General features: G+C 37.5%; 5 protein-coding genes across 8 annotated transcripts; 3 read left to right on the forward strand and 2 right to left on the reverse strand.

The window, feature by feature from the left end:
* Nucleotides 1-4,388: 4,388 nt before the first annotated feature.
* Nucleotides 4,389-14,662, forward strand: SMARCD2 (SWI/SNF related, matrix associated, actin dependent regulator of chromatin, subfamily d, member 2). 2 transcript variants are annotated; one of them, XM_031965888.1, is made up of 13 exons: nt 4,389-4,810; nt 10,339-10,523; nt 10,736-10,778; nt 11,042-11,164; nt 11,454-11,621; nt 11,818-11,913; nt 12,070-12,171; nt 12,267-12,428; nt 12,690-12,787; nt 12,954-13,089; nt 13,227-13,349; nt 13,482-13,583; nt 13,704-14,662. In XM_031965888.1, exons 1-13 carry the CDS (start codon nt 4,595-4,597, stop codon nt 13,755-13,757), a joined length of 1,608 nt encoding a protein of 535 aa, XP_031821748.1. In that variant the 5' UTR covers nt 4,389-4,594; the 3' UTR covers nt 13,758-14,662. The 2 variants fall into 2 exon arrangements, with proteins under 2 accessions (XP_031821748.1, XP_031821749.1); XM_031965889.1 differs by lacking the exon at nt 4,389-4,810 and adding an exon at nt 6,428-6,586.
* Nucleotides 14,663-14,744: 82 nt separating this feature from the next.
* PSMC5 (proteasome 26S subunit, ATPase 5) lies at nt 14,745-19,114 on the reverse strand. Of its 2 annotated transcripts, none has more exons than XM_012548488.3 (12): nt 18,779-19,114; nt 18,272-18,343; nt 17,470-17,539; nt 16,759-16,856; nt 16,475-16,531; nt 16,145-16,375; nt 15,830-15,956; nt 15,516-15,706; nt 15,329-15,427; nt 15,124-15,234; nt 14,948-15,034; nt 14,745-14,845 (listed from the first exon to the last, which is right to left on the reverse strand). In XM_012548488.3, the coding sequence occupies exons 1-12, from the start codon at nt 18,800-18,802 to the stop codon at nt 14,792-14,794; spliced, it is 1,221 nt and encodes a 406-aa protein (XP_012403942.1). In that variant the 5' UTR covers nt 18,803-19,114; the 3' UTR covers nt 14,745-14,791. The 2 variants fall into 2 exon arrangements, with proteins under 2 accessions (XP_012403942.1, XP_003768500.1); XM_003768452.4 differs by having other exon boundaries at nt 18,272-18,346; nt 18,779-19,089.
* Nucleotides 19,115-19,301: 187 nt separating this feature from the next.
* FTSJ3 (FtsJ RNA 2'-O-methyltransferase 3) lies at nt 19,302-26,330 on the forward strand. The gene is made up of 20 exons (XM_003768493.4): nt 19,302-19,505; nt 19,591-19,696; nt 19,961-20,007; nt 20,100-20,179; nt 20,585-20,684; nt 20,761-20,955; nt 21,066-21,181; nt 21,298-21,402; nt 21,498-21,598; nt 21,870-21,950; nt 22,051-22,188; nt 22,528-22,663; nt 23,567-23,751; nt 24,350-24,467; nt 24,620-24,891; nt 25,037-25,125; nt 25,216-25,315; nt 25,408-25,591; nt 25,673-25,767; nt 25,928-26,330. Exons 1-20 carry the CDS (start codon nt 19,439-19,441, stop codon nt 26,121-26,123), a joined length of 2,511 nt encoding a protein of 836 aa, XP_003768541.2. The 5' UTR covers nt 19,302-19,438; the 3' UTR covers nt 26,124-26,330.
* Nucleotides 26,331-26,510: 180 nt separating this feature from the next.
* On the reverse strand, nt 26,511-65,327 carry DDX42 (DEAD-box helicase 42). The gene is made up of 18 exons (XM_031965887.1): nt 64,676-65,327; nt 54,704-54,940; nt 52,721-52,871; nt 49,078-49,139; nt 47,194-47,230; nt 46,167-46,316; nt 44,127-44,231; nt 43,206-43,325; nt 41,828-42,004; nt 40,974-41,102; nt 37,259-37,358; nt 36,438-36,485; nt 35,753-35,850; nt 32,568-32,844; nt 31,637-31,863; nt 30,666-30,776; nt 28,996-29,097; nt 26,511-28,180 (listed from the first exon to the last, which is right to left on the reverse strand). The coding sequence occupies exons 2-18, from the start codon at nt 54,922-54,924 to the stop codon at nt 27,464-27,466; spliced, it is 2,832 nt and encodes a 943-aa protein (XP_031821747.1). The 5' UTR covers nt 54,925-54,940; nt 64,676-65,327; the 3' UTR covers nt 26,511-27,463.
* Nucleotides 65,328-65,403: 76 nt separating this feature from the next.
* On the forward strand, nt 65,404-104,687 carry CCDC47 (coiled-coil domain containing 47). Of its 2 annotated transcripts, XM_012548473.3 has the most exons (13): nt 65,404-65,615; nt 88,397-88,662; nt 89,093-89,200; nt 89,591-89,765; nt 94,778-94,899; nt 95,147-95,212; nt 96,231-96,332; nt 96,874-96,984; nt 98,700-98,785; nt 100,288-100,346; nt 100,665-100,774; nt 100,989-101,156; nt 103,648-103,771. In XM_012548473.3, the coding sequence occupies exons 2-13, from the start codon at nt 88,402-88,404 to the stop codon at nt 103,726-103,728; spliced, it is 1,449 nt and encodes a 482-aa protein (XP_012403927.1). In that variant the 5' UTR covers nt 65,404-65,615; nt 88,397-88,401; the 3' UTR covers nt 103,729-103,771. The 2 variants fall into 2 exon arrangements, with proteins under 2 accessions (XP_012403927.1, XP_031821750.1); XM_031965890.1 differs by lacking the exon at nt 65,404-65,615 and having other exon boundaries at nt 88,402-88,662; nt 103,648-104,687.
* Nucleotides 104,688-114,723: the final 10,036 nt, after the last annotated feature.

A 114,723-nucleotide genomic window follows, 5' to 3' on the forward strand; every position in this document is an offset into this window, starting at 1 on the left:
AAAAGAAACAGTCACATTGTGGAGCAAGGGATGACAGTTGGTGAATAATCAGAGTTCTCTACTGGTACCTTTCCATTGTCAGAAGAAAGGAAACAAGCACTAGGAAAGGAAAGAAGACTTAGGGAAGGGAAGGGAAATAAGCATTTATTTATTAAGTGCCTACTTTGTGCCAGATACTGTGCTTAGCAAATATAATTTCATTTGAGCCTCACAACAACCCTGTGAGCTAGATACTATTATTATTCCCATTTTATAGTTATGGAAATTGAGGCAGAGATAAGTGACTTGCTTATGGTGACATGGTTAGTGTCTGAGGCTTCTTTTGAACCCAGATCTTCCTGATTCCAGGCCCAATACTCTTTTCATTGTGCCACCTAAACATTAAAAGGAATCTTCTGTGGGAAATTTCTTTTAATTAACTTTTTTTTCTGAATTTAATGAAGATCAAACAAAAAGGGCATTCATTTCCCATCAACATAGTAGAAAAGAAAAAGATTATACACCTCGGATTTTTACAAAAATATAATCATCCATTATCTATTAAATTTTGTCATCTAACATGGATACACTTCAGCAAAAACATATCTGCCAGTATGAACATATCTGCCAATATTTCATCACATTTTTTATTAAAGATGGAGGAAAAGTCTACCTTTACATGTCAGTCTATAGTTTCTGGGACCTCCCTCTTAGTTACTGAAAACAAAGTAAATTTCTAGGTGTTTTTTTTTTTATTACAAAGATATAATCAAAAACACATATACTCCCCAAACATATGAAAAACAATCTTCTTCCTCTTTCTCTTCCTTCCTTCTACCACCTCAATCTGTGGGGAAGGGAAGGGAAATAGATTCACAAAGTTCCAATAAAGGACAGTCTCAGTTCTAAGCCCAAAGACCTCTTAGGGTTCAGAGTGCCTGGCATCCTCTCAGGATTTCCATGCCAACTTGGGCCATCCCACCTGCAACCCTGGCTTCAAAGTCATCATGGCTGAACTCAACTCAAAGGTCCAATGGACCCCTAACTTACTGAGAACAAACAATAAATAATTGATATTGTACTAAGACCTGGGGATACTAATAGTAAAGACTGTCCCTGCTCTCCAGGAATTTACAGTCTAATGGGGGAGAATTACACAAAAGGAAGCAGCATTCTTTTATTGACTTGGTTGTAGTCTTTGTGTATTTTGTTTTCCAATCTCTGCTTACTTCACTTTGCATCTGTTCATGGAAGTCTTTTCATGCCTCTATATATTCATCATAGCCATTTTCTTTACCCCTATCAAGGAAGGAGCCCATCTGGCTATTATCAGCCATAATCAAATCTCAGGCAATTCTATTTGTATAGCCGTAGTCTAGAACTGGCATCTTTAAACAAGCTTTGAGATCTTGATTAGTGTATCTTTAGACAGGTCTAGGACCTGGTCCATTAGCACAAGACATTCATCATTAATTTTTACTATTATGTGAATTAACGAGGGGAAAGATGTTTCCTATTAGAACTCACAATTAACCAAGAGGAAGAAGTCCCTAGAGGGAAGATGCTACCTCATAGCAGGCTTAATCCTGAAAAGGAATTAACAAGGAGAGGGGTGCTCACTTATTTACCTGAACCCTGGCTCAAGAAGTCACAATGCAGTCATAAATGAATGAATGGTTTGCATTTCAGGGTATACAACTTTTAAAGTCTCAGGGGACAAGAAGCAGCATCTATGAAATAAGGGGAGGAACCAGGGAAGAATTAGGAAAGATAAAGGTGAGCTCTCCACATAATAAAACTTTGCAATCTGTGATGGATGTCTTATACCATAATTGTTCCATGTTGAGAACTGATTTTTGTAATTTTTTTTTTTCTCCTCTGAGGCAAGTGGGGTTAAGTGACATGCCCCGGGTCACACAGCTAATAAGTGTTAAGTGTCCGAGGTCAGATTTGAACTTAGGTTCTTCTGACATTAGGACTTTAGCGCTATCCACTGTGCCACCTAGATGCCCCATAATAAATCTTTTTTATAATGTATTGCTTTTCTGAATCTATTTCTATTTATCACTCCTGATGCCTATTTTACCTCATCAGGTTTCCTGCAGCGCAGTACTATTCCATTAAATTTGAGAACCTGGGTTACTAGGTTGGGTTGATGGAGGGAGCCTGAAGTACTGATAAAATTACTCCCTGAAGCAAGCAGGGAAGGGCACTGATGGGGATTAGTTTAACTTTATAGTCCCACCCTCTGTGGAGGTCAGAGTAGTCCTACCTTGCTATGTCCAGTCAAGAATCCAAGTTTTATCAGACCCCTGAGATTAAATTTTTATTATGAATCTTATGACCCTCTGGGCTAAACCTACCAAAGCATTCTGTCTCATGTTGTCTTTCCCCTCCATGGCTCGCGGTATCTTTCTTCTCATCCCCTACACTGCTCCATGGTGTCTTTCTCTTTATCAAGAACTAATTCTTTTAGGGTGCCAAACTTTATGGATTTAGCTTGTCAGTTAAGGGTAGATTCCCACCTTATGCCTTTTCTGGTAATTCTTAAGTTACACTAGGGAATTTTGTCCTTTACATTGTTAATTTATTAAAAACCACATTGGGGTTTATATGCTCTCTCAACTCTATTTCACATTTACTATTTCTGGCGTCTATTTTATCTCATTTTGCCTGTAATCTCGTCTCCTAAATAAACCTCTCTTTTGCCAAAGAGAATGGCCATTGTAACCAAACCCCAACATCTGGAGCCTGAACCCTAAACACATCATTTGGAACCAGGGATTGAACCCTGAGAACACATCAACTTCATGCTTTATAATTTGTTGAAATTGTTGTCAAATCTATTTCCAGTTCTTTGCTATCCCATGCCAAACAAATTACTTTCACCAACACCCTTTACAATGCATGTCAAAAGCTTTTTTTGTGAAGGAATACTGCAGGGAAGCAATCCATGCCACAGATAATACTCCGCTAAGCAAGGTTAGAGTTAAGATTAGAAACAATATGATATAAAAAGAATGGTGAGTTCCTCCTGGAATCTGTTTTGGGGCATGACTCTGACTGGAGTTGCTTCACTCTTCTGGACTTTGCCACCGTACTCTAGTTGCTGTCTCTCCGCGTCTTCTCCCAATGGCCACTATCTCTCCTAAGTTCTTCCTTGAAACCCCATTTTGAAGAAGGGTTCAAGCCAGTCTAGTCAACTTTTATTCTTTGACTTTCTCCATTTCTAACTCTGCCCCCCTCTCCCTCCCACCTCGCCCCAGTCCCCAGCATACTCTCACCTCCTTAAACTCTTGTTTACGTATTGCCCTTCCTTATTAGAAAAATAAGAGCAATACAGCCAAGAGACTTGGGGAATAGCGTATAGGCCTGTAGTCATGGAGACTTGAATTCAAACCTCAAATATATACTAGCTGTGGGACCTCTGCCTCAGTTTCCCTTCATTTCTGAAATGAATACGTTGTTAATGGCGCCTAATTCCCACGGTTTTAGGAGGATCGAGCGAGATGTAGCCCGGGGCCCAACCCTTCTAACACTTGCTATCAGAATGTAAGTTCCTCGAGGGCAGGAATTGCACGGCTGCTAGTATTTGTATCCCCAGGGCTTAGCGTGAAGCCTGGCACGTGGTAAGAGAAGCATAGACGCCGCCTGACGTTAACAATTGACTAATAAATACTTAATCAAATTCAGTTCTAGGGCGCGGAGCCGGAACGGGCTTCTTCCAGCTAGGGGAACTCGCCCGCGCGCAGCCACGCGGAAAGGGGGGAATGGGGACGCAAGCGCAGGGCGCCGACTTGGCCCCACCCGCCCCTCCAGCCCCGCGCAGACTGGACCGGCTGGTTTCGCTACTCTCTTTGTCCCTTTGCCGTCTTTCTCTCTTTCTTTGGGAATGAATATGGAACCCGGACTCGAGCACCTCCCGCGTCTGGAGTCTTGTGCAAAACACAGAGAGATTTGCTGGGGGGGTGCGGGAAGAGGGCGAAGGAGGCTTGACAGCTTCGGGGCTAACTAGGTTCTTCTCTCCCTCCCCTCGGGGAAGAGGCGGGAGCTGAGCTGGAAAGCGGAAGAGGCCGCTGGCGGGCTGGGGGTTGGGAGGGAAAGAGGCGGGGTTCTGGCGAAGGGAAGGAGGGGAGCCGGCAGTTAGAGGCGGTTCTCGCGAGGGGCGGGATTTGAGGACGGTGGCCCTGGATTGGGTGAGGCAGTAGGTATAGGCGGGGTCTAGGCCGGGGTTGGGCGGAGTCGGTGGTTTGTTGCTGTCAGCGGGAAGTAGGTACCCTGCCGCCGCTCCTTCACCTCCCCCACTCCCAAAGGGAGGGCTGAACTTCCAGCGGGCGGGCGGGCGCCGTACTGAACCCGGATCTGCACTTCTCCGCCTCTCTCCCGCCCCCAATTCAGGAGCGGAGCTAGGACCGATCCGATCCTGACCAACTCAGTACAAGAGTTTAGAACCCGGATCAGGAAACCTCGGGTCCCAGACAGGGAAATCCCGGAGCCTGGATCAGTAAAGAACGGAACTCGGATCCGGAAGCCCCGGAGCCCGGATCGCGGAAGGGATTCCTTGGGCGCGTAGCCCGGAACCTGGATCGCGGCTGAAGCCAGACGGGACGGAACGATGTCTGGCCGCGGCGCGGGGGGGTTCCCGCTGCCCCCGCTAAGCCCCGGCGGGGGGGCGGTAGCGGCGGCCTTGGGGGCCCCTCCGCCCCCCGCCGGGCCCGGGATGTTGTCCGGAGCGGCATTAAGGGGCCCGGGGCCTGCTGGAGGCGCGGGAGGACCCGGGGCCGCAGCCTTTCGCCCCATCGGGCCCGCGGGACCGGCGGCGCAGTACCAGGTACGGGGTCGGGGGTCAGGGGGCCGGGGTGGGGTCGGCGGGGGCTCGAGGACGGGAGCCTGGGCGAACACCGGCCCGCAGAGAAAGTGGAGCTCACGGTGCCAAGTTCAAGGGTCATCCTCTAGCCAAGGGTCAAGGCCAATTACAGTTGGGGGGGGGCGGACCTAGAATACAGAACACCCGGTTCGGGGCTCCCCAGGCCGGTGCCTTCCTGGCAGTCACATAGGTGCGTGTGCTTTGGAAGGGAGCTCGGAGGTCGTCCAGGCCCACATCCTTCCACCCCTCCCATTTTACAGATAAGGAAACTGAGGCCAAAGAGGCCATGCCACTGGGCCCAGGGCACGGGGATAGTAAGTGTCGAACTTGATTCCAAGCCTTGAGATTCCAGGCCAGCACTTTGTGAAGGGCAGGTGGGAATGGGAGGAAGGTGCACACGGGCAAGAGCGGGGTGCTAAGGCCAGACCGAGGGTGGATTGAGGAGCACGTGAGGATTGATGCCACCTTGGCTGGTGAAAGAAGGGTGGAAATGGAGAGGCAACGGGGTGTGGGTGCAGGTGAAGGAAATCAAGTGTGAGGGGCTTGAGGAGGGCGCCCGAGGAGTTGGGAGATTGGGGTCGGCAGGAAGGGTGTGAGGCCTTCCATCGGAAAAAAGGGCTGCGGGGGTAGATAAACAAAGTGGAGGAGGCTTAGTTACTTCGGAGTAGGGTGCCCATGATGGCAGTCCCCTCGCAGGAGTGGGCCTTCTTAGAAAGCTTTCATTTCAAGCATTTTCTGTTTTCTAGAGTCCATGAGCTGGTAGTGTTTTCTCTTGTCTTGGCCTGTTTCAGTTTTACGTAATTCTCAACTGCTTTTTTAGAGGGAGAGATGGCTACCCGCTGATGGGAAGCTTAGAATTAAATTGGTTGGACCCTTCTTCGTGCAACAGGACCAGAGCCTCCAGAGGAGGTGCAGTAGATTTCCTCCATCAAATAGATCATGAGTATTTGAGTTAAGCCAGGTAACCTGGAGAGGCACATATCAGCCCAACTCTAGCCCAGGCATAGGCAGACCTTTTCCACATTTTGCTGTCATTTTATCTGGGAGCTAATTGGAGCAAGAGGATTCAGAGGGATTTAGAAAAGGTGGGAGTTCTGAAGGATAGCTGTTAGGTGTATAACTCTTTCTGTCTCAGACCAGTGTTCCCAATGTCTTAGGAGAGCTATTCCTACAGCTAACAAGATGGGGACTCCTGGAGGTCAAAGATTTGTTACCCCTGTCTCTAGAAGGCAACACCAAATAGGATTTGCTCTAGGGTCTAGTTAGCTGGGCTCTCACACCCATGTAGCCCAGGACCCCAATCTTAGTTGTTTTAGATCATTTATGAGTTACATCCGCTGCTACCCTCATTCACTACACACCTATTTCATTTCTGTTCAGTTTTGGGTGTGCTGAAAGCTAAACTACCTTCCCTAAGCTTTGAATTTTCTTTGGTGAGGTTTCCCTCTGTTCCTCTTCTCATCTCCAGGCAGAGGGCCTTAGGAGGAAAGCAGATTTCAGAGGGTAGGAAAGTATCTGTGTATTCTGCCAGGGCTTTCAGGTGATGACCATTAATAGCATTTTCCCTCTTTTTTTACCTTTCCCAGTTGATTGGATATGACAAACCATATTGACCCTTAAGGAAACAGTTCCATCTATCCTACTTCCGGCCTTGTTGAGGAGGACTTTTAGAGCCAAGATGATTCCAGAGAGATCCAAAAACAAACCATTTGCTTGGCCCAGTCAACTTTGATGTGAATTGTCAGTATTCTGGGCAGCATCAACTCTAATACTGATTCAGGGCTAAACAAAAAACCTTCCTGGATTTTGAGATGACTGAATAAGATTGAATTATATTCCTTCTCAATGTTCTTTATCTTCTCTCCCTTCCCACTGTTTCTTAGGAGTCATAAGGTTTATGCCAAAATGGAATTCATGGGAATAGTCTGAAACATGACTGGTCCAGAATCAGCTAGACTATTTAATTCATGAGACTTTAGGGAATCAGTGCTCCCTTGCTCAAGTAAGGAAGGGCAGATCTGGATCTAGGGGAATTTGGTGGTGAGGGGTGGAGAGGTTCTTCTGGGCTTTTGCCAACTGACTGAGCCAAGGAGCTAGTATGCCTCCTTATGCTCTGTCCCAGACTAACTATCAGGGTATCTGGTGGGTAGAGAATTGTGTGATATAGGATAAGCTGTGGGAACAAGGGACTCTGAGATGCTGTAGGGGAAATGGAAGGAGGTAGAGGGGGTCTGCTGAAAAAAGAGGAACAACTTGGCAAGTTTTGGTATTTGGACAGCTCAAGGGAGTGCCCCAAAGACAGTGACAAGGATGTTTAGTAGTAGTTTTTTTCCACTTGCAGCTGAGACCTTTTTGGTCAGACATGCAGAATTACCAAAGAGCATTTTGGCTTTTACAAAGTTGCTGTATGGCGCACCATTGCAGGTATACACTACCACTGACCAGGAAATCTTGTCTCAGTCTTATGCTCTGATTCCTCTAAATAAGGGCTGTGAACCTGTTCTTTATTCTGGCTCATATTCCGTTCAAGGAAGATGATATAACACCGATAACAAAATAATCAGGAGATGGGTGGGGGCTAAATAGAGTGGGAAGGGTCCTTAGTACAGATGGTTCAGGAGAAACTAAACTGGTTCCCCATTTTCCTGATTAGGGAACTGAATCTGGGAGCTTTGGGTTTAGAATTGTTTCTTGGAAAATGGAATAGGTTTTCTTAAACTAAGATATAATCCAAGAAGACTGTGGAAGCAGATTGAGACAAGCTGAGACATGATACTGTAGAGTGGTCTCTTTTCCATGAGAACTTGTGAGCTCCCATCTGCCATATGGGAAGAGGCCTGAGCCTGTGGAGGAGCCTGAGGCAAGGAAGTCTGGAGCAGATGTTTGGGGCTAGAACTTATACCTAATCCTACCTTTTACCTTTTCATCTAGGAATTTCCTTTGTTACATGAGCACCTACCAAGAACAGGGGTAAAGGGTGCTTCAAGGACTCTAAAAAATTTAGGGGAGGGAATGTACAGAATTCTTTTGTACTCTCCCTCCCATTAATGCCAAGCATTGGATTAGCAGAGTTGAAATACATGGGACTTAGGGGATTGAGTTGAGGTCACTATGGTCTGACCAGGTAATTTGGAAACAGTTGGTCAACAATAATTTATTTATTAAGTGGCTATGTCCCAGGTACTATACTAGATGCTGGGATAACAAGGACTAGAATGAATAAGGCCCTGTCTTTAAAGAATTTATATTCTACAGAGAGAAACACTATGTATGCATATATACAAAACAAATTAAAAAGGTCATTTTATTGGGGTGGGTGAGGTAGGCATCAGGGGAATTGCACTGAGCTGATCACTGAGGGAGGCTAAGTCAGAGGTGAACAGGAAGTGTGTAGAGCAGGGAAATGAGGTAGCAAGAAGGCCTGATGAGCCAAACTGTAGAATGCAGGAAGGAGACTCCTGTATGATATTGCTGCAAAACGGGGATGAAGGACTTTAGATGCCAAACAGAATGGTTTGTATTTGATAGTGGAAGTAATGAGGAGCCCCTTGGACTTTTATCAGGCAGTGGAGACATGCAGAACCATGTTTTAGGATTATAACTTGGGCAACTTCGTGAAACATGGATTGGATGGAGGAGATTTGAGATGGGGAAACCAGTTAGGAGATTATTTTAGTCTAGTCTAGGGACACCTAGGGTCTGAACTAAAGTTGTGGCCATATGAATGGAAAGAAGGCCTTGAACATGAGCAATGTGGAGGGAGAAACAGCAAGATTTGGAAGATGATTGGCTGGATGGGATGGAGTGTAAGAGTTGGGGATGATTTTGAGGTTGTAAAGCCCTTTGGAAAGATGGTAGTGTCCTTGACTGAAATAGGGAAGTTTAGAAGAAAGGTAGATTTATGATAAAATGTTGAATTTCAAATGTCTATAAATTGGAAAAATTCAGTAGGCATTTCCTGTTTCTGGACGCGACCACAGGAGAAAAAGTGAGGTGGTATGCAGAACTAGGAATTATCTGCATAGAGATAAGAATTGAACCCTTGAGATGTGAATGAGGTAACCAGGGCTGGAGGGGAGAGGGCAAGAAAATATAAGAAAGGAAAGGACCCAGAGAAGAATCTTAAGGTTACCCCCTCAGTAACAGAACAGGATTTATTTACTGCAAAGGAGACTGAGGAGCAATCAGATAGGTAGGAGACCAGCTAAGAGAAAGCATGTCATGAACACTGTGCAAAGAGTGTTTAGGAGTCAATGTTAGTGTCAGATGCTTCTATGTCAAAAAGGATGTGAATTAAGAATCCATGGGATTTAGTAATTAAGAGATCGTTGGTAACTTTGGGAGAAAGCAATTTTAGTTAAATGGATAAGATTGGAAGCCTTATTGCCAAGAAATGAGAGAATGAATAAGAGAAGAGTAAGTGGAGGCAATAAATGTAGTTTTTTCTTAGAAATTTGGTTGTGAAAGGGGAAAAAGGAATATGTGGCTGAGGGGATTGCAAGGTCGTGAGTTTTTTTAGGAATGCAGAGACCTGGCCATGTTTCTAAGTAAACAATATGTTGGAGGAAATGGGAAAAGATAGTCAAAGATAGAAGCAGAAACATCTGCTCTGTCACAGGTAATCTAAGTGCCTAAACTTTGGGGGAAAGACCCAGTTTGGATTAGGTGTTGAAAGTCCAGTGCCTCTGCTCTTTCCCCCTGGTTCCTAATGGATGATATATGGGAACCCTTCTTTTCCCTCTTAGTCCTTTCATAGTCACAGCCCCTATTGTTAAGAATTTTACATCTGCTTGGTGGTATTAGTGGCTCAGGTAGATTATTTTTTCTGAAAACTGGCACTGGCCGGGAGTAGGGGTTGGATTGAGAGGGGTTGGAGGAGGGGCACTGGAGGGAGGAGGGGCTGTTTGTGGCTTTGATCCACATCTGTCTCTGAACTACTCTCCTAACTATAGCCATGTTATTAAGATTAGCCTGGCTTCTAACAGAATGGGTGGTGGTTTGTAGACTAGAATGGCCTTGACAGAATGCTTTCCCTAGCTTGCACCATTAAGTCTTTGTGGTACCAGATGAAGAGCCCTGGACAAGGTTGCCTTGAGTCTTCTGGAAAGGTAGCCTAGGGAAAGATAGCACAGCATGCTGGGAACTAGAACATGAAAGAGGTTGGGTTCCTCCCACCAGTTCCCTCTCTGGAGGAGAGATTTTCCCCTTGTTCTTTGTGCTTAAGGCTGCTCCTGTCCTATTCGCTGGCACAGCTGCCTGGGCGGTTGATGGGGGTGGGGCAGGTGTGGCTTATATTTTTTTCATTCAAACGCCTGTTCCCCTTTGTCTTCCACTGAGTCATCTCACTGTGTGAAACTAGTCAAAACCCTATGTAGCCCAGGGTGGGAAAGGCGCTCTTAGTAACCAAGATCACCAGAATGGAGGGGATGGGTGGAAGGCCCTGTCGAGCATACCCACTAACCTATGCCCCGACTGTTCCACTTTCCCTACAGCGCCCTGGTATGTCTCCAGGAAGCAGGATGCCTATGGGTGGCCTACAGGTGGGACCTCCGGCTGGCACTCCCTTTGGCACAGCTTCTCCACTTCGGCCTGGGATGCCCTCTGCTATGATGGACCCATTCCGGAAACGTCTGCTTGTGCCACAGCCTCAGCCTCCAATGCCCACCCAACGCCGAGGGTAAGTGCTTTCTGTTTTCCTTGCTCTCCCTACCACTAACTTTTTTTTGACAGAAAGGTTTCATCCTAGCCTGAGAGCAGTGAATGAGGCTTGTTTCTGACAGTCATCTCCCAGGAGATAAGAAAGTAGAACTTGGGGTAAAAAGGTGATGGGGAGAGATGGTTCCTGTACTCACAAAGCCATAGGGTGAACATTTGATCTCTCTTTCCCAGGCTGAAGAGAAGAAAGATGGCAGATAAGGTTCTACCTCAGCGAGTAAGTATTATTAGCTTTGGAAACCTTGTGAGTAACTGACAGGGAAAGGGAATTCCCTTAAATTGGACATGGCACAGTGAGAAAATGAAACTTGGAGTTGCAGAGCCTGAGTCTTATGACCATACTTCATCTGTGAAGTGAAGGGGTTGGATTAGACCTCTGGTACCTGATCTTAGATCCCTAAAAGCATATATATTCAGCTGATATGGGTTGGGGAGGTTGGATGATAAATGCTTAGCCTTCTCCTTTTTCCCAATCACAAGATCCGGGAGCTAGTCCCAGAGTCTCAGGCATACATGGACCTCTTGGCCTTTGAGCGTAAACTAGACCAAACAATTGCTCGTAAACGAATGGAGATCCAGGAGGCCATCAAGAAACCATTGACGGTATGTACATTCCCTATTCCATTTTTTTCCAGATTCTCTTACTTTACTATAGTATCAGTGGCCTATTAGAGCAAATACCAGGGTGGGATTGCAGCAGGATTGTTGGATGTTTTTTCTCCTCCTCTCACTCAACTAAGGAGATAGGGTTGTTCTTTTTATAAAGTTTTTTGGATTCCACCTAGAATTGGGATCTAGACTTTTGAAATGGGTGGCAGTTTTTAAATATGACCTAACCTTCACCCAAGAGATGCTTTGTCTTTTTTTTTTTTTTTTTTTTTTTTTAATGTAGCAAAAACGAAAGCTTCGAATCTACATTTCTAACACCTTTAGCCCCAGCAAGGCAGAAGGTGAAGGGGCAGGAGCTTCGGGGGCCACAGTGGGAGCCCCAGGGTCAGTTCCAGCAGGGGACAAAGTAGCCTCCTGGGAACTTCGAGTGGAAGGGAAGCTACTGGATGATGTGAGTCAAAAATGAAAAGGGGTTTGTGGGGAGAGGACAGAAGGGAGATAAGCTATTGTTAATCATTGGGAACTCCACTACTACTATCCCACTATTTCCCAAAGTCTTGCTGTCAGGATTGGAATAGGCCTACCCTTGCTTTTGTCAGGAAGAGCCGAGTCAAGTAGCTAATTAACTCCTCCCTCCCATCTCTTAGCCCAGCAAACAGAAGAGGAAGTTTTCTTCATTTTTTAAGAGTCTGGTCATAGAGCTAGACAAGGAGCTTTATGGACCTGATAACCATCTGGTGGAGGTAAGACAAGCCTAAGCCAAGGGAATAATACCATGAACTTTGGGCCATAGCCTTGGGAACCATGTTTTGATATATTTAGGAGACATAGAACTTTCCCACATGTGGGGAAAGCATATGTATTGTTCCATACAATGGGCCTTTCCTTCTTTCCCTCAGTGGCACCGTTTGCCTACAACCCAAGAGACAGATGGCTTCCAAGTGAAACGCCCTGGGGACCTTAATGTTAAGTGTACTCTCCTGCTTATGTTGGATCATCAGGTGATTTCCCAGAGCTACTATTTGACAAATATAGAGGTACCTGTGAGGCAGCTGGGCAAGGGCTTCTCTGACTTTCCATCCTGGTCTTTCCACAGCCACCCCAGTACAAGCTGGACCCTCGGTTGGCTCGGCTGCTTGGTGTGCACACCCAGACCCGGGCTGCCATCATGCAGGCACTGTGGCTGTACATTAAGCACAACCAGTTGCAAGATGGGCACGAGCATGAATATATCAACTGTAACCGCTACTTTCGCCAGGTCAATACTCCCATTACCTTTTTTCTGTGCCCTCCCTCATATTCTCTGCTTACCCCTTCTGTGCCACCTTTCCTTTTTGAAATAGCTTTTGCTTCACATTATTTCTGAGATTGCTGATCCTGTGAGCCCTGGAATGCCCTGTGTACCTTCCCAGACTTTAACCCACTTATTGCCTACTTCTCCCCCCCCCCCCCCCCCCCCCCCCCCCCCCCCCCCCCCCCCCAAGCCTGGCCCTATCTTACCCCAATTGCTCCTCTCTAGATCTTTAGCTGTGGGCGTCTTCGTTTCTCTGAGATACCCATGAAACTGGCTGGGCTACTACAACATCCAGACCCCATTGTCATCAATCATGTTATCAGGTAAACAAGAGTTAGGGGCCTTAGAAGGAGCTCCCTTATTTTGGTGTTTTAGGAAAATGATAGAACCTTCTTACATTTGCTGTATGAAAACTAAATGGGTCCTAGGGTTGGGTGGATCTGTGGAATAGATTTCATCCCCATCCTTTCCTTTTCTGGTTTGGTCTAGTGTGGACCCCAATGACCAGAAGAAGACGGCTTGTTATGATATTGATGTTGAGGTAGATGATCCACTCAAGGCACAGATGAGCAACTTTCTAGCTTCCACCACCAACCAACAGGAGATTGCATCCCTGGATGTTAAGGTAGACTTTTGCTCTCTAGGGGTAAACTATAATAGATCTTCCTGTTCCTATGCCCTAGATCCTTGGGATGGGCTTGAATTCAGGGCTTTGAGCAGAATGCCAGGGAGAATGGGTTTGCTTGACACAACTCTCCTCAGATCCATGAAACTATTGAGTCCATCAACCAGCTGAAGACTCAGAGGGATTTCATGCTCAGTTTCAGCACTGACCCACAGGACTTCATTCAGGAATGGCTGCGTTCTCAGCGCCGAGATCTCAAGGTATGAGAGGATGGATTAAGGAGGGAAGTAATACAGTATACTGACTTCCAAGTTAATATCAACCCATCCTTTCTCCATGCTCATTTGATGGACTTAAGAGATTTTTTCTTGTTTTTTGCTCTCTTCTGATAGATCATCACAGATGTGATAGGTAACCCAGAGGAAGAAAGGCGAGCTGCCTTCTACCATCAGCCCTGGGCTCAGGAAGCTGTAGGGAGGCACATTTTTGCCAAGGTAAGATCTAGTCAGTTTCCTGATCTCAACAGGCCTTGAAGAAAATGGCCAGCCTTCCTTTTCTTTCCTCTTATGAATTTGCAACCTCACCTTTTCTCCCTCTTATTTCCCAATTCTCAGGTGCAGCAGCGCAGGCAGGAACTGGAACAGGTGCTAGGAATCCGCCTGACCTAGCAGCTCAGGGAGCCTTCTTTATTCCTGCAACCACTCCCTTCTCAGACTGGAATGGTGCCTCCCTCTGTGCCCCAGCTGGAGTTAGAGGGAGGTGGGATAGGATGGGGTGGAGAAGTCTCCACCACCCTGTCTCCCCAGCTTTAAGTTGCATAAATGTAGTCATAGGATTCATAGTCGCTTGGGCCCCACAGCCTTATTATTCACTTTTGCATTGGCTTTAATTGGGTTCAGCAGATGCCTCCTCTGTCCTTATTAAGGGCAGGCCTGAGCAGGACCTCTAGGGGCTGTGGCAGCCCTAGGGGGTTTGGGCTTTGATATTGTAATTGCAAAATTTCAGAACCAAATACCCCTGGGTTTTTATGTTTACAGGTGATGACCTCGTGGAGGTCAGAGCTGGCTCCAGGGAGCCAGCCAGGAGGGCACATCCCAGGCTCTCCCTGGCCTTTCTAAACCAAAGTTCTTTGCCATTCCCATAGCCCAGTGTCACTGCTGGTCTCTTCCTTTCCTTCAGGTATTTGCACTATTTGGGGAACAGGTTTTTAAAGTGGGAAACACCTTTTTATACAGGGAATCGGTTGGGGGTTTTCCTAGGAGCTCTACCTGGTGCCTCCCCTTCATTTTCTTAATCTATGCAAGCGGCTCAAGAGCTCCAGCCGCCATCATCTCCTTGGGTGTCTGTCAGGCAATGGTCCCAGCTTTGCCTCTTCATTAGGGGTAGAGAGGGTGGGAAGTGAAGATTTAACTCCTTTGGCCTCATAAAGTCCAAGGAGAAAGGGGAAGGGAAATATGGATGTTTGCATGGTGGAGGGCAAGGGTGTTGCTGTCCCATAGGGATTAGAGGAAGAGGAGTGGACAGGGCAGCAAGTACCATTTTTGGCTAGTTTGGAAATAAATACATTTTGTTTATTGGTGCCTTCTGAGTCTGATTACTGAACAACATCTCCAGATTGCAACGAAGGGTAGCAAAAACTAGAATCGTAACAGAACTTAACTGTCCCAGAGAGCTTTATTTGGGAGATGTAAAGCTGACCATTTCATTTCCATAGTTTCTTGATGGACATGTTCTTCTCGCTATCTTTTTGCATGACCTAAAGGAAGAAGTGATAAGATAAAGTTACAGCCCAGAACTAGGACAAACCAGCTTGGAGTGTATTACGGCTTCCCACCTCCCAAAATCATAGCCTCTTTACCTTGGCTACTGCCATCTCAAAGTCTTCCTGGGTGACATGGACACGCCGTTCTCGAAGGGCATACATTCCAGCTTCAGTACACACACCCTACATACAGAATGTCAGATGAAGAAAAGACAGGACTCTCAGGTCACAACTCCTAAAACATTCTTCCTTTCATAAACACTCTAGGTTACCTTCACTTCAGCTCCTGATGCCCCAGGCATGAGCTCTGCAATTTTCCGTAGGTTGATGCCGCGGGTCAGATTCATTTTCCGAGAGTGAATCTTCAAAATATCCAATCGTGCCTGTAGTGGTAGAGAGGAGAGGGAAGACTTGAGCACTACACTCTTCCCCCTCTTAGGCAGCTACATTTTCCCCTGGGTGCTCTCTACCACCAACCTCCTCATTAGGGGGTGGAAACTCAATCTTCCTGTCAATTCTACCAGGGCGAAGTAGAGCAGAATCCAGGATGTCAATTCTGTTAGTGGCCATGATAACCTGTAAGAAGGAAAATAATTCATTGGCTACCTTTATTCTCTCTTTTTATAGCTAGGTTCTACCCCCCTCAAACCAGAATCCTTCCTACCTTGATGTTCTTAGTGGCTTCAAAGCCATCCAGTTGGTTAAGCAATTCTAGCATTGTTCGCTGCACTTCACTGTCCCCCCCAGAGCCACCTTCTAGCCGTGAGGAACCAATGGAGTCAATCTCATCCATAAAAATGATGGAGGGGGCATGTTCTCGGGCCATGACAAACAACTCCCGTACCATTCGTGCTCCTGAAAAACATAAAACTTGCATCAAAAGCTGCAGGCCAAAGTGAAGGAAGAATTCTGGTTGGTCTCTCATCTCATCTAAACTGAGGTTACACCCATGATTTTATCTTCCCCTAACGTGCTCACCTTCACCAATGAATTTCTGTACCAATTCTGAGCCTGAGACACGAATAAAGGTGCAGTCAGTGTGATGAGCCACAGCCCGAGCCAAAAGAGTTTTGCCTGTACCTGGAGGTCCATACAGCAATACACCCTAAAATAGGGAAGAAGAAACTCAATCCTCTTATAGTAAAGTTCACCAGAATTTTCCCATAACCCAACTGGTAAATTTTGGGCACAATTGCCTCTAACCCAACAATTGTTGTGACTTAATATTGGTAACTGGTGGAGGGTATGGATCAGAATCCCCAATATGATTCCCAAAGGAAATCCTGCCCTTACCTTGGGCTGTGCAATGCCTAGTGCCTCAAAGAGCTCAGGATGCTTAACAGGCAGTTCAATCACTTCTTTGATCTCCTTAATCTGCTTGTCTAGGCCACCAATCATCTCATAGGTTGAATCAGGCACTTTTTCCACCATCATTAAAGATACCAATGGATCTACTTTGTTGGGCAGAATTTTGTGCAGGGTGTAGCTGTCATTTCGAAGGGCCACACGGCAATTGGGGGTTACCTGGTTGTGGTGGATAGTTTTAAAATACATCACTAGGGCATAGCACACATAGGCCCCAGCGTCTTACTCTCCCTCAATTCCTGGAGTTGCTACACTTACATCATTGATGTCGATGTTCTTATCTACATCCACCACAAACTTCCCCTCAGGATGTACCTAGAAAGGGAGGCTTGTTAGCATTCCAAGTGGTACCAGCCTCCATCCCAGATACCAAGTCATACAAAGAAAAACCACAAAATGTTAAATATAGGCATATGTACATATAATCAATTAACCAGTAAGATGGGGACACTGTGTCTCTTTACCCCGCCCCTCACCTCCCCTTGCCTTCCAGGGTGTATCTAAGGGAAAGGACAAAGACTTATTTTAGTCACTCTCTGTACCTTAACCAAAACTTTCTTTTTATCCATAGCCCGGACCACTTCCCCCACATATGACCCCTGCTCCTGCAACAGTTGCAGCTCCTCCCGAAGCAGGCGCACTGTATAGGAAACAAAAGTAGTTGTTGGTGTACTTTTTGGTACTTTGCTAAGGCTTTCCTAAATAGCTCAGCAAATTACCTGATTCCCATTCCATCCTGGTGGTTCAATTAATTCAAGCACTGTTGTGAAGCATAAGATATTTTGTTGTTCTTAAGAAGCTTCCAACATATATGGAACAGAAAGATGCTAATCGTATGCTTTTCTTCACTAGTTTCGATCATGTCTAACTCGTTTACCCCATTTGGGTTCTCTCTCATATATATATATATATACACACATATATACATATACATACATACATATATATTTGGGGGGAGGGGAGGAGAACGACACACAAATAAACTGGAATTTGCCCTTCTCTGGCTCATTTCATAGCTGAGGAAATTGAGGCAAACAAGGTTAAGTGAATTATTCAGTAGTGTCTGAGGTCACATTTGAACTCAGGAAGATAAGTCTTCCTGACTCCAGCCTGGCACTCTATCCACTGCACCATACAGCTGTTCAACCATATGCTATTTTGTGTTAATATCTGAAATGCAGCAAGAGTACCACCCAGAAAATCAAAACAGAACCCAGAATCTATGAATCCCAATCAATATGCAGGACTCCTACCTTTTGCATTTAGCTCATTTCTTTGGGCTTGCAGACGTCGGAGATTTTGACTCTTGTCATTCACAATCAGCTATAGTGGTGTAGAAGATAACCAGTATAATCTACAGACAAATAACTAAAAAAAAAAAGCATCCCAGCCAAACCTCTAAACATGGAAGAACAAGGCCCAATATACCTGACCTCAGATTCAAGCAAAACTGATCACATCTACCTTTTTATGGTCCTTAAAAGTACTGCTGTGATTCAGTCTAGTCCAAAGATGAGAATTCTGCCCTGACAAAGGGCATTTTGGGGGGATTCTGGGGAACTTTTAAAAACCCAGGTCAGTTATTCACTAAAACAATGAAGTCTCCAATAAGGACTACATGAACCCAACCTTTCCTCTACTAGCTGGATACCCTATTTTCCCTATAAAAGCATCAAAGTCTTCACTGAAGTTTAGAAATAAACCCTTCAATACATCTTCATTCTATCCAGTTTCTATTTTTAAAATTAGAATACTGAGTTTTCTGTGTTCCTCAAGTTCAGGCTCCAAGCAATAGGAGTCTTACAAACGCCTCCCACACGGAAGGCTCTCAAGCTTTCTTACCTCACTTTTTTTTTTAAACCCAAATCCCTCCACATCTGACAAGCCCAACTTCCCATGCCTTCTCTCTTCCTTCTGAACCCAGCAAGGACACCCTCCTTTCAAAAGATCCTTGGAAATTAATTTCTCTTCCTCGTCCGACCAATTTGACTCACCCCCCACCCCCCACCCCCCTTTCCCGGAATAACTCGTCTCGCTCCCCATCCCTGGCCTCACCTGCAGTTCCTCGATTTTGGACAGGTAATACTGCCGTAGCCCACTCCCGGCTTTGCCCTCCTCCAACTCCATCTGCTGAAGAAATGTTATCAAACAACATTTTGCGGGGGACGCCTACGGCACAGAGCCCTGTGAGGCATGCACTGTCCCGGGCAGGAAGGGGGTCAGCTCGCTCCCTGCCCGCCGGGAGTTTACAATCAATCTGGGCGGGAAAGCAACACGCAACACGCAACACACACACACACACACACACGCATGTCAACGTGCGTGGGAGGAACGAGGGCGCCCCCGCCCCACACGAGCAGAGGCCTCATACCCAGCCCCGTCAGGCCGGGGCGGCGCTGACAAAGCACGTCGGCCTTTGGAGTAGCACCGGCCCCTGCTTGGGTTCGGTCCCCGCCTCCGTCAGGTCCAAATCTTGGTTTGATTTGTTCCCTGCCCAGATTTGTGTTCCACACCCCATCCATGCCCACACTCCCTCCCCAAGACCCGCCGTAGCCTCCTTACCTGCTCCGGTCCGTCCAGCGCCATCTTCCCTTCCCAGAGCCGGATGCCGGCATCCAAGAGTTCCGGACGCAAGCGCAAAAGGGCGGGAGCAACCGCGAAATGCAAAATAAAGCTTCCGGGTCAAGGAACGCAATCCCCTTCACGCAAGACAGGTGGCGGCCATGTTGGGAAGGTCGAAAATTCACGTTTGCTCCTTTCCAAGGGTGAAAGGACGAGGCGACCTAAAAAACGCTCCTCCGAAACACTCCCTTGACAGCTGGTTTCCACTGCTCCATCATCCACTCCCTGGGTCTTAGCTTTATTTTTATAAGAATCCCGGCCGCAGATCTTGGAGACGTCACTTCCTGTCTCTGACTTCTAGAGCAGTAAGGGGATCGGATTAAATGATCCCGCCCTATGGGTAAATTCGCCTATCAACAACAACACTCCAAACCGCTGCAAGAATTTTTATCAACAAACTCAAGATGGCGGAAGGAGCGGAGCAATACGTCAGAGCGACGGCGACGGCAGAGGGCGGAAGTACGTCACCAGCCAACACGTGCCCCTCAAAGTTTAGGTTTTTGGATACTTCGGCAAGCCGCTTGTCTATAGAAGTGGCCGTGAGCGCTAGGAGATAGTCTTCTCCCCGATCCGGCCGAGGGGACGCTGCAGGCCAGCGCCATGGGAAAGAAGGGGAAAGTCGGGAAGAGCCGGCGGGACAAGTTCTATCACCTAGCGAAGGAGACCGGTGAGTTTGGAAGAATCCTCTGGCCTTGTGGGTGTCTGTCATCTCCGCCTCCGACCTCGCTCACTCGGCACCTTTCCTTGCACAGGCTTTCGTTCCCGCTCAGCCTTCAAACTGATCCAGCTGAACCGCCGCTTCCAGTTTCTGCAAAAAGCCCGGGCCTTGCTGGATCTGTGCGCGGCGCCCGGGGGCTGGTAGGTGACTGCTCCCGCCCCCCCCCCCCGGAAGCCGTCCTTTCCGTGACTCTGATCACTCTCCTGAGGTCGGGCTAGGCATCTCCCAGGGGGTCGGTGGTTCTCCCGGCGGTTCTGTCCCCACTCCCACCGTCTCCTTCCCCAGCCCCTCCCCTCCCCCCATCACCCACTTTCCCCCAGAGGTGACAAACCTAAATACTTAGCATACAAGGGAAGAAGAAAAGACTTTGGAGAATGATGCGATTGCTCTCTTTAATTCTGCAGGCTGCAGGTGGCTTCCAAGTTTATGCCGGTGTCCAGCCTTATCGTGGGTGAGTGTTAAAGGTATTGCCCCTGGCCGCTTGGGGTGGCGGGTTCAGGGTTCTGTCTTCCCTGTGGTAGCTGGGATCTCTGTTTTTTCTAGGGGTGGACCTGGTTCCGATCAAGCCCATTCCCAATGTGGTTACGCTGCAAGAGGATATCACAACTGACCGATGCCGCCAGGTAAGCCCTGCCCCTCTCTCCTTCCCACGTGCTTGTGTTCTGGTGGTGAAATCGTTTCGGGTAGGGGTTGGGATGGAGGGAGATGACAGTAGTGGCTGGTAGGAGAGCTGTGTGTTGTGTGATTGAATCTGTCATCGTGGATTTCTTCAGTTGTGAGAAGTGCAAATGCCTGAGATGGAGAAGATTGAGACCCTGTTTTACCCATAACATAATGTCCGTTGTGGTTGTATAATTTATATGAGACTAGGTATGTTTATCCTCAATTTTTGCAAGTCACCATTCTCATGTCCCTCCTGTGTTAGTTACTTTATTCAAGCAAAAGCATTTATTAAGCCCTTGAAACTGGCTAAACAGTAGGGAAGATTCAGAATTTAAAAAGAGGTGACATTCTATTTCTTTTTCCAGGCTCTCAAGAAGGAGCTGAAGACTTGGAAGGTTGATGTTGTGCTCAATGATGGGGCCCCTAACGTAGGGGCTAGCTGGGTCCATGATGCCTACTCACAAGGTGCATAAGGAGAATTGGGGCTGGGATTGTTCATAGCTGCTGAGCATTCTAGCTGACAAGTTTTGATTCCCCTCAGCCCACTTGACTTTGATGGCACTCCGTCTGGCTTGTGATTTCCTGGCACGTGGTGGCTGCTTCATTACAAAGGTTTTTCGCTCCCGTGACTACCAGGCTCTTCTCTGGATTTTCCAGCAGCTATTTCGCCACGTCCAGGCCACTAAGCCCCAAGCTTCCCGCCAAGAATCTGCAGAGATTTTTGTGGTTTGCCAAGGTGATTTTTCTTAGGTGTCTATATGTACTACTCTTCTTTTAAGCTCTTTTGTCCTCCCTCTCAAAACCTATTCTCATTTTTTTTTTTCTTTCTGTACACTTCTCTTTCAGGTTTCTTGGCTCCTGATAAGATTGACAGTAAATTTTTTGATCCTAAATTTGCCTTTAAAGAGGTTGAAGTTCAGGCCAAGACTGTGAGTGAATTGGTAACCAAGAAGAAACCCAAGGTATGTATGTGGAAGAAAAGTGGACATACCCCAAGTGAGAGAGAGAGAAGGAATGTGGATCATTAAGAACACCTCAAAGGGGATTTCTCTGTTCTGTTTCTTTCCTGTCCCCTTAGGCTGAGGGCTATGCTGATGGTGATCTCACCCTCTATCATCGGGTCTCCATCACTGATTTTCTCCGTGCTGCAAACCCTGTTGATTTTCTCTCCAAAGCTAGTGAGGTGAGTGTTCAAGGTTAAAGAACCATGTGGAAGAGTTGTCTAACCCATTTAGGAAGTTTAGTTTTCTCTGATGATTCTCCTTCCTTGCTGAGCAGATCATACTGGATGATAAGGAATTGGAGCTGCATCCAGCCACTAATGAGGATGTGAAGGTGTACTGCCAGGACATCAAAGTGCTGGGGCGAAAGGAGCTCAGGTACTAGGACAGACATATCACATTAAGAGACTGGGAAGGATTATGGGGGCAAGCCTGAGTGTATGAGGAGTAGGGCCCAGTGAGCATTCAGCAGATGGTACCTGATACCTTTTTCATAATAGGTAACATTTGCCCCACAAATTGGAGTTAGGGACAGAACATGGATTTTCATTTGTTTTTTGTCATCTTGGTACCTGAATGTAAGTCTTATGCCTTCAATAAGGCATTTTATGATAGAGTAGGGTGATAAGTAATGGGACTTTTGGAACAGGTCCCTGCTGAATTGGAGGACAAAGCTTCGTCGATTTGTGGCCAAGAAGCTAAAAGATCAAGCAAAGGCACTGGACATCAGGTAAGCTGAAGATTGAGGTAGATCATAACATTTGAGTAAGATTGGGAGAGGGCTAGTGCAATCAAATGTGCTTTCGTTCATATCTTACTGTCTATTCCAGCCTTAGCTCTGGAGAAGAGGAAGAGGAGGAAGAACAAGAAGAAGGAAAAAAGACAACTCTTGCTGCCAAGGATGAGGAGGAAGACTTGGACAGGGCTCTTGCAGAAATGAAGGCACAGGAAGTAGCAGAGCTGAAAAGGTGAGAGAAGACTGTGACAGAGCTAGGGTCTACAAGTAAGGAAGAGCACAAAGTGTGGGAGTGATTGATGGGGACATATTATCAAACTTTTTTTTTTCTTTTTAAGCTTTTCTGCACATTTGTAAAAAAAAAAAAAAAAAAATTCTGGAGGCTTTGAGCCATCACTGTAAGATACAGGTTGAGTTCTCAAGTGCATTTCAGCAGTTTCATGAGTTATTTCATGTTTATAACATTTTTCCCCTTTTGGGTCAACAGACATTGGGAGTGATTGTGAGGTTTGGAAAAATCCTTGAGGGGATTGGCTGATAAGGCTCAGGGACTCCCACGTTTCCTATTCAGGAAGAAAAAAAAGTTACTTCAGGAACAGAGGAAGCAACGGGAGCGTGTGGAATTGAAGATGGATCTGCCAGGAGTGTCCATTGCTGATGATGGTGAAACTGGGATGTTCTCCCTACGGACAATCCGTGGCCACCAGGTAGGCTGGAAAGGAAAGGTGGAGGGGTTTTATGACTATACATGGAGCATCATGTACTACAGATTCCCTTAGCACCATTTTCCTATATTAACTTTGGAACTTGCCATTATAGTTGACTGAATGATGCTTCTTAAATCTGGAGAGATGAGGAATAAGAGGAAGATGTAAAGCTTATACCATGTTAGGGCAGAGAACAGAGATTTGTTTGTGAAATTTGCTAACATTAGGGTCTTAACTTGAAAAGCCTGTAATGGAGTGGCCTCAGGGATCTGTCTGCCTTTGTCTCCATGTTGCTCAGTTTTTTTTATCAGTGACTTGGATAAAGGTATGCTTCTGAGATCTGCAGTGACACCGAACTGGGAGAATGATCCATGTGTTAAATCTAATACCACACTTCCTTTTAAAATTCTAGCTCCTGTACTTAGCATCATAAACTCTGCTGTAATAAGATAGGATCAGCTTACAAGATAGATTACTGTAAGTCAACAGTAAGACAGGGCAGACAAAAATATCAAATTTCATTGAGTATCCTTTATTGTGCCTGCAGAACCAAGGAGGCATAATAAATCTTCCTAATGCATGCTGAACTCTGCAGAACATATCTGGAGTATGTTTGTATGTTTATTTCACCTTGAGTGCCATCTTAGGAAGAATGTTGTAGGGTAGGGTACTTAGGATGGTGAGGTGACTTGGAGATCAGGCCATGTGAAGACAATTAAATAAACGAGAAGTCCCTTAAGTGTAAGTTCCAGAAGGAAGATTTCTGCAATTTAAGGTGGAAACCATATCTGTAGCAATGTTTTCCAAAAGTGGGATTATTGACATAAATTTGACAACATAGTATCTTGAAAACACAAAAGCATTATTTTGAGAAGCATTGGTCTGTTTTACATTAAACCACAGCTACTACAGGAAGTGGCCCAAGGAAATATGGGAGCTGCAGACAAATTCCTATTGGAAGAACCAGAGAGTGATATCTATTTATCTGATGAAGAGAATGAGGATGCTGATGATGAATCTCTGGCCAGTGACCTAGACCCTGAAGAGCTAGAAGGTGTTAAGGGTTATGGAGCTCCATCTCGAAAACGGTGAGTTCAGTTCAAGGATATACCCCTTTGGTATTGCTTTCAGTTCTAAATTCCATGATCCTCAGAGAGGCCTGAAGAGACTTACATGAACTGTTACTAAGTGAAGTGAAGTGGGAACATTGTGCACAGCAACAAGATGATTATGTAATGATCAACTGTGATGGACTTGGCTCTTTTCAACAATGAGGTGATTCAGACCAATTCCAATAGACTTGTCATAGTTGGAGCCATATGCATCCAGAAAGAGGACCATGGGGACTAAATGTGGACCAAAACATTAGTGTTTTCACTTTTTTTGTTGTTTGCTTACTTTTTTTTTGTCATTTCTTCCCCTTCCCTCCATGACCTGAATTTTTCTTGTGCAGCATAAATGTAGAAATATTTAAAAGAATTGCACCTTTAATCTGTATCGGACTACTTGCTGTCTAAGGGAAAGGGGCAGTGGGGAGGGAAAAAAATTTGGAACACAAGGTTTTGCAAGAGTAAATAATGAAAACTATCTTTACATGTAAATATTATTTTAATCTTAAAAAAAAGTGCCATAACCCTATTACATGGAAGACTCAAGTTTCCTTGTGATCTGTTTCTGGACCCATAGTGTGAAATTTGCAGAGGAGCAAAGTCAAGAAGAGGAGGAACAAGATAACCCTCTTTTGGTGCCACTGGAGGAAAAAGCTGTCCTTCAGGAAGAACAAACCAATCTGTGGTTTTCCAAAGTAAGTGTATGATTAGGTATAGGAATTGAAACAATGAGAAGGGGATCTAAAGTATGGTTTTAGGATTAGCCATAGTGGTATGAGGCAGAACAGGGAGAAGTCTGCTTGTTTCCTTCCCCCTTCCCTAATTCTGAAGCCCTGTTTCGTTGCAGGGTGGTTTTGCAGGGATTGAAGATGATGAAGATCAGGCTCTGGAGATAAGCCAGGCTCAGCTGTTATATGAGAGTCGCTGTAAAGAAAAGCAAAAAGACCAACAGAAGCCTACAATTTCAAGGAAGGAGAAAATGCCTTTCCAATCTCAGACCCAGTTCATCAATACAGAGGGAAAGCTAGCTGCAGAGGCAAAGGCGGCTGCCACTTCTGCTAAAGAGGAGGAAGATGACAGCAGTTCAGACAGTGATAGCAGCAGCAGTGAAGATGAGAGGTGAGAGAGTCTCTGGTGATAAGAGATGTGGTAGAAACTAGGGAAGAATTGATTTCCCTGTTATCCCCGTTCCTTTCTCAGTTTCTTTGTTCTGAAGGGAAGAGGTTTTAAGCTGGGCCCATGCTTTCTTTTCTTTTTTAAACAGAAAATTAAGTAAAAATCCTCAAGGAAAGAAACGGGGCCGTTCACTGGAGCCTGATGATGGGTTTGTGGTAGTGCCCATTGAGGACCCAGGTAAGAGGCTGGGGTTCTGCTTAGAAAGATAGTTACGTGCATTCTAGGGTGCTCTTTTGGGTACTGGATTCTAAAAATCTCTTCCCTTAGTCAAACGACAGATATTGGACCCAGAAGGTCTAGCTCTAGGTGCCATGATTGCCTCTTCCCGGAAGGCAAGGAGGGATCTTGTGGATGACTCCTTCAGCAGGTATGAAAAGTAGGAATTATGGAGGATGGATTCTAGGTGAATGGACAGCAGGTTTTAAAAGCATTGAATAAATGAGTTTTCTTTTTCATCAGATATACATATAATGAAGAGGAAGGGGACCTCCCTGAGTGGTTTGTACAGGAGGAGAAGCAGCATCGAATTCGGCCACTGCCTCTGGATAAGAAGACAGTGGAAGAATACCGAAAACGCTGGCGTGAAATCAATGCTCGGCCTATCAAAAAAGTGGCTGAGGCCAAAGCCCGAAAGAAACGTAGAGTGAGTAACAATGTTTTCTAAGATAACTATGCAGCTTGCCTCCAAAGGCAATTATGTTGTAATCAAGATTTCTTTCCACAGATGTTAAAGAAAATGGAGCAGACTAAGCGAAAGGCAGAGGCTGTGGTGAATACAGTAGATATCTCTGAGCGGGAGAAGATGGCCCAGTTGCGCAGGTAAAATGGAACAAAAAAAGTAGAGCATCTTGGGTTCTTAAAAATCTATCTTTTTTTTTTGTTGTTGAAGTGGGTTTTATCTATTACTCTTTCCATATTTTAATATTATGACAAACATAATGTTGGCAGTAGGTTTTCAATTTGTTTCTTTCCTTTGCAGCCTCTACAAGAAGGCAGGGTTTGGTAAGGAGAAACGCCAGGTTACCTATGTTGTGGCTAAAAAAGGTGTGGGCCGAAAGGTCCGACGACCAGCTGGAGTCAAAGGACACTTTAAAGTGGTGGACACAAGGATGAAGAAGGACCTGAGGGCACAGCAACGTAAAGAACAGCGGCACAAAGGCCGGAGGAAGAAGTGAAAGACTCCCAAGCATGGAGATCTATGAGCCCTTTCCTCTCTTTAGGACCAGGCAGATCTTTCAAACATGCCTCTTTTTTGGTACAAAAATTGTTCAAAGCTCTTTGTGGGTTTTAAGTAATGGTCATTGTTGGACCAATTTGTGCTGTTCTGTCCCCTCATGAAAAGGACCTGTGGAAATAAAAGGTCGAGCAAAAAATTTAAGGGAAACATTCAGAAGTCTATTCTCTCGACATCTGTCAAGGACTTTTCTACAATTCAGGCTATTTATACCACCTTAAGTATGGTCCTAAGACCACAAAGCTGGCAAAGGACGTTACCCATCTTATAGTTAAAAAAACCACATTATAATAACTAAATCTGAGATAATGACACAAACCAGGCATACTCCCAGTAATAAAACATTTACTAGAGCAAGCAAGAAGGAATGCACATCTGAAAGAAACCTTCACAAGTGTCACAAAATCTGGTAGTTTTGGATACTTTTATAAACAAGATGAAAACAAATTGCAGCAAAAAGATTATTGTGGCAAAAGTAAAAAAAAAAAAAAAAAAAAAAAAGTAATATACAATTAATCAGATTTTAAAAACTGCTCAGGTTTATTTTTAATTAAGAAACATCTTAAGCCTAGGGAACAATTTCCAGAATACTTCCTAATCACAGTAGCTCTGGGCACAGCTTCCCACTCTCCCATGTATTTGAGGAGCCAAAGTACTGCTTCCCAAATGTTGCAGCACACCTGCAATCATGTCAAACTTACAAGATTGTGCTTGCTGCCATTTGTGGAATTCAAAACTCACAGTGCAGAGAGCCTGCCCACCTCATACTAACCCTTACCTGGCCACCAGAAAAGAGGGGGAAAAAAGTCTGTTTGGGGGTGGGGGGAGTGGAGGAACCCACAAAAAAACAAAACTACAGAGTATAGACCTGTACTCCACAGTTAGCTTTCAGGACAACCTGAACTGGCCCCTCAACACCTAAATAGGATTTCAGGAGCAGACTATGGTCGCCTATTGCTCTCAAGTCTCTCAAAACATACCAGAAGCTCCATTCTAGCCAGAGTTCTAGCTCTCCCTGTGGCTAGAGCCTGGCTGAAACATGAGGGTTCAACACACAATGAGGACCAAAGCAGCTTCAAAGGAAGCTTAAGAAAAAATGATTCTAAAGAAGGGGTCTTATTTCTAGGTCCTGGCTATTGATGTCCCTTAGGAGCCAAGGATCTTTGCATCTCAGATTTATGGGCCCCAACTTATCCCCAGGACACAGCCATTTATGAAGAAGAAATCCTTTAAAAAAAATACACTCCACCCATTCCATTTCATGCTTTTGCACACAGCCTCTTAACTGTCCCATCGACTCTTCTTGCGTTTGGGTGGCTCAGGCACAGCAAAGCCATCTGCTGTCTTGTCTGTCTTCAAGTCTGTCTTGCTGTCCATCCTGTTGTCCATCCTGCTATCCGTCCTGTTGTCTGTCCTGCCATCTGTCTTGCTTTCACGACCACAAGCCTCTTTCCTGCTTTCTCCATTCCGACCATCACTCCCAACCCGGCTTTCCCCATGTCGACCACCACTCCCATGTCTGTTCTCTCCATGCCGATGACCATCTCCATGCCGGCCACTGCTTTCTGGATGGCGGTATCCGTCACCATGACGACCATCTCCATGACGTGGACCATCACCATGGCGATTACCACTATCTCCATGACTATGGCGACTACTACCTCGATTCTCTTGGTATCGCTCTCTATTCCCATTACCACTGCCACCACCAATTCCTTCCCGGCTGTTGCTCCCAGATGCTGTGTTGTTGAGACCCTGGGCTCCAGTAGGTGAATACCCTCCTGGAACACTGCTTAGGTTCCCAGCACTGGCAAAGCCTGGGATGCTCTTGGCAGCTGTGGCAATGGGGCTGTCAGAATTGGCATGGCCCTGCTGGGCTGAATTACTTGGGACAGAATTCAAGCTCCCTGCACTGGTCCACCCACTTGCCCCAGCAGCAGAGCTCCCAGCCTTCTGGTTGCTTAAACTGGCAGCAACAAAATGGCTCTTGTACTGCGACTATAAGAGAAAGAAAGAGTTCATGTTTCAGTGAAACAAAATTCTAAGAGAAAATTATTAAAGGGGGATAGACAGTATAACAATTCTACATGTGCAGGAGGGTTCTATCATTCCTAATATTTTACTCTGCTTTTCCTCCCATGAGTTCCTATAACCTCTCATAAAATAGTAGGCTCATCTTCATTTTCTAATTAAGTCCCATTTTAAATGGAAATTATTGAGGAAATAATTCTTAATGTGTGCAAATTCATTTTACAGGTGATAACAGTCTGAACGAAATCTGTCATATATCAAAGTGTATCTTAATCAATATGCTCGATTAAAAGTCAGTAAATCCAGAAAATAACCTAGAACAGAGTTGTCTGGAGCAAGGGCTCCTAACATAATTATATTGAATGAAATTCAAAGATACCTATTTCCTTTGTGATCTTATATATTTTTAGGTTTTTAAAAATATTTTCTGAGAAAGGGTCCATAGGTTTCATCAGATTGCTAAATGGGTTCTATGACAAAAAAAGTTAAGAACCCCTAGCCCAGAAGCATGTTCATTTGGGTATATGAATGCCCAGCTAATTTAGGGAAAGATGGATTCAAAACCATGTCACTGAAACATTTAGTGGAGTTGTTAAGATTAAAAATTTTAAAGGCTCTAATGGGAGCACAATTTTGATAATGCCATCCCATGCATCTATCACCTTATTTGTGCCATCATTAAATCTAACTATGAAGTATAACTGGTTAGGATTAATCTTCTCATCTTCTACTACCCATGCTTAGGGAGTTTTTCTCCCGAGGGCCCAAGCTGAATATCAGACCTGGAAAGCTGCTTTCATTGCAGTCAGGCGGTCTCCCATGGCCCCTGTGGAAGGTTTGTAGGCCTCATAGTTACTCATCACATTGCTGTTGTTTCCACGGTCCTAGGTAGTAAAGACACTCATGATGTAAGAGCTGCTGAAAAACCTCATTCCCAATGGGCATAAACATTGGGACTGCTAAGTAATACTTTGGGGAAGTTTATTTCTATCTGTAGAGCAGAGAGACAACAAAAAGACAGCATCTATCTCCTAGGATTAAATGGGGAACTACTTCTAGAAGGTCTAATTGGGATAGATAACTACACATATAGGCAGCTTTTATGCTGGCTAATGAACATAAGCAACAATGAGCAATAAAGCTGGGTCAGTAGGAGGTTATTATTTCCTAGGTTTCAGGCTAAGTAACAAAACAGTTTCCACTCATTCTCTGCTAAATCCAGGTACTAGAAAATGCAAAATACAGATTTAGTTACATGATGAGGATAGAATTGGCAGATATTGTTCCCCACATCCCATGACTTAAGAAATAACAGAAGCTAAGCTGTTTTTTAGTAACAAGTTGCAAAACAACTTCCTAACCAGCTCCCTAGGAAGCATACTACTTTCTTCCTTCAATTCAGAGGCATCATAAGCTAAACTTTCATTCTATTTTGACAATGAGTTTTGTTTTTGTTTTTTCTTTATACTCCCTTTTTTGCAATCTCATTCACTCTCAAAAGCATATATTCCTTTAGATAGAAGACTCCACAAATTACCCCCAGATGTGACCTTTTTTCTAGATTCTAGATCCACAGCCCTAACCCCCTATATATATCAGCTGTCACTACTTACACAAATCTTTCCTCCTTAGCTATCAAACTTGCTAATCCATTGGTGAAACAGCTTTTACACACAGCTCTTCTCTCAAATCCCATGGCCATCACTTTAGTACAGTATTTAGTGCTCTATTTCCACCCACCTAGATTCCTAAAAGAACCTACCTGAATAGGTCTTCATACTTCAAACTACTATCATACTCAAAGTCTTTATGCATAAATCTGACAATATCACACTCTCTTTAAGTTTGAGTGGCTCCCTATGTCTCCTGGACAAAGTTCAACTTCTGTTTAGCATTCAAAGCTCTCCACAGGCTAAACTCACAATTTTTTTTCAGATTTAGTTTCCATTTAATAAGCTGAACATAATAGCACTACCTCACAGGATGGTAGTATCTGTAAAGCACCACATAAATCTTATCAAGTATCATATAAAACGCTATTCAATTCTCCCCTCCCCCCCCCCAAAAAAGAAAAGGCTCAGAGGTGGGGTACTTTTACCTCATGTGACTTGCCTAAGTACCGGGCACAGCAGTAAGTGGCAGGGAATTGAACCGAATTCTAATGTTAAATTCATATCTCTTTTCAACGCATTTACTACTTCCCCAGTGCTACCTGCTGAGACTCTTTCTTGTTAACTATTCCCTGAAATGTATAGAATTTTATTTTGCTCTTAGCTTCCTGTCCCCACTAGACTAAAAGTTCTATGAGGTCAAGGGATATGATTTATCTAAATGTTTAATGATCCCTACTATCAAAGCACTTTGCAAAAAGTAGGCACTTAATGAACCAGAAATAATCTTAATTTCATCTAACATTGGCTCAAGTCAAGAAGCTCTTGCCATTAGGACTTACTGTGTTCTCAGAACCTAGACCAGGTCGTTCTCTGTAGCCAAGGCCTCCACCACCAATATTCAGTTTTTTCCCTTTCCCTCCTTTAAATCGAGATTTACGAAACCAGGCATTCTGCATAAAACAAAACTCAGAAAGTTATGGTTGGAAGATAGCTGAAGCATATTCTCTGTGTGATGCAGGAAAAGGTAAAGAAGAAAAATTGTGGTTAAGCTTTTTGCTCTATCAAAGATACTATGAATCTTTCCCATAATTCTAAAACCTGTTTCAGATCAAATTATTCTAAGATCAGTGGAATCTTAATGGGCTAGGGTCTCTTTATAGCGTCTTTTATGGTGGTCTTACATTCGCTTTGGGGAAAAAAGACGGAGAAAAAAAGGACCACAGGAACCTAGGAAATACCTGCTAGCACACCCTTCCCAAGGCATGTGGATTTATTCTGTATTTGCCTTAAACAAAATATCCATTCAATTAAGTGGCCATTGTGCCCATTCTATCCTCTACCTTTCCCCACTTTTCTCCTGGAAATAACAGTGGAAAAACAGTTCTCTAAAGAGAACCTGTGGGTTCCAAAGGAGCTGCTTAGGGACAATTTAGAAGAGTTGATCTCAAAAGGAGAGTCCCTAGACAAGAAGGATTTTCCAACAACTGAGTATTAAAAAGTGGTATAGGTAAGTGTAATAATTAAATAGGATTCCTGCTTTCAGAACAAAAGAGGTTTTTTTAAATAGTAAATGGAGAGAGTTTGATTAGATAATAGGTAAGGTTCATGTAAGGCATTCTAATTTTACGTCTTTATGAGGTATTGTCCTCAAAAGTCAATTTCTTTCTCATTAGGTTTACTATTCAGCTAATGCATTTGAACCATGCCTAATGGAAACATTCCATCACTGAACTTTGCTCTATTAAACTCCTGAAGAAAGGAATCTAAGATTAAAATCAAAGAATAGCTCTGAGGGAGGCCTAGTTCTCACCTGCATTGCGAGGTCCAGAAGTTCCTTGGTAACATGTTGATTAGCTCCTTCCATGTTCCTGACAAGGTCGCCAGCAAAATTGCTGTCCTTGGGAGTCAAGAGAGTATAAGCCACACCCTTCTCGCCTGCTCTGCCTGTCCTGCCAATTCTGTGTGTATGGGTATCAATATCTCGAGCCACATCATAGTTGATGACAGTCTTAATTGAAGGAATGTCCAAACCACGGGCTGAAATACACAACCCCCAGGTGCCCTAGGTTTAATTTGGGGTCAGAAACCAGAAATTTAGCTACAATGATTTAATTTCCCAAAAAAATCTTCTTGCCAACTCCTACATAATTTGGAGGCGATGTGCAAGTTATTGTAGATTTTTCTTCTGGAAACATAGGGTTCCACCCCCTTGCCACCTCTAATTCAATGTATGGGATACAAGACTGCTTACTTAACTTACTTAATCTTGACAAAAAGTGCCTGGACCACAGATAAAGAAAGAGTGCAATAAACATATATGTCTACCTTGACAAGAGAGACTTAATGATGTACAAATAAATACAGGAGCTTGTGTAGTTCCTCTCAAGAAAGGAAATAAAATAAAAAAACAGCTTTCTGGTTTCAAATAGCAAAGGCAAAAACACACCTAATATTACTATTAGAGATTCAACAAGGGCATTTTGTTTTACCAAGTGCTCCTCAAAGTACCTTCCAATAATATTGGGCCTCTATTTTAGAAGGTAGATGCAAAAGGTAAATGATAATGGAGTGTTTAACACTCCAATGTTTCCACCAAATTATCTGTTAACGTGGAGAAAAAAGGCTAAAAGCTCAGCCTATATCTACCTGTTATCCTCCCCAAATGTTAGTTTTAGCTAAACAACTAAACTTACAGCATGTAAATTTCCAAATACATTGAAGAAATCCTTCCTCTACTATACCTGCAACATCTGTAGCCACAAGAACTGGGATGCCTTTTTTCTTAAAATCCGAAATGACCTTGTTCCTTTCACTTTGATCCATGTCCCCATGGAGCAGCCCCAGATTGTGTCCTTCCTGCCTGAGGTTGTTAGCTAGTTCATCAGCATTGGCTTTTTTAGTTACAAACAAGAGGACACTTCCTGAAGAGGTAAATTCTACCAGACGCCGAGTGAGCCAGTTCCATTTACTGGGTCCAGAGTGAAGAATTTCTACAATCTGGGTCACATCTTCATTTGCCTAAGGAAAGAAACAAAACTTGAACACTGAAGTAAAAAATGGATTGAAAATAGACCAAATATTACATTTTCAAAATGAAGCCTGATAGTTGCAATATTCTCAGTACTGGACAACTTGAAAGCTACAAACATTATCAATTGTCTTCTTCCTCTACTGTGTACCTTCCCCAACTTTTTAAAGCTGCCTCAAAATTCACCTCTATCAGGAAGCCTTCTCCCCTGAGAAAAGGTTTCGGTTTTTTGTCCCTGCAGAGCTCCTGTGCTAGGTTTACATCATACAACATATTTATTTGTATAGTGGTTAGAAGTTCAAATATAACCTCTAATATTTACTAGCATGACCACAATAAGTCATTTCACGTTTCATTCCCTCCTGCCTCACTTTTGTACATCCAATCCTCCTTTCTTCATAACTGCCAAAATGAATTTCCTAAAGAGCAGGTCTAACCATGGCATCATCTACTCAACAAACTTCAATGCCCATGACTTCCAGGATCAAATATAAACCAACATTTAAATCTATTGATACTTCTAGTCTTTATACATCACTAACTCTTAAACTCTGATCTAGTGATACTGACATATGCAGAGTTTTTCACAGATAATGTTATGTCTCTTTTCCATGCTTTTGCCCTAGCTGATTCTGATGACTCCACACAGCCAACTCTTAAGACGCCGTGGTTTCCTTGAAGATTCAGATCAAATATTAGAGGCCTTTCCTTTACTCCCTTTAATCCTAGTTGTTAGTCCTTCCTTATCTACATTTTCTTCATTCTCACCTTATCTATCAGTAACTTCCATTATTGTTCCCTCTGTCCCCTTTAAAACACAAGCTCCTTAAAGGCACATTTTTGATCCCTCCTCTCATCAGGTGTTAGCACAAAGCTCTAGTACAGGGGTCCTCAAACTTTTTAAATAGGAGGCCAATTCACTGTCTCTCAGACTGTTGGAGTGCCAGACTATAGTAAAAACAAAAAGTTTGTTTTGTGGGCTTTTAAATAAAGAACTTCATAGCCCTGGGTGAGGGGGATAATCGTCCTCAGTTGATGCATCTGGCCTGAGGACCGTAGTTTGAGGACCCCGCTCTAGCATTTTACTGATTAGCAGATGTGTTACAATACAGGAGGTTTCCTTACTAAGCTTCTCCATATCAAAATTTTCAAACAACTTGAAGGAATAATCCAATTCACAAGGCTTTGGGGTACAGTACTTAATATGTTTGTTGAATGAATGGATGAATATTCCCCACAGGATAAAATGGCTTTTTTCCTTACATTAAGCGATCTTCTCATTGGGTTGAAAGTGTTATTACTGCTTAAAATAACTGAAATAATGCATATTTGTAAAAAAAGAAATTTTAGTTAAGTGGTTAGTTCTCTAGGAAGTGAGAAGTGAGAAGCACTCCATCTCCTCACTGGCCACAGTGGAGGGTGGAGCCACAAACCTCAAATCCATCATTTAAGGAGGGTGCTCAGCTCAAGTCACCTTCTTATTCTACACTTGTACTACTCTGGGTTCCCATGCTCCCATAACAGGCATTTTCCTGTACTTTCTCTTTTAATTTCTTTCTATGTCTTGTCTTCCCCTGTTATAGTGTAAAGCTCCTTGAATGCAGAGACTTCTCTACTTTGGTATTTGTATCTCCAGCACTGACAGTATCTGGTAGCTGATAGACATTTAATACATGTTTACTGAATATATGACAGAAAACTCCACATCCTGTGAGTTTGCCACAAATGGAAGTCCATCTATTGAAGTAGGAAAAACATAGCTGTTGATCCAAAGCATTAGCTGGAGAACCACGGAATGGAAATATTTAAAACCACTTTGGACTGAGATTGGATCACATCTTGATCCAAATCTTATAAATAAGGAAGGGTGCTGGCCCAAAGAGGGAGAGCAGGAGGGAATAACTTTCTGGGTGGATCAGAGTAACAGCTCACAGATGCTACATTCTACAATTCTGCTCAATGCTTGTTTTACTTTTGCTCTGAATTTAAAATAAAGATTTTTAACCCTGTCCTATTCTCAGATATTAAAGTTGCTAATATCTCCTACAAAGAATCATTGAGCAAATTAAAATTTCCTTCTTGGAAGTTTAAACTTCGCTCTGTGCTGGTAGTAGATGGAGGGACAATAGAAATACTTTGAATAAAATATTTTGAAATTTAGTTGCAGAAACCATTTTTAGCCTTCCAGGGACATTTACTCATACTTTCTAACACTGGTAAGTATGATTTTATGGGCTGATCAGACAACCATTTCTGGATAATACAAATAGTTAAGTATTCTCAGGAACCTCAAAAAGCTTATCCACGTATTCTGATGGAAGTGGATATCTTCGACAAAGAGATCTAATTCAGTTCCAATTGATCAATAATGGACAGAATCAGCTACACCCAGAAAAGGAACACTGGGAAATGAGTGTGAACTGTTTTCATTTTTATTTTTCTTCCCAGGTTATTTTTGCCTTCTGAATCCAATTCTTCCTGTGCAATAAGAGAGCTGTTCAGTTCTGCACATACATATTCTACCTAAGATATACTATAACATATTTAATATGTATAAGACTTACTGCCATCTAGAGGAGGGAGTAGAGGGAGGGAAGGGAAAAGTCACAAGAGAAGTGAATGCAAGGGATAATGTTGTAAAAAATTACCCATGCATATGTACTGTCAATAAAAAGTTATTTAAAAAAAAAGATAATCCACCATCTTCTTTAGATTAAATGGTTCGATATTTCCAATGTATGGCATAAATGTGAGAAAGAAATTTAAAGTTCCTTCTATAAGTATCTCATTAGTATTTCAGTTCTACTCTGATTTCCTGGCAATCACAGAATTAACTCTAGATTTTAAACTCCAGAGAAAAGTATACTTCTGCATCCTCCAGTCCTGTTCACAAATTACCTCTCCAATGTCTCCTTGAACCACTCGGATAGGGTCAATCAGGATGTCTCGAGCTAGTTTTTCAATCTTTTTCCGGAAAGTTGCACTGAATAAAAGAGCTGGGAGAAAAATGAATTCCATTAGATTTACGAGAGTATCTCCTCTGCACATAACAAAGTACTATTAATTTGAGTTGAAAAATTAAAGAGGAAAGACTTGCTTTTAGATCCTCTCAAAGACAGTTCTCCTCTCACCCTGGTTTCAATATATTATAAATAAAATACCACAAATCTAGAAAAAAATGTTTATGTGATTCTTCTTTCTTTACATTGCCAAAAAATTCTAAAAAGGCATTGAGGATCTCTTATGTGGTAATTTAACTATTCAAATATTTATAATAATTTGATTAAGCCAATCAAAATCTAAAACTCCAGGCATCCATTTAAATCAATTGAGCTTGCCCTGGAAATGGTAGGTATATTAAAATTTAGAAACAGCTTCAAAAAAGTAATTGTTCTTCCATTTGCATATTCTTCATATTTTTCCTACAGTTTTCCTATGTTACCTCACAAATTCATTTTCCTCAAACACAGTAGCACATGAACAATAAATGCTTTGCGCCAAAAAATAAAATAGACAAAGTGCCTTTATCACAGGACATTACAATGGTATAAATAGAAGTTACTTAAAACAGTTTCATACATACTCTGTCTATCAGGACGGACATGACTGGCTATGGATCGCACCTGATACTCTAGAAGAGAAAAAACAAGCCTCAGAACATTTATCTGATACAAGTGTAACATCCAAAGGGTAAAAAAGTCAGTCTAGGAAAAAAATTTCTTTCATATGACATGGAAAATGAATCAAGAAATAACCAATAATCAAGGACTTGTTAAACATCTAGTAAGTGCCAAGCAAAATGCTTGACACCAAAGACCACAAAGATGAAGATTAATCATCCTGTGGCTTCACTTATCAGAGGGCACCAAATGCAGTCATCTCCTTTTGCCTAGTTGGAAAGGATATAGATTTAGTTTGAGATAGCTGGAATGGTCCCCAGGCAAGTGGCTAAGTCAAGGAAGGCAGTAAAAGAAAAGCCTTGGAATGGTTGAAGCAAAGTATTACACAGTAATGTTCTGATCATAGTCCTAAAAGCTGTCACAATATATAAAGCCCAATAGGAGAAAAAAAGAGAGGAAATAATTTTCTATAATTATTATATAATCTATTTTTGATTTCCCCTGACTTCAACAAGGCACACTCCTCTAAAAAGTTTCCTGAGAGTTTACTACTGCAAAAAGCTAATGCCATGCACATTAAGTCTTCAGAGACCAGCTACCACTCTCCATGTGTTGGGTACATGCTCATTCAAAAAGCACATGTGCACAAGACAGAGACACAGACATACACACCCCATCAAAGAATTTGTCCATTTTCAAGTAGACTTATTAAGTTAAGACCGGTGAAACAAAAAAGTGAATGTCTTGACGGTACAGACAGGGAGAACTGGTGTTCAATACATACCAAAACCCATGTCAAACATTCGATCAGCTTCATCAAATACAAGGTAAGAGACTCTTTGGAGATTTGTAGCTTTCTTCTTCACATGATCAATCAGCCGACCCTTTGAGAGATACAAAAACATTGTGGATTTACAAAGATTTGCTTTAAGATATTGCCTAATTAGCAATGAGATAGCTTCAACATTCATCAAGTAATGTTCTAAGGCAATGATATCTAGATAATAATGACTTGTTTCAGGTAAAAATTTAAAAACTTGTAGAGACCCAATTAAGTCCTTTTCTTCCATCAACCTGAATTTCTTAGCAAGGTTGAACAAACATTTTCAACAAAAGGCGTAAAATGTTGCAATTGAGGCCATTTTTTAGAGGTTCCAACTTTTAGAGAACATTTTCCTAGTCAGCTGTGATTTATCTTTCAGAGCTTGATCTGAAAGTTACCAACGACCAATTTCCTAAGACAGCAAAGGAAAGCCTCCTGGAAATAGCACAATCACCCTGAGGGAGCTAGAGTTAACAAAATTATTTTAGAGATTTCCAACCCTGATTTCGCAACAGAAATAACATTATAAAGAGTTCTTTTTTTCTCATTCCTCTCATCTCCTGAACTTACAATACCAATTCCTTTGCCATCCTTTCTAGGACTGGCTATACTTTTTTTTCCTTCATATCTCAACCCCACAATTCACTGGCTATAGTAGCAGGAAAACTAGTATGCTCTTGGGTCCCCACTGCCATATTCACATCTACTTTTGAGCACCTTCATGAAGAAACCTGTCTTCCTTTGAAGTAATAACTAAATTAACCACCAAATCTATATGGTGATAGCCATGATATATCTTAACTCTTAAGACATTCTTATTCCTTCCTTCTTTAATGAATTCAGGCCTATCTCAGTCTCTCCTTCCCATGTATGTGTATGTGTGTGTGTGTGTGTATATATATATATATATATATATATATATATATATATATAATTATTATTATATATAGATATTATATATATATAATGTTTATTCTAATATTGTAGCTTCATAATCTACTCCACCTCAGTTATCAAATTGTCATCCACATAAGTCTTACTTCCATGTTCATGAATGCCATCTTTCCTTTTGCTTTAACCACTTCTCACTGTTTTCTGTCCCTATCAGGACCTCCATTCACTCCATCTGTCAGTTCTCTCCCAAGCCATTATCCCAGAACTAACTACTCTTCTCTTGACATCTTGGCCCCTTGTTGAATCAATGCTATATTACCCTCCATGTATCCTGGATTCCTTTGTCACCTTTATAATTCCCTCACTGATTATACCTTGTCATTCATCAACCTAGATCACTATATGTCTCTTTCACTCCTATTTACCTACTGCTGAGGATAGAAGAAAACACAAAATTGAGCCTCCTACAAATTTGGCTAATCTTAACTGGAACTTCACTGCCACAAAGCAAATATTGTTTTCCCCTATAATTGATTTGTTATCCTACTTTTCAAAAGAGTTTTACAACTCTTCTTTATCTAATACCTCTTCCCCTTCTTCCCTCTTCATTTTTCACCTCTCAAAATGGGATGAGTTACTGAGACCTTCCCCCCCCCCCCAATTCCAATTAGACATCTTCCTCAATTATTACCTCTTTCACTCCAATCTTAGGACTCTTTTTCCCCAAGGCATTTTCTTCTGTGTAAAGCCTTAATCCCACCTCCTCCCAATTTCACTAGAAAATTTCTTGCATCATCATTCACACACTCTCATCCTTCAATCATTGTTTCTCTGTGCCTACCAGCATTATTTTATCTTTCTCACTCTTAAAAAACCCTCACTTGATCTGACCTTCTCTGCTACGATATTAGATCTCTTTTTTTCTTGAAAAAGCCATCTATTGCATGTTCACATATGGGTAAATATGTGTATATATGTTTGTGTCTTGAGTATATATGTAGATATGTATGCATATTGCTCTATGTATGTGTGCATACAGACATGTTATATATGTATATATGTGTATGAGTGGATCTGTGGATGAGTATATGTGTGTGTGTGTGTGTGTGTGTGTGTGTGTGTATAACATGTATCTGTGCTTAACTACAGTAGCCTGCTTGTGGAAGATGAGAGGGATGAAAGAAAAAAAGAGAATAAAATAAAAAAAGTAAACAGAAGAGAACAAAAGAATAACTTTCAAGGAAGCAAAGATGGACAGTCAAGAATATAATTTCTTCTACCATTATATATCCCTTCTTGGACTGTTAATTTATTGTTATATATAATGATTCTTTCCTGATGTTCTGCTAGGCACTTGACAATGCTATTTTATTTTATTTTTTTTGTTTTTCTTTTTTAAGCATGTTTTTTTTTAAAACAAAAATATTAAAAAAAAAAAAAGTCGACTACAACTTTCATTTAAATTTCCATTTAGTTAACTCTCCTCTCCAAAGTTATCAATGATCTCTTCTTAATTGCCTTCAATCCTGAGCTGCCTTGACTTTTATGTAGGCTTGATACTATTCATCACCCTCTCCTTCTGGACAGACTCTTTTTCCTACAATTTTTGTGTGATACTGCTCTCCTTATTCTTGTTCCATCTGTCTGACCTCTTCTCAGATCCCTTTGCCAGGTCTTCATTCATATTACACCCTCTAATCATGGATATTCCTCAAGAGCTCTGACTTGAGCACCTTCTCTTTTTACTCTATTATCTTCTCAATTAGTGGCCTCATCAAGCTTCCATTGATTCAGTTATCTAAATGAAGATGACCAGAAATCTAGCCTTTCTCCTGGGATAATATATATCACTGTTTTTCTTTCTGACATACTGAAATGGATGTTCTGTAGACATCTTAAATTCAACATGTTCAGAATAAAAGTTACCATCTTTCCCTCCCATAAAACCTTATTTATTGTAGTTGCCTTTTTACCTTCAAGCACCTACCACCCTCCCAAGTCACCCAGACCTACAACCTTTGGTGGTATCCTCTATTTCTTACTTACATTCACCATTTATAACTGTTGCCAAATCTTGCTGTTTCTATCTTCACAGCACATCTCAAACACATCACATTCTCTATGCTCATGCAACAGTGATACTCGCGCAAAACTTTATGACTACATGTTTGAATAACTACAATAGCTTTATAACTGGTCTCCCCACTTCAAACCATCCTCTACTCAACTCAATAAGGTAATTTTTTTTCTTATAGTGTAGATCTGATCATGTCATCCTTCCATTCTAATGAATTCTAATGGTTCCCTATTAGCCCCAGGATGGAATACAAATACCTCTGTTTTAATTTTAAATCTAGCTCTTTCTATCTTCTTACATCCTATTTCCCTTTTAAAACTCTAGGATCCAGTTATACTGACCTATGTAAACCTGTTACACACCAACTCTGACCATTGTGCCATTGGCTGCACCTCTTGCCTAGAATACTATTCTTCCTCCTTCCCTCTACTCCTTGGCTTCAAGAATCAGTTCAAATGTTACTTTCCCCAGGAGGTCTTTCCAAATTCTCTAAAGTACTGATGCTTTCCCTGTTCAGATGATTTTTACATACTCTATATACATCTGGTCTGTATTTAGATATCTACATATTTTCTTCCACATTACAATATGCTCCTGGGACTCTTTTTTTGTCTTTCTTCGTCTTCCTAGCTCTTAGCACAAAGGCCTGGCACACTGACTAAAATGGAACAATGCCTAACAACCAGGAACCCAAGCCATACTCACTGGGGTACAGACAACAATCTCAGCTCCTTCTTGAAGGGCTTTAGCCTGTTCCCACATACTTCCTCCTCCATACACGGCCACAGATCGAAGATTGTATGCTTTTCCAAACCGCTTGCATTCTGCATGGATCTGTTAATAATGATATGTTGGTAAATAGAGAAGTTAGTATGTGCACCACAAAGAAAAAAATTCTTATTCAAAAAAGTCAAAAAAAAAAAAAAAAAAAAACCAACACAAAAAATCAATTTTGAGTGTGACAGTAATAGCTGATAACTACATAGCATTTTGAAGTTTATAAGGCATTTTATAGACATTTCCTCATCTGATCCTCACCATAACCTCATCAGTAGGCAGAGCAGGTATCACCCTCATTGGATAGATGAGGAAACTGAAGCCCTGAGAGATAGAAACTTGCCTGTGGTCATACAACTAGCACCTGTCAGAAACTCAGATCTCTATTAACTTCAAGTTTAGCATTCCTTTTTTACCACCTGCAGTGGCATTTATTTAAAACTTGCAACTATTAATTTGCCTAAAATGTAAGCTGACAACCAGCCTTGGATCAAAAGCATGTTATTCAATAGGCTATCTAAACCTTCACATTAAAAGTGAAGCCTCCTTATTCATCTTGACCTTGACACTAAATTTTTACTGATTATAAAGTAATTTTGAGGAAATGAATGAAAGAAAAAAACTGTAGCCAATTCACACAAGGGTTTTTCTTAGGAAGAATCTGATTTAGAAAGAAAAAAGAAAATAATGTTTCTTAGGCAATTGGTAGAAATTAATTCCTCTGGCTACTTCAAGCCAGTCTATGTCTAAGGTTAGTCCCTCCTCAAATGCACCTTCCTTACCTGCTGACACAGCTCCCTAGTAGGGCATACAATCACTGCAATAGGTCCATCCCCTGGATCCAATTCCTTTTGATCCATGATGTGAATCAGCATGGGCCAGATAAAGGCTGCTGTTTTCCCACTGCCTGTTTTGGCAATGCCGATCATGTCTCTCCCACTAAGAGCCACTGGAACACCCTGAAAATAGTAAGTGATACCTCAATTACAAAGATATATTTAAGGAGCCTTAGGAAAGGATTAGTGACCACTACCTCCATGATGAACAAAAAAAAAAAAAAAAAAAAAAAAAAAAAACATTCTGGGCTACATAAACTCCTGGTCAAAATTCCTATATTATCTTAGATTAAAAGAGAAAGATTTTCTCTATGTCAATTTGTCACTAAGATACTTACCAAAATATAAACAGATTCTTTTTGCAGAACTAAAAAAAGTACTTAATGTAACTCCCAGAGATTGAAATACCCAAACCCTTTAATCCACAAATCCCAATGACAGTATTCCAGGGTCAAAGACAAAAACAATGACAATAGTCCAATAGATAAACACATTAAGAAAGTTACTTTTTCTAGTGGCAAAGACTCGTCAACACAGTAGATACCTACTGAGTGAGAAATGGATAAACAAATATTGGTAAATCAATGACATAGAATAATATTGTGCCTTAAGAAACAGTTAACTATGAAGAATACAGGAAGGATAGGAAGCTTTAAACAAGTGTACACAAAGAAAACTAAAAAGAACTAGGAAAGCAAAACATACTATAACAATGTAAATAGAAAAAGCAAAAAAATATGAACTGAACTCTGTATTAGTGATGCTTAAGCCTGATCCAAAGAAGAGATGTAAGGATGCACCTTTGTCCTTTTATTATGGATGTGAAACACTGCAGATCTTTATTTTTTTATTCTTTGTTATAAGGAATAGTTATGGAAAGAGAAGATGGATATGCTAGGAATGAGGATATATAGAAATAAAAGGTTAATTTTAATAGGTAGACCATACTGTCCTCATTTACATATAAAAAGTTCTTTTTGAAAAAACAAAATAAAACAGATGGTGAAACTCAATACCTTGGCATCATCTAAGTAACCTCACAAAACTTCCACATTATGTGTATACATTGTGTATACATTCAATTCCTTGGCTCTAGTTTACAAAGTGTCAGATACCCAAGGCTTTCTCTTTATATATGCTGGTATGTTATTTCTTTATGTAAATCTATGAAAGCTATAGAACTACACTGAAGCTATGCTAATATGGTTTCTATTCTGGACTATCCTATTGTGAACTGATCTAAATAGCATTATTTATTACTTATATTTGCTTTGAGATGGGCATTCCACTCAAGCTACTATTTTTTCATGCTTTAACTGCTCACCTGACACTGGATGGGAGTAGGCTGTGTGTACTCAGATTTCCGAATCTGATGCATAAGTTGCTCATCAAATCCAAAGTGAGCAAAACTGCTTCCTGGTCTGGGTGGAGCAGCACCAGAGACCTAGAAATTAGAAATGACAAGTTTACTGATATTTTAATAACAATTAACTTACAGTTCAATAGACTTTTATCTCTAGTTAACATATAGTTGCAATCATAGCTTTATACAAAATACTCTATACTTTGTCCAAAAAACTTCTAGATGAAAAATGTAAGTATATTCAAAGTGCCTATTATGTAACATTAATATATTCAATATATTATTTTTGCAAAGATTTTAAACTCCTGTCACCTCATTAAAAGATTTCTTTACTATCTTTTAAAAGTATCACTGAGATAACATAATTCCAAAATACTTTAAAGGACTAAGCTGTATTAAGGAATACACTGTGCATTTTTTATTCATGAGACAAAGAAAATATCAAATAGGAATGAAAGTTGTTAATTTCAAAGTAAAATTACATCTGCCTATAATTATTGTGTTTTACGAGAAGAAATTATAGGAAAATCATCCTTTTTTATCTCTGCATTTAAGCTGCAAGCTACTCAAGAATATTTAACCGAACTTATCTTTTTATCTAGCCTCAAAAACTCATGGTGCAGAAATCACCAGTGCCTTGTTTGTTCAAATAGGATAATGGAAAAATGATAAGTAATGTGTCTCTTTTCACTCGGTTAGGTATGCACTAATGTCCACAGAAAATAAAATCAACACGTGGGACACTTCAGAAATTAAATTAATATTCAAAACGAGAGCAGCAAGCATGAAAAAAATAAATTTGCAGCTATTTTATGTTTAGTTAGTCAAATTTTGGTCTAATTAGCCTCAATTCATGGGCATTAGACTTAATGGTTCTCTTACCCGAAGATTGAGCTTATGTCGAAGATCTATCACTTGCTGTGGGGTGAGGCTGGTTATCTCTTCATGCTCATTGTAGAAATTTTTTTCAAATGGTGGATAATCAATCTGCAGGTCCAATTATTCAAAGTTAGTTTGAAATTCAAGAATCAAGATAATCTTACAAATTTCATTTTTAATACAAAGCTCTATGGTTTCTGAAAAACAGACACAATAAGACTTTAATGCTTTGGTACTTCAACATAGTTGTGATTGTATTAGCACAGGAGATCTCTTCAAAAAATTGCAAGTCATTTACCTTAGGAGACCTATAAATCTTAGGAGATTCGTTTATATTCATGAACGATATGGCTTTCTCAAAAAAAAAAAAAAAAAAAAAAAAAGTATTAATGTCCAGTGACCAACCTTCCAGAAATGAATCTCCAAATTGAACCAAACCAGGTCCCAGTTTATTGCTATGTATGTATGGTTGTTGGTATGTATACTTTTTAGTTTAGTGAGATTTTTCAGACAGCATTATGTCTATCAGTTTCCACGAGTTTTGGTGTCTTAAAAAATGATTGCCTCCTAACCCATGATATTTTTAGATAGGGACAAAACATGAATTTCTTTTGCTTGATTGTTTATTGTTAAAATAGGATTTTTAAAAATGCTTCAGTGGTAAGAGAGAAAAAAATGTTTAATTAAGGTAAGATTTTTAAAAAATATCCAGAATGGGGGGTGATATGATTCTGATTAACTCTGTCTGACAAGCCATATTTAGAATATTATGTAGATGTATTGGTCATCCTGCCATCTAGGGGAGGGGTGGGAGGAAGGAGGGGAAAAACTGGCACAAAAGGTTTGGCAATTGTCAATGCTATAAAATTACCCATGCCTGTAACTTGTAAATAAAAGCTATAATAAAAAAAAAAGAAAAAAAAAGAATATTATGTACAATAGTGAATATCATATTTTAAAAAAATGTTGCTAAAACTCAAAGTAAGCAACCAGAAAGGCAAGAGAAATGGAGAGCATGTCATACAACATGTGAAAGAACTAAGGATGTTTAGTCCTAAAGAAGACTAAGAGAGATAAATGACAGCATAAAAAGTTACATCACTTGTTCTACTTGGCTCCAGAGGATAAAGCAAAAGGCAACAGACAGAAGAAGAAAAAAAACAGAATGAGGTTTAACATAAAGCAAATATTTGTAACAGAATTATCCCAAAATAGAATAAGCTGCCTTGGGAAGTAATTAGTTTCCCCCTCATCAGATATCTTCAAGGTAGTAGGATTAGTCAGGATATTTTTAAAGGAATCACTGGGTTCAGTTATACACTCTAGATGGCCTCTGAGGTCCCTTCTACCTTTTATATTGTAAGACTCTGAGAATGCAAGGTTCACACTCATGTCATAAGGAAATATTAGTGAAAGGTACTAATATAAGGATCCCCATTTTATAGATGAAGATAGGCTCAGACAGTGAATGCCTTGCTCACAGTTAAGTGGAAATGCCAGAATTCAAACAATTCCTACATCAGATATACTTTTTCTTATTTCCCCAACTCCTGTCTGACATGGTAATAGATACTTGAAGTAACAAAAGAATCAATATTTCACTTGTTCAGTTGAGAAAGCAACTGTTAACTCTGTCAAACAAGTAAAATTTGCTTACAAATATTTGTTTTAAAATCATCAATAAGGGCAGCTACATGGTACAACAGATACAGCATTGGCTCTGGAGTCGGTAGGCCCTGAGTTCAAATCAAGCCTCAGACACTTAACACTAGTTGTGTGATCCTGGGGCAAGTCAATTAACCCCAATTACCTCAATTAAAAAAAAAAAAAGAAGAAGAAAAAAATAAAGTCATCAATAGCAAGTACCTTAACTAATACAAATTCCAGAGTCTGGAATTTCTGACCCAAGAATTTAATGGAATAAGCTGCAAATTTCCAGCATTTTAATTACGCTATAAGACTACAGATCAGTCACCATTCTAAGAAGAGCCCAGGCATATAACTGAAGAAAAGTAAACCTTCAAAAAAAGCATTGGCATATACCTCCGAATGATCAATGGGAGGAAGGGGATCAATGACTTTTTTGGAAGGTGCAATGGGATTTCCATCACTGTCATATTCCAGGTTATCTTCTTCCTCTTCTTGAACCATACCAGCAGTAGGGTTTTCTGCCATGTATCGAAAATAAGCTTCCTGCAGGAAAACACAAAAGTAAAATCACACCCCAAAACAGGAGAGAACAAGAAAACTATCTTGCTCCAGTAATTTGTGCATACAGTATATCAGATGGTCGCTCACTTTACACACTTATCATGTAGGACAGTGATGATTCTTCTACTATAAATAGTTAGAAAGCCCAAAGGAAGGACAATAAATGGAAATGAGCAAAACAGCTATGATGTTCAGTTAGTACCACAAAATAACATGGTTTCTGAAAGAAGATAATGACTCAGAAATAGAGTCCCACAGTCTGGCTTCCTAAGATGTGTCCTATACCTACTGTCTTTGAGGTTGTAGGACACACACTGCTGTCCCATTAATATCAAGTTTGGAAGCTGTCCCAAAATAAAAATGGCACAAACCTGGAAAGGGTTATTGCTCATTTCTGTTCCCTCCACACCATCCCAAAACTGAGGAGTAAAAAACTAGAACTGCACGGTCAATATATAGTTAGCAACCCATTTTGATAGACAAGAAACGTCAACAGACCCTCTAGAAAATGCATTATGTGAAAAGCTGCTAGCGGCATACATAGATTCCACACTACACTGTTAAATCCAACATCTTGATTTACCAAAATGGACACTAATTTTGGATTTAAATATTCAAACCATAAAAACTCGTTCTTTAAAAACGTTAAATCAAAGTTTCCTTATTTAACATGGTGGAAAGCCATGTATATTTATATATTACTCCTTTGCTCTACATTTGAAAATGTAGCATATTAGGTGAAACTTTTTTCAGGAATGGCTGAGTCTTTATTTCAATGAAGTTAAGCTCTAGTTTATTCCTAATATAGATTTTTTGGGGGGGTAAAAATAAAAGATAAAAATACTGCATAGGAACTCACTTGGTCATCTTCCTCTTCAATGTCATCTCGAATACCCCTGGAAAAACAAGCGGAGAAACAAACTTCCCTGCAAATGTTCCACATACCCAGCTCCAAACTTATAGCAGATTTAGTGTTGAGTTCCATTCAGTATTGGAAGAATCGACACTAACAGTAACAAGCAACAATTAGAATACTGTAAACTATTACGTGCATATTCACTCAGAAAGTATGCGCTTCTTTCGAACAGGTTGGCATGGAATTCCGGGAAGCAAATATTACTGACAAGGTTTTAAGGATAGTAGAAACTTTCTGGAGACATGTGAGGAAGCACCTACTCTTATCAGCCCCATGCAACACAGCCCAGCACTGCTATCAGGATTTCCCATGCAAGTATAACTAGAATTTATATAAATAAAAGTCTGCTGATATTAGTGAATTCCAAGGGTATCAAGCTTTTACATTTCCCTGCATATTCTGACAATACAACTTTCTTAATACCCCAGATTTCTGGCTCTTAAAATGAAAGAACCTGGTAAACTAAATAGCCACTAGAATCAAACTGAGTAAAGGTCTTCAGCCCAAAACAGTCACTATTGGGAACAGAAAAGCTTAAAACTATTTTAGTTCCCTTATTATTTCAGGGCTTCACACCACTAAGAAGCAATTCATATGATGCTAAGGTGCATTCTATTCCAGTGATAAGTATTAATGATCTCAGTCCAACACTCAGGAGGTACAAACAGTATGACTACTCGGCTCCCCACCTTACTCTCTAGACAGACTTCCTCCTGTCTGCCTTTATCACTGGCAAATTCCAATATTAACAAGGAGCAACACCAAACAGAGTAGAGCAGCCAGAAGGAGGCTAAATCTCCATGTGGCTATGATGAAGGCCTGATGCACTGAGAACTAAACTAGGCAAACAGATAGGAAATGCTACCAGTGATCATTATCAGACTATAAACCTACGGGCCTTCTCCCCACTTCCCTTCCATCCTGCCACACTTTTGGAGGTGGAAGCACAGAATGAAATATGTTAAGAACTCCCTTTCCCAGAACAGAAAGTATTTTAATTCTAAGTTCTAGACTGCTAAGATATATCATTGTAAAAATAAAAATGAAGTTTTTCTGAAGAGTATATAGCATTTTATGAGTAGAATCATTCATCAATTACTCTGCAAATAAGGGCATCATTTACTGACAAATCTGGACTGAAACAAAAGAGCTCTGAATGCAAATCTGAAACATGACATTTTTTCTAGCATTTTGTTGTTGAATCGTTTCAGTTGTGTCTGACTCTTTGTGAAGATACCACAAAGGTTTACTATTTCCTTCTTTAGCTCATTTTACAGATGAGGAACTGAAGAAAACGGGGTCACACAGCTAGAAAGTGTCTAAGACCAGATTTGAACTCAGATCTTCCTGACTCCAGGCTACTGATCTATCCACGGCTTCACCTACCTGCCCCTTTCTAGCATTTAATTTTGGCAAGACCACTGTTTCTTACCTGATGTTTTTATTTTGCCACCAAATATTTTTATTTATTTTAGCCCCTGAAAACTGAAAAATTCTAGATGCTTAATCTCTGGACATAAAATCATGGTTTTAGAGCAGGAAAGGATGCTAATTCTTTAGCATAATTCAGTTAGTCCAATCCTCTCATTTTACAGATGAAGAAACTAAAATTGTGACAGAGGAAGGGTTTGAATCTGGGTCTTCCATCTCAAAGCTCTAATTATATCTACTATGACTATAATTCTACTCTATAAAGACAGACTCTTTAGGATGCTAAAGTCAAGCTAAAACGTTTTTGTTGATATTGCTATTGATTCTATGAGCTTGGAAAAGTATTTTGCAATATTTATTTCATGTAACATTTGTGAAATGAGGAAAGCAACTTACTTCACATTTTTTCTTTCCTTGTCCTTTTCTTCAAGTCTCTTCATATCTCGAGCAGCTTGATCCTAATGGAACAACAATAAAAACTACAGCATATAAAACACAGCAACAAGAGACCTTACTACCAGAACATAAAGAGTCAGAAATGGCCTTTAGCCATCTAATTCAACTATTTCATTTTATAGAGTACAAAACAGGCCCAAAACAGACATAAAATCCCCCCCCCCCCCCAAAAAAAAAATCAAAGAGTCTTACCACTGGAAGCACTTGCCCCTGGCCCTGGTTACAAACTGTCAACCAAACTTTTGAAAATGAGAAGTTTTTTAAAAATTGTTTTGATTTTATTACATAAAACGCAGGGAAAGAATAAGCAATTCTGCTATTCTCTCATTACTTAATAATACTTTAAAAAGCTAAGAGTAATGCTGCAGTGCAGAAGATACTGTATTTTGAAAATGATTCTCTTCGGGACTATTTAATCTTCCTGACCCAAAATTCTATAAGGATCTACTACTGAGGAAATGAGATTAGTATGACCTCTTCTTAATGATAAACCAAAAAGATTTAAAACAAACCTCCCACCCTAAACTCAGCTATTAGATCACTGAAAAGTTTTTGAGAACATATAATCCCTAACTTATGAACATTTGATTGATATACACCCCTTATACATGAAAGGCTGACTCAAAGAGTGAAGAACTACCTTCACTTCATGACAGAGCAACCATACTTTCCCTTCCCCTGTGAATGTTTGGATGGGGCCTGTGAAATAGGTAAAGGAGAGAAAAACTTGTTCTTTAGTTAGTTCTTTACCCTCCACATCCCCCTCTCTCCTCTCTTTGATTTTAGCTTTATCTCTGTCATCAATTCTAATTCCTGTAAGGAAAAAAAAAAAACCATTCTATCACTGCTGTAGGACCCCTAATGCCAACATTCTTCCTCTGCACCAGATTCTATCCTGTTTTTTACCCAGTTCAGCAACAGATAGTAGTGATGATAATTTCGAAAGACATATACTAAGCTGTTTACTGCCTCTGTTTTTTGGTCTAATAATCAACTAATAATTTTTTTTTTCTAATGAGAAATGTTTGTCTTTAAATCTATCTTGAGTTATTTAAGAGATGAATTATAAAATGAGTGTACTGAGGCCAGTTTTCCCAAATTTACTTTGGCTTCTTCAGTTTTGCTCCCAAAAGCCCATCAAAAGCCTCAAACCAAACCCTTCAAAGTGAAAAGGGGTACAGTTTCAGATGGAAAAAATTTATGCTAAGGGACAATAGCAACTATTCAGATATATCAACCAAAATATTTTTTTTTGGGGGGGGGGGAGTGACAAAGTAGGACTTTGGTAAGAGGCATATTTATTAAAAGAAAACAATTCAAATAGAAAGGTAACAAAATATGTCAGATGCACCATGTAATTAGTATAGTGTCTGGCCCACAGCAGGTGCTTAAGAAATGTTTATTGATAGATTGATTAACCTTCCCCCTTTCTCTACTGCTCAACCACTGTCAGAGACAAAAGAGATGAATGAAGTAGGAGATAAAAAGGATAGAGCAGAACATATGACAAGCTATTCTTGCAGAAGAAACAAATTTATTAATGATGGATGGGTATTAGAAAGCAGCTTAGAAGGTATGTCTAACAGGACAACTTTCTCACTTAAAATGATCACCATTTCTTCATCATGTTGTCCATTTGTTGTAAAATTTCTAATGCCCAACCAAAGCAGCCTGAGTAGTGGTAAGGATGGAGGGGAGACAGAAGTATACTTTGGCATGACTGAAAAGCTACTGCTTTATTTCTAATTTAATTTTTTTATTTCTTTATTTTATTTAGGTAGGTATGGGCTACATATAAGGATAATTAAAATATAGTCTCTTCTGACAAAGACCTTACTACCTAGTAAGGTAGCTAAAAGGATATTCTCAAATAACTAATAAAAGATAGTATGTATTTAGAGTCAAAAAAGAAAGTCAAAGTGCTAGAGATGGCAAAAGGAGATCCCTTGAGGCTTTGGGAATTAGAAAAGGTTTTATGGAAGTAGTGATGTAAGCTGAGCCTTTTAAGAACATACAAAACTTTGATAAGGAGAGATGGGAAAGGCAGAGGAAACACTGAAAAATCAGGATAAGAACAAAAGGTATTTTTAGGGAATATATATGAAGGAAGAGCATGTGAATGTAGATTGAAGTCAGATCAAAAGGACATTAAATGACAGGCTAAGGAGTCTGAACTTTATTCAGTAGGCTTAAGTAAACTGTTTTTGAATAGGAAAGTAACATAACCATAACTTTACTTTAGGAAGATTAATTTAGTCTAGGCTATGAGTAATTTGAATTTGAATCCAGGTGCAAACAGAAGTAGAAATTTGATTAGAAGGCTACTTCAAAAGTATATTTAATGTGTTATTACAATGACCAAGCTTTGATCTGGAAAAAACAAAAACAAAAACAAAACAAAAAAAACCTCCGTGACTTCATTAGGGAGGCAGAGGATTAGAGATGTATGATATTGCATTTATTTTCAGATGCAGTCAATAGGTTGGGTTGTTTTTGCTGAAATTCTTTTTTTTTTCCTTTTTATATTTTTGTTACAAGATAGGGCTCACTGTGTACAGGGAAGAAAGAATTATGACATTCAGAAGTGAAAATCAAATAAAAAATATAAGATATAAGCAAACTAAAAAGAAGTATTGCAGGTCTCAACTTGGGTAGGCAGCAATGGGAAAGAAAAAGAAGAAATGGGTGAGAAAGATATTGACAAAGAATTAACAGGAAATAGTGACTGATCAAAGGAAAGAAAAGGAAAAAAAATTAAAGAGGATTCCAAGCCTAGAAGATAAGAAGAATGTACCATTACCAAAAATGAGGATGTAAAAGAACTGGTTTGGTATTAGGGAAGGGAAAAGGGATGCAGGAGCCAAGATGAGAAGTTTAGTTTTAGACATGCTAAATTTGAAATCCTAGCATTCAAATGAGTAAAAGTTAAAGCGTAAAGGAATAAATATACTCAAATTTGGATAGTACCTTAAAATCACCTAGTCAAATCATAAATTTATAAGATAAAGCTATCAAAGCTCAAAAGAGATTAAGTATTGATATAAGACTACATATCTTGTTATATCAACTCCTACTCTTTAGTTTTTTCAACTACTAAGAGAGGGAGCACTAAGAAGTGATAGCTAAAGCCATTTCATGTAGGCATGATCACTATGGAAAAGAGTATAAAAAAGTCAAAGCACATGTATAGAATTATTCACACTTAAAAGAAGATAGAATAAGGAAAAAAGAGGCCCAAATAAGAAGATAGAATATGTCATGAAAGATTAGAATTTGAAAAGAATTTTTTTTAAAAAAATTAGGTTTCAAGTATCTTCCAAATAGTTATTTTTAAAAGTTGAGTCTTTTCCCTAAAAGTTTTTTGGTTAAGATGAAATTTTTATTTTATAGTTATTTAAATCACTTTACTGAAGAGGTTCCAGTTCCCTTGTCATTACATCAGACCTGAAAAAATATATGTAAGGTACCCAAAAATCTTTAAGTTCTTTGAGCAAGATGCTTCTATCAAGTGGTCAGTAAACACAACTATTGTTTTATTTCCAATAACAGCATATTCTAATGACAGATATTTAAAGAGCCTTGCCTCTACTTCAGCCATGAATGCTTCCAGGGGATCATCATCACTGTCAGAGTCTGCTGACTTGGAATGGAATTGCTGGCGGGTAGGTGAATTTTCAGCAGGAATGTAAGGCAAATCAACATTGCTAGAGTCTTCTTCCTCATCTTCAAAATAACTTAAAATTAAGAGCAATTAGTAAAATAACAATAAGCAGGTAACTTTTTTCTTAATTTTACCTATTCCCCACTCCAGTCATATTGTTAAAATAAACTCCAAAGGACTGTCTACATATTCTTTTACAATGGAATTTTATTAAAACTGAATTTTGAAAATAAATGTTTCATCCCATTAGACTTAGAAATGTATAATACAGAAATTTTCATTGTAATATTACCTAACAAGCATTCCCAAGGCCCACCTGAAAAGCTAGATATTTCAAGCAATATAGAAAATGCAAAATCCCTATACTTAAAAGAACTGTCATTCTCTTCTGAATTCACTGCAAAAATATTTGATCCACAAGTGTATACTAAGGTGAATAGCAGACTGATCCTCACATGGGAACTAACTTTTTCAAATCCTATGTTTTTCAATTAAATAAAAATCTCTAATATTTATATAATGCTTTACAATTTTCAATCCATTTTGGAATGAATTTTTCTTCTAAAGACTGCAAAACTAAAGCTCAGACCTGCTGAAGCTATAGGTACCAATCCTGAACATGGTACATTCTTGTAGAGAACCAAATATTAATCAAATAGTAAGCTGTACAAGACATATTACTTTGGGATAAAACCTTTTTTTTTTTTTTTTTTTTTTTTTTTTTTTGGTAAATGTTAATAAATTCAGGATGGTATTTTCATAAATGAAGGAATTTACCCCCATAGGTAGTCTTAAAGAGACTCTGCTGAAAACCTCCAATAACATTATGTCCAATCCATCATCATTCATTATACTATTTAAATATGCTTTAGGTATAAAATACCAAGAATGTCTTTTCTCCCAAAAAATATCATCTCAAAAAATGTTCTACAAACCTTGTACACTGTTTTAGAACTTAAGAACTAAATTTAAGTGGTTTCAGAATATAGATCTTTTAAGAAATATTAGCAAATAAGCATTCAATTTATCATTAAAATGTAGAAAATCTTAAGAATTGTTATGTATTCTATAAAAAAAATTATTCATATAACTTAAGATATGCTATTGGGTTATTTTTGCCAAAACAACTCACTTTTCTATATATTCTTAATTATTATTTCCTGCCTACACAACAAAACATGTTGTAACACAGAAAACAACTGTAAAGGATTATTATCTTTTTGGAGTCACAATGGACTATCACTAATTTTGTAAGACAGTATCTTTTTAACAATGTTGAGATACTTTTTTTTTTAACTGAAGTGAACTGAAATATATTTTGACAAAGAACTTGAGATCAATACCTTTAAGACAATTAGTATTACAATACCAAAATTGAGAATCATGGTTGCATGAGAATGCTTCCTCTCTTCAGCATAAAATAATATGTATTATTGATCTATAGAAAATAGAATTCTAGGCACAGAAAAATCATTAGTCATACACCCTGCTAGACAATTAAGGGCAAGAATTTTCTCTTCACTTCTTAAACTATGAGTTTGGTTTCTAAAAAAGAGTTAGATGTGGAGGCAAATTATATTCATTTGTACCAGTATTGGCAATGGTTTGTTTGTAATATAATTTCCACACTATCAATATGTATCATGCTAATAAAGAATGGAAAACAATTAAAATAATAACAAATAATAGTTGTAAGAATTTATAATTCCTCATGAAAAGCAGAGGGGGGGGGGTGGGGGGAGACTAAAATTTCTTTTTTTCGTCAAGGCAACATAACTTTTTAAAAGACCAAAATTTCCTTTGGTAAAGAAAAAGTTTCTGCTTCTATTTTACTGAGGAAGCTGAGAAAAAAGACGCAGAGGCACATACAATTTATGCAAGATTACTTAATACAAAGAAACTTACGCATTTTCTTCATCAAAATTTGCTCGCTTAGATCCAATTTTATAGAAAGAAGGGAGCTGTGGTGGAGCTGACTTCCCAAACCCTGCTGAAGAGCTAGTTGCCCCAAAAGCACTATGGGACTGTTGAGGGAGCTTCGGTTCTTCTTTTTTTCCAGCAGCAATGGCAAAACCACCAAACCCAAATCCCCTCTTGGTGCCAGGGCCACCTTTGTTCCAATTCATGATGTTGATGATTTACCTGTCAGGATCATGACATATTAAGCTTCTTACAAATACTTACAAATTCACAATAAACTTCCCCACCTTTATCCACCTTTACCGAGGTAATGCCCACTTTTTAATTCTTGAAAATATCACATCTCTCAATAATTACAGACTTCTTCAGGTTTGTTATGCCAGCCTCAATCATTTTCCTAAAAATAAAATAGAACACTCTTCCATATCTCAACGGAATTTCACTTTGAGCAACTATATGGAGTAAGATCATTCCCCCAAATTTAAAGGTACAAAGCATTGCTTATAGTTTACTTTACAACTTTTAAATGAGGCAAATATTTTGGTTGACCTTTACTTTGAAATTTATGTGTATAATTTTTGTCTCCTTTTGCCTTCTTTAAACAAAGAAACAAATTTCTGTTCAGTTCAAAAGTATCCTTTAACATTTTCCTCTCATGAAACAGAGGCTGGAAAAAAAAAAAAAGAAAAGAAACAGACTAAAAAGCATAATTTTTAAAATGCAATTTATTAACATTACCAAAAGTTACAGTTTAAGTATTCCTACTTTGTTGGGTTTTTTAAGTGAACTGTTTCTTTTGTTTCCTGTCTTTTGGATATTATTTTTAATATCAAATACTTTTTTCATATCTAGGGGAAACTGAAAATAGCTTGTAATTCAGGTAGTAGAAACTATTCAGCTTTCCCCTTCAATTCTGTCCCATAGAATAATATTTCCTATCACTTGTGAAGAATGGAACTTCTTAAGGAGATGTTATCTATCCTTCTTAACCTCTCTACTTTTACAATGATATTATACTAATTTAGTTATTTAATACACATTTGGATCCTACAAAAGCTAGAGAATACTTATATAAAATGTTCCTTTAAAACAGGTTAACATTATACCTGGGTCCACTGGGAGGGAGGGGGGAAGGGAAAGAGGAACAAAGGGAAGAAGGAAAGAAGGGAGAGAGGGAGAGAGATCCCTTAGAGCAATTTTTGTATTTTCAGCCCTTGGCTCAGTGCTTGCTTGGTACATGGTAAAGGGATTACAAAGTGCTTTTCATTCATGCTTTTATCAAAAGGAAGATATCAAAAGTCAATAAATATTTGAATGGCTACTATGTGCTATACATTAAACTAGAAGTTGTGAGTAATGTTCTCCGAATTTTTTGAACTGCATAACTTATTCAGTAAAAATTTATAAGCATCTATCGGATATATACATTATAAAATACTTACAAAAATAAATTTTAAAAGGATGAGATAAAGATGAAATAAATGTTTAAATACTTTAAACCCTGAATCAGAAGTCAGAAGACCTAAATTAAAATTTGCCCTCAGGTACTTAACTATTTAACTTCTGAATGCCTCAGTTTACTAGCCTGTGAAATGGAGATAATAACTGCACCCATCTCTTGGAATAAGAGGATAAAATGAGATATTTGTAAACCTTACAACACTATATTAATGCTAACTATTATTATTATGGCAAACCAATAAAAAAAAACCCCACCTTTCATTTTTAACATATGCATTCATATTTAACTAAAGCAAAGTATTCCGAGATTATATTGTGAGTAATCCAGGAGTAGGGAACAACTGTATAAGGCCCATGAAATCATGTAGTATGACCCTTCCAAGGTAACTGAAGGCAGTGGTGAGCTGAAAGCTAGGTATAACAACCTCCCACTGCTTGAGTTCTATTAAGGGATAATTCTGAATGGCCTGTTAATGATGTTATAAATATCTAAATGGTCTTTGGTAGAAAAAAAGTTTCCCAAGTATTTCATATGCTAAATATTTAATTTTAAACAATTTCTCTATCTTCTTCTATTGGATTTTGTGGGTAAAACATAGAAATGCTGATGATTTGTTGGGTCAACTTTATGTCCTACAACTTTGCTAGTTGTTTGATTTTTAGTCTAAATAAACCAACCTATCATGCAAAAAGCAGTAATTTTTGTTTCTTCTTTTCCTATACCTATCTCCATCAAATTCTTTTTCTTGTTTTATTGCTATAGCTAGCTAGCATTTTTAGCACTATATCAAGTGGTAGAAGTGGCAGTGAACATTTCTGCTTTAGATCTTTATTATCAAGAAAGTCCATTACGTGTCAGTTACATATAATACTATCTCTTGGTTTTTGATAGATGCAACATATTAAGGAAACGTATTTATTTACATATTTTCAAAAAAAATTCATGGGTTTTTTGTTTTGTTTTGTGTGCCTAGGGTTCACAAACTAGTCTTTTAGGCTGTATTAGAACTTAGGGTCTCCTGACTCCAGAGCAGGTGTTCTGTCTACTACACCACCTTGCTGCCCAATTTTCATACTTTCTTAATAACAGAAATGGGGTATATTATTTCAAAAGCCTTTTGTGCCTCTACATTTATAATCACCTGACATTTGTTGTCTTGTTAATTTGGCATATTATGATGATTGTCTTCTTAATACTGCTTGATTATAGTACATAATCTTTGTGATGTGTTCCTATAACTTCACTAAATTTTATTTTAAAATTTTACATAATGACCTATAATTTTCTTTGATCTGTTTTTACTTTCCTCTGGATAGATTATCAAGAAAATATTTGTATTATAAAAGAAGTTTGGAAGGATACCTTTTCCTATTTTTCTTCAGTTTATATACCAGCATTATTCTTTGACTTTTAAAATAAAATTCTTGTATATCCATCTAGTCCTGGGTTTTTTTTCCCCTTTGGGGAGTTCATATATGGCTTATTCAATTTTCTCCCCCAAGACTGTATTGTAAAAATTTGTTATTTTTTTGTTCTGTTAATCTATTTTGGCCCTCCTCCCTCCCCACCTTTTTAGGTAAATCACCTAATGGTCTATTTCATTGTATTTTTTAAATAGCTCCTAACTTTATTATTAATTCAATTGTTTGTTCAGTCTCAACTTCATTAAACTCTTTGCTTTTCAATATTTCTATCTTGTTGCTGTTCAGGGGAGGTTTTAATTTTCTTTTTTTTTTTTTTTTGGTTTTGTATAGTTGCATTACCCATTCAATTATTTGTTGTTTCTTTTGTTGATCAAAATGTTTAGAGCAATAAATTTTCTCCTAGCGACTGCTTTGGTTGCACTCCCTCAAATTTGATATGTCTCTCTGTCATTATCTTTAATGAAATTATCTGGGGTTTTTTTTTTAAGTGTAGAGACCTTTTTATTCTTTTTTTTTCCAGTTCCAAATTCTCTCCTTCCTTTTTTACCTCTCCCATACTTGATAAGAGGGCAAAAAAAACAAAACTATTACAAATATGCAATATATTAAGGAAACATTTATTTGCATATTTAGTAATATGAAATAGGAATGAAAAGCAAAAAATTTTCACAATAGTTATACTTCCCTTCCCCCCAAAAAAAGGCAAGAAAAAGAAAAAAATATGCTACAATCTCCACTTTCAATTCATCATTTCTCTATTTGGAGATAGCCATTTTATCATGAGTACTTTGGAAATGCAGTGCTGATCAGTTATTAAGTCTTTTAAGTTTATTATTTTTATAACATTGCTGTTACTGTGCAGACTGTTCTGCTGGTTCTAATCACTCCACTTTGCATTGGTTCATACAGGTTTTTCTAAAACCTACTTTCTCATCTTTTTTCCTCCACAGTTCACAAAAATTTGCCATTTATTATATGAAATAACTCATAGGCTTACCCAAATATGACTAGCAAGGCAGAACCATAATAATTAAGCTCTTTCATCATTTCTTACAGTACAATATAGTATTCCATCATAATCATATACTACAACTTGTTCAGCCATTCCCCAAATGATGGGTATCCTCTCAGTCTCCAATTCTTTGTCATCACAAAAAAAAGAGGCCACTATAAATATTTTTATACATACAAATTCTTTTCCTCTTTCTTTGCTGGTTCAAATGGCCTTTTGGTGATATTTCCAAATTGCTTTCCAGAATAGCTAGACTAGTCCATACCTCTACCAACAGTGAAGTTTTCCCATCCTCCTTTCCCCCATCATTTATCATTTTCCTTTTTCTTTTATTTCCATGATTTATCCTTTGACTCATCAATCCTTTATGATTAAGTTATTCTCCAATTTTTGGGTGTCTATTTATTGAATATAATTGGGTTAAGATAATCTATTTAAAAGTCTTTCCCAACTTTATACCTATGATACTGGCTAAATTTGATACAATTTGCTCTCATTTTCATTGGAATACCCAAACAGCTATATTATGTGACACACTGACAGTAAAATGAATCAGGTTACCACTCTCAATCTCTTCCATTTTGTTAATTCCCAGCTTTACCTCAACATACCTGATCTATTGTCCATGATGTGACTGTACTGAGAGGGCACCAGTGAAAATCTATATATTAAATGAATAAGGCTTAATTTCTTTTTCTTTAAAATAAAAATATAAATAGGAGTTCTAACATTTATTTTCAGTATTCTGATGCAGGCCTTCTTAAACTTTTTCCACTTGCAACCCCTTTTCACGTGATAAATTTTAAAGTGACCACTGGTAGTCATATGAAATAATCTTTAGGGTAATCCCTGAAAGAACTTACATTCTAGCAGGGTGGGAGTATGAAAATAAGTATATGTAAAGTTTACAGTAAATACGATAAGGATGATATCAACAAAGTGCTAAAATCTCAACATTGCTTTTGATTTGACCCTTTAAAGGATAGAGAGGATTTGTCTCCAACTCATACAAACTCTACAATTGTATTTAAAATTTACATATGGATCACTTCAAACTAAAATTTAGTTCTAAATCTACTGTATGTTTGCTGTCTTACAATATTGATTTTCTGGGCCATGTAAAGCCTGGGTTTAAAAAAAAATCTGAACAAATGCTGATATTTAAAAGAATTCGTACTGGTTTCACTCAACTTGAAATGATCTTTATTTTATAACTTAAATGTCTGAAAATTTTCAGACTATGATAAAATGATATTATAAAAAAGATAAGGGTAGGGCTTTATCAAAGAGAAGAAAAGGGAGAAAATATAATAATGACCACTGTTAACCAAGTAAGATTTATTTGCTCTCATTGAAGTTCTTATTTATAGCATGGAAGTGACATCTCCTAGACTAAAAGAACAAATTCTTGCATAGTCTATCTACCAAGACAAAAAGAATTATAGGAAGCCCACTCACAGGGCTCATCATATCATTAACAATTACCCAAAACCAGGTAGGTAGTGGAAAAAGCACTAGACCTGGATTCAGTTATATTTTTAAAAGACTACTTTAACAAGCTTGATCACCAAGACTTGCTTTGTAATCAATCACAACCCAAACAGGAAGTGAGATGAAACCTACTCAAAATTATAGAATTCTGGAGTTAGAGAGATCTTTTAAGTTCCTCTTCTTCAACCCTTCATATTACAAATAAGAAAATTGAGATCCAAAGGAAATGGCTCCAAGATCATAGAGTTAGTGATAGGAAATGACTTCCCAAAGTCACAGATAGCAATTAGAAGAATGTAAAGCTCCCAGAGGGCAAAGATTGACAGTTTTAGTCTTTGTAATCCAGCATCTAGGCACAGTATCTCGTATATAGTAAGACCTTAAAAGATGATTGTTGAATAACAGACCAGGGCAGAAAAAAGCAGTACTTATATATTTACTCTGGGTTCATTTTATGGTTGCTTTAAGAATCCCCAAAAGCAAACTATTGTTTCATGTGTAAGTGTTATAATAGGCACTGATGAAAAATTGAAGGCTAAAGAAAATATTATTATGATTTATTTTTTTAAAATGACCTACAAAGTGCTTGCCATCTAGGGGAGGGGGTGGAGGGTAGGAGGGAAAAATCGGAACAGAAGTGAGTGCAAGGGATAATGTTGTAAAAAAATTACCCTGGCATGGATTCTGTCAATAAAAAGTTACTATAATAATAAAAAAATAAATAGTTTGCCAGAAAAAAAAAAGAAAAAAGAAAAAAAAAATGACCTACAAAGCTATTTAAAAGAGAAGATAACAGGCAGAAAAAATAACCAGCCTACAGTTTAACCTGGTGTCCCTTTTGCTCTATATCTCTCAATAGGAGAAGTTAGAGTCAAGAAAGTCAACAAGTATTCAAAGGAAGGGTTAAACATATACAGACATATATAATGATAGCTAAAATAAATAAACTCATGCTTTTATTAGAAGTGAATGTAATAACAAAGCCCAGAAAATATAATGCAATACAAATTCATTTTGAAAATTCTAGACAATACCAGTAGCAAATTATGAATGGGTGGGACAGCACAGGCCTCCCAGAAACTTAAAACAGAACAGCAAGCAGTTTTAAATAGTCTTTTTGTTTTCAAATTTTAATTCCTGCATTGGCTGTTAATGTGGCACTGAATGTGTAACTACTGCTTTATACCTTGTTAATCTGCAAAAAGAGAAAAAAAAATTCTCCTTCACTCCATTCCCCCCAAAAATAAAGACAAAAAGTAGTCTAAAACTAATATGCCCTTAACAAGTTGGTTTATTTAATAGCATTCATTAGCTAATATTCCCTTTCCTGCTATTGACAGGTTAATCAAATCATTACTTTGCTTATCCATTTCCTGATGCCAGACCTGAAGATCATCCCCATATTCAAAGACCATTTATTATACTATTTTTCCGAAATCTTATTAAAATTTGCTTGAACCTTGTCTGGATAAAAGTAAGAAATGCACTAATAATCCTTTTTTCCTACTACAACTTCCTCTGCTGTTTTAAATTTGTTTTTATTCTGAATTTAATGAACACTAAATAGACATCTGCTACACCTAAAATAAAAAACTGTACATGAAGCTGTGGATCTGTGCAAAGCTTACTATTTTAAAAATACACACACATACATATGTTTTACACACACACTCTCTCTCTCTCTCTCTCTCAACATGTAACTTTCAAAGACTTTCTGTTTGTCTACACAATTATGACAGATTTATATATCTTTTTGTATTTTATAGCCAACTCCTAAGCATTTACATTACTAGAGATACATTTGGAATAGATAATAAACAATGGTAGTCTAAAAATAATTTTGCTACTTAATTCTGAAAAGTTACTGGCTCAAAAACCAGATTTACCTTCTTAAGAATGTTTTCTTTAGGCTAACATTAAAATTAAGTGGCCTTCTCTAAGCACACATTAGTTGATTAGTGAGGGAAAAGCATATGAATAGAAGTCAACTCAGCAGCTGTCAAGGATAACCAAAACTTTCTTCTGTTTATAGAATTGCTCCAAGGTCCTTCCTTCTATTCAGCATTCTCTTATATTCTCCTACCTCTAAGTCTTTGTTCAAGTTGTATCAAATGACGGGAATATTTTCCTTACCTAGCTTGTCATCTCACATCAAATAGATCTAGAAATCTTATTTCCTCCTCCTGAAAGCCTTCCCAGACAGATAAGGTTAGAGAGGTAAAAATAACCCCTTAGCTTCATTATGAAAATGGAATTCAAATGGCCTTATACACCACCAAAATACAAGCACCTACCTACCACAAAGCATAATCAGAAATTCATAATCAAGATTCTGTTTACTTTATTGTGAAAAGGCATTGTGAGTTCCAGAGAAATATATTTTATGTCTTCTTTCTAGGTGTATATCACAAAATGTTGACTGAGTCGGAATTTGTTTTAAAACTGTGAATGCAATTTGGATGCACTTGTTGAAATTTAATGACTTTAACCAAAGGAAGAATGTAGTTTACTTTTTTAAAAATTTGCTCTAATAAAACAAATATAAATAAGACTCTAAGAATTGCTTTCCCCTGCTAAAAAGTAAACTACTTTGGGTTTGAGAACACTACCTTTCATTTAACAATATCATCTTCTTTGTGCCCATTTCTGAGGAAGACAAGGATAAATCAGAAGAGCTAGAACAGCTTAGTTGCAGATCAGACATAAAGTATAAAAAATAATCAGAAAGCAAAGAAAAAATAATATAAGGAACAACTAGAAATCAAAAGTTTAATTGGGCGGTACTAAACTTCATAGAAATAAGAAAACATTAATTAGTCTGAGTTGAGATAATAAAAGAAGTCTTCATAGAAGACCTGAGATGGGCAGGGAAATGCTTTGAAAGGCAAAAAGGATGGAAGTATGGAGAGGACTGCATACAGGAGATTATATTTAAGAGCAAAGGAGGGAAAGCAAACTTAGGCGTGGTGTGTGTGTGAGTATAAACAATAGAGAGATTAGGATAATCAAAGTTTAAGTGTGTGTTGGTACATAGGGGAAAACACATTATACTGAAAAATGCTTTGGGATGGGGTTTACCCTTTGTACTTCCTTTAGGATAGCACAGAGTTTTGTACACTTAAATATGTCTGGTGAACCAATTTATATATTTATGTAAATGTTTGAACTATTATCTTTAGTCAACAAATTATGAATAATGGTTGAAATGTGACAAATACCCATGCTATTTTACTTGCCAAGTTATTTTCATAACTTATCACCCAATCTTTTTAACACTGTCATAAACACTTTGCATTCAACTTAATCTTTCTTCAGTGTTTAGCAAAAGAATCTCTGAAATCAAAACCCACTTTTATAGCATTTACACAAAACTTTAAGGTTTCAAAGCACTGTATAAATTTTTTGCTCAATTTTAACCTCACAGTAACCCTGAAAGTTAGATACTTGGTAGATGGAAAACTGAGGCAAAAACTTGCCCAGGGTCACACATCAAGTAGATATTTGAGAACAGATCTTTAGTTAGGTCTAAAAGTCCAGGTTAGGCTGGACTCTACCCACTGCACCACTTAGGTTCCATGAGATGACAAGAAACTTCACTAGTATAAATTGTTTTTAATCCAAACCTATTTCTTTTTCCTCTTCATTACATCAAAACTCGAGTAGAAATGGGGGTTATTAATCTGTAGGTCGCATATTGGACTTAGAAAATAACATATTAACACTGAGTTATTAAATTTATTTCATTGAATATTTGTCCATTATACTTAAATCTGGTTTGGGCCAAGTTCGTGTTGGACACCTCTAGTATAAACAAGAAAAAGAATGAACACATTCAGTATGTAGTAAAATTCAGTTATAAAGAGGCTTACTCCTCCCTCAATTTATTATATCCTCAGGGTCAATTGGCAATTCGTCTCTCCACATCAGTGTTGTAACGCAATTTTCCTGTAAATTACCGGTCGTCAATAACTGAGTGGTGTTGGTTACAACCCAGCAGAAATTCTTATAAGATTTTTTTCTTTTTTAAATGGGGATCAAAATAAATCTCCACCTTCACGAACGCCTCCAACAGTGGTAGCGAAAAGAGTCCGGGCTCCATCGAACCCCGATTTCTCACCTGAGACTCAGGGGCGGGCCGCTTCCCGACACCGCGCAGGGCCGGGGGCTGCCAGGGAGTCCGCCACCCTCCAGCAGACACCAAGCCCATTCCACTCTCCTTCCCCACCTCGAGGCTGGATTAGAGGGTCGCCCCCCATCGCAAGAGCCGCCAACCCGGACGACGCATAAGTCGCGATCGCGGAGCTAGCGCCAGGGGCGGGACCCTGGCTCGGCCCGCCCCCTCCCCCCGACTCCCGGGCTGGGCCCGCGCCCTCGGGCCACCAAGCCACCGGGGCCCTCGGGATTCTCTTACCCACTGCCTCGTTTGAGAAAACTTGGCTCGACTCTTTGTTAAGGGAAGCCGAGGTCCCCGGGCCTACACTAGGCCACACGGCGGTCTCCTGATGCCCTACGAGCTGTCGGCCCAGTACCCTGAACCGCCATCCCCGACCTAACCCGGAGAGGCTTACCGAGTCGCCGCCGCCACAAACGAGTCCCGCCGCTCCGGATTACGTGCGCTCGGTCTCCGTTCCCCCTTCCCGATGGGTGCCCGTCGTTCTCCGCCTTCAGTCACAGCAGCCGCTTAGCCGGTTGCTGGGAGGGGGTGGGGGAGGGCAGTACGTAATGGGACATGCGCAATGAAGGGGACGCTGGGATAGGGGCGGAGCCTAAGGCCCTCGCTTGCCCTGTGAGGAAGGAGAGAAAAGCTGAAGTGGTTGTGTGTTTGCTCTTTTACCTCGCTGCTCGTTGTCCTGGTGGGGACTGATGCTGCTCAAGTGTGCTCCTGGCCTTTATTTTTCCCGTCTAAAACACGGGGAAGGGGTGGGGTCTGAGAGGAGTGAGGGACAGTCTTGGTCAAGGATTTTCCGTGCACACGTAAAGATATATCCAGGTCTGGAGAAAGGGCCAAGTTCCTCCTAGTCCCGTCAAAAAATAAAAAGAAAAACAAACTTCCACCCACGTGAATATGTATGTGTATGATCGAATGTCCCATTTCCTGCCCGCTCGCGCGTGCGCACGGCCGCGTGGTCTCTTTAAACTTAAAGTAGGTACCGCTATCCTTTACAAGAGGGGAAAGGACATTTTTAACCTTCGCCCCTCCTTCCCCGGGCCCGAGGCGAAGCCTGTAACCCCACAGCCTCACGCCGCACGCGCGCAGGCGCACAATTACGCAATGTACGCAAAAGGAGAGCGCCGCCGTGGCTGCGTGCCTGCGTGCGTGCGTGCGAGACTCGACCGGCAGGCAGTGACGGAGTGCCGGGCCCTACCTCAGCACACTACCTCCTAGGGGGGTCTGGGGAGAGGAACGGGTGTTCCCGCGGCAGTTCCCGTATAGGCGACGGGAGAGGTCACCGGGACGAGGTCGCGGTGACGACGGCGGCCGCACCTGTCCTTTAGCTTTCAGTGCAGGTAGGGAAGGGAGAGCGCGGGCAATGCCTGACGGTTGGGGCGCATGGACCTGCCCGAGGAATGTGGGTGGGAAGCCTCGAGGCCTAGGCTGGTGGTCTTGGCTTCCCCCCATCTTTTCTTCCCTCTTCTCCATCCGATCTTGGGGCCCCCGATCTCGGCACAGGCATCCCCCCGGGCCCCGGCCCCTTCCCCGAGATTCCAGCGGTGTACGGGGCCCCTAGTCCGTAGAGGGGGATGTTGAGCCAGTGCTCTCCAAAGCCACATGAGGGCAAAGTAAAGACAAAGTGCACTTAAGTCTCCCCGGTGGATCATAAGAGGTTGGAAAAGTACTTACCAGAGTCCATAGATTTAGACCTGGAAGGGCCCCGCGAAGAGGCGACTGACTCTGACAGGGGTGCACATCTGAGTTCAAATCCCTTCTCTGGACACTACCTTGTGTGTGACCTTGGGTTAGCTTCTTCACCCATCTGGCCCCCAATTTCCTCATCTGTAAAAAGAGGATGTTGGGCTGGAGGCTTCCGAGCTACTCTTCTAGCTCTAGATGTATGATCTTATTGGGATCAAAGGCATTGTTTTACATCCGAGGAAATTGAGGGCCGGGGAGGACCACCAGATCTTACCTACCAAAGATAAATTAGTTTCTGTAATACTTGGAGGAGTGTCCTGGGAAATCTTCCAAGGTCACATTGAGCTTTAGATTTCTGAGTCAGAGCATGGGATTTGAAAGCTCGTGCTGTTTTCTTCCTCTGCTCATTGCTTCTAAATACTGACTTAATATCCTGGAGAAGAAGCTGTTGGAGTTTAGGGAAATAATCCAAACTTGTTGATGCACTTGACCTACTTCTTTCTCATGTCTTTTATCCTCTTTTCCCTACCCAGTCTGTTATGGGGTTTGCATGTCGGGGATGTAGTGGTTATTTCTTGAGAGTTGAGGTGACAGGTGCTGCTGAGCTGTTGTGTGAGGATTAAATACCCAAACAGCCCAAGGTTCAAATATCATGGCTAATTTTAACCCAAAGAATTCTGAGAGAACTTTGCTGACCTGTGTCTTATGCTACATTTTTATTTTAGTAGACAGTACTAGAGAAAAAAAATTCAAGAAATGTTTAAAACCAGTTCCAGGGTAGGTAATAACATTGACTTCCAAAGTGTTTCTTTTGAGAATTACTTAAAAAGTTTGACTTCAGTTTAGGATGATAAAGGTTAGGTTGGATTGAGCTGTTTGTGTCCACAAGTGTATGAGTAGTGCAAATGTTGAACGAATCACAGAATATGAGACCTAAGCAAATACTTAAACATGAAGGGAGTTTTGGAACAAATAAAGAGAAGCTTTTTAAAAACTAATAGTTTAAAGTTTAAGGAACTAGATAAATTCATGGACTCAATGCTGGGGTACTAGGAATATTTTGATAACAGGTTGATGTCAAATATGGTTATACTTTATAAAATATTTATTGGTGTCACTGTAAGAAATCATCAGATCCAGTATAACATTTATGTTCATGTATGTCTGTCTTATTTTGAATCTGAGTTTTAGTTAAGTTCAAACAAAGTGAGACTATTCACCCATGTGAGCATATGTCAGTGGATTTTTGAAGAAGGAAGTATATAGTCTGTAGAAAAAGAGTAATTTTGTGTCCAGAGACCTCAGTTCATATCCTGGGTTGATGCTAGTAGGAATAGGTCATGTAATAGAAAGTGCTTTGTATGTATTGGCAGTATAGTGAAATAGGTTTTAGTTGAGACTTGAAAGAAACCAGGGAGGTCAAGGGACAGATGGGGCAGAAGAGCAGTCCAGGCATGGGGGAGGGACAGCCAGCAAAAGTGCCTGGCTTGTAAAGATGGAGTGTCTTGTATGGATCCACTGTCACTGGATCACAGAGTATATGGAGACAAAGGTATAAGTCTAGAAAGATATGAAGGACTTTGAATGCCAAACAGGGTTTTATATTTATTACTAGAAGTAATAGGGAACCACTTGAATTTTTTGAGTTGGGGGGAGGAGGGGTTGAAGGAAAAGATTAGAAGACACAGCCAGATATTTTATTTAGGAAGATGGATTGTAATGGGGAAAGACTTGAGGCAGGAAAACTAATCAGCCTGTTATTGGCAGTAATGGAGAGGTGAACAATAAGACCCCTAAATCAGGTTGGTGACAATACCAGAAGAGCCATGTACACCAGAGATACTTCAGGGGTAGAATCAATAGGATTTTGCAACTGATTGAATGGGGGGGGGGAGGGGAAGAAGGAGGGAAGGTAAGCAGTGAATGAAAATGAGGAGTACAGAATGACACTTAGGTTTGAACTTAAATGACTAGGAGAATGATGAGAGGATCGATTGTAGGAAAATTAAAAACAGAGAAGGCCTTGTAAAAGATAATGAATACAGTTTGGGGCATGTTATGTTAAGGACATCTATGGGACATCCAATTCAAGAAGTCAGATTGGCAGTTGGAGATGGGAAATTGAAGTTCATGGGCCTTCCTTGTCTACAAGCTTCATTTCTGTTGCACCTTTAGACACTTTACCATTTGGGTTAACCTTTTTCAGTTGCACAGGGCAGGGTATAGGAATACTCCTAGGAAATCTTATCATTCCAAGCAGGCCTCCCCCACTCCCAGTTTCCTTTGTCCTGTTCTCTTCTCCCTCCTCCCAAACACTTAGGTGGGGTAATTTTAGGTGGTTTCCCAACTGATTTTTACTACCATAACTTGAGACCATTGAATAAGATGAGCTCTGAAGCCAATCAAGAATGAAAAATGATAATGGTTACTGGGAAATGTGGAGTTAGAAGAGGAGCAATAAAATTGAGGAGGAGCATCATTGATTAAAATTACCATATCGGAATAGGAAAAAGACTAGCCATATGTATGTGGTCAGGTTTTGACAAGATTATAAATGTGGGACGGAAGAATGGTTCTATTTGATTTTATTTAAAAAATAAAACAAAACCCACAAAACTTCACATTTGGAGGCAAAGAGAACATCATTGAATTTAAGAATCTAAGGAATAAAATGTATAATAGGAAAAACCAGAAGGAAAGTTTGTGGAAGAAATGAATTAATGTTTCAGGATTAAAAAAAATCTCAGATGAATATTGCAGGTCATCATGTGATACAAAGAATTCTCAGATGAAGAAAAGAGATAGAAATACACCGAAAACTTATGATTTCTACTTTTCCCTTTGGGCTAATAGGGAGAATAAAGATATAATGTTGTGGTACATATTGAAGAGAAAAATAGTCTGGTAGAAGCATGAAGTGACCCCACCAAGGCAGGAAAGCCGCCTGAGAAATAGAAATATGTTTCTTCCAACATAGAATCATGACACTTAAGGAAGTAGATACTGATTCTCTGTTGAGAATTAGCATCCCGTAAAATAAGTTTTAGAGAATCCTGGAAAAAATTAGTATTTTTTTAAATGGAGTAGAAGAAAGACATATATTTTGTGAAAAGGGAGCACTATAAATTATCATTGAACTAGAAGAATGGATGGAAGGATTAACCGCTCATTTTTTTTTCTGAGCTAGAAAAAGATTTCCTAACTGTGTGACCCTAGGCAAGTCACTTAACCCCAATTGCTTCGGCCAAAAAAAAAAGTAAACCCAAGAAATTTGGAATAGAGCAAATAATTAGGAGGAGGAGTTTAGAGGAGGTTATTGCTAATAGCTCATGTTTATATAGAGCTTTAAGTTTGTATAACATTCTCTATGAGCAACACAACCTTGTGAGGTAGGTAACTGTTATCCTCATTTTTCAAATGGGGAAACTGAAGTTTAGAAACGTTAAGTGACTGCTTGTCTGGTGTCACACAATGAATATCCAAGGTAAAATTTAAACCAACTCTTGATAATTCCAAGTCCAGCATTCTATTTACTATGCCACCAGAGGGGAAAGAGTGATTTCAGAGTAACATAGGCAAAACAAATAGAAGAGGTAAATTAAAAGAGGAAGTAAATCAACAATGGAGAGATAGGGGAGTGGGATCTTAAGAAATACATTTATTCAGCACTTATTTACCAGGCATCATTAAGTTGGGAATAGAAATACAAGCAAACTGGGGAAGCCAGGTGTTGAAGTAGATAAGAATACCAGCCCTGGAGTCAGGAAGATCTGAGTTCAAATTCCAACTCAGACACTTAACACTTCCTAGTTGTGTGATCCTGGACAAATCATTTAAGCCCAGTTGTCTCTCAAAAGACAAAACACCTGCCAATAAATAAATAAAATCTAGGAAGAACATTTCTAAGGACAAGAAGCTTCCATCCTAATGGAGTAAGTTATGGAAGAAGTCTCAAAAGTCTTAGTGAAGTTTTAAGTTTTAAAAACTACTGATGTATAACACTTCACAAAAACTTTTGGCACATCCTGTATTTAAAGAAGTTTAGGCTCAGCAGTCCAGTGAGAAATGGATGAAGATGATGTCTAGAGCACTGGCAATGTGGTATGGAAGATGTCCAAAAATATATTTACATATTTGATTATTGGGAGGAAACACTATTATTATCGTAAATGTGAACAGATAAGAAAACAAAACCCTGTGATTTATTGCATACCTCACCAAAAAACCCACATTTAAACAAAATCTTGTGTTTTAAGTGTCTAAAAAAACAAGAATTGGCAGCAATAAATGATAAAATCAGTAGAGGCAAACAGGGAAATTACATTATCCTTTGAAATATCATAGCCATAGCCCTTTTTGTAGTGGCTAGAAACTGGAAACTGAATGGATGTCCATCAGTTGGAGAATGGCTGAATAAATTGTGGTATATGAAATTATGGAATATTACTGTTTGAAGAAATACCAACAGGATGATTTCAGAAGGCCTGAGAGACTTAACGAACTGATGCTGAGTGAAATAGCAGACCAGGAGATCATTATACTTCAACAACAATATGATGATGACTAGTCTGATGGATCAGGCCATCCTCAGCAACAAGATCAACCAAATCATTTCTAATGGAGCAGTAATGAACTGAACTAACTATCCCAGAAAGAACTCTGGAGATGACTAAAACCATTACATTGAATTCCCAGTCCCTATATTTATGCACACCTGCATCTTTGATTTCCTTACAAGCTAATTGTACAATAATTCAGAGTCTGATTTTTGTACAGCAAAATAATGTTTGGTCATGTATACTATTGTGTATCTAACTATATTTTAATACATTTAACATCTACTGTCATCCTGCCATCTAGGAGGGTGGGGTAAGAGGTGAAAAAATTGGAACAAGAGGTTGAAATTGTTAATCGTAAAGTTACCATGTATATATCCGTAAATTAAAGGCTATTAAATAAAAAAATTAAAAAAAAAAGAAATATCATAGCCATGGGGAAAATATATATATATATATTACATTTATATTTACCAAATAGCATAGTGGCTAGGTATTTTTTTTAATAAGCTAGATATTGCAAAAGGATATTGAGTATGTTAATATAGTTGTCTTTACTAGAACCTTCAAAAAGTATAATATTCCTTTGTTATCATGTTTGCCAATTTGATGTCCTGGAAGATCAGATTTGTTTTATTATGTCTATTGTAACACAATTTATAAAAGACTGTTGATTGACTATCCTCAAAAATAAATCAAAAGATAAGTTGGTTTTTGACTTATCTGGCAGTTTTTGAGTGGGAATGTTAAAAAAGACACATTTCTCTACCTCCTGTGGTAATTTTGTATCACTAGATGATGTCCAGGACCATGAAGGAAATGTTAAAAGGAAGGTTTAATAAAAGAACATTACTTAAAAATCAGCAATAATCAAATAGCAAAGCCTAAAGAAAATAAGGACAAGAGATAGAAACTCAAATGAAGATTAACAAATGACATCTTAAAGACAATGAAAGAACAAATCATGGAAACAATAACTATGTTAAATATTTTAATGACAATGAAAGAGTATACCCAAACTTATAGACACAGCTGAAAAAAACATTCACTTAGAAAAGTATATATCTCTGAAAAATTATATTTAAAAAATAGAAAAAGAACAATCAATAAGCATGTAACTAAAAAAAGAAAATAAATTAGCAATCCCAAAACAAGTAGTACCAAAAAAAAATCTGAAAATTAGACAAATAAAGAAATTTGAAAATATTGTAGAACTAATAAATACAACTGAGTTATTTTTAACGAGTTCCACTATAACTGATAAACTATTGGCTATCTTATTCAAGAAAAAGAGACAAAAATAACCAAGATCAATAATAAAGTGAATTCCTAACAGGAAATTTTTTAAACTAAGAAATTACTCTTTTACAGTTAGACTTCAGCAAATCTGAGAGTTCAAAGAAAATTGGTTTATATCTGCAAAAATGTGAACTACTCCAATGAGCAAAACAATAAATGGAAATTTTTTCCTCCAAAAAAAAATTTGTATTTGATTGATCATACCTAGTTCTTTATGTCTCATTCTTTACCTACAGTCTTATCACCTTTCCACTAGGAGGAAGGAGGCATCATTCAATATTAGCATGATGGAATTGTGTTTGTCTCGCATTAATGAAAGATCTTTGGCTTTACAATGTTGTAGTCAGTGTTCAAATAGTTCTCCTATTCACTCTACTGGTCATCAGATTATAAAAGTCTGTTCACTTCTCTGAATCTGTCCCTTTAAAACTCCATGGCCTTCATATATCACAATAATTTGCTTAGTCACTTTACAATAGATGAGCACATATTTATTTTCTTATTTTTTAAACTACAATAAAAATATAAAAGTTTTTGTACGTATGATTCTATTCCTCCTTTATAAAATCTCTTTGGGGAATACACTTAGTAGTGGTATTTCTGAGTCAAACCCAGTTTAGTGACTTTTTTTTAATATAGTTCTAAATTGCTTTCTATAGTGGTTGATCATTTCACAATAATACCAAAGAAATTTGATACAAAAATTTTTTTTCACTACTTGATTGTTTCCCTTCTAATTTTTAACTGAATCAGTGTTACTTTTGCCAAGTTTCAATTTTATATTATCAAAATTGCTCATTCTGTTTACTGTAATATGTACTGTGAAAACATTTGGTCAAGATCTCTTTACCTTTTTATTGTTAATGAAAGATATTTTCATTCTCTTCTAATTTATTTGATATGACCTTTTATATGTAGGTCATTTGGAATTTGTGGTGTAAGGCATGAGATATTGATTTATACCTACTTTATAATAAACTATTCCCCAATCTTTTCTGTACTTTTTTTCTCAAATAGTGAGTTCTTACTCCTTACACATTTGAGAGATCCTTGAGTTTATTGACCACTATTCTGTTTTCCAGTAGCATCTGGGCTTTATATGCCCAACTGTTCCATTCCTAAATTTTTTAAAATTGTTTTATCCATACAGAATAATTCTATTGTTTCTTACTTTGTATTATGACTTAGTATTACTAGGTCTTCTTTCTCCCGTTTTTTTTTTATTACTCTGAAATATTTAAACTTTTGTTCTTCCAAACGCCTTCTCTTTTAATTTTGTTTAGTTATATGTAAAATAATTCTTTGATAGTTTGATGGATGTGGTGTTGAATCAGTAGATAATTTTAGGTGGTGTTATCCTTTAAATTATATGAGTAATTAATATATTAAGTTTTCCTTTATTTCCCCAAAGACTGTTTTGTGGTTATATGCTTATAATTCCTATGTGTGAATTGATAAAGAGGACATTTTATCCATCTGTATTTACTTTTCTTTCTTGTTTTTGTTTGCTAGGTTTTGTTGATAATATGTAAAATGGCTCATTTTTGAGTCTAATTGAAATTCTGTACTTTATTGAATTTGAATCAGTTTTTATTTAGAGCTCTAGGACACCCTAGATTAATTATCATATCATCCACAAAATGTAATAATTTTGTTTCTTAGTTGCCTGGGCTTAGTTGAGTGTAGTCAACATTTCTTCTTTTTTTTACTTATAGAATTTCTATCACTATATCAAATAATTGTGATAATCAGTATTAGTGCTTTACCATGATCTTACTGGAAACGCAGTTATTGTTTTTTCATTGTATTTAATGTTAGCTCTTGTTTTTAGATAGGTACTATTTATTATATATGGAAAGATCCAGTCATTCCTGTGCTTTCTAATATTTTTATCAATAAGGTATTGAATTGTGTCAAAAGATTTTTCTGCAACTATTTGTATAATATGTAGTTTTAGTTTTTGTTCATTAGTGTGGTTTATTATAGTTTTGCAACTATTGAAACAACGCAGTATTCCTAATATAAATTCATCCTGTTGATGATGTGCTTAATTATTGTAATTGTTACTGTAGCTTCCTTGCTAATATTTTATTAAGTATTTTTATATAACTACATTAGAATAGTGGTATGTCATTATTCCTATTTATGTGTCAGAGCCATAGATGTCTTAAAGAAGTAATGTAATAGACTTGCTTTCTTTCCCTGTTTTTGCAATTTGTAAAATGAAGTTAATAGTTCTTTGAACATTTGATAAAATTTGCTTACTTATCTGTTTCTTGGACTTTTTTTTTAAAGGTCCTTTGTGGGTTAATTATTTTTCTGAGATTGGGTTGTTTAAATGATCTTTTTCTTTTAAACAGTTTCAGTGTTTTTGTAAAAACCATTTCATTTAAGTTATATGATTGGATAAGTTAGTTTCTAATAAGTTTGTTTACTCTTGTGAGTTACTTTATTTTTTTATGTTGTTAATTTAGCTTCCGTCCTTCCACCTCCTGCATACCCTTGAACACATATTAACTATTTTTGTCTATTTTTTAATAAAAGGGAAAACATTGCTTATGTGCTTTTACTATAGCACTGTACTAAAAGCAACATATAAAAATAAAAGTAACCAACAAAGCCCTTGCCCTTAAGAAACTTACATTCTAATAGGTTGATGCAAAGCATATAGGGGAGCAATGTCCAGTGTTTTAGGTGGTATTTGATGACTACTCAGAAAATAAAGTGGGAGAGGGTATGAACTTGGTGGGATGGCATGTAAATGGCCAGAGAGTGGTGGGTCTGAATACAGACTATTTATAGTAAATATTTGGTAGGTGGAAACTCAAAAATTAAGGACAAGCTTGGAATGCTGGATTGGAGGTAAAAGTTGAAGTAGAAAGCACAGAAAGATGGTAGCATGAAAATGACCTGGAAATAGCATTATTCATCCATTCAATATTTTTTCAGTTTTATGTATCTTTCTGGTTTTTAGAAATTTCTGTTTTTATCTTTAGTTGAGGTTTTCTGATGTGTTTCTTCTCAGGGTTTATTAGATACATACCCAGTTAATTGATTTGATCTTTGTTTTGATGATGATATGTGGTCCCTTAAATACTTCTTTGTCTTTGAGGCTAGACTCAAATTTAACCTCACAATTTACTTGGTATGGTTCCTTGGGCAAGTTAATTAACCTCTGCTGCCTCAGTTTTCTTATTTGTAAAATGGTGGCAATAGTAGTATCTACCTCCCAGCATTGTTATGAGATTAAAATGAGATAATATTTGAAAAACATTTAGCAAATAATCAAATACCATACAAAAAGTAGCTATTATTAGCTGTTATCATTAAAAGATATATTTAATATTCTACTTTTCCATGTCAGCAAACTGGGTCAAATTTGGTCTAGTGTCTTTTTTTTTTAACACCCCACAAGCTAGTGATGGTTTTAACATTTTTAAAAAAAAGTTTTATTATATTTAAAATTTTTAAAGCCATTCTTAGATTTTTGAACATACAAAAACAGGAATAGGTAGGATCTGATCCTTGGGGGACCCTATCAGATGGTCAATTTTCGGAAGAGTACTGTGCAAAATATTTATGTATTCCTTTATATTCCTATTCAATAATTTTAAAATGTGTGTGTGTATGTGTGTGTCTTTTTTAAAAGTCTTATTGTGTTCTGAACTTTTTTGTTTCATCTTTTTTTGTTAGATTTGTTAACTAGGTGCAAAAGTAGCACATTTTGAGACCTCTAGCTAATGTAATGTTACTGTCTTTTTCTCTAATTAGCTTTTTTTTTTTTAAGTAACTGCTTTAAAGATAATGTAATTTCCCTGTGACAGAAAAGAAAGAAGCAGTATTTATGTAGTGCCTACTATGTGGCAATTTAATGGCTAAGTAGCATTGAGTATAGCCACACCTAGAGTCAAAACTTGTCATCTTCCTAACTTCAAATGTGGCATCATTAGCTTGTGACTTTAGCCAAGTTACTTAACCCTGTTTCTCTTGGTCCTCCTCTGTAAAATGAACTGGAATAGGAAATAGCTTCTATTATCTCTGCCAAGAAAACCCTAAATAGAGTCACAAAGAATCAGACATGACTTAAAATGAGTGATTTATAATAAATGTGCTAGTACTAAGTGCATTTTTTCCCCCTGAAGCAATTGAGGTTAAGTGACTCACCCAGGGTCACACAGCTAGGAAGTGTTAAGTGTCTGAGATCAGAACCACTGCACCACCTAGCTGCCCCCATATGCTAAGTGCTTTTTACAAAGAATACCTCATGTAATCTTTATAATAATTCTGCAAGGTAGATTGTTATATCCTCATTTTACAGTAGAGGAAACTGAGGCAGAAATTAACTAAGTTGTCCAGGACACATAACTAATAAGAATCCAAAACTACATTTGAACTCGGGTTTTCTTGATTCCAGACCCAGTACTCTCTTCACTCTGCCACCCAGCTTTCTTTACAATTTTTAAATTTATTTTTTAAAGTATTTTTTAATTCTTGTTTTATTTGAGATCAGTTCATTTCTCTGCTTTTATTCTGATTCTCCTGCAACATAATAAATTCTGTCCCAACCTCTTGTTTTACTATTTGAAATGTTTATTAGTGAGTTCTGCAATGAATATTGATTTTAAAAGATTATACTTTCTTTTTAAAAAATGTTTATTTAAAACTAAATACAAAATTAGAAAAATAGTCAATATATAATATTCAAGTATTTGTAGTATTTTATTGTGGCTGCTGAAAAATCTTGTACAGTTCTAATTGTAGCTCCAGCATATTTGGATTGGGGGTTTTTGTTTCTTGTAAAATTTTCTTTTTGATTTAGGGACTTTAAAAGTTAGCAATAATGCTCCTATGTGTTTTCCATGTAGGATCTCTTTGAGGTGGTTATTGGTGAATTTTTTCCTATTTCTATTTTCCCCTTGTGTTCTGTTACTTCAGGACAATTTTCTTTTAATTATTTCTTGTGTTAAGGTTCTTTTTTTGGTCACAGCTTTCAGGTAGTCCAGTTATTCTTATATTTTCTCTTTTTTTATCTATTCTCCAGACATGTTGTTTTTCTTCTATTTTACATTTTGTTCTATTTTTTCATTCTTTATATTTTGTTTTCTTATTTCTTGATCTATTATAGTTTCACTGGCTTTCCTTTGTCCAATTCTAATTTTCTTTTTTTTTTTTTTTTTTTAAATTTAATAGCCTTTTATTTACAGGATATATACATGGGTAACTTTACAGCATTAACAATTGCCAAACCTCTTGTTCCAATTTTTCACCTCCTACCTCCACCCTCCCTAAATGGCAGGATGACAGTAGATGTTAAATATATTAAAATATAACTTAGATACATAATAAGTATACATGACCAAAACATTATTTTGCTGTACAAAAGAATCAGACTCTGAATTATTGTACAATTAGCTTGTGAAGGAAATCAAAAATGCAGGTGTGCATAAATATAGGGATTGGAATTCAATGTAATGGTTTTAGTCATCCCCAGAGTTCTTTTCTGGGTATAGCTGGTTCAGTTCATTACTGCTCCATTAGAAATGATTTGGTTGATCTTGTTGCTGAGGATGGCCTGATCCATCAGAACTGGTCATCATCTAGTACTGTTGCCGAAGTATATAATGATCTCCTGGTCCTGCTCATTTCACTCAGCATCAGTTCGTGTAAGTCTCTCCAGGCCTTTCTGAAATCATCCTGTTGGTCATTTCTTACAGAACAGTAATATTCCATAATTTCATATACCACAATTTATTCAGCCATTCTCCAACTGATGGACATCCATTCAGTTTCAGTTTCTAGCACTACAAAAGGGCTGCCACAAACATTCGTGCACATACAGGTCCCTTTCCTTCTTATAATCTCTTTGGGATATAATCCCAGTAGTAACACTGCTGGATCAAAGGGTATGCACAGTTTGATAACTTTTGAGCATAGTTCAAACTACTCTCCAAAATGGTTGGATTCGTTCACAACTCCACCAACAATGAATCAATGTCCCAGTTTTCCCACATCCCTCCAACAATCATCATTATTTTTTCCTGTCATTTTAGCCAATCTGACAGGTGTGTAGTGGTATCTTAGAGTTGTCTTAATTTGCATTTCTCTGATTAATAATGACTTGGAGCATCTTTTCATATGACTAGAAATAGTTTCAATTTCTTCATCTGAGAATTGTCTGTTCATATCCTTTGACCATTTTTCAATTGGAGAATGGCTTGATTTTTTATAAATTAGAGTTAATTCTCTATATATTTTGGAAATGAGGCCTTTATCAGAACCTTTGACTGTAAAAATATTTTCCCAGTTTATTGCTTCCCTTCTAATCTTGTCTGCATTAGATTTGTTTGTACAAAAACTTTTCAGTTTGGTATAATTCCAATTCTAATTTTCAAAGAATTATTTTCTTAAAGACTCTGGCTCTCCTTTCTATTTAGCTGACTTTCTTTTTGTAATCTTTCTCTTTTTTCTTGGATTTTTTTTTTCCTCAATCTTTCTCATGATTTTTAAAGTTTTTGTTCTGTTTTTGAGTTCTTTCATATATTCTTTTGGAGGAGGCAACCATTTAACATTACTCTTTGAGGTAGGAGAGGCTTTTTTAAAATTTCAATGTCTTCTTCTAAAGATGAACCAGGTCTTCCCTATTCCCATAGTAAGTTTCTAGGGTTTGATTCTTTCTCTTTCACTCATTTTTTAAAATGAGAACTTATTAGTATAACTTCTATTGGGGAGGATGGGGGAGAAAAATGGTATGCTTCAGGTCAGCTCTGATCTGGAACTCCAAACCAAAAACTCCATCCTCCTGCAAAGGTCCACAGCCATCAGCTTCCTTATCCCTCTACTTCTGCACTTACCAGGTCTTAGGCTACGCCTAACCTGCAGTACCTTTCCTTACCTAGTCACCTCTACGTTTCTTTGGACGTCTCTGAATACAGGAGACAAAATAGTCACCACACTTGATGAAGGTTGCAGCAGGCACACTTTATTTGGTACAGCTTATGATGTCTTTCTTTCTCCCTCCTCCCTTATATCTTCCCCCAAACTGTCCTCTGTTTTCCCCAGGTCACATGCCTGGGCAACAGTCCTTCCAATGGAGGGGAGTGCTTACCCCGTTCTTGGCACATACTCAATGTGTGACTGTTTGTGACTTGTTTCTCTTGCTGGAACACCTAGAGCACACCTGTCAGCCAAATACATGCTGGGTGCCTCAACCACATCCTGGTTTGTACTGTTAGCCAAGGCACTGTGTTATAGGGGTCATGGAAAATAGGTGGAGTAGAAGATTTCAGGGCCCAACAATCAGATGTGCTCTTTCCTCCTCATCCAGGGCCTTGCATTCAGCAGCCCTGACTTTCTTTATCAGGAGTAGTTCTCTTACTCTTCCAGGACTCAGACCACCTCACTCTCTATACTGTTCAGGAGATGAAAGTCCCTATTGTTTGAGTCGCTTCCTTTCCAACCCAGCTAGCCCCAGGAGTCCCCACTTACTGTTTCTGCATAGCTGGCCTGGAGGTGTTTACACATCACACTAGTTAAAGCTCAATCCTGGACTCTTTCTTTGGATCTTTTCAGAAGGACCCCTGTTCTACTCCCATGTCTTACTTATTTTTCACTAGTATCTTCCCAGGATCTTCTAAATAGATTACGCTTTCATTAACTCAGATTTATATCAGGAATATACAATGAGTTCAGCATTAGGAAATATTGACTGAAAAAAATTTTTTAAAGGGGATTGGGGAAAGATTGGATTGCAAATCTTAAACATTATATATTCTTAAGAGACCAAAGACAAATTTAGACAGGTTAGTTAGTTAATATAGAGGATGAAATATCCCATCATATCCTTAACCCAACTGCTGTCTTACAGCTGTCATACGGCCAGAAGATAGAAAAAATTAACTATCCTAATTATGAATAAATACTGTTATTTTCTTGTATAAAGGATATCCCATTTACTTTCATTGAGTACTTTTTTAAAGCACCTGTTAAATGCTTACTGAATGATAGAAAAGAAGTTGAAGATTTAAACTTAAAGTTTAACTTTGTGCCACAGAAAAACTTCTGGTAGTTTTCTAATTTCGGGTCTACTGGTATTTAATATGCTGCTTGTCAAATATTACTAGCCATAATTTACTTTGAGTTTGGCTAACAGTATCATGGTATGGCTTTGAATGAGTTGATTGAGAAACAAGAGACTTGTGTTTATGTGGTTTCTAATTATTAATCTCTAAAATTAGAATAAAATTTCAAACCCCATATATTGTATGTGTGGTAGGAATGAAATTCAGTGCATAATAATGTTTATTGGATTGAAATAGAAAGGAGCAATGCAAGAAACATTTCAGTAACATAAATGACAGAACTTACTGACTTTATGTGAATGGTGGAGAAGGGGAAAAAATCAAAGATGAATTCAAGATTTTGAACTTTGAAAAAACAATACAAAGAAACATTTAAGTACCTATTGTTTGCTAAGCACTTTCCCTTATAGCAAAGGGGAGATAAAAAAAGTTTTGATAAGACACAGCCTTTGCTTTCATGAAGTTTACTAAAGGGGAACTTAGTAAATAAAACATCAATATAGATAGCTATGTTAGACAGTCACAAAATAAAGGTATCATCTACAGGTGATAGCAGAAATGGCTTCATGGAGGAGGTGACATTTCAGTTGGTTTTAAAGAAAGGTAGGAATTCAGTAGAGATGGTGGGAAAATTCCAGCCATATGAAACAGCATAAGAGTAGAGTACAAATTTGGGGGGCAGAGAATGGTCCATATTGGTCAGCGTATAGACTACACAAAAGAGTAATTTTGGTCAAATTTGGAAAGACAATGTAGTATCACAATTGTGAAAGAACTTGAATGCCAGGCAGAAATTAGAATTTTTACTCATTAGATAGTAGGAAACTAGTGAGGACTGGAGTTGAAGAATGACTTGTCTAGTTACCAGTCAAAAATATTTGGGGGTTGCAGAAGTAGAGGATGTTTTGAAAGAGAAAGAAAATGTAGATTAAAAGATCTAAAAGGAAAAATGGCAACAAATATGAAGACTTCTGCTAAGGTAGCATTTATAGGACTTTCTAACTCCTTGACTCTTCTTTATTTCTCATATCCAAAGATAACAAGGTTAAGAATAAGAAAGAACAAGTGAATAAATATTTTTACCACATAGAAATAGTAAATACTTGAGATGAAATAAGGAAAAGCAAGTTTAAGGGAATGAATTATCTTTTTAGACATAGAATCAAAGATATTCAAAAGTTTGAAGGGGTCTTAGAAGCTGTCTAGTCCAAAAAATATTTTCTACAATGTCCTTAGCAACTAGTCATCAAGCTTTTACTTGACAATCTTTAATGAGGAGGCATTTCTACTTCCCAAAACAATCTGTTTCACTTTTTGACAACCTTAGTCATTAGTATGTTTTCATTTATGTTAAACTGAAATTTCCAATGCTTATAATTTTGTCCTCTTTAGTCAGAGTAAACAAATATAATTCCTATTGCATTACAAATCTTTAGATATCTGAAGACAATTGTTATATCTCTGTTAAGTCTTGAGACTTAAATATCTCTATTTCTCATTTGTCATGCTCTCAAGGTCCTTCACCATTTTGATTACTTTCTTTAAACATTATCCAACAAAACAGTAATTTACTAAAATAAATACAATAAAATTAAAATCCAGAATTTGACACAGTACTCCAAGTATGATCTGATAAGAACAAAATATAGTGGAACTATCAACCCCGTTACATATACTATTCCTCTCTTATTATAACCCAAAGTTAAATTATATTTTTAATTGCCTATTTTGTACACTTGATTACTCATAACATACTAAAAAACCTGGGTGTTTTTTGAACTATAAAGTCATGCCTCCCTCATTTTGTTTTTATGAAATTGATTTTTTTTAACAAGTGGAAAACACTTAAATCTAGATTTATCCCAATGTTCTAACCTTTTAAGATCATTTTAGATTTTGATCTTTTTATCCAACAAATTTGATATTCCTTTGGGTCATCTGCCTGTTTAATAAACATATGTTTTTATTCAAGTCATTGATAAAAATGCTTGTCACAAGGCCAAGAACTAATCCTGTAAATGCTACCTTAGCAGAAGTCTTCATATTTGTTGCCATTTTTCCTTTTAGATCTTTTAATCTACATTTTCTTTCTCTTTCAAAACATCCTCTACTTCTGCACTCCCCAAATATTTTTGACTGGTAACTAGACAAGTCATTCTTCAACTCCATCCTACAAGACTTCCATATAAGTTGATAAGAACATACTTAACCCTAGTGTCTGGTTAGAAAGATTACAAATCCTAACTGCTGTCAGTCCAAGTGAACTCAAATCTCATCAATAAGAATATCATGGGAAACTGAGCTCTATTATTCAGGTTTGGAGATGTCCTGTAAACATTTGGAGTTGTGGAATCTAGAATTCAGAATAACAGGATCATAGATTTAGATCTGGAAGGACTTTAGAGGTCATCTAATCTAATTTATTATTTTAAAAATGCAGAAACTAATCCTGAGAGAATAGTGGCTTACTTAAGGTTACACTGATAACAGCCAGATTCTAAGCTTAGGACTTTGAGTCTAAGGGCAGAAGTGGGATGAGGGCACAGAGATAAGTACTAAAGCCAATGAGATTTCTAGGGAAAGAGGTTTAGAAAAAATAGAAGAGGGTCCAGAAGAGTCCCTTAAGGAATTCATGTAATAAGTTAGAAAGAAGATAAGTGTGTGGTTCAGACATAATTTAATAAAAATAAAAAATAAAAAAAGCTGGAGAGATATCTAGAAACAAAGCAAAGTTTATTATACGTTCTCATGAGAATCGGGTGTCCCACCCATCGAGTAGACAATAGAAGGGAGGAGGCACCCTAGGGGGCAAAGTCAACACTTTTTATCCCCAACGCAAATACCCCCTCCCACCACTGACCCTCATCCTTATTGGCTGAGGATCGAAAGGAGATAGTGTGAAGATTTAAGTACAAAGAATATGGAGTCTTTAAAACCAAGGGAAGAGAAACTGCAGTAGGAAGGGGCAAATCAGTAGTGTTAGAGCTAGAGCAAAGTCATTGTGACTAAGGACTAAGAAGTACATTGGATTTGGTAAATAGGAGGTCATTGGTGATATCTCAGAATACTTTCAGTAGTATTGGAAGCAGAGACCAATTGGCAAGGTCTAACTGATGTACCACAAATTTGCAACAAATGAAATAGCCTATTTTTGCCATTATAATAGTATACAGTAACAGTTCTCAAGAGGAAGAGTGGAGGAAACATTAAAGGTTACAGAGGAATAAGGTCACAGGTTAAAAATAATGAAAAGTCAAGGTAGAGGAAAGGAAGAATTTTAAGGTAGCTTGTAAAACATTAGAATGGTATATCATGTAATTCAAGGTAGATCTGGAAGTAAATGAAGCTGGAGGAAAGAGAGTAATAATGAGTCAAGAGACTAGAGGTCAGGATGAACTGAAGAAACAAAGGTTCCAGCTTCCAAGTATAACAATTTATTAAGCAGTGTATGCCATTTGTATAACAAATCAGTACCAGACCTCCTCAGCTTAGCCCTGGACCCCAAATACAGAGGAGACAGATTTTTTTATGCATTAAAAGAAAATAATTAACAGGATGTAAATCAGGATATAAAATTAGGTCATCAGATTTCTAATTAGAGAAAAGACTGGAAACTTTTCCAAATTGGGAGGAGAGTAACTAGATACAATTACCTGAAATCAGAAAAAGAGGACCATTCTTTTTTCAAATGTCTGTATTCAAAGGTACAAGGAAACAGTAACTAATTGAGTAGTGTGGAGTTTTCAGATAAGACATAGGAGTTGCTTGAGAGGTATAATTGAGAGTTAGTGAGCGGGTCACTAACTCAGGCATCTTAATAAATAAATAAAACAACTTAATTATTTGCTGTTTTACAGCAAAGTCAGTCAGGTCCTGAATGGAAACTATTCCATTTTTAGATGGCTCAGATAGAAAGTTGGGCATAGCCAGCCTGAAAAATATTGAGTTCTTGTGCAGTCAATTCTTTGATGAGGTAAAGGGATGGAATTTCTCTTGAGATGGATTTATGATTGGTTCTATACCTTCCCCTCTTTCAGTCAATACGTCTTCAGTTTTTCTGAAACCATTTCCTTTATTTTTTATTACACAGTATTAGTGCATTACATTCATATACCAAAATTTATTCATCCATTCCCTAACTAATGGGCATGCCCATTATTGTCTAATTCTTTGCCTCACAAAAGGAGTTGCTATAAATGGGGACTGAGTGTGACAGATCATAATATAGTATTTTCATTATTTTTGTTGTTTGCTTGCATTTTCTTTTCTTTCTCATTTTTTTCTTTTTGATCTGATTTTTCTTGTACAGCATGATAATTATGGAACTATATATAGAAGAATTGTACATATAATATATCTTCAATTACTTGCCATCGAGAGGAGGAAGTTGGAGGAGGGAAAAAATTTGGAACACAAATTTTTGCAAGAATAAATGTTGAAAATTATCTATGCATGTTTTGAAAATAAAAAGCTTCAATAAAAATAAATAATTTTTGAATGATTGAATCAGTTCAAAACTTCACCAATAGTGTGTTAATGTTTCATTTTTCTGTCCATCCTATTATTATTATTATTATTAGCTAATCTAGAAGGTATGAGGTAGTACCTCACAATTGTTTTAATTTGCATTTCTCCAATTAATAGTGTTTTTTCATGTAGCTTTATAAAGATAGCTTTGAGTATTTCATCTGAAAACTTTATATCTTTTGATCTTTTATCAAGTTATAATTGAAAAATGTTTCCCTCCATGCTATTCCCCTCTCATTTGTTCTATTGTCTCCTTTTACCCTGTCCCTTCTCAAAAATGTTTTACTTCTGACCGCTGCTTCCCTCAATCTGCCTTCCCTTCTATCACCCCCTACCTCCTCTCTTATCTCCTTCCCCTCCTATTTTCCTGTAGGGTAAGATAGATTTTTATACCTAATTGAGTATGTATGTTTGGACCAATTTTGATGAGAGTAAGGTTCTCTTATTCTCCCCAGTCATTCCCTCCACTGTAAAAGCTTTTTCTTGTCCCTTTTAAATTAAAATTAAAATATTTTAAATTAAGATAATTTATCCCATTCTACCTCTCCTTTTCTCATTCTCCCAGTGCATTCCTATTTTACTTTTTCTAGATATTATATCTTTTCAACTCACATCTGTGTCTTCTATTTATATATATTCCTTTCACTACCCTAATAATGAGAAAGTTTTTTTTGAGTTACAAGTATCATCAATCTTTCCAGATAGGAATGTAAGGTTTAACCTTATTAAGTCCCTTTTGATTTCCTTTTCTATTTACCTTTTTATGCTTCTCTTGAGTCTTATATTTGAAAGTTAAATTTTCTATTCAGCTCCAGCCTTTTCATCAAGAATGTTTGAAAAACTCTTCTGTTTTATTAAATGTCCAAAATTACACTCCCTCCCCAAAGAATTACACTCAGTTTTGCTGGGTAGATTCTTGGTTGTAACTAACTACAGTTACTCTCCATATCCAGAAGCTCTAAATCTTGTGTCATCTTGACTGTGGCTCCATGATACTTGAATTATTTCTTTTTGACTTATTGCAACATTTTTAACTTGACCTGGGAAGTATACAATTTGGCTATTATATTCCTGGAAGTTTTCATGTTGGGATCTCTTTCAGGAGGTGACCAGTGGATTCTTTAAATTTTTATTTTTTATTTAGCCTCTGCTTCTAGAATATGAGGGTAGTTTTCCTTGATAATTTCTTGAAATAAGGTATCTGGACTTTTTTTTCTTTTTATTTACTTACTTGTTTGTTTTTTTGCTCGTGGCTTTCAGTTAAGCCAGTAATTATTAAATTATCTCTCCTGAATCTTTTTTTCTTGTCAGTTTTCCTAATGAGATATTTCACATTTCCTTTTATTTCCTTTGCTTTGATTTGGGTTTTTTGATTTCTCATAAAGTCCTTAGCTTCCATTTCCTCAATTCCAATTGTTAAGTAATTTTCTTCACTGAGCTTTTGTATTTTCCTTTCCATTTGACCACTTTTACTTTTTAAGAATTTTTTTTTTATTGGAACACAGGGTTTTGCAAGAGTTAATGTTGAAAAAATTATCGATGCATATCTTTTAAAAATTAAACCGCTTTAATAAAAATAAATAAATAATTCCCACCCCCTGTACCCCCCCCCCCCCCCCCCCCCCCCCCCAATGTGATTTTTTTTTATGCCTCTTCTCTTGGGCAGTTCTGCATTTCAGGGCATTTTTCTTCTTGTTGGCTTTTTGTAACTTTTATTTACCATCCACCCTCCTATTTTTTAAGATTTTTTTTTTCCAGTATTTTTTGTTCCTCCACCAGGCTGCTGACTTTTTTCATGATTTTCTTGCATCATTCTCATTTCTCTTGCCAATTTTTCCACTCTCTCTCTTGATTTTAAAAAATCCTTTTTAAGCTCCTCAGTTACCTGAGAACAATTCATATTTTTCTTGGAGACTTTAGATATTGGAGCTTTAACTTCATGTTCTTCTGCCACATTAGTGACTTTCTGTGCTCAGAATTTTTATTTGTTGTTTGCTCATTTTTCAAGTCTGTTTCTTGACTTGTAACTCTTTCTTAAAGTGGGGCTCTGCCTTTAGGGTAGACAGAGCACTGTGAGCAACTACAAGCTTTTTTTGCCTTCAAACTGTGTTAAAGGTCCCTGCTGCACTGTGACCTAAAAGCTCTGATGTACTAGTAGTGTTTCTCCTCACCCTGGGATGGCCATTGAGGGGATAAATTGAACTGTGTGTTGGTGATATGAGAGTTTTATATATGTAAAGGAAATGTTCTAGAGAAGGAAAGGAGTAGAACAAGCTAAGTGGTTGCATCTGGCTAAAAGTTACTCTTTCCTGGGTAGAACGCAAATTGTTTTGGCACTTTGAAGGTCCTTAGGAGGGGAATATTGAAATTAGACTAGATAAAAACAAAAAGTTTGAAGGCCATAAAGATAAATTAGCAAGTCTTCCAACAAAAGCAAAGATCCTATGAGAATCATATTGCTTGAAGTGCAACATTTTTTAAAAATCTGATTTACTGTCAGTTATCTTCAAAAATATTAAGGAGCAAAATGAATTTTCTAAGTGCTGCAAACAATGTTACTCATAGGATTTATATTATTATCTTTAACTGCCTTTCCACTCACTTTTTCTTTTAGCCCAAAAAGCTATTTGGTTAGAATAGTCTTGTTACTAAATAGAGGAACTTCAGAAATAAAGCCAAGTAGCAAATATTTCAGCAGTAAAAGGGCTGAATGTGCTTTGATTTGATTCTGTGATTCTCATATTATTATGGTTTATATTACTCTAATATAATTCCTTACAATAATAAAATATGTTATACTAATTCATCCTTATCTAGTTGTACACCAAAAGATGGGTTGTCACACTAAAATAGAATTGATTTAAATACTTAAGAACTTCCCTACACCCTCCTGTTTAATCCCATAACCTGGTTTTTTCCCCATCTCTTCGGTCTCAAAAGCAGTCTGTGTTTGCTGCTTCTACTTCATCACTTGTCCATTATTCCTAACTCCTTTTTATAATCTATCCTCTGTTCTTACCACAATATTGAAACTAACCCATTGGGTAATTCTACCCAGTTGCCATTTCCCTTAATAAAACTTTTAACCAAATGTGTTTTTTCCTTTGAATTCTCATGGCATTTTGTGCCTTTTCTATAAACCTAGCATAATCTGTTCCATATTTTAGTTATTCATGTTCATCAATCATTGAGCATTTATTAAGCATCTATTATGGGCCAGGCATTATGCTAGGTATTTTGTAGGTATAAAGATCAAAGTGAAATAGTTGCTACCCTTAAGGAATTCATATTCTAACAGGGAAGAAGCAGTATGCCCTTATATGTATATACAGAATACATAAAGCAGATACAATTTAGGGCACTAGAAATTGTCTTGGACAAACAGGCAGAAGGTGGCACTTGATCTGGTTCTGAAAGAATCTTAAGCCAAGAATCCCAAGAGGTGTAGGTAAAGAGCATTCCAAGCATGAAGGTCACCTAGGATAAAGGAAGGATTGGGGTGGAAGTTAGAGGATCATGGGTAAAGAACACAAGGAGATGTATGGCTGTACCATAGTTCTGTAAGAGAGGGGTGTGCAAAGAAAGGTAAGTTAGGACTAGCTCTGAAAGGCCCTTATGTACCAAACAAAGACATTTATTCATAATTCCTACTTTAGTGCTGACAATAAAAGAGTCCCCAAGTTCCATCCCCATGTTTTGCATATTAGAAAGCCAAAACACCTAGGAGTGAAATGGCCTTACCAAGGTTTCATAGCTGATTGTGTAAAAGCCAAGAATAAGGCCCTTAGTTATTTAATTTCTGGTTTAATACTCTTTCTTACTATACCACATTTAATCAGATTGCTTTATAGGAAGTATTGATGAAATCTTATGGCCTTGTATCTTTTTAAAGAAGTATTCACAAAATCTGGTTATTTCTGGCTGCAAGTAAAATTATAGTTTTGTTTTGTTTCTGTTCTTGTTTTTGTCTCGCAGTCACCATGAGAATTATCTGCTTACTCTGTGTGTGTCTTTTGATGCTGGGGGATTTCTTGGAAGCCAAGTTTGATGATTTTGAAGATGGAGATGATATGGTAGAGTATGATGATAATGACTTTGCCGAATTTGAGGATGTGATGGAAGATGTTGTCACAGAGCCTCCTCAGCGAGTTATCACCACTGAGGAAGATGAAGAGGAAGCCACTGTAGAGCTGGAAGGGCCAGATGACAATCCAGAGGACTTTGAAGATGCAGATCCTCAGGTGAACTTCTATTCTAAGATCACCTACAATAATCAGATCAATAATATGTGAAAATAACTAACAACTTACTAATTATATGAACAAAACCCTTTTCCAAGAAAAGCTCTATTGCCTAGAGCTTTCCTTTTTTGATCGATAGGTGGAGCCCTTCTCCCTCATTAACTACAATTTCTAACAGTAGCAATACATTTATCTTGTAATGAAATGAATATTCTTCTTCCTTACACTCACATTAAAAGCAGAAAACAGTAGATAAAGGTGTATGAATTGTTTGGAAGCGATCTGATCGATTTAAATTCTTAATACAAAAGTATGGAAGATTACTTTTAAAGAACACATTTCACATTTTTCTATTCTCTGCTTGCTGTTTTACATACTCTTTATTTTCCCCAAGAAATATCATCTCAAATAATGTTTTTCCTTTTCTTAGGAGGGGGATACTGAGAATGAACCATATGATGATGAGGAGTTTGAAGGTTTTGAAGAGAAACCAGATATGTCTTCCAGTAAAAGCAAAGACCCTATAACAATTGTTGATGTAAGTATATAGGGTACTGAATGCCAGACAACTCAGTGTGATATTTTGTTCTTTGGCTTCAAATTATAATTACTTACACTTAACCAGTGTTGCAGAAGGAGAGATACATGAGATGAATGCCTTCTAATATGTCAAATATAGTTTAGTATGTCAAATATAATTTCCAATTCCTTTTTGTCATTCTATTATATTTTCTTGATGTTTCTCTAGCAGGATTAATACAGAACATCAGAATGTTTCTTAATCATTGTATGACTATCTTCCCTGAAAATAATTTTAAGTGTTTCAGCAAAACAGCCATTACTTCTTATGGTTTATATCTTCTGGAATTCTTCTATGTCATATAAGAAGCCACATTATTTATTATTAACTATAATAACTTTTTGCTAGGTCCCTGCTCATCTCCAAAATAGCTGGGAAAGTTATTATATGGAGATTTTGATGGTAACAGGCCTGCTTGCCTACATCATGAATTATATTATTGGAAAGAATAAAAACAATCGTCTGGCTCAGGCCTGGTTCAACACCCACAGAGAGCTTCTGGAAAGCAACTTCACTCTTGTCGGTGAGTTAGACCCATCTAGATTGAGCTACTAAACTAATAATGATCTTCTGCAAATGGTTTCCTGCTCCTAATATAAACAACTACTTTAGTAGACTACTCAAGATCTGCTGAAGGGAAAGTATTGAAGTACTGTCTTAAGGCTCACTGTCTAAGGAGTAGGGGATAAAATTTTATAAGCTTGTACTTTGTTCACCTGAAGGACTTGTGAAAAATATTTTTCTCTTTATTTTGTAATAAACATACATATGTCTTCTGTCCTTTAGATAGTTGGAATTATACTCATCAATCTCTCCTTATCTTGTGGTTCCTTCTTTACTGCTCACCAAGTTTCCCCCATCCTTAAAAAACTCTAATTAGCTCTTCCTGTTCCTTCCAGCTGTCATTCATATCCTCCCCTGCTGATCTCCTACAAAAGTTTTCTGTTTTTTAAAGTCTATTTCTTCATCTCTCTAACCTCATTGAACAACTGACACTGTTCTTTCCAAGTTACAAATTTACCTTTGAATACCTCTAGCTTCCTCCTGGATACTTTTTGCTGTCTGGGTTTTTGTGACTCTCTTTTCTCCCCAGGTTGTCTCCTATTCTCTGAACCTCCTTTCTCTCCTTTCCCTTCCCTTCCTTCCCTTGCCCCCAGCCTCATTTGCTGTAATTTCATCCAGATTACTTCCTTTGAAAGCCCCCATCTACTCTGACCTCTTTCTCTTTTCTCTCTATGTTCATGGGTTTATTTATCATCTTTATACAGATGAATTCCAGACTGATAAATCTATCTCAGTCCATTGCTCTTTGCTGAGCTCCAGTTACATATTACCATCTATCTAGTAGGTGTTTCAAATTAGAAGAACTAATACTCAATATATTCAAAAACTCATTTTCTTTCCCCCAGATCTTAATCTAAATTCCAATCAGCTGATAAATGTTCATTAAGTACTTATACAGTATCAGACATTGTGCCAGATTCTAGGAAGAGAAATGCAAAAAAAGAGAGAGAGAAGAAAAGAAAAAAAAAATTCCTTCTTTGAAGAAGCTTACATTCTATTAGAAAAAACTGTAAGCTTAAAACTTACACCAAGATTTTTGGGATAACCTGTATGTTTTTGCTTATGTAACTAAATATGTATACCTTATGTTGTATATCTTAGAATATAAACTCTCTGACTGCAAGAACTATTGAATTTTCACTTTTTGTATCCCTTGTGCCTAGCATAACACACAGTTGATGCTTAATAAATGTTGGTTGTTATATCTTTAATCTATTCAAAAGTTAAATAAACATAAATAGCCTCTTCTTCCTCAAACATTTGGCATATTAACTTTTATAAGTGAAAAAATATTTTCTGTGCTAAATTATATCAAAGGAATGATTAGAATTGAATTTCTTTTTTTTACTCAGGCAATAATGATAGTAAATTTTCATGTTACATACTTCATTAAAGTTAACAAAAGTAAATAAAACTGTCTCTCAAATCTATACCTGGGTACCTTTAATGAACAGCTACTGTCTGGCTGTTATAGTAATTTCCAAACTTCATATATGGTACTCTCAATTGGTGCAGATTATTTTCATAATTTATATTTTGGTCATAAAATCATGAATTCATTAAAATTTTGTAGTACAGAAACCTTAAATATACATAGATATTAAATTATTAATGAACTCCTTTAAAATGCTTTTTATTTACAACTTGTAAAATAATATTATTTATATAATGCTTGAGCTTCCTTTTTGGTAGTTTCTCAAAACCTGATACCATTGATAATATTTCTGTTCATGATTGCTTTTTAATCACTAATTGGGATTGAAATTTTGTCTTTATTATAGCTACACCAGAAAACTCTGTTTCACACAAGCAAAATGTTATAAATAGGAGCAGGTTTTGTATTTCTTTATTTGATAAACAAGAGAATTCTTTATTCTCCTGTAGCCAAAATATAAATGTTTTGAACATATTTTCTCAGAAGTCAATCAGGGTAAGATCAGATATGTCATATTTATCTCTAGCAAACATGTTTCTTATTCATTTTTATAAACATCTAAGTCTTAAAATAAATAGAAAATTGCTTCTACAGACTGGTAAAATGATTAATAAATGTTTTCTATTTTATATGTAGGTCAGGCATTTTTTAACTTGGGGAGTTTATTTAAATTAGGATGCTCATTAGCTATCTTCTACTGTGCCATTCACAATAAACTTTTAGTCACCAAAAGTACCAAAGACAAAAATGAAAGTCTTTTAATTCAAGAATAATAGCTCTTAACTTTTTCAAAATGTAGTCACTGTTTCATAAGGAATTTGCATTGATTTATTTGGAGTATTTAGTTTTTCAGAAATATCCACCAAATATAAGTTTTAAGGGAAAATTTTTATTAGTATCTTGTTTTTACATCATTACCTTCATTTCCAAATAAGCCCTTCCCTCATCTTTTACTTAGAGTCATTGCTTCCAGGAAAGAGAAAAAAAACTTAAAGAGTAATTCATCAAAACTAGCTAGGTCTGATAGTATATGCACTATTCCACACCAATAGTTCTGCATTTCTTTTTCTTTTTTCTTTTTTTTTTTTAAATAACTTTTTATTGACTGAACCCATGCCAGGGTAATTTTTTACCACATTATCCCTTGCACTCACTTCTGTTCTGATTTTTCCCCTCCCTCCCTCCACCCTCTCCCCCAGATGGCAAGCAGGCCTATACATGTTAAATATGTCACGGTATATCCTATATACAATATATGTATGCAGAACCGAACAATTCTCTTGTTGCACAGGGAGAATTGGATTCAGAAGGTAGAAATAACCCAGGAAGAAAAACAAAAATGCACACAGTTTACATTCATTTCCCAGTGTTCTTTCTTTGGGTGTAGCTGCTTCTGTCCATCATTGATCAATTGAAACTGAATTAGGTCTCTTTGTCAGAGAAATCCACTTCCATCAGAATACATCCTCATACAGTATCGTTGTTGAAGTATATAATGATCTCCTGGTTCTGCTCATTTCACTTAGCATCAGTTCAGGTCTCTCCAAGCTTTTCTGTATTCATCCTGCTGGTCATTTCTTACAGAACAATAATATTCCATAACATTCATATACCACAATTTACCCAACCCATTCTCCAATTGATGGGCATCCATTCATTTTCCAGTTTCTAGCCACTACAAAGAAGGCTGCCACAAACATTTTGGCATATACAGGCCCCTTTCCCTTCTTTAGTATCTCTTTGGGGTATAAGCCTAGTAGTAACACTCTTCAATGAAGAAAAGTAGGTTCAAGAAATGGAGCCAAGTTTGGTCATTATAATTACACAACAACCATATGAAAAAGTGTTCCAAATCAATGACAAGAGAAATGCAAATCATAGCTACTCAGAGGTTTCACATTATATCTAGCAAATTAGCAATGGCAAAAATGTAAATTGTTAGCGTTGGAGAGAGTATTATTAGAACATACTAAAGATAGAGCTGTAAATTGGTCCAGCCATTCTGGAAAGCATTTTGGAATTATATGAAGAAAGGGACTAAAATTTCCATACCCTGAGACCAAGAGGTTCCTCTGCTAGGTACATATTCCAAGAAGATTGATTATGAAAAGACCCCATATGAACCAAAATGTGTGTAGTAGTTAAGAACTGGGAAACAAAATGATTCCCATTACTTAGAAAAATTCTGGTGTGTGAATAGAATATTATTGTGCTGCAAGAAACATTGAATATAATTAATATAGAGAAGCATCAAATGACTTATATGAATTAAAGCAGAACTAGGAAAACTAACCAGATGAGGATTACAGAAATTTAAATGAAAAGAACATCAACTGAAACTGAATGCTATAAAATTTCGTTGACCAAACTTGGGCCAAAGAATAGAGATGAGAAGGAATTTCTTTCCTTCTTTGGTGATTGAGCCATAGAACACAAGCAGATAGTATGATATTTGACTGGTGTATTATTAGTTTTGCTTCACATTTTCCTCTTAGTCTGTATTATAAGAAATGGGGAGCTCTGGATGAAGAAGTAAGGAGAGAGATATTAGAAATTTAAGCTAATGTAAAAACAAAAAAAATCAGAATTTTTCCAAAAAAGCTAAAGATGTATATAAAGGATATGAAAATCTTATTTGCTTTTGGTTTTGCTGAACTTTACCTCCTTTATATAAAGGATAGTATTCTGGGATAAAGTGAATATGGGGACATACTGGAAAATGTAGGTGATATAAAAACAAATATTTTAATAAAAAGATTTTGAAATTCTTTTTTTTCAAGTGTACAGAAGAAAACAAAAATGCAGAATGGAATACAGGTCTTTTTTGTTTTTTATTAAGTATAACATATTCTTTAAGAATAAAAAACTGTGTGCAGTTTCTTATACAAAGCTTATACTAGCCTTTCTTGTTCTTTTTTAAAAATGAACTATTTTCTATTTATTAAATTCAAATAAAAATAAGATTTTATAAAACCAAGTATTTATATTATAGTTTCATTTGTTGTTTGTTGAAAAATCAGTGTGACAGCTGAATGAATTATATCAGTGAAACCCTTTTGTCAGTAAATTTTAGGCTTTTTGGTAGAAGCTTTCGATTTCAATATCTATTTTTGAGTGTTTTGTTTTTTAGTGACAGTCAATTGGCTCCTAAGGGAAAAAGGAAATAATTCCATTGAAATGGTAAGAACCAGTTGGATGGATTAAGATAATGTGTAGGGGCAGCTATGGGGCGCAGTGGATAGAACACAGTCCTGAAGTCAAGAGGACCTAAGTTCAAATCTGGTCTCAGATACTTAACACTTCCTAGCTGTGTGACCCTGGGCAAGTCACTTAACCCCAATTGTCTCAGCCAAAAATAACAATAATAATGTGTATAAAATGCTTTTTAAACTATAAAGAACAATATAATTAACAGGCATTTTCAGTATAGGCTACTAGAATTATGAAAAGAAAAGCCAATTTTCCTTAGTGGTAGGGTAGTTAACCCTAAACATTTTGTGTAATGAACAGCATTAAGCAAATTTTCTTTTTCTCAGGGGATGATGGAACCAGCAAGGAAGCTACAAGCACAGGGAAGTTAAACCAGGAGAATGAGCACATCTATAACCTCTGGTGTTCAGGCCGAGTATGCTGTGAGGGCATGCTTATACAGCTGAAGGTTAGTAGAAGAACTTTGGAACTGTAGAAATTCTTGGTCTTCCCTTCATTCTTCTTCTATAGCTATTAATTCCCTAAGGTGTAGTGCTTGCTAGTCATGTAACCTATGTGATCATGTAACCTATCCATAGATAATAGATAATATTTCTGAAAGAAATAATTTTATAAAGAATGTTTGATGAAATTTTGGATTATTATATAAGTGCCAGTTATTCCCAACTTGATTTATTATACTTAATTTTTTTCAGTTTCTCAAGAGACAAGATCTCCTGAATGTCCTGGCTCGAATGATGAGGCCAACCTGTGATCAAGTAGTATGTATGCTTTGCAGTTAGTTTTTCTGTGTACCATTTGAGTTCTCAGTTTGTACAGATCATTATTTTTCTAAATTAACTATCATTTATGGATAAAAATACTGAATTTCTCCTGAACTATTTTTCTGTTTCTTAAAACAGTTTATCAAATTAAGTCATCTAGTTTATGTTATGTTCTGTGTACCTAGAAACCTTAATATCAAGTGGATTTCTTTCCTTAGTTATAGTTTAAAGTATGGCAAACTTCTGTTAATTTATTAAATAAATATTTATTGTTCACTTGGTGTGGGTTACTATATTCAGGGCATTGTTCTGGGGCCATGTTTGATCCATATTGTAAAAATACACTTCTAAAGTTTCCAGGAGCTTGCAATTTAGTAGGAAAAAATAATTTACATAAATGTCTAGAATGCAAAGCAGCAAGTGATAAGTGCCTTAAGAATGATACAAATTAAATATCTTGAAATAGTTGTTAGATTAAAACTCTCATAATATCTTTCTATTTCTCTGCATGGAAAGTAGTGGGATGTGATGGTTAGAAAGGCCAGTGTGGGAGGTAGGAAGAGCTAAGTTCAATTCTTGCATTTTATTTAGGTCATAAGGAAATTAGTTAACCTCTCAGTGCCCCCAACAACTCCTTACGAGTTGATCTTTATTACAGATAGTTTGCTGATTTGCATAAGTGGAAGGAGTTTCACACCAAGAATTCCCACAATGATAAAGTCACCCATTTGGACATTATCTCCTCCCCATCCCATCATCCCCACTCTAATCCATTACATATTTTTCCTTTTTTTTTTTTTTTTTTCATTCAAGATGACTTCTTACAAATGTATTTTGAGACTACTTTATATAAAGAATCAAGTCGTTTGAATATCTCAATAGAGATTCTAAAGTTGAATATTTATCTTTATTTTTCCTTCAAAAGTGTAATATTAGTGCTATATTTAACAATCCACTTCAGAAATCTTAAGTCCATAAATAGACTTTATTACTTGTTTGTGATACCTGTTTTCAGCAAATAAAAGTAACAATGAATGATGAAGATATGGATACATATGTTTTTGCTGTTGGTACACGGAGAGCCTTGGTACGATTACAGAAGGAGATGCAAGATCTGGTATGTATAGTCATACTAATTTAGACATAAAAAAATGAAATGCTTTTTATTTTCTCTCATGGTAAATCTTAAATTTCTTTGTTGGAGTAGCTAGGTAGTGCAGGTGCAGTGGATAGCATACTAGCCCTGAGGTCAGGAGGACCTGAGTTCAAATCTGACCTCAGACATTTAACACTTTCTAGCTGTGTGACCCTGGGCAAGTCACTTAACCCCAATTGCCCCAGCAATAAATAAATAAATAAGTTCTTTTGTTTCCATTTCTTAAACCATGTTTAAAATAATTTACAAATAAGTTAATGAATAAAACACCTTAACTATCATACATAAGTAGGTATATACATGGTTGTTATACTTTCTAATAGATAAAGAAAAATTAGTCTCATTCTAGAGCTTTAAAGATGAGAAAAAAAAGATAAAACTCTTTGCTATTCTCTTGGCGTGGGTAATAAAGTTTCTAATGAATTAGAAGTATTCTATTAGGCACTTGATGATTTATTTCACAAATAATAAAATCCTACATTTCTCTTCCTATTTACAACAGTGTGAATTTTGCAGTGACAAGCCCAAATCTGGAACAAAGTATGGGCTTCCAGACTCCCTGGCCATCTTGTCAGAAATGGGAGAAGTCACAGAGGGAATGATGGATACAAAGGTAAATGCAATAGAAGAAGTTTCTCTGAAGGATTTTGCATTTCCAGGGTACATACCATTAAATCTATAAATTTTTTTAAACTTTTACAACTAATTTGTGTCATTTCCACATACAGATGTTAAAAATGAAAATATAATAAGGCATTACATCTGGGGAGTTGATTAAATAACATTTTGTTTTGTTAAAATATTTTCTTCTTCAATTATAACCAATAACCTTTGGAGTTTTTCTTGTTTTTGTTGTTGTTGTTGTTTCCCAGATCATTTTAAAGCATATTTTTCTGTGCTTTTTTCAGGGAGAAAGAATACATTACTACCATTATTATTCCTATCAGGAATCATTTTGGTGAATAGTCTATTAAATTTCGGTTAGGGTAGGAAGAAAGAGATATAGAAATAAACACCTAGACATTGATTGTATAGGAATAAGAACAAATCTAATTATCTCAGGTTCTATATATTAAAACCACTAGGAAATCAGTTCATATCAATTTAGTAAAGATTTGTTAAATAGTTACATATAAGACCCTTTGTTAGACAATGGCACACAAGTTTGAAATAAAACATTATCACTGCTTTTCCAGTAGTTCAAGATTTTAAAATATGCCATGTAGCAAAGCAGAATGTGTTACATTCAGAGGAAGGCCCCAGACAAAATGTTTTGAACTATTTGAGTGAGAGATGACTTTCATCTAGGAAAATTAGGAAGCTCTTAATAGAAAAGGCAATCTTTGAAGTCTGTTTCATGAAGGAAGGAATTTCAGCAAGGCAAAGATTGGGCATTTGGTATGGGAGTATCCATTGGGGCACTGAAGTAAACAAAGGCAAAGAGGCAGAAGGAGAATTAGGAATGATTGGTACACAATACCATTTGGTTGGAACATTGAGTATGGAAAGGAGAGTCATTTAAGATAAATCTACAAAGCTGGGTTGAATTCATTATGGATGGTCTTGGTCTTTGAATGCCAAAATAATGTTTACTTTATTCAATAGGCAGTCAGGAACTATTGAAAGCTGTCAAGAAGATGACAGATAAACTTAGAGCAGTGCATTAGGAAACTTGCTTGTGTCATGGTGTGGGATTGGAGGGTGGACTAAAGTGATAATTAAGGAGGTCACTGCCGTCATTAGGTGAGAGGTCATGGGGACAAAGGCACAGGAGAAGAGGGACAAGGTGTGAGAGAAACATTCCTGAGGTAAGTTCAGATGGTCTTAGAGAGGAATGAAGGTGAGAGACATACAGAAGCCAAGGTGACAAAGATTTCCATAGTAGAAAGACTACATGTATTATCAATTGAAACAGGGAAGTGAGGTGTAAAGGTGCAGGTTTGAGGGGGAAGATGATTTATCCAATTGTATGTGTTTCAGGGTACAAGTAAAGATTGATCTTTTAAAGAGGTTTCATTAAAATTATTTGTTGTTTCTGAGTTTTTATAGTTTTACTTCATGTCATATGCTCCTTAAATAATTATGCTGTTTTCTCCTTCCAGTTCAGAAGAAATTTAGGACTTATTTAGCTTCTATGTTATGACTACAAAGGAGACTTTTAATCAGGGATCTTGTTTATAAAATTTAACTTCTGAAACCTTTGCCTTAGGGATTCCATATACATAAATATAGCATTTAAAATAATAGAATTGTGTGTTTAAGAAAAATTGAAGTGCAAATGCTTAAAGTTTCAAACAAACAATCATACCTTCTTTTTTTCCCCCCCAGATGATACACTTTCTGACACACTATGCTGACAAGATTGAATCAGTCCATTTTTCAGACCAGTTCTCCGGTCCAAAAGTCATGCAAGAGTATGTATAAGAGATGAAATTCCCAAACAAATCTGCTTGACTAACTTGATGTTTTTTGAAAATCAACAAGGTGCCACTGGCAAATTTCCCTTGCAAAATGGGTAAGGGAAACTGGTGGCAGGCTACTGAACTTAAGTTCATTTTGAAAGGTGTTTGAACACCTATGTGAAGCAAACAAATGAACTTGACCTGTCTTATTGTCATTCATTTATTCATGTGGTATGGTGAATGAGATTCTGGCAGAATGAATGTGAAGGAAATGAGCTATTAATCTGTTTTTCCTTTTGTGCTTCTAATTTCTCATCCTGGTATCTATTTCTGTACTTTCAATAAATAAGCATTTATTAAGCACCTACTATTTGCCAGACACTGTGCTAAGTGCTACACTGTTTGATTTATCAATTACAAACCTACAGGCTCTGTATGGCTTCTTTCATAGTAGGTAATCTTATGCTTTCTTATGTAAAATATTTTCTAAAAGCAACAACAATAGTCTGTAGGACTTTGACTAGAAATTGTTCCAATATAAACAAGACAAAAGCAAGGTTGCCACAAGGGCTTGAATTTGTCTTTTAAATTTACAATTCTCCTTAAATTAAAATGTTTACATGAAACTATCTAACGGGTCAGCATTATCATATTAACTTCTGACTTAAATTTTCTTAAAAAAGACTTTTCTCTTGAGCACTGTGTATTTGCTATGGTCAGGAATTGCTAAATTTCAGTTTATTGTCAAGTTAAATAATTATCATTCTGCTGTTTTCTCTTTCCATTTGAGGAGAAACTTATGAGTAAGTTAGCCTCTGTATTGTTGCTACAAAAGAGACCATCTTTTTGTATAGCCTTTAATCAGAAATCTCCCGGTTAACAGCAGCATTAGGACCATAAAGTTATCACTTAATTTCTAGGTTAAAATTCCTATCAGATATTTATTTGGGTCTCTTTAAGTCTCTTTTTTGATGCCTGGTAACAAATGCAAAAGTAAAAAATCCCAATCTTAGGTTGGATAAAGAAAGTTGGCAGTTCCAGGATTAACTAAAAGGGTATAGTCCTACAACTTGTTGTGTGTTGCTTTGCTCTTAAGTTTGAACCTGCTCTATGACTAAGCTGCTTCTACCTAGAAGTTTACCACAAATAATAAGAGGTGAAAAAGACTAAAACCTTCCCCCCAAAATATGACATATTTATTAAGACTTTGCTGGTTATATACCAAAGGTTTCCTAATAGTGTTGGGCAACAGGCTGCCACTTGTAACCTTATGTGCAGAAATTGTGTAAGCAGCAATCAAATAATAAACTTCCCTGATTGTTTAATTAGTTTAGACTTTTGAAATGGATTTTGTAAATAAAGCATTGTGATGACTGACATCATATCCCATGCGTTTTCAAGTGTGTATTCATCTGTTTGTGGTGACCAGCATAGAGCATGAGCATGTTTTCCATGAATAGAGAATATATCTCTTATTCTCTATCTAAACAACTTTTTCTTTTTTCCTGGGACAGGGAAGGCCAGCCTTTAAAGCTGCCGGACACCAAGAGGACACTATTGTTTACATTTAATGGTAAGAGTTGTGGCATCAATTCATGTCTTTAAGTTGCTAGTCTATGAAGTAGTCCTCTTAAAAGGGGGATTGTTGTGGTTTCTTTTAGATAAGAGAGTTAAAGCATCATTACTTAAACCAGTATTGTCCTTAATTTTAAAAAAGAATCTAAGTTCCTTCCTATATCTTAGTTTCTATGTTTGTCCCATTTTATAACTAACTGCCTTTTAAAGAAAATGCATCTAAACTAAGATAAATGTGGAAAGCATTTCTTTTAATGATATCAAAAGAGAGGAAACTTAGAATCACTAATTAATAGGAAATGGATTTATTTTCCAGTGCCTGGCTTAGGTAACACTTCCCCAAAGGATATGGAGGCTTTGCTGCCCCTGATGAACATGGTGATTTATTCTATTGATAAAGCCAAAAAGTTTCGACTTAATCGAGAAGTAAGTGCCACTTCCTTACAACTTTGCCTTCAAATTGAATGCATGTCTCTTTTGCCAGCATTAATGTCCAATTCAGTGAAGAGATAAAGGGGTAGAGGGCTGGGAATTGAGAATGCAAAATAGCAAGGAAGCCCTTTTTTTGAATAAATGAAATGGGATTTTTGCTTTTGAGCAATGAGCTATTGATTGAAATGTTTCTTTGTCTTGTGGAAAGGGCAGACAAAAAGCTGATAAGAACCGGGCTCGAGTAGAAGAGAATTTCCTGAAGCTGACACATGTGCAGAGGCAGGAAGCTGCACAGTCTCGCCGGGAAGAGAAAAAGAGGGCGGAAAAGGAACGGATCATGAATGAGGAAGATCCTGAAAAACAGCGCAGGCTAGAGGTGACAATTCACTGGGGCCATGTCTTAGAAGAAATGGGAACACTCTGTGTTTCCCCTCCCCTTTCAATCCTACCTTTTATTCTGTACACTTGAGATATAGAGAAAATGTTTCCTAGGGACATTTGCACCATTCCAATTTCCATTGGTAGGGAGGAAAAAAATGTATTAGATCTGAGATCATGTCTGAAATAAAGACTTAGACAGGAATAGCACTAAAAATAGAAGGAAAAAAAAAGAATTTTTAATGAATTTTAAAATCATCAACAAAATTAAATATTCCACTCTACATAGAACAGAAAATATACATAGAACAGAAAAGGATGATATATGAAATGATGAATGTCTGTTAAAATTTGTTTTTTGAATGTATATTAGATATTAACAAACTGCCCTATTTGTATCCTTTTCCTTCTGAATTTTTTCATTTTCTTTTTTTTTAATTGATGCTTTTTTCTTCATTTTTTATCTTTCTCTAAGTTCCTGTTTATATACCCTACTCTCATAGAAGACCTTCCGTTGTAATAGGTCATTCAGGGAACCCTACTATGTAGGCACTTTGGAATATAAAGACAAAAGTACAACTAGTGATTATTCAAGACACACAAGATTATTCGTAGTTGCTTCCCTTTACATTATTGTGGTCATCTAGCAAATTATTTTCCTGGTTCTGCTCATTTTACTCTATACTAGCTTATACAGTTCTTCCCAAGTTTCTCTGAATTCTACAAAGTCATAATTTCTTATGATATATTCAATTGCCATTACTTTTACATGCCACAAGTACATTTTAATAGAAGAGATAGCATGGACGTGTATAAGTATATACTTATATACAGTATTCTATTCATACAAAGTAGTAATACACAATTCTGTTTCCAAGATTTCTTTTTTATGAAATAACTAAATAAGTTTCTCCTTTTGATCAGTGTGTTTAATTGATTGTTATGCTTTTTTGTCTTGGAAAGGGAAAATTAATTCTTCAGAGGATTGTCTCCTCAATCATCCCCTCTCCATCTCTAATCTCTCCCTCTCTACTGATTCCTTGTTTGCTACAACATACTTAAGGCTCCACTATCCTTAAGAAACCAAACAAATCTTTGTACTTAATACTGTTATGCTCTCAAGCTGTTTGTTATCCTTATTGTTCTTCTTTTCTCAGTCAAATTTCTAGGGGAAAAACTGTCTGTGCTCCTTCCCTCCCAGCCCTTTGCCATCTGGCTTCTGAACATACATACCATTCATCTGAAATTTTTCTTTCCAGAATTACCAATGATTTCTTAAAATTGCCAGATATAGAAATCTTTTATTAATCCTTCTTTTTCTTGATTTCTCTTTAGTATTTGATAGTATTGACACCCTCTTCTCCTAGATATTTCCACTTTTTTAGGGTTCCATGACACTCCACCTATCTGATTCACAGTCTTTGCCGAATCTTTAACTATATTACACTCTATGCTCTTTTTTCAACTTACTCTGTCACTTGGTGATCTCACCAGCTCCCGTGATTATAATTATCATCTCTTTGTGGGTGATTTGTAGCTCTATTCTTTCTGTTTTCTCCCTCCCCCAGTCCCATATTATAAACTACCTAGTGGACATTCCAAATTGTATAATAGACATTTTAAACATTCATTATCTTCCCGCAATACCTTCCCAACTTCTGAATTCCCCTTCTCAAGAGCACCACTATCCTTCTAATTATCTAAGTTCTCACCCTCTGTGTTTGCCTTAATATTACTATTTTCAATATTTGCTTAATAATGTGTAATATTGATTTAGTGTCTCAAAACAGTCCATTTTTTTTCTGTTCTTTGTATGAGGAAATATTTGTTGATGTTTGCAAAGTTCTTAATAAAAGTAGGAGTTGATGGAGAGTAGACCTGTCATTTCTTTGTCACAGGTACTTACAGAGGAGGAACTTCCTACTGTAATACATGCCTGTGCAATTTATAGTCCTTAGAGAATTGCCTGGAGCACTGAGAAGTCGAATGATTTATCCAGGTTTACACAGCTCTAGGTCTTCCTAGTTCCAAAGCCAGCTGTGTCTCCACTGAGGCAGAGATATCAAACTTTAAGCCCATAAAACTCTTGAGTGCAGTTTGAACCATATTAAAATATAATTGGGAAATGTTTTAACAAAATTAAATAAAATTGCAATACAATATATAGATAATGAATTTGTCTTTTCCTAATGACAAACCTCCTGGCAGCAAAGATCCCTGAGTTTAATACCATTGTACTTTATTAAGGTGCTCTGTTTCTCTTTAAAGTCTCTCTACTCCCCCAAAAAACCAACTAAGTTGAGTTTGCTTAATTTTTTGCTTCATTAATTCAAATTAGTGTTAGTGTACCAACAAAGTAATAGATAGCTGTGTTTGAAATTTGATAGCTACAATAAAAAAAATTTGAATAGTAATGTGGGAATAGTACTTTTTTAATTCAGATTTTGGGGTTCTGCCTTTGGCTTAATTTTGGGTTCTTTCCTCAATAGGAAGCTGCCTTGAGACGTGAACAGAAGAAGCTAGAGAAGAAACAACTGAAAATGAAACAAATCAAAGTGAAATCCATGTAAAGTGGAAGGAGCTGGCTGATTCCACTTATAAGCTCTGAATTCACAGGGTACCAAAAAAGTCCATTTCTCACTTCAAACACTCATCACTTGGGAAATCTTCATTGTAACATCAGCATTATTTATTGGTTTAGAGTTTTACAAAGTATGTGTATAAGTTTGAAGGGCTCTATTTCAAAAAACTTTTTCCAGGTAACCAAATTGTTTTGACTATTTTTTTAAAAGAAATAATAGCTCAAATCTGTGATTTTTTTATTTTTATTTTTAAATTGTAAAATGAATCATCAGTGCCAGTCACATTTCAGTACTTCTTGTTTTTAAGATATTTGGTGTCTACAAGCAAAATCCTTGTTGCTTGTGGGCAATAGAAATAGCTAGAGAAGCACTCTAAAACCACGATTTCCCAAATGACTTGAAATTGCACAATAAACATTGCTTGGTGTCACTTTCTGTGTTTCCATTAAGCTTGTTAAGGAGTACAATTTAGAGCACTATTGCTATGATCTTGAATTTTCAGGAACTCAGAATTAATGTACTTTGATTTCTAATCTGTAGGTGGGAAATGCTGATGACAGTATTATGGAATATCATGTTATTTAGGATACTTGTATGATTTAAAAAAATTCTTGGTAGATGAAATATCAGGGATAGGTAGTAGTACAGGAGCAGTTTTCCTCCTTACCTGGTGCCATGTGCTCATCAAAAAGTGAATGCTGTATTTTAAATAGTTGTGTGTACTTCTTTTTGTTGATTAAGACATGATAAATGAACAGCTTCACCTTGGGCACTTCAGTGGGGCTCTCAAATTCTGTGAAAAAGTTAATTCTTAAAATGTTTTCTTTCTTGGTTGCTGCTGCCTGTCAAATGTTTACTGAAAATCTCTTCTAGAAGGTGGCTATGCACCTTGATTTTCTTTCTGATTATCCGCCCTTCTCCTACTTGAAATCAGGCAGATCCTTTGGGTGATGAGTATCTAAACTATCCAGAGCTGTGGCTACTTCCCAAGGAAGCAGCTTTAAGGGTAAGGCCTGTCTGCACGAGCACTTTGCTTGGTCAGATCTCTGCATTTTATAAATGCTTCCTTCTAAGAAAGCATTTTTAGTAACTACTTGTACTGGGTGTTTTGTGTTGGGATGGGGAAGGGTCAGGGGTTTTTTCTCGGGGAGGGGGGGAGGATTTTGTTGATGCTTTCTGTGCAGATCTCTTCTGAGGCAATAATAATGAATTGCTCCAGAAACAACATGTGCTGAAGAAGCTTTTGTTAACTGCATGTAAACTTTTCACCTGAATTTTTATCTTCAAGAATGCCAAATCTGTAATTTGGATATGTGAATGTAATTTTTAGCAATTCATAAAATTAAATTATTAAAGTAAATACTTACATGGAATCTAACTATTTTAATGCTTTATAGAATTAGCATTGTTCCACAACTTTTAAAAATAATATAGTAAGGAAAGTTAATGTGCTATAATGTCTTTTGATTAAATGAAAGCTTTCTTAAACACTTATACATTTGGGCTATGGCAGCTAATTTTTATAATATGAGTATTCATATGAACTACCTATGAGCGTATTAAAATAATTGACCAAACATTCAGTGCCTTCCTTATTTTACTAGTGTTGTCCTTTTTCAAGACTATGAAGTTCAGTACTATTTTCTCTCTATGAAAGGTCAGCATTTAAGGCAATTCTTAAAAATTAGTATCCTTTCTTATTCACCCTTGCCTTATCACACCATGTTCCCTGTCATCAGTACATATATTCAACAATTACATAGGATGAATAGATTGTGATAGTGGATAAAACCCCCTAATTTTGAGGAGGTCCTGGATTCATTGAATCCTAAGATGTGTTTGGTTCTGAAAACTCTGTATGAATTTTCTGAGCAGGCCCTCAGAATTGTTACCACCATTATTGCCATCTTTAACCACAGAGAGGAAGGAATTGCCTGCCATCCCAAAGGAGCAGATGGATTAAACTTCTCATAACTTCTTTCTGGACTACATTGCTTTGTTGTTAAGAGATTACTACCTGCATTTAGTAGAACTGGCCCTATGTTAAGAAATTTTGCTTATATTTCGCTTGTACCTCTGCTGCCTTCCCTTCTTTCCAGCAGAGATATGGTAGGGAGGGAGCTTCTCCCCTTTGTCTTCCCCACTGTTTCTAAGAGAATGTTCTGATTCTGTCTGTGAAAATTGGCATAGTTTTATTAGGAAGCCTAACGGATTTATATAGCTGGGAAGAGGTGTCTCCTTAAATTATGTACCAGCTTTAATAGAGCACTTTGTTCCTTGCTTGAGCAAGTAAAAGGTATAGTCCTGTCATTGTGAAACTTAGAATATGGCACAGGAATAAGGATAGGAAACTTACACCAGGATTAAGTGATGATCTGAAGGCAACCTCATCCTCCAGAGGTTAAATCTGGCTTCAGATACTTAATAGTTGTGTCACATTGGACAAGTCACTTAACCCTGTTTGTCCCAGTTTCGTCATCTTTAAAATGAATTAGAGAAAGAAGTGGCAGATCAGTCCGGTATCTGCCAAGAAAACCCTAAATAGGGTCTTAAAGAGTTGGATATGACTGAACAACAAATTATAATGAACAAAGGACAGAAAGAATCCATTGGAATTATAATCTTGCTAGCCAAACAGGAACAGACACCGTCTCTCAGGAAGTGTCTCAATGACTGACTCTTGTAACATTGTATGACTTGCCTTGCCTAAAATCATACAGGTCATAAATGGCAAAGCCAATTTTTCAGGCTCTGACTACATATTCAGCTCACTTTCCACTGCACTGACTTACTCATCATCAAGTGTTTTTATAAGCATTTTAGAATACTTTCCTCACAATTGTTGAATATATCTGTCATCTCTTGAGGTGGTCAGAATACTTTACAATTTAATTCACAGTTAAACATTCTGCCAAAGTTGTAAGGAGCCCTAGTAAAACATCTCATCAATCTCCCTCCCTTTAGATGAATTCAATCTAAATCACTAAAAACAAATAGCTGTTACATCCATTTTAGAGTTCTCTAGAAAGCCTAGAAACATGGCATTGAGAGACCTGTCACAGTTCCCATGGCAAGTCAAAATCAAAACAAGAGAATAAGTACTCATTTAAATGGCCTCTTGCTGATTTTGACTACTTGTCCATACTTGGTTACATCCTTTAAAATTGCTTTTTTTCTTCATATTTTTTTCAAATTACTGCTAACTTTTTTCCCCAGAAAATGACTCTGTATCATTTGATTTTGGTTTCGTGTGTCAAGCTTAAGGAAATAAGATAAAGTATCCAGAATATAAGCTTTGGCACTTAAATGTATTTGTAAATATTAACAATCTTACATTGATGAGCAAGCCTCAAACACAAGACATTTGTCTGTGCCAGACTCCTCATGCATTCACATAAAGCTTCCTTTCTTCATTTGTTCAATTTCTGCCTATTTCTGTTCTATTCCAATTTAGAAGCAATCTCCTTCACCAAGCTTCATCTGTTCCCCCAAGAAGGATTAAACTTCTCAGATTTCACATAGCTCTCTATTTCATATTGACAATACCCTTGGCAGTTGAATACGCCAGAGATCTGTAATTTCATCAGTGTGGGTACTCTCCATTGACACAAATCCCCTATGACCCAGCTGATAGTAGATGGTCTTTAAGAGTTGCTATAACTGAAAAATTTATCACTCTCTAGCCAAGTCCAGTGATGAGCCTTTCTTAAAATAGCTCCATTGATCTTCAGATAACAGACCTCACTGAGCTTATAGTCATTTAAAGTCTTCCTAAGTTGGTAATAACCTACCAGAGCTTTTGTACATTGGGATAGCCTTCAAACATTCAGGCTCACCTCAATGACACGAGGCATATAATATGATAATCTATGTTTTTCTGACTCTTCCACTTTGTCCTCTCCCCCGAAGGATCCTGTAAACTTTATGAGGGCAGTGAGCATGTCTTATCTAAATTTTGTATCTCTGTCAGTGCCAAACAGTGCTCTACACACTCTAGACAATACATTTTTGAGTTAATTGTGTGATTTTAAGATAAAATTGATCAAAATTCTGATTAGGGAGATAATATGGTAAAGTAGAATATTAGAATTGGGTATAAATCATGCTTATTGACCCTTGCTAACTTTGTGACCGTGAACAAGTTAACTTTTTTGGCTCTTGATGCCCTCATCTGTAAAATGGAAATAGAAAAATGGTATTTTCTCACAGGATCAAATGAAAAGTATATAAAGTACCTTGTCAGAAATAAGAAAATTCAAAATAGAAAAAGAAAAAAGGGGGTGGGGAGATTGTCATGCCCATAGCACTGGAGGGAGGATTCAAAATACATAAGAATTTCCCTTTCAAGAAAGTGTATATATAAAAGAACATGTAATAGAAGACACTACATTCAAAACTGTCCATGTTTTCTTTGCTTCCTTGCAAGTTTTCTTTTGTTCTTTGCTATACTTTTTTTACTGTATTCTTTTTTTCCCATTTCCCCCAAGCGAGCTATAGTTAAGCGTGGATATATTTATGTATACATGTTATATATGTATGTATGTATATGCATAAATATATCCACGCTTAACTATAGCCTATATACATACATACACACACACATATATATATAGACACATACATAGACATGTATTTACAACTATTAATATGGCTGACATAATGTAGATTTCTCTCATGATTGAATCTTTAAATTTGACTTTTAGATCAATGATTACTAGTCCTTTTTTTCCCTAATAAATTGTATTCCTGATCATTGTTATTGTGTTTGTGTATATCTCTTCTTTCCTATCCCTGCTAACTATTCTACTTTAGTTGTACTCCTTAATTTGCATTGTTGTTACTTAACCTCCCTCCTTTATCTTCTTCCCCCATCCTTCCGTCTTTATCCCATCCCATTAATCTACACACTTTATCTCACTCCCATTAATTTAAACACCCTTCTTGTATCCAACCTTATCATATTCCCTCCTCACTTATTTATGGAGTGTGGAAGGTGCTATACCCTTCTTGGTATGGGAGTGGGTAGGTGTAGATGTATACATATACATATATGTATATATGTATTGTTCACTATTTAACAAACAATTCCTACTATGAGTGGGTTTTCAGAACTACCAGTCCTCCCCTATTCGATCTAATTCCTCTGTGTCAGTTCTTCCTCTGCACCTCATTGGCATGGTATAATTACTATTTTTTACTTTTTCCTAAATGGTTTTGCTTTTTAGAGTTAGATCATACTCACTCCTACCCCAGTCTTTTCTTTTGGATTATCCAATTACTAGTGTCAATCTTAGACATATGGTTTACATTTTCCCATAATGAAACATAAACATATGTTCTTTTTGAATCTCTTGAAATTAGTCTTTGATGTTGACTCTCACATGTTACATTTTCAGGTTTGTTCAAGACAAAATTCTGAAAATATGTTTCATTGAATATCTTTTTTTCTGTTTAATATTATACCTAATTTTTCTGGATTTAATATTTTTGGCCACAGGCCTAGTTCTTTTGATTGTTGATCTATAATATTCCAGGACCCATTATAGCTGCTGATAAAGCCTGTACAATTCTAATCGTAGTTCCAACATATTTGAATTGTTAGGGTATTTTTGTTTCTTTGTAAAATTTTCTCTTTGATCTAAGGGTTTCAGATTTTAGCAATAATGTGCCTTGTTAATCTTAAAGTGTTAAGTAAAACACTCAACTGTTTTTACTTCTAGACTATTCTTGAATACCCTAGCCAATCCCAGCTTGGCAAAGAACTGCCTTTTTTTTTTCTTTTCTTTTTAAACCATTGGTCCCATAGGTTTAGTGACATTTTTATGTGCTTGAAAAGCTGCTGGGATGTTAAAGGGGACTAGCGTAAACCGGAAACAAAGATATTTTAAACTATCTGGTTGGAAAATTTATGCTGATGACTTAGGAATCTATGTTCTGTGCTTCACTTTTGAGGATGAAAATGGTGGGGGAGCAGTGTGTTTCATCAAAGGTAAGGATTCATTGAATCACAAGGAAAAGAAAATGTTCTTGGGAGATTATGGTAGGATGTAAGGATAGGCAATGTAGAAGTGGAAAGAATATTTAACTAGGAACCTAGAGGCTTGGATTCTTATCACAGTTCTAGCTTCATGTCCTTGGGCAAGCTTTAAATTTCTTCATCTGTTAAATGAGAATGGGCTACATGATATCTAAGCACAAAAATCTATATGATTTCAAAGTTCTTTGAAGTAGTCACTACAAAGTCGTAGTAAACAAGGAATCCGTTTTGGCACTGAGATGCCATACCATCTGTGGCAATATCTTTGAAGTCTCAGCAGGACCTGGATTTCTTGTTTTGTCCCCAGTTTCTTATATATAAAATTGGTTAGTAATTTACCCCCGTGCCCAGTGATTTGGGGCACATATATACTTGCATATTTATGAATTTAAATATAGGGTGTCTCATTTTTATATTTCAAAATTGACAAAATACTACTCTCTTTTGATGTTTACAGTAATTATAAGCTAGTAATTGTTGTTTTACAGATGGTGACAGAGATACTAAGTAATGAGGCAGCTAAGTAGCTCCCTTACTGCCTAGTAAGTACTAGGACAGTAAGACCCGATTAAGATGCTGATTAAGTAAATCATTTAACTTGTTTGCCTCAGTCTCCTTATCTGTAAAATGGGAATAATAATCCTGTCTCCCAAGGTTCTTGCCTGGGAATGCAAATTCAGTTTGCATTCAATGGGAATAGTTGTAAAGCTTTTTGTATATTTTAAAGCACTATATAAATGTTCATTATTATTCCCCATTGTCACATAGTATTTGTTGGCTTCAAACCCAGATGTTCCTCATTATAAGTCCAGGACTCTACTATATATGCAATTTTTTAATATCATTCTAGAAGCCAGCCAAATACATCTTTTATAATGAGCACAGTCTCATACATTTATAGAATATTAACAAAAATATTTAATGTACTTAAAACATTATCTAGCCAAATCCTTTTTTACAGATAAGAAGGAAACTGAGGCCCAGAAAGAGTTTTTGTTGTGTTCTTTTTAACTTGCTCATGGCCCTACTGCCATTATGTAGCAAGGATGGGACTCAAGTGTCCTTAATTCCACTTTTATTACATTTATCAGAAAACCTATCTTCTGCTCTAAGCTCTGCTGCTGTCTTGCTCTATCATTTTAAGCAATTCACAACTCTTGTGCTTTAATTTCTCCATCTTAAAATTTCAGAATCATATCTTAAAATGGAGAATAGTACTAGACAATAGCATCAAAGCTGATAATAAATAATTACTAGGTAGAAATTACAAAGTTTGAAAAGCATGACCCCAAATGCAAGATAATACTATATATAAAAAGGAATGACTTCTTCAGATGAAAGACATACAATGGATTGGAGAAAATAGCTACAAAATACTGGTTTGATGATTTGGTTTCTTGTCCTCATAATTTCATGCTGAAACAACTATATCATCAGACAGTCTCCATTCCCTAAAATAAAAGTTGACTCACATAAATCTTATTCTCAGGATCAGGGGCTAAGAAAATCATATATTAATTGATTTTTAAAGAATTTTCCAGTAAAAGAGGCATTAATTTTAAAAAATATTTAATCTTATGTAGTGCTTTACAACTTATACAAAAGTTTCCTTTTGACATCTATGCATAGTTGGTCATACAAACATTATGTCTCCTTTGCAGTTGAAAAAACGCATATTTGGGGAAATGGTTACTTTTTCCTGGTCATATGGTTAGTGGGAAAGGTAACACCCCTCCCCACACACACACATACCTCACTGCCTTTCTGTCAAATAAATATGAGAGACAGCTATGTGATCTCCAGATTACTCCCTGTAAACGGCAGATTGGAGCCTAATATTGAATTAAGCTTTCTGGGAAGCATTTTCCCAAATATGAGAAATGTTCTTCACAGGCTGTGGTCTAAACAGTTTATTTTTACCATATTGTGAAAGATGGCCAAAACTGAAAGATGATACAAAATGGTGTCTTATCTGAGGGGGGATGGATGTTCATGGTTTGGTGAAAGCGTTAGAGAAAAGCTTACAGGGAAACAGGCTATTCCACTGTTGTGGAACTGACTGACTGTAAAGCGGACTTTTAGGTGAAAAGCTCTAATCTTTGCATTTGAAGCAGACTTCCTTCATTGGTAGAGACAACTGGAAGGATGCAGGTAGCAAGTTTTGAGAGAGGAGAGAGCCTATTTTCTCTTAGGGAGAGGCCTCCTATTCTGTCCTTTAAAAGGGCCAAGGTCTCTCATTTCATCCAGGGTCATTTCCAATCGTCCTAATCTCTATCTGGCCACTTGGATCCAGATGACTCTGGAGAGAAAAGTGAGGCCTTGCACAGCCTCACCTCACTTCAATCTAATTCACTTTTATGACATGGCTTCAGCTATCTGATGTCATGGTAGTCTTCCTGAACTAAGGGCAAACAACTACCCCCAACTCTCCATCCCCAAGACCTGGCAAAGAAGCCAGATTGTCAACAAAGTCGGTGACCAGGGGAAAAAAAAAATCCACTCTAATAACGGGTTGAAAGGTCTATGCAAATGGCCAGGTTTAAAACCTGGGTTATTCATGATACTATTACAATTGTGCCTATGCAGGGCTTTATGGCTTTGATAGCCACAAGTGCCTCTTCATTTGATCTTTACTATTGAAATCTTTACAAACTGTTAAGTCATTAGAGTTGATAGAGATAATAATTATCTAATTTAGCATGGCTCAATATAATTGATCTGATCTTACAAGGAGATGTTTTGGGCCAGAACCTGAAACAAGGTACTAAGTAGAACTGATGGACAATAATGCTTTGTGTTCACACCTTTAGAGAGCTCATATAAGCAAGAAGCTCTTAGGGCCAGAGAACACTCTGGGAGGAAACCCATAATCCCACTCTCTTTTACACCCAGCATAAATAGAACTTCAGTGAGCCACTTGAGAGAGTTACTTCAGAACATTGTCAGGGGTTGGAGAGGAGCACTCTGGGAGGAAGCCCACAAGCTCTTTCAGAGGCGAGAGAGATTCATTCCATTTTCCACCTGGCTGGCTGACGGCTGAAGAAAGCAGAGGCAAAAGCAAAGGACAAAGCTGCAAGAGCTCTTAGAACCAAGGAGAGAGAGAGGCCAGGCTATATTGGAGACAATAAAAGATCTGAACTTTTAGCACCTGGCTGCATTTGGGTGATTATTACTTTTAACTGAAACTAAGGCTGCCTCCAGGAAACCTCCCCAAGAAACCTGCTCCCAGAGAGAACCATTATATTTTAAAGAAAAAGAACATCACGTTTTGGCACCCTGAACGTGGGACAAAATCCTGATCCAGTGGAAAAGCCTCTGATCCTGAATCCAGTGGAAGTCTTTTTGACCCAGAAATTAGGGTGAGTACAACAAAAAAATTTTGTTAAAAGAGTTAAAGTAGAATTTCAGCTAAGATGGGACAGATGTTTAGAAAACAGCCTTCTGTTTCTGTTCAAGGAAAATGTTTAGAGAGCATTGTCAAAGTTATGAAAAGCCAAGGTTTGATTATAATTTTGCAGCAGATCACTGAACTTTTAGAAACTGTAAAGCACATCTGTACTTGTTTCTCTATGGAGAAAGAATTAGATTTAGATGAATGGAAATTAGTAGGAAAGGATCTTTGTCAATTCTATAATAAAAATGGACCTAACTCAATTTCCAAAGACATACTTAATACATATAATTTAATACAACTGGCTTTAGGAAATTTTATAAGTGTTAAAATAAGGAGAAAAAAGAAAGAGCAACAAGGAGAAGTGCCAACTAAACTAGGTGAAAAGGATGAACAATCAGATAAGAATTCACAACAGGAGAAATTAGATCATTCCACATCTCATGACCCTCCCCCCCTCAATTAACTCTTCATGGGTGGAGGAAGAAGGGGGAGAGAGAGAGGCAGAAACAGTCAGCTTCTGAAGCTGAATATGACAAAATTAGAAAAAGCATTAATTAAGGCAAAAAATGAAGGAGAAGATATATCTGATTTTATAAATGCATATCCTGTGATTAAAAAGCTTGACTATTCAGGTCAAAAAGAGAGAAAATACACTCCTTTTAATTTGAAAAAAATTAAAGATTTGAAAAAGGGTTGTATTCTTTATGGGGCTACATCCTCTTATGTTAAGATGTTACTAGATAATTTGTCCTATGAAATCTTAACCCCAAATGATTAGAAATCTATGTCTAGAACCTGGGCAAAATTTGCTGTGGCTTTTGGAGTTTCATGAATTATGTAGGATTCAAGCCCAGTGCAATAGACAAACAGGAGCTATTGGACAAATCACTTTTGACCAACTAGCTAGTGAAGGTCAGTATGGAGAGAATTCAGAACAGATTTATTATCCCATAACAGTGTATGAGCAAATTTCTAAGGCTGCAATAAAAGCTTGGAATTCTCTCTCTGGACAGAAAGATGGAAGTAAAGCTTTCAAAAATAGAGCAAGATCCCAATGAATCTTTTGCAGATTTTGTGGGACATTTGCAAACAGCTGTAATAAGAACCACTGGAGATAATGCAGCCACAGAAATAATGACCAGACATCTGGCTAAGAAAAATGCCAATGAGGTTTGCAAAAGAATTATATGGGGACTAGACAATGATGCTCCTTTAGAGGAGATCATAAGACGCTGTGCCACAATGGGCACAAACGCTTATTATACCCAAACTATGATGAACATGGAAAGACAGGGTCCTTCTTGGCAAAGGAATTCTAGAGAAACTTGTCGTTTTCAATGTGGAAAAGTTGGACATCTTAGAGCTCAGTGTAGATACAGAGATAGAGTGAGAGGACAGGGTGAGAGATGAAAACCCAAAACCCCATGTCCAAAATGTAACCGAGGCTTTCAGTGGGCCTCTGAATGTATATTGACCCAGAGAAATGAGAGGCAGGGCAGCTCCAAGGTATCAATCAAAAGACAGATGGGGCATGATGGCAGCTGAGGTTACA

Source organism: Sarcophilus harrisii, chromosome 4 (genome assembly GCF_902635505.1).
Source record: "Sarcophilus harrisii chromosome 4, mSarHar1.11, whole genome shotgun sequence".
Classification (NCBI taxonomy): Eukaryota; Metazoa; Chordata; class Mammalia; order Dasyuromorphia; family Dasyuridae; genus Sarcophilus; species Sarcophilus harrisii.

Bases quoted from the DNA above. Each gene is read 5' to 3' on its own strand.
- SMARCD2 (XM_031965888.1), top strand. From the start codon at position 4,595: ATGTCTGGCCGCGGCGCGGGGGGGTTCCCGCTGCCCCCGCTAAGCCCC. The intron at 11,165-11,453 runs GTATGTACATTC...TTTTTAATGTAG, and splicing joins CCATCAAGAAACCATTGACG to CAAAAACGAAAGCTTCGAAT. The intron at 12,172-12,266 runs GTGATTTCCCAG...GTCTTTCCACAG, and splicing joins TGCTTATGTTGGATCATCAG to CCACCCCAGTACAAGCTGGA.
- PSMC5 (XM_003768452.4), bottom strand. From the start codon at position 18,802: ATGGCGCTGGACGGACCGGAGCAG. The intron at 17,540-18,271 runs GTGAGGCCAGGG...ACACCACTATAG, and splicing joins CCAAAATCGAGGAACTGCAG to CTGATTGTGAATGACAAGAG. The intron at 16,376-16,474 runs GTAAGTGTAGCA...CACCACAACCAG, and splicing joins AGAACATCGACATCAATGAT to GTAACCCCCAATTGCCGTGT.
- FTSJ3 (XM_003768493.4), top strand. From the start codon at position 19,439: ATGGGAAAGAAGGGGAAAGTCGGGAAGAGCCGGCGGGACAAGTTCTAT. The intron at 20,180-20,584 runs GTAAGCCCTGCC...TTCTTTTTCCAG, and splicing joins CAACTGACCGATGCCGCCAG to GCTCTCAAGAAGGAGCTGAA. The intron at 25,592-25,672 runs GTGAGTAACAAT...TTCTTTCCACAG, and splicing joins AAGCCCGAAAGAAACGTAGA to ATGTTAAAGAAAATGGAGCA.
- DDX42 (XM_031965887.1), bottom strand. From the start codon at position 54,924: ATGAATTGGAACAAAGGTGGCCCTGGCACCAAGAGGGGATTTGGGTTT. The intron at 36,486-37,258 runs GTATGTATTGAA...TTTCTCTTCTAG, and splicing joins AATGTTTGACATGGGTTTTG to AGTATCAGGTGCGATCCATA. The intron at 30,777-31,636 runs GTGAGAACTAGG...TGTTTTATGCAG, and splicing joins TTCTGGACCTCGCAATGCAG to AATGCCTGGTTTCGTAAATC.
- CCDC47 (XM_012548473.3), top strand. From the start codon at position 88,402: ATGAGAATTATCTGCTTACTCTGTGTGTGTCTTTTGATGCTGGGGGAT. The intron at 98,786-100,287 runs GTATGTATAAGA...TTCCTGGGACAG, and splicing joins GGTCCAAAAGTCATGCAAGA to GGAAGGCCAGCCTTTAAAGC. The intron at 101,157-103,647 runs GTGACAATTCAC...TTTCCTCAATAG, and splicing joins AAAAACAGCGCAGGCTAGAG to GAAGCTGCCTTGAGACGTGA.